The sequence below is a fragment of the Manacus candei genome, unplaced genomic scaffold, assembly GCF_025592945.1.
Source record: "Manacus candei isolate 608988 ecotype Guabito, Panama unplaced genomic scaffold, ASM2559294v1 h1tg000060l, whole genome shotgun sequence".
Lineage (NCBI taxonomy): Eukaryota > Metazoa > Chordata > Aves > Passeriformes > Pipridae > Manacus > Manacus candei.
The window spans coordinates 3,473,855-3,618,033 of record NW_026138108.1 but is presented as its reverse complement, the minus strand read 5'-3'; the positions used below and the strand labels follow the sequence as shown (position 1 = coordinate 3,618,033).

The window sequence follows — 144,179 nt, the reverse complement described above, 5'->3', positions numbered from 1 at the left end:
CTTTTCCTTTTACAAAGGTTCTAAGGGTCATTATTATCATCCAGTATGAACAGCACAACATAGGATACAAAAATGTCACCCAATCAACTACTTGCTCCTGGAAAGGCACAGGTGTCTCTAGGAAGATGTCCGGTCCAATTGATTTGGTGATGGATAAGAACAAACTTTCACACTGGTGCTACAAGGGCTGTTCTGGTACTCAGTAAACAGACTCCAGACATTTCCCCATACAGAGCAGCATTGCAGGCTATAAAAATTATTTGAAGGATTTTCTAAAGTAGTTATTTAAGAAGAGTGTGATGAATTGTAACACTTCCTGAAAATTTTCCTGGGGTAACAGTGAAGAAAGATGGATTTATAGCATACATTACATACCCAGGAAATCTTTTCCATGCCTCACCTGAAATCTGAAAACAACAGAGAACATCATCAAAAGCAAGCAGAAAGTTTAAGTGACAAGGTAGAACCAAGTCAGGGTGCTTGGGGATGTTAAGGTGTGTGCACTGGTCCTTGAGAGAAATAGCTCTTGGGGAAAAACTAATTCCAGGCCATAAAGTAGCAGCTGGTATGGCTACATTGCACTTTAGTAGCCTTTTGTTTATAGAACAATGCTCACTGCAGGTCAGATTAAACTCTGGGTTTAAGCCAAGATTTTATGGCATTACGGGAAATAGAGCAGTCAATATAGAGTAATGTCTGGATATGTAAAGAAGTGAAGTCAAGATGCTGTAAAGGACTAGTAATGGACTCGCCTCATGATTCTCTTTGAACAGCAGTGTAGGGAGAGATTGTAACATAAAGCATTTCAGAGCTGGAACATGAAAGCGTTTATGCAGTTCTTCAGTGGCCTTCAGAAATTGAAGTTGAATATAACTCACTTACACAACACATGGGAATGGCACCAAACTCACTCCTAGTTTATCCCAGTTTTAAGCTCCCTTTGATTTGCTGGTCTCATGCTAAGGGACATTGATGTAGGTCAAGATATGACTCATTCTGTGTCAGGGTTTAGAATGAGATCAGTTACTAAGGACTACATTTAAAACACCAAAAAAAAGAGTAAAGGGAAAATTCAGAAGACAACTACAAATGCTAAAAACAAGATGAAGCCCTCTACAAAGAACCTATCAAAAATAATGAAACCATTCTTAACATTACTCTTACTAAAAGTCAGGGTGAAAGAGTCTTTCACTGAAAGTGAAAGCACTGATAGTTGAGATGTTCAAGGTAAGATACAGGGTTGACAGAATTTGCAGTAAATATCTGGTGCTTCCTATTACAAATATATAACATTGGCATTTGGGATCAACTTCTTACATTGCTTTAAAGGATTTAGATGAAGTAGGGTTGTACTCAGACTGCCTAGGAAGTCAAAAGAAGAAGAGACAGAGGCATTTCCAGATGATAGTTGAGCTGAGGTGAGGTGCATAGCAATTTTCAGTAACTACACAGAAAGATTACAGTGCCTCAAGTCCTAATTTATACATACTTTTTTTTTCTTTTTTTTAGGTAAATGGGATGAACCAGAGCCTTCCTACTCAGTCTTCCATGATTTCTTCACTCATATCAATGGGAGACCCCACTAGATCAGATCCTCTGGAGAATCAGTAGTTAAATAATTTTTTTTTTTATGGAACAAGGAGGGTGGTTTAAAAACAGGCCTTCGCAAAAGTCAAGCTCAAGTGAAACAGGGATATCTATGACCAGAAGTGTCAACTCGCAGTTACATAAATCCACTGTGCAGATTCCCTTTGAATTTTTATATATATATATACACACGCATATATGTATATATTAAAGCCAGTGAGTATCAATTAAACTGCCTTACAGACTACTGATGAAACCTGGACACACATTTTAGAGAAAAGTTAAGTGTATAAGAAATGACAACCTTTCTGTAGTTCCATGATGAAACTCTGCCCTACTCCTGACAAAAAGCCAATTACCTGGGCACACCTCTGATGGGGTTGCTTTCCTAAGAGAGGGATTTCAATTGTCAAAGGTTTAAATGGATGTGAGAATGGCCTTGTACAAGGCAAACTGAGACTATTGTTGCCCTAAAGATACTGAATAATCAGATCCTTTGAAGTGGAAAAACAAGAAAGATTTTCACAACTGATACCTTTGTCCTAGTATCTTTGGAAAACTGTCACAGTTCTTTCTCCTGAAGGATGTTTGGGATACCAGACAAAAGTGTGTAGCCTTGGGATTGCAAATACCGTGTTGTATATCCCTGCAAAAAGGCTTTATGAATTTAAATGTTACAATCACATATAAGAAACAAAGGCCTACCTTTATATTAGATCAGGAAGGAAACATAAACAAGGTCAAGAACATGTCTCTAAACACACAAATCTGTAGAAGCATCAGGCAGGACTCTCAGACCACTCAATCCTTAGTCTCCCCCTTACCTGAAACAGGATCCATCACATTTGCTAGATTACTTTCTTTTCTGGTTCATTACTAATCAGATAACTTTCCTGAGTGATATTTAGACAAATTTTTTCATGTTTACCTTGCAACCTTCTAATTGTTAAGCTGGTACGCTGAAACAAAATAGGTGCAGCATTCTTTTAAACAATCCCTTCTGTATTAGAGGGCATTTACAGTTTACAGTCTTTGTTTTCAGCTTGAGATTCTAGATATCAGAATAGATTGTTATCGATAAGGCACGCTGTAGATAACACCAAAGGTCTGATTCCACAACCAGGGGATCTGCTCAGTGGAAAACTAGGTCAAAGAAAAGTGCCTCTCTCCAAATAAAAATCCGGAGCACACCCTGAATTTTCTTTTTCTCCTTGCAAACATTAACAATTGGTAACAAAAGCCAATCCAAAGTTTAGCTAAACTGCATTAAAGTGGTGTTGTGAACTGACCTTTCCAAACCTCAAACCAATAGGTAAGTCAGAGTTCATGTCATAATGGCAACCCAGACTCAGAGCACACCAGTAAAATGGTAGTGCCTCAGGACTTTTCACCTGACATGAGGCAGTATCTCCAACAAATATTTATTTTAGCAGTATGGGACAGTACTTCCTGGTGTGTTGGTTCAGAACTGCTCAGTGACTTGGAAGTACCATCCTTGCATGATAAGAAAAGAACGGCTACAGGCTGAAACCAGCTGAGCCCTGGCCCAACTGGCTCAGCTGAGCACTGGTTCTGCTGGGGTTACCCTATTGAAGTTTACGCTGCTGTAAAGAATTCACGCAAAAGGAAGAAACAGTACTTGGAGCAATGCCACTGATTTTTCTTGAGTTACGCCAGGGAAATATTTGACTTGCAGAGACCAGTCAGTAACAGGAAGAGATGGCTTTGGGCTACAGATGAAGGCTTGACCGTGCACACGTGAGAAGCAGCCACACAGCAACGGCAGCCGGATCATGGTCAGATGAAGCTCTTACAGGCAAATTCTCCTGGAAGAGACACCTGCGTTTAACTTTGCCCATTCTGATGGGGAGCTTGTGGCAACAACCTAAAGAAGGACACAAAGAATTTAGTTACAGTCCAGCTGGCTCTGTGCAAACAGCAGTGATGCTGCTGCATGCAGAGGCAGTCACTGAGCAAGAAGGGCCAGCTTGCCAGTGGGGTCGATCAAGCAGCCTTCAGGCTGATTTGTTTCTCTGCATTTTGGGCATGGCAAGTAGGAAGCAGGGGAGGGGGAAATGTTTGACCCATTGACTGTCTCTCAGGTGAAGAAGCTGAAAGTTCTCATTAAATAGACTTTACCTTGCTGGTAGCTAAGTAGGACTCTGCACCTGCAAACAGAGGACCAATGAGTTTTCTCTAACACCCACCATCAGAGCTCTAGATAGTATTGCATAGGCCAGTTAGATGCTGGACTGAGTGAGTAAATGAAGTGCCAGGTGTAACTGGGAATGAAGAAGTAGCATGTGAAATTTCACATAATCAAAAGCATGCTGGAGATGGAAATACACTTTTGCTTCTAGCATTTCACTTGCCTGAAAAGCAAAATACCTGCCGAAAATGAACAGGAAAGTATGCCTCTAAATCAGTGCCATCCTCAGCTTCTGTATAAAATCTCATCATCACTTAGACAGGAGAACAGAAATCTAAAGACACCTAGTTAGATTAAGTTGTGGTTTATTCCCTTCTCCCAGCTGAAAATAAGGCAGGGATGCAAAAGGTTCCTGATCATGTTCTTGCTAAGTCATGTTGCTGAGAATGATTGATTCATGGGGTTGGTTTGCAAGTTGATTTGCATGAGTGTGTATATGACTACTTACAGAGTCTGTTTCCTATTCTGATGACAAAAGGACTCAAGAATGACCTCCTCCCCCTCAGGGAAAGGCAAAGAGGAAAGAAAGGAATACCCTTTTTTTGTTTTGCTGCTATTCTTTGCATTGTAATAGCATGCACACACTTGATTTGTATCAATAAAAACAGTTTTCTGGACTAAGGTAAAATTTATACATGAGTCTCAGAGTCAAGCAATTGTAACATGTGCCTTCCAAGGGAGTTGCATTGCACTGACAGTTAACCAAATTATTTGGAGATTCCTGTAATTTATAATCAAGCAAACTGGTTCACTGACCAGTGCAAGGGCTGGGAATGGAGAATTAGGTTCAAGTCGGTGATCCATATGGGTCCCTTACTACTTGAGATATTTTATGATTCCATGATTCTATAATTCGAGCTTCATCACAAACACCTGTTTGTCGGATTTTGTTGTTCATCCCTCCCAAAGATACCTCTGCTGCATCTATTTCCACTGTGATCGTTAGATACACGCAGCCTTTCTTTTATTGTTTATAAGGAAACAGAATAAAAGCAAAGGGTGAAATTCACCTCCTCTGAATTCAGCTGTCTGACCCAGCTACCCTGGCTCTCAGAACCTCTAGTGCTGAGAAACTGGTAACTTCCCAAGGGCTCTTACACCAGCGTTAGGCTGAGACAAATCATTCCAGAAAGGGGCTGGACTCCCATGCCTGTTCAAAGTTAAGGATTCCTACAATTTTAAGATCAGTAACACCATAATGAAACAGTACACATCAAAGTAACCTGACATCAGCTGAAATAATTTATTATGTAAAAGAAGCAAATTAAGTATTTATTGGAGCTCAAGAGCTGCAACATTTTAAAATAGAAAGCTAAAGTTTAATGCATTTCATATCTACTTGGTCAGTTCAAATGCATTCACTTCAAAACAATTCTGAAGACCCCTGCACAGCAGGCTGCAGGACACTATCTACGAAAGTCACAGTCTTCAAGTCTCTTTCAGGTCACAGAAGACCAAATTACTCAAGTAACAGAAGCATCTGCCTTTCTTGAGTACTCCGAAGGTATTGTTGGAACATTTTGGTCACTGTCCACATAAGATACTGTCATCAGTGGCACTGGACATGCCAGCTGGGAGTCAATTATTTATAACACAAATCACAGCCGTGTAACCAGTACTGAGACTGAGAGTTTGATGCAGGTAAATAATAAAAAAAAACAGTGAGATAAGGACTCCCAATAAGAGTGCAAATATATTCATTTTGTAGTGTGTATGTAAAAAACATGTTTTTACACTTCTGATAATAGTGCTCACTGTGCTGAAGGAAAACAAAAAGCACCTTAATTTCCTCCAGTGAGCCAGTCACAGCCAAAGTAGGTTCAGGACCACCAGGGAGAACACAAATGTGGCCCTGAGCCAAGTCCTGCCTCTGTCTGAACCGCAGCTGTGGAAGCAGTTATGGCTTTACGACATGCACTTTCTTCAGGTAGGACTTTTGAAAGGCATCACTGTCTTGAGAGTGTCTTGCAATAACCTTGGTTTATAAACCAGCGTGGGATTAAAGACATTAGCCATCTTGCCCCATTAGCAGCATCACTGAAACAGGAGAACAAGTCCTCTTTGAAATGCAGTTTATTCTACAAACATTTAGAGTAAAATCTCAGCTAATTTCCATAACTGCATATAATACCAGAAAGAAAAAGCACTAGTATGGTCATTTGAAGGTTACTCACTACAGTTTTCTAAACTACTCACTAAACTAGTAAATGGGAGAGGAAATGTTTCCTTTAGTTATGCTCATGTTATCCTCTTTGGGCATTTTGTTTCCACACATCCACATTCATCTACATACACATATGTGAACTGGACTGTCTTATGCTTAGAGCAAATCAGTTCCACCTTCACTTTGTGACTTCTTTTTTCATGGCAGCAAGTGCATTTGTGTTCCATTTCATTGGTCTCCAAGGAATACCTATAGAAATGAGGTTTTTCACATCAGTATGCTGCCTGTTATGTTCCCAAACTGATCCATATTTGCTGCTCCGAACAGAAGCACTTCTAAGGAGCAGAGGAGCAAACTTTCCCATCTATTTTTCTGCTTATTCATTACAGCCTTTCCTCAGGATGCTATTGGCCATGCAGGGCCAGATCCCCTGACACCAATGGGGAAAACCCCAGTAACTTCAGTGGATTTGGGAGTAGGCCCATTTTGGCAAGACAGAAAAGAACAACTCATGCACAGAACACAGGGCAGGAAAAATCTTCAGTAAACACCACAGCTGTTCAAAAGCCACACAATGACATATTTAAGAGCATGTTTAATAAATTTAGCTGATTTCTTTCCAGAGGGACCTGTTTTCCTAGCTAAGATAAGGCCCTCCTATCACATTGAAGACATTGCTAATGGCTGCTGTTCTGCACTCCCAGTTCCCCAACCAGGTCCTTTTAAAAAGCAGGAAGCTGTAGCCCACTGGTAACAAGAACCCAGAAAGACCAGCCATGGGGGAGGATAGAGAAAGGTTTCCTACTTACACAGAATAGGTACTGCACATCCCTTCACAAAAGGGCATTGGGACTGGAGCAGCTGATCTACAGTTGTCATGCACGATATACTGCTCTTTCACGTTGCGTTTGCATTTGTGCGGCAGGTCGATACCTGAGCAGAAGAACACTTCTGTTAGACCTTTTCAGACTGAGGAATAAATGTTTTTGAAAGGTATCTGCTAGTAAACCAATGGTAGATCATCCTAGTAAAACTTTTTACTGTTCAAATGCATAACTGAAACCACAACTGAGAGTGCAAAGAGGCAGTAATTGAGCAAAACAATTTCCCGCTGGTCGAGGTACTTTTCCACTTGTGGACTAGCTTTAATCATTCAAAGATACTGTTGAACCAAGACCTAAAGGAGACATGAAGGGTTCAGGTTTTACTAAAATTGCTATAAATTACATTTGTGACTCTATTGCAACCTAAGATTTGAGTGGATGCTACAGGAAAAAAGACCTTCCTTTCTATGCAATTTTCCAATGGAATAACACAAAGAATATTTTCTACAAATTTTTGTATCAAGAGTATTTTTCAACCTAACAGTATTTCAATTATTTAAAAACACAGAAAAGATGATAAAAAAAAATTTAATGTCCCCATTGAAAGAATGTGGCAGATTTTTAGTCCCAGCTGAGAGGTAAAAAACAGTTCTGTTGCTGTAAAACTGTCTTCCAGTCTGTGGAAACTTCGGACTCTCAGTGCATGCAGAAACAGGACTACAAGTAGGAAGAAGCAAACAGGATTGGAATAGAGAATCAGTGATTTAATGCACTCACATGTCTTACAACAGCCATCTGAAGTCACATCAACTGTCCCCTGTATTGAAAGTAACCAGAATAGTTCAGATGCAGGTATTGCTAAGGAGATAGCAGCAATTATGAGAGTTCCATTATATTCCCTTATCTCTAATCAATGCAGATTCCTCATCAGACCTATTTGTGTACCAATTATATATAAAACTGCTTAAAAAAACTAAACCAAACCAAAACAAACCATCCAGTAAGGAAGGGAATTAACTTTCTTAAAGCTATACACCCTCCTACAAGACAGGTTAGATGTCCTGGCCTGACCTCATGCAGGTCTTATTGAAGCCAGCTTAAGAACCCCAGCCCCAGAGAATGACAGCTGCTCCTGGAGTTGAACAGCCTGGCCTACGCAGAGCCTGTGCCAAAGCTAACTCAAGTACATGGCTGTTCTTGTCCCTGCTTTGATTTTCAGATCTGCTGTGAAGTCCCAAAATGCTTCTGAAAGTTACTGGAAACCACTAATAGATGAAAATCAGGGTGTGAATGATACCCCTTCCTCATTCATGTTCCACTTCTTTGCTTAACGATACACCACATATCAGAAGGCACTGTGTTCATCAGACCCCCAAGGATCTATGGTGAGTTACCATTTGTTCAATTGCATTTTGTAACACTGATGTTTCTCAAGTGATGAAAAACCCCACCTTGCTATTGCCCCAATACCCTTCTCTTTCAAGTTCCAGTTCTTATCCCACAGCAATGTGAACTGTGCGGGTTTGTTTGCTTTACTGCCATGGAACACTTCATTTAGGCTGAAAAAGCACATTTCCTTCAACAAGGATGACCAGCTCAGAAAGATCAAGAAATACTGAAGTGACTCATTCAAAACAGCAAAGATAACTCCCAGGCCAGCAGCACTATGGTTCACTCCTGAAGTCTTTCTCTGGCTGTAAGATACTTACTGGCACACAGTTTGCTTCTTCAAATGGTAGGCAGACTTTTATCATGCTAGTCAAGGAAAACTGGCCCGCTGATTCAGTGCATGTGTACTGAGTACAGTTATCATATGGATCTTTATAACTTTTTCCAACCTGATAAAAACAGGAAAGAAAACCCCAAGCCAATATAGTATAGCAATAAAAATAGAATACTGCAACAGTAATACAATCAATGAACTGGCAGAGGGACTGGGTTGTTCATATTACTCTGAAAGGGCTGAGATGTCTGCAACTCACATCTTCAAAGCTCACCCACCACTAGCCTATGCAAAATCCCTTCTGAGGTCAGCCAGTGGGAAAGAATGAGAGGCTGGTAGCAGAATGAGCATAGAGGTATGAGCAGAAATGCCAGAAGATAGGTGTGTTAATGTTTGTGGGCTAAAATATACACAAAAAGAAAAATAACTCTTTTAAAAGGTTTGAACAGTTTTCATTTTTAGTAGATGGAAGAATACAAAAAAGTGTGAAAAAGGACAAAAGTCTTTGCAATAGAGGTTAATGGGTAACAGCAAAGCCTCCTCATGGAAAGAAAAAGTTGTATATTGGAACAGGAGAATCTAGCTTGCAAGATTAATTATCAAACAATAAAAGGATGAAATAGAAAATATGCAGGAGAGCTACCAGAGAAGCAATAGCATACAAGACAATAGTCACTGGTCGAAACAACATCATTAACCATTCACAGGAGTAGCAGACTGTAATAAAACCAAAGAGCTAGAATCGTGGAATCATAGAATCATTAAGGGTGGAAAAGACCTCCAGGATCATCAAGTCCATCCTTTAAAGGCTTGGTTCATTGACTACACAACTCCACACTCACAAGACATGGTGTATTACCTCAGGGTGTTACCAAGTCACTACACTGCAGTAGCTATTAATTTCTGCCTCAGCAAATTCAGAACTAGTGGTAGTACAGCCATGTGAGCTTGCTCACACTATTTACCCCTGTATGTTCAGAGAAAGAAAATGAAACTGTTTCCAGATTGGAGCAGTATCATGTGAAGCCTGTTCATGTATCTCTGCAAGAGTACTATTACACAATGTCATCATTCCTTCCAAATTCTTTCTTGCTATTCCATGCCAGGATAAAGGGGGGGAGGGGAGACATGATTTCCATTCCTACCCAAGATACATAATTTTCAACACAATAGTGCCTGTGAGATGCACACAGTAGAGACCAGCTGTATAAACATCTACCTTTACTTTGGAAACACAGATATTTTTACATCTCCTAGAGATCCTCCCAGCCTTAAAATGCATTGCACTGGGAAAAAAAATGCTGAGGTCTTTTTGGTAATTCAATCTTTTGTGCAAAGCAAGGGAGTGCTTACCTCAATGGTCACATTGCCAAATGGAAAATTTGCCACACATGCCACTTGCTGGCACTGGCTGCAGCACTGACCCTCCTCTTCCACATAGCGAAAGCCCTGTGGAAATAAAGTTTCCATTTATCCATGTTAACTGATGTCATATTCATGAAGCATCTTTGGATCAAAACTACACTGAAGACGACAGAGGAAATGAGCCAATCTCCTGGTTTCATCTTTGTTGTCTTTAGAAAACTGTTGGAACCACTTTAAGCCTGACAAGCAAAGCCGGTAATTTTTCTCCCTTATTGAACAGTGACTACTGGACACTTCAGTTGCCATGAAGACTCTGTCATTGGTTATTCTTCTTCAGGCTAACACACAAGACAGGCCAGATATATTAACTCAGCATATAATTACTTAAATATTAATTCAGCACATGATTACTCTGCCACTAGTGCTTAGTCTGATATCATTATCAACAAGAACTATTGCTGCCAGACATGTTAAGATTCCCTCCCCTGTGTTTTAGGTATCCATTGGTCTCTCAGTGGGTGTGGGTGTGGCTGGCTTCAGGGTAAAAGACAATTAAAGGTTCTGTCCATTTTTAATACTGGTGGATCTGGCCTTATCTGGGCATGAATGGAAAAGCTGTTTATATTCAGTAATAGACTGAACTGGTTTTGTGCTGATTCTCACAAATACCGAGAAGTAGCAGAGTACTCTCAGCTCACAAGTACTGAGAACTGTCTGGAAAAATACAGACCACTGCACAGTTTCTTCACAACCTTAATTTTTGATCTGACAATGGTCAGTGCCAACAGAATGGTACAAACATCTTTCAGCACTCAAATTTTAATAGGTTTAAAATCATTTTCCCTTAGAGCATCTTTCCAAGGGTGACCTCTTAAATTTGCTAAAGCAAAAATAATTTGGCACCCTAAAAAGGACTTTACAAAAAAAATAACAGAAGAGTCTATCCTGCTATCTTGCAGTGAGAAAGCAGTTACGCTATCCTGGTTTCAGAGTATATCCCTTCTACAGCCATTGTTCCTGGTCAAGGAGGTGCTGACCTGCTGGCAGGTGGTTTGGCATTTCACTGGAAGACACTGGATGAGGTTGGTCTGTGTCACGAGATCCTGCTCATCTGTGCACACACAGTTCTCACAAGAGCTTTTAGGCACCATTGCTCCTGGCTGGAAACACAGGGGGAGAGAGAAGGCAGGCCATGACAAGAATTCAGAGGGTTCTAGAATAAACATCCCCCTTGACTATCAAAAAATTAATGCTTATGAGGTTTACTTTTGGAAGAACTTCCTGAAATGAATACTTCCAGATCTCTAAAACCTCACAATCGGTATCACAAAACGAACACAAGGCTGACACTCCCAAGTGCATCAATGATGTCAAATGAGTTATTTCATAAATTCCATGCATCTACTTTTGCTCAGTTTGACATAGAAATTAATCTTGCAACACTCAGTGAAGTTTAAAATTTGTATTCAATCATAATTCTGACCTATTGACTCTAAAACATAGGTAAGATCTCATCTAGAAAGCAGTTACTGGTCTTTAACACTACCTATTCACTAATCTATCACAGAATCACAGATTACTTGGGGTTTGAAGGGACCTCTGCAGGTTATCTAGTCCAGTGCCCATTTCCAGTAGTACATAAGACTATTGGCAGAGAAAAATTACCAGCCATTCTAATCCTGCTTTTTGTATAAGTATTGGCAATAGCAACTTCAGAAAATTCTGACTCAGGCAGCATTAACTTGTGGAAAGAAGTGTCTGGAAGAAGACCTACCTTAAATTCAACTCCTTCAGAAACACATACACCTTTTGGTACTGTAAAAAAAAACAAAATGAAAAGGATGTGCTAGGAATGATGCAAATAGTTAATGTAGTCATCTCTGAATTGTGAGTGATCCAGAGAAGTTAAAGAGTAGAACTGAACTTAATAGCCCACACAAACACGGGAAAAAAGTAACTAGTACATGGTGCTTATTGTTATTCAGAAGCCCACATATTATTCAGAAGTCCACATCTGCTTAGATGTCATGCAGGAAGTGGGAGGTAATTCTATATCCTGGAATTTTCCATAAGGTAAAATCTATTTACCTCGTGGTTTTTTTACCCACACTTGAAATTACTTGACCTTTTCTTCAGTGTTAACCACCTTGCTGCTAACAAAGCCAGAGCGAAGCTGGCTCATGTATGTGCATCTAGAAATGTAACTTGGAAGCAGAGCTTCTGGATGGGTTCAATTTAACCATCATTCATAATCTGATCAATAGCTTACACTCACTGAATACTGGCTACAGAGAACCTACACCAGTTACTTCAACTCCAAAAGAAAAAGGAAAAAAAAAAGCACCACTTGTAAAGGCTGATAGAGAAGGGAAGAGGCTATCACTTATGATTTTAACTCATTCAGCAAAAAATTACATAATTCAAGGAATAAAAAAACACCTTCAAGAAACAAGGTACTTACTACAGGAGAAGACAGGACAACAACCATCCTCAGATATAGCAACCACTGGTTGGAAACCTAAGTCACATCCTGTTTTGTTGATAATGCAGGTTCTTATATCACATTCTGCAATAGATAACAGAGATAAACTAAACCAAAGCATCCCATCCAGCAGCGTTACTTGCAGACAAAGCCTGAACATCCAAGAAATTGTGTAGAAATAGATGATTCTTGCATCACACATTTTCGGAGTTTGGGACATGTTCAGGTGAAGTTTGCTCCATCGTAAAGCTCTTCCTTGGACATATATTTATGGCCCTTGTTCCTGCTTCTCTTCCACCACTGGATGTCATCTCTAAAAAACTAAACACTCTTAGACAAGTGACAGGGAAACAAGTTGCAGTAAAGATAAATGAGGCAGAGAGTGAAAAAATGAAGAGGCAGTGGATGAGAGCCAGAAATGCAAAGGTTGGGAGGGACATGCAAGGCAAAGGACCTCGACAATGTCCACTGCTCCCGTAAGGCCTCCAAGGAGCCTAATGGATCTCTTCCTGGTAGACTGAAGGGATGAGGAACAGAAAAAACATTCCACCACCATTGTCAGGATCCCCTGTCCTACGTCTTCCTATAGGTGCTGGGAATGGCCAGCGTTAGGAACAGGCTAGTCTTGTGCTGTGGTGGCATTTGAGACTGGGAGGATGCAAATGCAAAGGTGAGGGCAAACATATATCAGGAACATCCACAGGAAGCCTTAGGGGAGCCTGGAAGATAAACCTATCTTCCCTTACTGGAGGGGTCTCTGTGAAAGGATTATCCTCTCATCTCAGGACAAGAGCCAGAGGATCCTGTGAAGCACCTGGTAGTCCAAATGATCTATGGGGAATATTCCACTGTAAGCATCTGTCAGGTCATGGCACTAATTTAGAATACAAGTTGGACCAGAGGAGTTCTGTTCTGATAGCAAGAGTTCCTGGCATGTAGATAGAAGAAATGACGACTTCAGTGTTTATTTGAATCTGGTATCCTTGGGATACCAGATCTCACTGGAGGATTACTGCTGAAGGCATGATGCCACATTATGACATGTGAACTATCTACTCACCACAGACAGACTCTGTGCAGCATGGGTCATCCAGACGTGGTTTTGTTTTGCGTACAAAGCCCTCTTTTGTGCAGTTGATGGGTGGAGATTTAGCACAAGGGCGGGGGAAGCAAGAGATATTCAAGGTCGCTTCATCACAAGTACAGTATTGACAGTCATGCTCCCAAGCCTCTCTAGGCTATGAAAAAAATAAGGATAGCAGTTCAGAGAGCAAAAACTGGAAATATTATATCAATGAATGCCTGCTGCAAGACAGTGCAGGGCTGAGTTCAAATCCCAGAGGGATGCGAAGGGAACAGTAAGAAAAAATCCTATTATTTGCCACCTTCCTCTGCTGGTTTATGTGTTTGCAGAAGGCAAGCCTGGTAGTTCTACCAAGAAACCAATTCCCACAAACTGCTATTTCTGCTTCTATGCCTCAAATGATTAACTGCACTTCTGCAGTTAATAAAATCTGCTGTTTTCCTTCCCAGTGTCTTTGCAGTTCGCTGGTTTTTAAGCTTAGAATAAGAAGAAACAACTCATGCAGCCATTTTTACAGGAGGTCACAGAACCCAGATATAGTATAAAGACAGTATTTTCCTTTCTCTTACCTGTTTCACTGACCCATCTTGTGCAGTGCAGCCTGTAAAATTAATTACATGTTACTTTAATGACAACTGAATCAGGGAAAACAAGAGAAGCAGGAAGACAAGAATAGAAGGAAAGTCTTCAAATCTGAGAAACAACCACAAAGAGAAAGAGGAATCCAGAGTTCAAAGTCACAGGTTGTATACCCAAAAAAATCTTCCCCAAAAAAACATTCTTCCCTTTGTTCTTTCGAAAGTTGCACCTTCTGCATAAGAACAGGCAGAAACTGTCAATCTGAAATGCTTCCAGCCTAACTAGAAAGAGTCAGTATCAAGGTCTTCCCCCGTTTCCTCTGTGCCCAAAATATCCCCCTTAATGTACACTTCTAGTGAGGATCTTGCCTACCCCCCTTTCCCCCTTCCCATCACACCATTTAAATTATTTCTTACCACAAACAGAAGCGCAAATGCCATCATGATCATTCAGCAGAGTTTTCCCATCAGGACAGTAGCATCCCTCAATAAACACTGATGTGTTATTTTGGGAGGGGAGGGTGTCCATAACGACTTCTCTGCACAATTAGAATATAAACAGGAATGAATGAGAGGCAGAAATGTAGCCCAGGGCAATCAGACACCTAAATCCCATGGGAATGTGAACTTCAAATTTCCCTGTCAATTTTCACATCATGGACTTGAAAAATGCCTTAGGAAATGACCCACCTGCTGAAGCAAGTTTTTCTTCTTGCTTCACCACATGGCTTGTACACCTGATCCCGAGGACAGATGGCCTCTGTGGAGCATTGCAACACACAAGTTAAGCAGTCCAGACCCACGTGTACCCTTCAATGCACAGCGGGCAAAGCACCCGCGCTATCACAGCCCACCTCGTGGGTCCGCACAGCCCAGGCTCCTGCCCAGAGAGGGGGTCCCTGCAGCTTCACCAAGACGGGCCAAAGGATTCAGCAAGGTCTAGCGACAGTACTAGCAGAGCTCACCCCGGAATCGCGGGGTCCCCCTGAGCAGGACGGAGCACGCAGAGAGAAGCGGCGTGTTGCCATCTAGTGCCGAAGCTTTAGGAAGCACATCGGAGTCAGCTGAGCTACTCGGGAGACAACACGGGCCTGTTTCCCCCTTGTTTTGCATCAGTTCTGGGCTGGAACAACCTTTTTATTTGTTCCTGCTTTTTCCCAGGTCCAGAGCAGCTCAGAAAAGATTGAAGGCTGAGGATGTGGAGGACCATAAGCAAGCATGTAGGCGAGAACGGACCAGACCTGCTTCACCACTAGCAGTGTTTCCCAGACTTACCACACTGGCCATTCGCCTGCCTCCTCCAGTCCACGCAGACCCCGTGGAGCCCGCACAAGGCTGCGTACGTCTGCATGCTCTGGCACTCGGTGCTGGGGTGCTCTTCTGAGCACCCACTGGCCACACACGCCTCATAGTAGGGCTGTGGGGGGACCACGCCGTGGCACTCAGTCAGGGTCCTTCACAAAGGAGACAGACCTTGGGTGATTTTCAAGGAAGAATTCAAGAAGCAAACCATCCACACCCAGGCAAAGCCTCAAGGTAAAGATACAACTACAAATTGCTCTTGTAGGCAATGTACCCACACAGCTTAAATAAGAATGAGCTTTACTTCCCATTCTTTATAATGCTTTGATAGGAAGCAATTTTATGTTAGGCTGAGACCTGCAAAGGCTCCTGCACAGCTCATAGCTATAAATCTATATGCTGACATTTTTATATTAGCATGTTTATAAATTCTGTTTTAAAGCACAAAATTATTTTAAAAACAGACACACACGCTTACTATGTTTTGATTCTGTATCTTTCAGAGCTTTCAGATACTGAATCATAGCTAGCTCTCCAGAACTGACAGGCAGAGGGAGTGCCAAGTGGAAGACACTATTAAGGCAGGACTGATTTTGATGATGCAGCTGAAAAATATCTGCCAAACTCAGTAACACTCACACATCAGTTCACTGCTCGGTTTCACAAGGTATGCAAGACTTCATATTTTCATCATACCCTGTAATCAGTTCACCCAAACCATGTAGTAAAACACTAAATTATCTTGTGGACATATTCTGCTGATACTTTTGGGAGTTGTCTTACCAGATGATTTTACACAGATTAGAAGGCTCACAGTGCTGGGGATATTCAGTCTTAGCTGGTTTTGAGACACCTGGATTGCAGTATCTGTTGGTAGGATATGGTACTTTCCAATCTAATGCCATGTCTTTGAAGGACTCAATAACCTCACCATTCCTCTTCAGAGCATCATCAGGCTTCTGGTTGGTGCAAGTACCTGGTAGCAATATAAAAGCAAAGTGACAATTCAAGCTCAGTTGATGCTGATGAAGCTGTTTTTAGAGAACATTTGGATGGAAGTTCATGTCTTTGTGGGAAGGTAACAACATGTGGGGTCCTGGATAAGTTCACGAAAACTTTTTGTAGGAAGAGAAGGCTAGAAGAAGTAGTTTGACAGTTACTCATGAAAACCAGAATTGACATGATGGTTGATACATTTCTCTGGGTGGCCAAATCAACTGAGATGGCTCTGTCTAGGATAGGACTGTCCAGACTTTTTTACATTCCCATATAGAGTATATATGTTCAAGAGGAAGGGCTTAGAAAAAGTCTGCCTCCATCCACCAACAGAATGAAACGATGTGACTTAAAACTCTATCTCCTGACAGTGTCTTTCCACTAAATAGTGATAAATTTATTACAATTTGTGAAAAATAGAAATCAATGGAGTTGCAAGCATTTAGAGATGTTTACAAGGGGATGAGTGAAAGAAGGAGGAAAATTTATTGCATTCATTATTGTCAGCTGATGAGGACACTCACCACATAGTCCCATGGTATTATTATAAAACTTTCCAAAAGGGAGTTTTATGTAAAATGCAAGTTGACTGTAGGACACATAAACCTCTAATTCAGGTATTTCAATTATGGCATAAAGTCCAGAACTGGTTATCCTGATACCATTCTTGGAAATGTCTGGAACAACTTTTTCATTGTTAAACAAAATCTAAAAAGAAGAGAAACAAAAGGTCTCCATGAACACTCTCCTGTTAAGTAAGTTAAATGATCTGTGCAACTTGAAAGCTGAGCAGTACAAATTCGGACCTTAGGTGCACCAAATTAAGTCTTTCAAAGACAGTTATCTAAGCAGTTTCTAAGATTATTTTTAACATGTCATAATTTATATTTGAGTGCTCATATCAAGATAAAACCCACAATTTTCAATTACGTGATCTTTTCCTGGATTTTTAGAATATAAAAGTTTTTGTTGATACAAAGCAAAAAAGAGAGAAAACAATGCAATTACATTTCCTACCCATTCCATATTTTACAAGCTTCATCCTTTGTTGTGGCAAGATGTTTAGCAGTACAGTAAACTACAGTAACTATGGCAAAATAATATTGAAAATTCATTTTAATACAATACTTTACCAAATTTGTTTTTTTTCCATGTTCCATTGCTTGTGTCAGAATAACAGTAGAGTTGGAGTAAAAAATGATAAGGGACATTGAACAAATTGCTCCATCAATGGCACCACAGTAGTAGTTGTCTATGTGAATCCAAAAATTGTGAGAGTCAGGATGAATTGACTTCACAAGGACATAGGTGCAGTTTTCTTTAAAATGATAATATGTCCCATCAAAAGTCACATAATGTTCGTTTCCCCATCCACTGCAAATACCTGGAAGACAGAGTGACAGTCTTGAAATTTGGCTTATAAGCTTCCTGCAAGTATAAGCTGGTTTTAACTCTTTTACTTGCATCCAGTGAGAGCCTAAATAACCAGTTTCATAAAGAAAAACTAGCCTAACAGGGACACTCCTATCCACTTGTAATGGCCAATGTTTTAGATGGCATTTCTGTTCCATTTTATCCTACTGAAATAATATGAATGTAATATAGATGTTGACCACATAGACTTATCCTTCTTGCATATATAACATAAATTTCAGGCATTTTTCTGCCACTTACACTGACACTCGAAGACTTCACAGCAACCGGTTTCATCGTAGTGTTTTGTGAACGGGAAACCATTGACACAGAGTTTCAGTTGCTGAGGAGGGCAAGTCATGCTGGACAATTTGATGTTGTTTCCTTCTCCCAGGCAAGTGGCAGTCTGGCAGCGTCCAAAATTCCATGTTTCGTTAAACTATTGATGGATTGAAAAAAAAAAAAGAGGAGAGGCATATAACAACGTAATGTAACAAAATCTTTAAAATCACGCACAGCGACTGTGTTCTATTCAGTTAATTGTCTAGCATGGCAAGAGTTGGCATCTACTCTGTGTCTGGAAACCAGGCAATACAAAACATATAGCAATCAACAGAGCCTTAATATCTACTTTTTGTATAGGACTAAATATTAAGGTCCTGACCACTTTTGATCATGGGATATGGCCAGATGTGATTTCCTAGTCTTTGTTCAATTTGGGAAGCTCTGCCCACATGCAATCATTTAGATGTTTCAGGTGAACAGAAAAATCTTCAACTTATTCTCTCAGTGGAGGTTTCTGGCATAAGTCTAAATCATCTAATTCAGCCACACCTATAGTACAGCTGTAGTGGTGGATACCAGCATCAGAGGAGAACACCAGATCTTGGCTGCAGACAGTGCATGAATGATGAATGATGAAACACCTGGACTTCTTCCTAGTCTCTCACCTTTCTGGGAGGAATGAGTGCGAGACAATCGCTCACAGGAGCCCTTGTGGAAGCAGGAACTTGGTTTGTTGCACTGGGAGTAGATATTGGTGGACAGGTTTCAGAATCTGGATCACAGCTCTTGGCGGTCTCAATATGACCAATTTTACACTCTGCCCAAATTAATTCAATCTGACACAATTTGTTGCAGACAGAATAAGCACAACGATCCGATATATTCACTGGCAGAGAAACATTTTCTCCTGCAAGGCCAAAACCCAACTGTTAGCACCAGACTGTACATGAAATTTCTAACTCCCAAGGCCTATGCATCACAGATCAGCTACGTATCAGCCCTGGATTTAACTATCTGGGTCTGCCTGTATCCAGCAGCCACATTTAGGTGTGACTGTCTGTCTGCAGCACCTTGAAATTAATAACTAAACAGGAGCTCAATTCATCCAAATGGCAAAGGCTGAGGGAGGGCCACAAGTGGCTTATCTGAAATTCTGCTCTTAAGTACATTAGCAGGAGTTGAAAATGAGTACAAGAGGAGGGAATACTCAATACATCACTGAGTGTATTTGGGGTCTTCACAAACACAAAACAGGAGGTAAGTGGATCAGGAGCTACTAATAGAAGAAGAACAGTCTTTCCTCCCCTGTTTTTGGAATATTACTGTGGGTTACAAGCTTATGTTCAGCAGTTTGGGATTCAGGTCTCTGCTGACATTAGCATCTGCTATAAGTTTCCTTACACTAGAGATATTCAAACCAGAACAAAGTTACTGAATGTGAGAGAGTTGTACTTCTGAAGCTGTTAGTTACAGTTTAAAGACACAACTTCCTGTGTCTGACTGCAACAGGCAGAATGAGCCCTTGCTGAAGCATCTTTATCTAATAGTACATCTTTCCACATCAATGGTGCAGAACAAAAATTTGCATAGTTTCTCACCCATTTGTATCAATTGCCCATTGTCATTGCAGAAGCAGGGAGTGGCTACCATTGGCGATGGAGGTGCAGATGTTACAGTCTGAGTATGTAGTTCTGCAGGAAATGAAATCAATTAATATTCAAATGCTCTGCTACTCTACTTTCAAGCTCTAAGACATCTATTACGTTCTTTACAAACACACAAAAAAAAAAAGGAAAACATAATCTTTTTTTTACCCCCACTACATTCTATACATGTACACACTAAAACCATCCTCTCTGTATTTATATACACTTTCTCTATTACACAGTATGGTGCTATAATACAAACACACTTCCACTTGTAGGGAGTTTTATATATACATGCATAAAATACAATAAATCCCCCTTCTACTCTCACTTAATCATTCCAGTTTTCTAATCCTGCAGTACTTCACCTGACTTTGGAGAGGTGATTTCCAGTGGCACTCCATTTGGCTTCTCTAAGCTTTGTGGCAAAGAAACTGTTGGTTTAAATACAGACAGATCATATAGACATTTTACTATGCCACCTACACTCTGCTTTCAATAATTCTTTCCTACCTACTACTTCATTATACTTCTTATTTCACTTGTTATCACTTAGCAAATACCAAACACACAGGGTCACTATCAAGTCTTTAGTTCTTCGACTTATGTGAGTACAGATGCTGACTTTTAATATTCCTTGTAGTCTTTGTATAACTTGCTACCAGGATAAAACACATTTTTTTTGGCCACTTATTTTATTTGCCATAATCATGTGACAAAATTCCCACGTTTCTTTCTCTCTTTTTACTTCCTACTTTCTGCTCTTTCACCTTCTCTTCACTCTGCAACTTATCTTTTGGAAAGGGAGATAACTGCCAGGCAGCTTTATTTTCATGTTCCAGTTACCCATTTGAGACTCACTTATTTCAATGCAGAAAACAGTACAATAAGAACCATGCTGTGATATAGGTGATAAGAAAGAGAAAAACAAGGTTTGAAAGTATGAAATATTGAGACTACCCCAGTGTCAACTATGATATGCCGAAAATTATTGTAAAATCTGTACTGAAAAATGGCCAAATCTCTCTTTACCTCACTGACAGTAAGGTCAGTAAGAATCTATAAAAATTACACTTTTGGTCCTCAGTACAAGATCCACAAGCTCTGATCCCTCATTTTTGAAACTTCAATAGTCTTAAATTCTTTGCTTGTCCTAGACACCCAGTAGAAGTCTTTTTCCAAGATGAATAGATCTTACTACCATTACAGATTTCCACAGAATCAGCACCAAACCTCTTACAGATCTAGTACCTTGTCCTGGTGTAGATGGTGTTCTGCATGTGGTAAGTGTTTTAATGATCTCTCCGTTAGGGCCACAGACAGCTTCACCGCACTCGGTCCCATACACGTGGCTGTACACAGTTTCATTTAAGGTGTAGGTCTTTCCATTGTAACAGCAAAGGCAAACTGAGGCACCAAAAGAGCAAATACCACAGTAACAGAGGACACTTGCAATATAAGTACAAATGAAAACCAAACTCTGCATTCATAGTTTTGAAATTCACAGCATCAAACATGAATAATCTGGCTAAAAAATTTTTTCAGTTTCTACTTAAGAAGCTGCACTGGTAATCTGTCACATTTATTTTAAAGTGGATTGCATTTTTCCGATTGCTGGTGTTTCTTGGAGTCAGTTTGCATAGAGCGATAACTGATTGGTAAAAGCATCAGAACTGGTATTGCCCTAACCCCACAGGGAACACAGGTGAATTCCCTCTTGGCAGGGAACGTGAGTGGGATTACTGCCTTGCTGAGTGATAGAACACTGGCTAGAAGGTGTTGCACAGCTATTTCCACCCACTAATGAGAAGCATGAAGTGATAAACAATTTCATTTAAATATATGAGAAGCTATCCAGATTTTGGATAGCTGTACATTCAGGAACCAAAGGAAATATATCTATTACTGCAAAACTGAAAATGTGTTGTTTGCTGGGTCACCTTGCATTTTGGGATGTGGTTTCTCCCAGATATAGGAATGAACTGATACCATACTTAAAGTGTGTCCTTTTGGCACACAGATATATCTGTCATAAGCTAGCTGTCTCATCTTATTTTATGAAATTAATGGACAGGACTTTACAAGATTTGCCCTGTTCTAAAAGTATTCATTAAAACAGGTACCATGAATGGCCTGCTACAGACTAGTGTCTGTTTTCACTGACTACCAAGGAGGTGTAAAAGTGGAAAAAGTAGTATTTACCTGGATAGAATGAATCCCACATGTCATACCTCTCTCCTTCCTCTCTATGACTATCCTTTAGACAGTACTTGAGGTCAAAGGCTGGATTTTCCTTATCAAAGTATATCAGTATTGCTGTGCATCCACCTATTAAACTACCTATCTGGATTCCTATTACCAGTATGTTTGAAGTAATATATGATATTGGGTTGTTTCAGTCCTATCATCACTCAGTGCATGGTGAAGGTGGTGAAAAGTTACCTTTGGAGTCTTCAGTACATAGTTTCTCTACAGGATCACTGAAGATAAAGAGAAAAGAAGACTTGTTTTATTGACTTGAATCAGTATATGGTGTAGCAATGTCTGCAACGGTATCTACTTTTACATAAAATCTGCTCCTGGAAGATTTAATAATTATTGCCACCACCTATGATCAGTAACAAAACATTGCCTAGCTTGTCCTTTCCAGTCCTATTCCACCTTTCTCTCCATCAACTGACCTACCATGAAGTGCAGTTGGGGAGGGAGACACACTCCCTGCTCTCCTCATCAAAATATGGCTTGTCAGGACTACATTCTGGGTAACAGCCTGGAAAGTTAAAGTAAGCAAACCATTTTTAGTCTTCATTACATAAATACAGGAAAAAACATAAATACCTCTATCAGACGGAGATTTTATTCCAAAATGAATGTGATTCCAGTATGAATGTTCTTTTTACTATTAGTTATCTTTCCATTCCTCTTTTTTCCTCTCTCCCAAAAGTTTTAATTAACTCTGTCAACAGATAATTATTCTTTGCAAATTTATATTGAATGGCTTTTTATTTCTCCCCATATTTAAAGGCAACAGGCAAATTATGCTACAAATGGTACCATCACATGGAGAATTAGCCTAGATAAGGCATGGTCAATGAGCTTCTGGGGCAAATGGGATAACCTTTCAGTCACCCAATGCTTAAGACATTAAAAGCAGACTAGTAGCTCTTAAAAACTGCATTAAAGGAAGAATTACCTTCTAGACTATACAGCAAGTTCCCACATTTCCCTTGTGGGTTCCTACAGGTCCTTAGACAAGGGGCTCCACAGGGTTTATAGAACCATTCATGTTTGTCAGGTGGATTGTAATAATCACAGAATACAGCTGGAACAGAAGAATAAAACATCTGTAGGTCTCAGACACTGGGCAGGGATTATTTTTAAATCTTGTTTAAAAGATTTAAATAAGATAAACAAGATTTAAAAAGCTTGTTAATCACACATGCATTGCAATGTCAGTGTTCTGTCTCTTTATCTCCTGTGTGGCTGAGCACATGGAGCACTGCTTTTCTGTGTGCATTTTCAGGGCAATACTTACGGCAAATGGCAGGTGTTCTCCAGTTGATACAGATGCCAGCTCTGCTACAGCTTCTTGAATAAGCAGCAACTGAGGTACAGAAGCACTCACAGTCTCCCACACTGTCACAGCCACAGAAGTCAGAAACACAAGATTCATAATACGGTATTGGGTTCACCTATCAAAATAGCAACGTATCTGTCACCACAGGTGTATTGGGTGCACTGTTTTAATGAGGGAAAAGGTTCTGAATTTCTTCCATGCACTGGAAGTTTGTGACAGGCTGGGATTGTCATGAAGGAGCTATGATATTTTACAACAGGTAGTTTTCTATTTTCACCTGCCTGGTAGAATTGGACTCTAATTCTTCTCATTCTCGTGTGTGTAATACTGTCACTTATCCTCAAAATATCTTTCCAGTGTGATTTCTCCAAGACTGAACTATCTTGCTTCAGCTTAGCACAACCATATAGTGTGCATTCTCTGAGAGACAGTGATTGAGTATAAAAAGAAATTCTGTTTCCACTGAACTTCATGTCTCTTGTGTTTTAACCTGTGTTAGCATGAACTAACCAAGGAAATTAAATGAAGTTTGTTTTTAAAATGGCTTATTAAAGTGCATTGAAGCTTTGTATACACATTTTAATTAATAATTAGTACCCTTGTTTCTGTTTAAATTAATTCAATTTGTCTGAAATAAATCAAAAAATTAATCTCTTTAGATAATTTGAATGACATTCCTCAAGTACAGTAAGCAGTTTTGGGCACCACAATGTAAAAAAGACATTAAACTATTAGAGAGCATCAAAAGGAGGGCCACGAGGATGGTGAAAGATCTGGAGGGAAAGCCTTATGAGGAGCTCCTGAGGTCCCTTAGTTTGTTCAGACTGAAGAAGAGACTGAGGGGAGACTTCACTGCACTTTTCAACTTCCTTGTGAGGGGAAGTGGAGGGGCAGGTACGGATCTCTTCACTCCCATGTCAGTGACAGGACCTGAAGAAGCAGCATGAAGCACTGGAAAAGGCTCCTCAGAAGGGTGGTCACAGCACTAAGCACCAAGTTCAAGAAGCATTTGAACAATGCACTCAGGCACAGGGTGTGCTTCTTGGGGTGTCCTGGGCGGGGCCAGAAGTTGGACTTGATGATCCTGAGGGATCCCTTCCAACTCAGCATATTTTATGGTTCTGTAAGGATCACCACACAAACAGACTTACACTGACTTATCTCTGGGTTTTACGAAGAGCTACCTAACTTTTTAATTCTGCTGGCCCAGTATTATCCTCTTTATCTTCAGTTACTCAAAACAGGTACTGCTGTTTCCTCAGTACTGTGCTACAGGATTTAACGGGCATAGCTGTAAAGTGAGGTTCTAAGTGAGGTAGCCCTTGTACTTGAGGATTCTGTGTAGTAGCCCATTACAGTAAAAATATTCATGCAAATGTACTGCCAAATAGCAACAAATACCTAGTGGGAAACTACTGAGGATGACAGAACAAGATTACCTTACTGTGACAGGCTTCAAAGATATTACTCTTAATGATGCTGCAGTGCTTCTGTCCCAAGGCAGACTTGAAAGGTTGATCAGCACACAGGTCTGTCATGTTTATATTTGAGCAGGTGCTTGTTATTTTCCAGCTGTTTCCAAATTCCTGGATGCTCATCTCCATGGACTGCCCTCTGGTTGTGAAATCATTCCTTGAGCGGCCATCAAAGTCCCCACAAAGACCACAGACTTTTCCCTGGGAAGTTTGTGTAGGCACAGTAAATGGCTTGGTTATTTTGAGTGCAGCCCACTCTTTGACAGAAATAAACTATAGAACAGGTCAAGGCAAAAAAGCTGCAAGTTGCTAAACAGACATCAAAAACAGCTTAGAAAAAGCTGGACTTAAGTGACAAGAACATTCTGTTAGTGTGTTGCCAATACTGCAAAGTGTCTGGCTTTACTTTTACCTCCAAATATTTTTGAGTGTTTCATACTGAGTGTTTCATACTGAACAATGAAATAAAACATAAATTATGACCTGCTTGCTGCTTCTTCTTGAACACTAAACCAAAGTCTTTTCTGAACACTGCTTTTCAAACATAACTCTCAGTCCATCCCATACCTACCTGGAAAGATGGTGCCACATGAACAACAACAGTAGTCTTTTGGTCCCACATGAAGTTCATTCCTTGATTTGTTTCAATCACAATATAACCTCCTCTGAGGTCCACTTTGTAATTTTTCTCAGCTCCTGGATCAGTAGCTATCTCCTGAATTCTTCCTTCCAAGAGCCTTATTTCACTGCTCTACAAATGAACAGATACATTGCATGGAAGGAAATCAAGTAGAAAACTTAGTGTAACAGCACTGGTATTCTGCCTCTTGTTCTTTGCTTTTTTTTTCTGTAGTCTTTGCACCATGTTGTGGTTTGCTGCCAGATGTGAGCCACAGACAAGACCCACTGAGTTTGAAGGGAAACGCCTGCCCTTCCATGACAACTCTTAACCTCATGGGCACATAAACTGTCCTCATTCTAGAGGAAGTCTATTCTGCTGGCACAGCAGCTCCTCAGCACAGGGGCAACTGGGCATGCCAGAACACCCCTTGCCACACTGCTTTGTTTAACTGCTTTGTTTCACCACTTTGTTTCACCATCCCCTTACTCCCCACTATGGGAGAAATCTCTTTGGTGTACACTTTGGAGAAATGCTAAACCTGAGCTGGAGGGAAAAAACTCTGTCCTGTGCTCAAACCATGGTACAGAAACACGCTTCTCTAAAAGCTTCACCATCACTCCTATACCACTAATGGTACAGACACAAATACACACACACAAATGCATGTACATAGAGTGCTGTTGACTCCTTGCATCTGTCTCCTCACCTGCAGAAGTGTTCAGTGTCCCTGTTAACACCAAACATCTAAACCTTTCCCAGCTTGCATGCCTCTGCTTTCTGGCTGTTTGACTTCCATAGGTGCTCTCTAGCAGCAACTAAGTAGGAATGTAAGGGGATGATATACTAATTGCTACAAAATCAAGACTACAACTCCTTGGTTATAACCCATTCTAGGCAAACCTCAAAAATCAATGTGATCTTTAGGGAGCAGATGGAGCGTGACTTTCCACAGGCGTTGTTCTGAATTACAATCCGGAAGGTGCCAGCATCCATGTTATTAGGGCAAAAATCCTTGGAAAAATAGATAACATTCTATTAGATCCTTTGAGGCAACTACTCCAGTCATAAACACTTTCAGGAGCCCTAAGTGAATGACACTCTGTTTCAACTTCTATTATTTTGTCACTTCTTTATTCATCAAAACTCTAGGTATTTTAGAAGAATACAGTGGAAGCTGACCTAGTGGCAGCTTCACACTTGACCAGGATTTTCAAAAAAAAAACTAAGGGGAAAAAATGAGCTTTTCATAGTAGCAGTCCTACCCAACAAAAAAGGAATTTTTTTTTTTTTTAATTAGCAAAACCAACTGTAATTTCAGGATGACAAAATGTCTCACTGAGTACTATCTCAGTACATGCAATTATCATACATGAGGTTCACACCTTAACCTCTGCATGCTTCTGTCACAACAAAAATAATGTCAGTCTTGGATGGCTAAAAGCCTTTTCAACACCATGCCAACCTTCCCCTTGCAGGTGCTGGAATAATGTCCAGAAAGGGCTGTCCAACCCAGGAGTTAATCGTTTGGGATCACACAGTGCCCTCTTGTGTCTCCTCTGAAGGTCAATTTGCTTTGTTTTATCTGGAAAATAGCACTGTGTCTGCTCTAGGTACAAGAGGAGGGGACTAAGCCCTGCTCATGAGTGTTGATTGTTTTACACGGGAATGTCTTTTAATTACTCAGAGTGAAGCCTACAGTGTAAGCTGTGAAAAGCATAAGGATGGAAAAATGAAAAAAATTGATACCTGAGCTAGGATATAGTCACAGTCTCCCAGGAAATCAAACTTCTCCCCATCAAAGCTCATGTAATGCCCATTTCCATACACAGTGCAGGTTCCCTTGCAAGGCTTGTCTGTGCAATTCCACTGCCTTTTGTTACAGGTGCTAGGAGGCAAAATGCAAAGAATCACAATGTTTGTATGAAACGTGGGTTTTCCTTAACCCCCAAAAGGGGCAGAATAATGAAAATGTTTGGGTTTTTCAGTGCTTCAAAGAAAACAATCATCTCACACTCTTCAAGCAATTCCCTCTCAACTGTTCTGAGATCATGCCATGAGATGGCATATTAATCAGAAAGTTCATGTTTACTACCCAGACACATTTGAACTTTGTCTATTTTTACTCTATTTTTTCTTTCAAATACATTTTAAATCACTTAGTCCTGGCAGGAGACAGTGGGGATTTAAGAGACAGATTCAAGATGAAGAACTGAATATTTCAACCATTTCTGAATATTAATTCTTGAGAGACCATGTGGTCAGTTCTGTTTCTGACTACAGTGCTGTAAACAAAATATTATCTCTGTCTTCCCTTGGATATTGGGTCTGGCTGAGATGGAGATAATTTTTTCCCACAGCAGCTTTGCATTGGCATCTAGAAATGCATTAGTAACACCCCAGTGTTTTGGCTGTTGCTGAACAGCATTAAGGCTGTCTCTTCAAGCATCCCTCCCTTACCAGCTGGCTAGGGGGTGGGCAAGGTCATGGCAGGGGACAGAGACAGGACAGCTGTCCCAAACTGGCCAAAGGGATATTCCAAACCATGTGATGTCTGCTCAGCAATAAAAGCTAAGAGCATGGGGTGGTGTGGGAGGGTGAGGGACCATTTGTTTTATGTTTTTTTTTTAGGGAGCAACTGCTGTACATACTGAAGCCCTACTTCCTGAAGTGTCTGGACATCACCTACTGATGGGAAATAGGGAATAAATATTTTATTTTCCTTTGCTTCTGCACACAGCCTTTGCTTTTGCTTTATTAAACTCTTTTTATCTTGACCCATGAGATTTTCCATCTTATTTTCTCCCCAATGCTGTCCTGCTGAGGAGGGTAGTGATTGAGCAGCTAGGTGGGTACCTGATGTCCAGCCAAGGTCAACCCACCAAACCTTGACAAACCTTACCTCTAGTTCAGGAGGACTGCAGACAGAAAATTTTTGTTGTTATACCCTTGACACAGAGAATGCATGTTTTTTCCCATGTGTGTACTCTACTCATAAGAAAACAAAGCTGTTGCTGCAATAAAACTTCTTAATGACTCTGCAATAGCAACAACTGCTTACCAGGCTTTGACTTTACATGTTAAACTTGATTGCCTGTACCAATGGGGGTTAGACCAAAGTGTTTCCTCTTGGCAGAACTATACAGTCTCATTCTCACTAAATAATGAATAAGGATTCAAAGCATTTTACCCACCATGATTAGTAACAACAGTGAAATCTATGGCAGCATTATACCAGAAATTGGAGCAACTAGAGAATTAATTTATCTTGAGAACCATGTGACTGGAAGCACTGCAAGTCATGAGGATGGAGCATTGCAATTGCTCATGTATCTAAATTCAATCCTTTTCTAGAGTTCAGCTGTGCCCCCATAGACACAGACTCAATTCCCCCTTATTGAATGAGCAAACACAGACCAACTAGGGTAAGGCTGTTATTTCTGAAGCTAGTGTGAAAGCAGAAAAGGATGGAAATGGTTTGACAGAAGATCTTGGTACATGTTCTCCCCAGGTGCAGGCTCCTGCAGTGGGTTGCAGAGAAATATTTTCCCTGTTATTTTTACAAGAAGCCTGATGGCTCCAAAGTGCATCCTGCCCCCTGGGTGCACTATGCAAGGACAATTTTAACATATTTTCTTATAAAACAAGACTCCCTGGAATAACATACCATGTGTTGCAGTCCACTTTGATGGTTTCCCCAGGTTTATAAAAGTGTCCTCCATGGACACATGGACATTGATCTTTGGGAATACATCCTCCACTGCCATCCAATACCAGCCCATCAGGACACATGCAGCCAGAAACACATTCTGTGACATACTGCACGTTTAAAGATGAAACAGAAGTCAATTCCTTAATGCACAGAAAGAACAGGGAACCAGCAGAGGTGCTAGTTCTGGATGCCAAACTTCTGGATTTTTTTAAAAATTCCTTAACTGTAAGCTAGTGACAATCAAGCTACAAATATCACAGCTACATTTTTAGCTGGTAGCTATAACTGCTCTGTGATCAGTAAAGCAGCCAGTTTGTGAACAGCATAACATGTTACCATCAGTGTTTGTTAAGGACAATCACACATGCACAGTCATGTTGCCCCATGTTCCTGCTAGGAGGTGAAGTCCTTACACAGTGCATGTCCTGCGTCTTACAGCTTTTCTGACACTCCGATCCGATCGCCCCGGGACCTGCGGAGCTGCAGTTGAAGTAATACATGGGAGCTGGGCAATCTATAGGAGGAAGAAAACACTTCAGGAAGGTAATTTAGTGAAAGCAATAAGGATGCCACCAGCAATTGTAAAACTAGCCAGAGCATTTCAGAGGGCAGTAAGTGGCTCTCCTTTAAAGTTTCTAATAGCTTTTGCTTCTGCTCAATAACAGTGCAGGGAGAAGGCAGACAACTTCAAAGCTTTGGGAAGTATCCTCATCTTTTAAAGCATCCAGTAAGGATGGAGACATTTTACAAAGACAAATATTATCAATAACCAGCACATTTCAAGAGAATGAAAGAAATGTGCAGAATACCAAATGTTACAGAAAGTGAGAGATAACACAGAAAAACCTTATAAATACTAGCTGGCAGCATAATGCCATTATTTTAAAGAATCTCACCTTTTACCAGGATGGTTTCTCCAATGCAGTCTAATCTTCCTTGAATGCATTTGCTAAAGAGATTCCATAAAATGAAACACATCAGCTCTTTGCCCATTTCTCCCTCACGAGAGAAAAAGGCACTGTAAAGCTTCACTAGTCACATTCAAATTCCTATCAAAATGAATATTTGGTACAGTTATCAGTTTCACAGACATGAATTACCATTCCCTGAAGGAAGATTAAGAGACCCTGTTCTTAAATATTTTTCCTTTATCTGTCACTGATTTACTATATATTTTCCCTAAATCAAGCTTTTCCTAAGCATTTATTTTCCACTCCATGAGATTAGAATAATACTTTATTAAATAAGAGACCTCTTAAATTACTAAATGAATATGTGTTTATAAAATAGTCTAGAGTCCTCAGTTGGAAGACAGAGAGAGAGAGAGAATATATAAACATCTGAAGATAATAAAACAGCCTTCTCCTGGTATTTGTTTGCATTGCTACCCTAAAGTGATTGAAAATGAGAAAATGACAATTGTTTTTCGCTGCAGATGCAAATTAATTGTGCTATTTTTAGTATTTTCACTTTAAAAACTGAGATTTGGGGCTGGGTTTTTTTCCTGGACCATTTTTGGTTTTTAAATAGCCTGCAGTATGGTGTATTGGAGGGTGGTTTTCACTTTGCTTTTCCATTTCAAAGCCTGAAGCTCTCCTGAGCCCTCTGTCTTCTAGGAAATTTGCTCTCATTGTGTATGGATACTTTGACACAACAAAGTACTTTGCATAGAGATAGGTTACAAATATTGCTCTACTCAACACGTTTTCAGGTTCTTGCTTGCTAGAAGGAATATAAGATCTTAACATTTGCTGTGGCTGCATTTCCTGCCTTGGTATTGGAATATTTACTTTGGTACAGTCTAGGAGAAATTAATCATTATTCCTTACTGTAAAATGGTACCATTTATGGATTGGAGCAGAGACTTTCCCAGTGAGCCCTGATATTCCCAGACATGCAGCAGCCTTTACATCACCACAGAAGCTTACCACATCAGTTTGTCCTCTTGGAAGGAGTTGCCAGGTTGAACAATCTTGCCTTTGTAGTAGCAGGGACAGTCATCTGGAGTTACACATTGCTCTTCATCGTTTAGGTAGGTCCCTTCAGGGCAACCACAGCCCTCCATAGGAGGGATCTGAACTTTGCACAGCGGATCAGGTTCATCCAGTGAGCGGCAAGACTGGTTACAGTACTTCACACTATAGTTATAAACCATAGTCTCAGGACACTCCTCAGAGGGATCTTTGTAAAAGAAATAAAAGGAATGTATGGCCTTCTTTGTGCAATCATCTCTCATGCTGTTAATGTGGCTTTCTGCACATTGGTAACCATAAATGTGCTGCTACCAAACCAGAAGTGTCTCCCAGTGTTCTGGGGGAAGTCTGTTTACGTAGGCTGAACTACATAACACCGAATACTGAGATAATCAGCAGGGTATGTATTTTGTAATTTGAAGAATTTACATTTCTATCTTCTGCCAAGAACTGAAACCAGTAATTTCTGACTTGTCTCTGTAATTAAAAATTAGTTTTCTGACCTTTACTAAAGATTTCTTTTGCTGGGAATAGCTGGGAAATGAGCATATTTTGTAAGAGGCAAATTTTGATGCTAAATGAGTGGTGACAAGGAACTTGTTAATCATTTGATGCTGCCAATGAAAGTGTGTTTCAATTTTCGTGGATGTCTTGAGGAAAACTTTTGTTGTCCTCCTCTGGGCAAATGAGAAACAATAGTTTCTAAGACCTCTGGATGGACCAAACAGTTAAATACCAAAATCTGAAGAGCTCAACTAACCCTGTAAGACAGTGAAAAGCTGTTTAATTTTCATAGGCTGCCAACATGCAACACCTTCAAAACTCTGTCATAAAATCTGCAGTAGTGATCCATAAGGATGACACCAAATTCTGTCAGAAAACATCGTCCACATTAAGGCTGTGGTTTTCAAGAAAGTCTACCATCCAAATTCCTCTGAAATGCAATGAAAAATGGAGATCTAGTCATGTTGGGCCTCTTTCTAACTCACATCTGCAGATTTAATCCCACAGCTCTTTTTCAGATGTATTAGAAAGTACAGAGGAGTTGTTCATGAGCAATTGTGCTAATCAACTTTCCAGCAATACTAACAACATACTGGCAATATGTTCCATGCCTAAACAAAGCTTTGTATGGTTTTCCAGTTCATAACCATAGTACACTTTCTTAGGTTACTTAGCATCCTAGGCTTGTGTACACATGCAAAACCAGCACCTCTGCCAACAAAACCCATTTGATTTTCTGGTCCTAGCTGGAGCAAACACAATATCCTGTGTATAAATCGGGCAAGCCATATTCTCCTACTTTATAGGCATCCTTTGAAGATGCAGCAACTGGTATTTGTAAAACAAAATAGGTCAAATAAGAAAGATATTAATAAGGATGCTAAACATGAATTTATATCTCTCAATTGGTAGCTATTATTGCAATAAAATAATGTGTTTACTTTCTCCCTTTATTTTTTTGTGGAGGAAAAAGATCTCTTTTGGTAAAGCAAGATCTCATAGGAGGAAGGTTATTTGATTACAGTACTCATGGTCAGAGATTTGCCATCTTAGATTACATATAACTGGAGGCAAGAGTGCAGAGAACATGAGCATACCAAAGATATCTTCACGCTAGCTTGCACGAGGAGCGCTAAAAAAGCATTTCTATGATTTAGCAAAGACTACAAACCCCAGCGGTCTGCTGGGTAACCAGTAACTCAAGTAATGGTTCATCCCTGTGCTAAAGATTGTGTAAGGCACAGGCACAGCCAACAATTACCTAGCAGGCTTTACTTATTTCATGCACTCTGCTTACTGCAATGTAGGCATCCACCTGGGATATAACCTGCCTTGGATGCTGCCTGCAGCCTAGCAGAGTGGACACAGCTGCAGGAGCTGGAACAGCCTTTCCACCCCCCACACTGGGATAGAACACTGAGAGTGACTGCTGTTTCCCGTTTGTTCTTTCACTCATGAGTAGTGCAACCTTCACTCTTATCACAGGCATGTTCCCGAAAGATTATTTCTTCTTAAATAAGGCCTAAAATGATTGTGCTGATTAAGCCATTGGCATTTTTTCCCAAGGTTACTGTGCTGAGTCAATATTACCTACTGTGACTTAAGTCCACAGATTTCAGTCAAACCCATGCTGCAAGCCAGTCTTGATCTGCCATGAAAAATGTCAGTAATTCTATGTTGGGAACAGAGCTTTCAATAAACAGTGGCCGTGTCTAGCACATAAATCTTCATGCTTCTAGGACAATTTACTGTGCACCATACTGTGTTCCTTTGAATATTTCAGCACAGGTTTGTGAAATGGTTCTTAGCATAGTCTTAAATGCCTTTGACAATACACCATACAAGATAAATTGTTAGTCTTTATTAAGTATCCCAGCTAGCCTCTAAGTCAGGCAATTAAATAGATCATAGCTGCATCAAAGTTGCATAAACATAACTGTTGCTATGTTTTCTATTCAGATGTGCTATTAGTCAGGAAACCAATATATCTATTTTCTTGTTGATAGAAGCAAATCTCTCTTGAACTATCTGACCGTCAATGAAAAACTGGAAATGTTGAAGTAAAATTGAGAATATGGGACTTTCAAGTTATATTCTCAGCTCTGATATTATCTTATAATAAATTCTGGCAGTGCCAAAGGGAGATATATACATATGTGGACTCTAGACTCAGGATTTAGTGACAATATGTATGTCCAAGAAACTTTCATTCATTTGTTAGATAGTTCTGAGCTGAAAATGCTTTCAAACACTTTCACCTTCTCATATATCACCAAGACATATTTATTTAAAAAATTACTATTTTACTGTAACATGGAAAAATGCAGTTAATGAGAGTGATATCATTTGTATGGGGAATGTCTGAGACAAGAGGGCTGAAAGAGGGCTGCAAAAAAGGTATCAGAATTAAAATACATGGGGAAGGCCATGTGTTCAAAAGTAACCTAATTGCTAGCTAAATCTAAAGTGAAATTAACCCTAACTCCTGTTTTGATGTGATTAATATACCTTATACTATTTTGCTTCTCTGAGTACTGAATTCAGCTTATATTTTACACAAGGAATATGCATCATAAGAGGATGAAGCAGCCATGAACTGGCTTTGGCAGGAAGAAGAACTTTATAGAATATATGCTTATTCTGTTTTTCAAAGACTTTCTAACTTGATGACTAAACACAAAAGACACCAGCTGACACAAATTGGGCTCTCCTGAAGCTGTTCCCCCAAGGTATTCTAGGACACATACCACAGATGCCCTGCCTCCAGCCCTTCAGGGACACGCCTGCTGAAGCACAGTCTCTGGAGTAAGTAGAGAGCACACTACACAGTGCAACTTCACTCTTCTCAGCATTACAGGTGTCATACATGCATTTCTAAAGGACAGGAAAGGACATAGGCATTATTATGTCCAGCTCATAGAAGAAGCAGGGAAACATATAGCAATTCACAAGATAGTCAACAAATATATATTTTTAAAAGCATTATTACCAATGAAACTTAATATCTCCAAGAGAAAATGTATGCAGATGAAATACTATGCAAACCTGAGAACTAGCAAACCTGTGACAGAAACTGCAGTGACATTATGTCTAACACTCATGAAGAAATGAAAAATGAGAAAGATAAGGGCACCTATAGTTCATTAAAACACTAAGAAATGTCTATACCAGTCTCCCATGAGGATGTACAATCTAGGACATGTCAAAATATGTCATCTTAAAATATACATAACTGAAAATGTTGCACAGTGATGATGGCACTTGTGTACGTATCTAGTGTGTAGATAAGATACACCCAATTACATGACAACTGCAACAGAAACACAGAGTGCTGACTTTGCTTTTCAAAGAGTGAACAATTCTCACTCTTTGAAACTTTGAAATCTTGAACTCATTTTTTGTATTTACTTCTAGGTTGTGCAACAGATGTCGGTGGTGACAGTCACAATTATTTCCAGGGCTGCAGCCAAAAAGATCCATCTTACCTTGCATAAACTCTGATTTTGTTATTTTTCTAATCAGCATCAGTGAACTTCTTTGGGAACAGACACTATTGTAACCTCTTTCACTCCCCTAGGCCAGGTGACCTTCATGGCAGATCAGTCTCTGGACTAGATTAAACAACCCATTTAGACCAGTGCCTTACCTTGATGTATGCAGAAGGGTCTACAACAGAATGGCAGGCAGCAAACACACTGCTTGTATTAGACAGAAGAGCACACCAATGCTGGGCAAATTTTTCTGAAGTGAGCAAAAATATTGTCCATAGTCACTTAAACCACATTACTATCTGAATCAATATTCTTATCTGGTACCACATAGAAGTAGAATGACCTGAATCATTTAGATAGTGCTGGATGGAAATACAAGTCATTAACACATCAAAGTGATAAGCATAGTTTGATGGGTGAGCAGCCATCTTCCTAAAAGGAAGGTTTCACTTTCCAAGTGCTAACATTACTACTGCAGCTGGATTTGCAGAACATCTACAATACCTTCCCATTTGTATCGGTTTTTATCAAACTTTCCTAATTCTTTACAGTCAGATAATTTTTTATAGTCGAGCAATAACATCAAGCATGTAATAATCAGGGAGCTGCAGCTTTAATAGCATGTGACAATACCTAGGAGAGCACAGTCTGAACCCCATATATATCCAAATCCAGTCAGAGTGATAAATCAGACAGGGCACCTATTACAGTACAAGTCAGTATTACTGCCTAAGTCAGTATTATTGATAACTTCTTCCTTTTGACTTCAGCTGTAGCAACCAGATTGGATGCAGAACTTGCCCAAATGTTGACAACCAAGTATGCTCTACCTTAAACCTAAATCACTCTCACTGATGCTGTGTGTGCTTTTCAAGTCATCAGTGAATAAGGTGTTGGCTCTCTTTCTCCAGCAGTGCTGTTTCTTGTTTTAAAACCAAAGTTGTAATCTTAAAGACCTGCAAAACCCAATGTGTCCTCCCTAGTAATAGCCTCAAAGACAGTGGGTTTTGATGTTTATGAGATTTCTAAAGCTTTTTTGATCATGTGAAAATTATTTAGCACTGATAAACTAGAGATGAAAAGCGTGGTACCTTTATCCACACTGTTTGAACAAGGATCTTCAAAGCTGTCCTCAACATCAAAACAGCTGGCTCTAATTTTCCATGAATTACCAAAAGCAGAAGCTGAATCTTCCACAGCTCCAGTGGCTGTTCTGAAGTCATCAGTCTGGATGTTATTGAAATTGCCACAAAGACCTTGTGTCGGGGGGTAGTGGGGAAAGAAAAGAAAAGAAGAAATCACTACATGCATGGAAAAAGGAATGGCTTCTAGATGAACACTCAGCTCTGTAATGGACCTTGCCTAAGAGAAACCCATTTTCTTTCAGAGACTTCCTGATGTTCCCACAAATGAGATAAGACACTGTCTTTAGAGTGTAATTATTATTTTTCTGCATTACAGTAGCACTTAGTGATAGCACAGAGATTGGAAGCTGCTTGAATGTGCTTCAGTAAATACTAGCAGACAGAGAAGTATCTTCCCCAAAGGCTTATAAGCAAAGGAAATAACAAAAGAAAAACAAAATGGGTCAGAAAGACAGAATGTAATCCCATTTCACAGATAGGAAACAGAAGCACAAAAAGCTTAAATGATGCCACCAAACAGGAGATTGGTGGCAAACCCCAGTACACTGTCTGTATTTCACAAGTCTCTAATGAAGGCCTACTTAAACAGATAGAGTCTAAAAGACCCACACACACAAAACATCACAGGGATGATCTAATTTTCTTCAGCAAATTGAAGGATTTAGCCAATGCTTTGTTTCCGGACAGCTACAGATCTAACCAGCAGCTGTAACATACCAAAGTGAATATAAAATAAAATATTTTGTTCAGTTAAAGAGATAGACAAGCAGGTATAATTCAGTTTAAGAGAAAACTGAAAGAGGATGGTGTGTCCTACCAGATGTACGATTCTGAAAAGAATGATCCACTGTTATGGAGAGCTGCATTACAGGTTTCATTTGCACTCGAATCTGTACTCCAGCTGAGCTCAAGATTTTGATGAAAAATGTAGATTGTCTGAAGATGGTGATGCCACCTAAAGAAGAAAGAAAAAAAGGAATGTATGCACTTACAAATTTTTATGAAACTGAGTAAACAGGAATATCCATTTACCAATGCATCCAGTGTAACACAGGAATTCCCAGGGAGTCCCAGACCTAGCCTAGTCTCCACCTAACAATGAGCAGAATCAGTTCTTTTCAGAGAAAGGAGCAGGAATCCCTCTGCAAACAGATGTAGGCTACTGTGGGGAAGCTGTGAAGAAGGGCATTTACCTTTCCTTACTGGCAGCTTCACAATGAAATTGTTCATGTAGATATTTCCACAGGAACATATTTTTATAGTCTGCAGGGAAAAGAAAAAAGCCCACAGTAGTGAATGCATGTGACATGACAGACAGCAGCAACCTGACAAACTTCATTAAGCATCAAGGAATAGTGTCTTCAGAACTTGATCACCTCTGTGGTCAATGTAACTCAGTGTCCAGACACCATAAAATAATGCAAGGAAAATCTCTAGGCCTTAACAAAAAATGAAAACCCCTCTCTATAATCAACAGCTTTGATTGAATGTTCTCATACACCTGAAAGGTGAGCCATCTTTTTGAGAACTGCATGTGAGATGTTCTGTGTAGGTTTGGATCCATCTCACTGGAAATGTAACATAAGCAAAATGAGAGCTATCTGACTCAAACTCCCCCAGTAATCAATGCAGGGAGATAGGCCCCTCCAAAAGAACACCTCATACCTTAGGTGGGTTGACTTAACTTGTCCTTTGGAGATCCCCATCTTCCTTTATTGACTATAGAAGTAGGTTAGGATGTCAAACCTCCTAACAAGGTTAGGACTGCAACAGCTAAATTCCAGGTGTGCCAAATAGATCTGTATAATTTTAGGAGTGTATAAATACCAATCCTAACTCAGCTTCCTCTGAATTTAGTGTGAATCATGCCATAATTTTCAGTAGAAGCCTTTGGCCTTCATTTGGAGAATTCTGCTACTTCAGTCACTGCATTAGGAAAAACCTGAGGACTCAGAACTGTTGTAAAATAAAGGGGATCTTTTCTTTTAAAAGACTCAACCTTTCAAAAAGAAACAAATGAAAAAGTTTGAAGTCATGAAAAAGAGAAGGAAACTTGACTAGGATAATTTTTAGGCATCTACCTCTAAAGAAAATGGAAAAGAATCCAAAAGAACTGGAAAGGAAATAACTCTTACAGGACAAGCCTAACAAACACATGCACTGCATCATCTGCTGGTATTAATCTTCCCATCTCAGGACAGCAACAGACCAAAATGAGTCCACTGTGTTAGAGAAATCACATATTTGAACCCGAATAAAAGTGATCTATTATGTGTCACTAATTAAAGCCAATTACTCACAGTTTTTCCTAGTGTAACTAATACATTCTTTAAGCAAGTCATTGTCTTTGATGTCCCACACTGAATGATCTCTCCAATCACCACAACTGTGTCATCCCTGTTCTGAAAAGACATGAAAAAAGGGATGTGCAGACATTGTTACAGGATGGGAGCTAGAAGGGGAAAAAGTATCTCTGAAAGGTTAAGATGGAATAAGGAAAGAATAGGAGTATTTGATCTCTAACTGCAAACTGTATTTCATTGCCAAAATCAATAATGTTCATTAACTTTCCTGTGCACTCTGTTTCCTTGCTATCAGCCTGTGTGGATCTCATATTTGCAGACAGTCACATTCAACCTTTTTGTGGAAATTTTTGCTCATCCACTTCCTTTTGACAATCACCCATAAAGAAAACTTCAGAAGAAATGCTTAAATCTACACTAATACATCAATTAAGAAAATAATTTCAATTAAAAAAAATACAACTATGTTGAAGCTGCAAAACTTTGAAGCTAAGCATCAGCAATTGACATGCCATTCATTGCAAATTCAAAAATTTATGGGGTTTAAGACTGAGTATGTGTTGAAGTGCTTTGCTGAATTGGTGTCATTTAATTAAATTACGTCATATAAAGCTCCAGCACAGTTTAATGCCTTATGCTACTCAAGAGATTTAGGAGTGAAATGGGAGATTGCTCTTACCTTAGCTAGGACATAATGACAGTTGCCATGAAAATGGAATCTCTTGTTATCAAATGTTGTTATATGGAATCCTCCATCTATGTGGCAATTTCCTGAACAGGGCAGAGAGATACAGCTCCAGTGGCCTCCTTTGCAAGTACTGTGCAAAACCCAAAAAACAGCAGTTAGAATAAACACAGCTTCAAGGGAGAAAAGGTGATATGCCATTTGAATCTGCACAGGTGCACTTTCTTTGTCTTTTTACCTTGTCTTCTCATTAAAACCAGGTGGGAAGAAGACTTAAGGCCCTTAAAGTGTGAAGTTTGAATGACTCTCAATGAGAGAGTGAAATGCCCTGGGCTTTGAACTAACTCCCTCACAGAGACACTGAGATGGTCAAGCAAGAAATGTTTTTCAGGGCCTAAATTGTTTACTTGACCTTTTAAGGAAAGAAAGAAAGAACTTCCAACAGGATCTTGCAACATTTTGTGCTATTGATGCAGCTATTCAGCAAGTTGCTGATGCAACATTTTGGCAGCTAATTGTGGAGGACCTGAGATAACGAGCAGTTATAATTCTTACACCTGTGCACACAAGAGGAAAACAGTCCTGCCACATAGGCTCAGGCTTTGAGAGGAGTAAGTGAGGACGTGGCTAGATGGGAACCACCCAAAGCCCATTAATTTCAGTTACTCAAAATTGCAGGAAATATTAATCCAAAAGAATTTTCAGAACATCTACCCCATCATGCATCACAGCACATTTCATTCCTTCATAACATAAAGGTCAGGCCTATGGTCAAGAAATGGTACTGTGTCACAGGAGCTCAAATAACATATACAACTGTTCATTCACCAGATGGGTATCAGAGCAAGAAATAAAACTGTTTTGAGAATAATATACCTAAAGTTGTATCAACTTTCGCTAGTGCAGAGTGGAGATGGGTTCAAGCCACCAGATTTTTTCTAAATCAAATAATTTTCAAGGATCATGATTTTTGAGATCCAAGCCTTTATACAGCCTTTGTAAACAAGAGATTGTTGGAAATGTCACTTATTAACATGGTCTGACTTCTTGCCTCGCTATAGTGGGCAATGTCTCTGAATTAACCAGCAAAGAGTCTCATTTTTCTGCATTCTGAAATCTCGAGCTCAGTTTTCACAACCATTTTCAAGTGAGAGTGGTAATAACTGTGTGAGGTTGAGGACTACCTCTAAATTTTCCTGTACTGTTGAAATTCAGACCCAAGCTTTGCATTGTTATTTAAGATAAATATCGGGAAAAGGAAAAAAGAAATGAGAGAAGTACAAAATGGAACTCATCAATACTCAAAAATAAATACTTCTGCCTTGTTAGTGCAATCAGGATCACATCAGTACCAGTTTTGGCAGGGAGTGGAGTAAGTTCCTCCAGATGAGTAGACTTTGCCTTGAAACATACAGGGGCAGCTGTCTCTGGGGATGCATTTCTTGCCACCGAGGTCATCAAGGATCGTTCCTGTTCAGACACAGTGGCTAGTTAATATTGTTTTGGTGAGTCTGGGAAACACCATCAAGGAAGATTAGAGTACGGAAAAAAACTCAGGAATATTCAGCACATCTTTGAACGAATGGGATACGTTTTAAGGAAAACACCCCAGATGTTAATGGATGGGAAATATTTCTTACTGCTTTCAAATGAAAGCAATGAAGAACTCAAAGAATGTTTACTGTTATGAAACTTTTCCTCTGTCACAGGATTATCTAGTGTCAGATTGCAAGGATGTAAGCCAGTTTCCATTCTTTTCTAATAGTGCATCTAACAGAAACCAGAACCTCATCTTAGACTCTATTTCATGTACAAATTTACACATGCACATACCTGGAAATGCATTTATATTATGTGTCACTTAACCTACATCAAGATCTAGTCTCACAACAGGGAGGCACCTCACCAGACATCTTCATCTGCAGTCTTACTTCTAGAGCAAGAATTCTTACTTTCTACATCTGCACAGTTTTTTTTCTGCCTTGTACTTAGAAATCTTTCCCTTTCTTCCTCCAGTGTCAGGATCTTGAATCTTTAGAGATCTGGTTCTTCCAAGAAGAAAGTTTTTAAATTATGGTAGAAGAAACAGTTTATTTGTTGTGTAAAATGCTAAAGAAAGGGAACAACCTCCCTTTGTCCCCCGATGTGTGTGATCACTGGGAGAAGTTAACTGCCTTACCAGGAGGACAGAAACAGCCATCTGTACATGGGGCTTTACAAATCTTGCTCCTTTCTGGATCTGCACATGTGTCAGCACAGGAGTTTCCACATTCCATGTACTCCATGTTGTTTGGGCATTCCTGATCTGCAGGATCAAATGAAAATGGAGTCTGTTAACGATGTACTTATAAGATCTCGCAAATCATTGTACCTGACTCCTTCTTCCTCCTTTCCTGCTTATCTCATTTGCAAGACCTTCTGTCCAGATATGTCATGTTTGTTCAACCTCTAAAGGAACTTTTTATGGCCACTTTTACTTTACCTGCGGACAAAACAGTACTGCTGGGAAATATGAGCTATTTTACATTATCTTACTAGCTCAAGGTTGGCTGATGTCGTGATAGAAGCAATGAACACCAGATTCATTTATGGAGTCATAATAGTTTATTTTTGCCTGAAGCATTAGTGATTCTGGCATGAATTTTCTATCCCAATCCACACCAGCAGTTTGGGTGAACTACCTGTAGCTTTCTCCCTGGATTTACAGTGTTTTCCTGCTTAGTAACTGGACTACTGAGTAAGAAAGCACAGGATAAGCTAAGTACAAACATATTATACTTTTCAGTAACTACTTCTGTCTAGTTGTCAACATTTGAAACAAGGTTATTTATGACTTAACTGTGCATGGTAAAATTCAAAAAAAGAACTGGAGAAAACTTACTTGCAAGAAGGAGGGGGGCTACATCAAGCTATAGTTCTAATTCAAGAGGCAAAATCAAGTTAAATTTGTAGAAGCTTTTCCACTAGCAATGTTTCTGCCTAAGTACTTCTACAGATTGATTCACAGTAGTTAACAGAGCCCCTAGCTTTGCTCCACTGGAATCAGAATACTTGCATAAATGTCTAACCTGAGAGAAATCTCCAGAACAGTAGTTACTTACAGCAGAGTTCTTTGGTTCTCCATTCTCCAGGGTCTCCCTTCCTCAGGACACAGTCTCGAGAGTACTGGTTTAAAGTGCTGCATATGCAGCTGGAAACCAGATCAGAGTGAGAAGAATTAGCTGCACAGTGACACATATCTTCAGCACAGGTCTCTATGTAGTCATCAAATGCAACCACTTTGGGGCAGTTTCCAAAACGGGACATAAGTTTCTTGCATCTTTTTTTCTGTTTTTAAAAAAAAAAAAAAAAAAAGCTACACTTGACATTTGACCACCTCTCGGGTTTATGGATATACAAGATTTCATTGATGACAAAATTCCAGGGCCACAGGATAATTCAAGTTGGAAGGGACCTTAGGAGATTATCCAGTTTAACTTTCTGTCATGAGGTTTTTTTCTTGGACTGGAAGCTGTCATTCAATTGTGCATTCTCCCGCTATCTAGTTCTCTAACACTATAATAGGATATTCTTTCAGCATTTTGCTCAAATTCATGTGTAAAGTCCTGAAAAATTCAGTTTAGTGTTTGCTCTGTAATTAGCACTTGTTTCAACACAGTTTCTCCAGCACTGTAGTTCAGGAGGGGTTGTACTTCTTGGGCACACATACTTACGTATATACTGCATCTATCGTCTTTCCTCCTAGGATGTCTTCCAGTATGGTCATCTGGACTCACATCAGCACACTTTTGTGATGGATCCTCTACTTTGTGGAAGTTCCCAAACTGTCTTGGATGCATTTTATATCCTGCAAAATCCCCAGATGCATGTCAGTAACTGCCTGCAATTCTTTAGATCAGTTAATGGGCTATAAAGGTGCACTTAATTTTTGGTCTCTAAGGCAGTATGCACCTCACCAAAAGCCCAAATTTAACCAGCATCCATATTATAAAGGCTGAAAGCCTGATATAACTTCTGTTGAGCTAGAGCTAGGAATATGGCACACTTGTATCAAGGCCTGCTGTCAGCTTGGGAATTTAAAATCACGTGAAACTCTCGACCTTTCTATTGCATCTCATTATTTCTGAAGACTTTGGTTTGTTTAGGGTGTATTTGATCTTACAGAGTTTTGTATTTGCATGTATAACAGTCATACATTTTAACTTGCCTTCTACTATCAGAACCTAATGTAAAGCCTTAGGCTTGTATGTTCTATAACATTCTCTACCTTTTTTTCCCCCCCCCAATGTTTAATAGATAGATTCCTGACCAGATCTATTCTCCTATACTAACTCAGTCCCCTAAATGTTAATTATTTCCACTAAAGCATTGTTTTCAGGTGCTTTACCACTAATGCTTTTGGAAACAGGTGATCTTTTAAAGCTCTGAGCTCTTGGAGCCACATGATTTTCCAAGGATCTCAACTGACATTAAAGAACATAAAGAACAAAGTTTCAAGATGAGCTACTTCATGTAGATATGGGATTTTTCTTCCTGATAAGAGGAAAGAGTCTGTAGGTAATGAGAAATTTTGAACCCTTACATGCAGTGAATTTTAGCCTGGACAAGTATACTTAATTCTGCCTGCTCATCCCAGAGAGAAAGATGTATTCAGGAAAGATGTGGTAGGCCATGTGGTCCCCAGGCATGGGAACCTGTTTTATATGGAACAAGATGCATATGAGAGGAGTTTGGTTTTCTTAGAGCAATGGTTCTCAGTAGAAAACTGTTTCTTGATAAAAAATTGAGCCACCTTTAGTTTTCACATATTGCACTTGTGAAGTATAGGGCACAAACATGATTAAAATGTGTCCAATACCTAATACAAAATATGAAAATGACCCCCCAAATATATTACTACAAATGGTACTTTTAATCAAACCTCAGGATTCTTTCTGAATGGGTGAGGTAGGTGACCATATTCTTCTGGTGACCTAAGAAGCCAAGGTATTATATTAAGGGATATTGTTATTACCTTGGCTTCAGTCCTGTAGCTAATATCTCAAGATGCAGGTTTCTCTTCACTCATACAACCTTCTGCAGGACTTAGCCTCAGCTATTTGTAATATCTGAAGGTGTCAGTGGATGGCACTACAGTTTCTTCCAAGATGCTCAATGAAATCTGTGATTTCTCTGATGCTTTCATTTTATTATAGAGACAAAAATAATCACATGTAGAATGACTAAAATGGAAGAAGAGAAAATACAATCGTGCATTTCCTTAAAGTATGTTATTATCAATGGGAAACCTGGCAATGTTGCTGCAGGATAGCCAAGCAATTAATTTGGGTCAAAGAGATTTGAGACTCTTGCAAGTTTGAAAAGAGCAGAGAAGCCCAAATCATCCCAGAAGCTCTTAAAATACATCTTCTGTATATGAAAATGTTCATGTGCCTGTCAGGAAATCCAAAACCCTGCTAAATATACAGATATCAAGTTTTATGTCATGTATTAAGAGGTCTGTTCTGTGTGGAATATGCTGTATTTATGACCTACCATCCAAAATCAAATCATTCTTCTCACTGCCATCATAGTTCCCACATAGACCACATATTTTCTCTTTATATGTTTCTTCCAGGTCCAGCTACAAAAGAGGAAACACAGAGTTTAAAGGCTTTTCTCCACATCAGCAGCACATTACAAAGTCATTCATGCAGAAATGCTCATTCCCAATTTGTAGCAGTCTCCTCTTCTTTTACAACGCTGTCATAAAACTTACCTGTAGACAGATTGAATTCAAATGTGAAGATAATCCTCTAGCAACTGTCATTCCTAAGTAAAGAGCTAAGTGAAGCATGCTGAACACTGGACTAATCCTTGAACCAGTGTCTCCTAGTGTAGAGACACTGGTATATAGACATTTTTTACCTCTTGCATGGTACCACAGCTCCTCTGCAGGCAGGTCAGATAACTGTGCTCTAATGCTGGATGCTGCAAAGAAGCACCCTCTAGTTAGCCATATCTAAGAGTTTTTCCAGTCCATAGGGTAAATGGAAACCTTTATAGCACTTCTAGGGATGGGTCTGCCCAGCATTACTTGTTTTGCCCATAGTTAGGGGAAATAAAGATCCAGGTTAGCACACTATTGCCTCCAGGTTAGCACACTATTGCCTTGCTAGATAAAACTACAGCACCTAATCACTCTTACATACTCGGAGGATAGTACTGGCATCACTCACATCCACAAAAAAAAAAGGCAAAGCTTTTCCTACAAGTGTGTCACTCTAAAATTGTGTCCACTCTGCAATCATGTACAGGTACTGCATTCAGTATTTTAAGTATTAATTAGTACAGGGGAAGGAGGGAAGCAAATACTTCAGTAAATCAGAATTTCAGTATCACTTGATTGCTTCCTGGTTTTTTTTCTCTCTATTCACCTTTTACCCTCTCTCTGTCTCTGAACTGTAAAACATGACATGCAAGTTCCACTTAGTTAATCTCAGTCCTGATTGTGAAGGATAAGTGTTCACACTTGAAAGTGTAAATACACTGTTGAAGAAGAGGCTATTATAGGGTAGATCTTTAGAGGGGAATTCTCTCATAGCATGGCTTTGGAATGACAGAGGCCAATGTCTGAACATGGTCACAGATTAGTTTCCCATGCAAGATGTGCATGAAACAGAGGGTAATTAGCAAGTCAGAGCTGGAGGGACTAGCTGTGTTGCTGTCAGTGCCCCAAGGAGCAAGGAAGTAACTACAGATGTGTTACATCCAGGGTTAACAGTGGCAACTTTTGTCACATAAAATCAGCTGGAAATGCCTCGAAGTTGTGACTCCATGAACTCCATGACCCTGCCCCACAAAACTATTACCTAGTTTGGTACTTCCCTATCAGCTTATGGATGCAGTGACACCTCTCTCCCACAATTTCTTTCATTAACACAGTGCCTGCATCCATCTCTGCTTTTCATCATTGATGAGTTTCACCAGGAGAAAAACAACTAACTGGTTGTTCATACTAGGAGAGTGTCAGCCCAGTTCCACTTGAGTGTCAGGCCCAGCTTGGAAGTGACTTGGAAGTAAGTACAGGTGTCCTCAATCAGGATGCTCTTCAAGCTGAAGGGCATGGGGATCCTGGAAATTGGAGAGAACAAAAGAGATTGCATTAAAAAAAAAAAAAAGACTGATGTAATGCTCACAGAGATATAGGAAGAAAACCTAGAGTCAAAACAAACTAAATAAGATGTGGGAACACTCTTTTCAAAATCAGCCATCCAATGCACTGAATTTAGGTGGGATCACATTGTCCACTGTGACCTTTGACCCACCTTAATCCACAACACAATGTATTTTGGTCATTTGTTGATACTACACTACCCACTCAACAGATACCAAAGAAGCTTTGCTTGTTTACATATCCTGGGACCTAACCCAAAAGTTTATAAGGAACAAGAAGACAATATTGGAAAAATGCCCTCCACATGAGGACACTGCAGATTATCATCATCCCTCCAGGATTTCCTTGACATTTGGGATTTGCAGAGATGTGAAAAGAGCTCTGTTCTGTTACTCACCTGCTGATGCGACTCAGACCTACATTAGTTTTCCCTCTTATCAAGACAATTACCGTTCATTTTCCCACAGCCTAAAAAACTTAGAAATTCAGAAAATGGCTAAAATTTAGGAGATTTCTTGTCCCTTCAATTTAGAAGACACACATGGGCTTTGGTACTATAATTACAACTAGTGACGAATGCTGTTCTATATTTGGTTGTTTCTAGAAGGCTGTCAAGAGAAGACAGCCCATATGCTTGCAATTTTCTCTCCAACAAGATTGTGAGGGGTTTTCCCAGAGTCAAAGATTGCCTTGGCCCTTCATAATTAAATGCTAGAAGAACTCTGTGCTTCTCATAAGGACTGCCCTTAAAATTGTGCCCAATTTACAACAGTACAGTCTTTACTCACTTGTTCCCATTCACAGTGATGCCTGTCTCCTTCACCTCCAAGATCACTCCATCAATGGTGACAGTGAAGTAGATCAGGAAGTTATTCTTGTCACTGCGTCTGATCTGAATGTTAAAGTCCTGGTAGCTGTCGTTGCAGTGTGAAGCGAAGACATATGTGCAGGTTCCAGGAAAAGTAAACTTAACATGGTCGAATGTATGAAAGTGGAAATTGCCCCAGGTGGCACATTCACTCCTACCGACAGTAGAGACCTGGACTAAAGAAAAAGTCATAGGAAGAGAGCTTAGAAATTCACCCCATATGAGGTGCTTTGCCCTTTTTTTGTTAAAAAATATTAAAGGAGAGATTTTTCAAAGGGAAAAAATAATAACTCCTGGAAGATACTAGCTTGTGGGAAGGAGTTTCATCTCCCTGATCTTTTGAAGTCAATGACAGAGATACCTCCAATGTAAGCAGATTAGCCCTGGCTCCTTTAGGTTAACAGTGAAGCAGAACGGGTTCAGCTTCCCTACCTTACATATCTGCCTAACAAGATTCTCAAAACTGCATGCATCTCTCCATTGTCTATAAAGATTGTGTCTGTATTTACACAGTAGACCCATCCAAAGTCTTGTATTGAGTCCCTTCCAGGAGATATCATAGGTGGCATGACTACAGCAAAACAGCAGCCACTGGTCTCATGGTTGAGGCTGCTACCACCTTCAGCAGTCAGCTCAGAGCTACTTGTTCTTTCTTCTCAACCAAAAATCATGTTTTGGACCTCTAAGTTGTACCTCTGTCAAATGCATAGATACATACCCTAAGTGCATATAAGATATCATTTCAGAAAGTCATTTTCATGCCACTGAGCTTCACAAAGACAACATGAATTACCCTGAATTAAATCATATATGTTTGCTACAAAATGCATTTAGCATTTCTTCTAGGCTCATCTGAAAGAATGACGAATGAAAATGGGCAAATTTCTTTGTGTTGTTTAGGTAGCTTGTTTAGGAATATCAACATAGCATCATCCATCACAGATCAAATAAAAAACCAATGTAATAAAAAATTAATGCACTCAGTGAATTCTAAAATATTATTGAATATTCCTGCCTAAGAACCACCAGGGGAAAACTGAGAAATTCAGATCTTAATGCTAGGAATGTGCAACACAAACTCAAGTGCCATGAAGTCCTTACAGAAACACTCCCTTTTTAAAGGGACTGTTATTTGCCATAGGTTGTTGCAGGACTAAAGTGGAGTAGGGCAATTTAGCACTTTTCTACACAATAATGAGGGCAAATGAGAAAGTTTGGCTATTCTTGGAAGTAGACTTGCTAGGATTACTAAGACAGCAATAACTGTTACATCAATTGTTTGTGCATTAAGCAGTTGGGAAAAGTGTAAGACATTCAAAATCAAACCAGGAGATAAGAGTGCAGCAGACCACAAAAAATGTGATTATTCCTAATGCAACATTTCTTGCTGGTCAATCAAGTCTATCTGCATTATGATACATACTCCTTGTATAAAAAATATAAGTGAAATGTGTTGAAAAGGATATCACCTTTTTTTTTTTTTTGTGATGTAAACTGCATCCAGAGGGTCTCCTCTTAAAGATTAGTCACTTAGAACATAAAATAGTTGATACACTACCTACTAATGGAAGTAAAAAAGTAAAATACTTAAATGGGTGACAATAAGGATGAAAATGTACAATGTTAAACAGTGTCTGGTATGTCTACAGCTCTTACATGAATATGTTACACATTTTAACTTGTCAACTCTATTTTCACCTATGGAGAGCAAAATGAGAGTAAGTAATGTGAGAATTAGATTTTTTTTCTTACCTATCTGAACAGGTTCTTTGCCCTTGCAACAACTCCAAATTAGGCAGAAGATCCAAAATGATCCCCCCTTTTTTATTCCCATCTTGCCATGGAGCGGTAACTTGAAAATCCTTTCAGGGAAGTGTTTTTTCTTGGCTTATAGGCAGATTTTTATAGTCCAGGAGTTTGGCATGAGAACAAAACATTGATGGCAGGGTCCCTGAAAGGTGGAGCTTCATTAAATTTTCTTTCAGTTGTTCATATTAGCACCCAGCAACATTCTGTCTTTAAGAAAAGACAGGTATCCAGTTCTCTCTTGCTTTATGGGAAAAGAGAGTTGTTCTTGTCTAATTTCCATTTTTTAATATAGGTCCCCCCACCTTCCTCCTACATTGTTATTATTTCTTTGGCAACAATAGTTTTTCTTTTTCAGAACATCTGATTAGTTAAAAGCAATCACTGGCCTCTTTCAGAGCTTTGCTCTGGTTTGCACATCAGCACAGTCCTCCAGCTCAAGAAGACTTTTTTGTTACCTCTGCTAACTTTGAATCACTAATGGTGACCTCTAAATGTTAGAGCAAAAAGTATTGTAAGGTCAAGCATAATGTATGGTTTATTTAGAGTAAAATCTTATGGCAGGAGGGCATTGTCCTTTAAGAAGTGTATCCAAAAGATCTTACAAAAAAGACCAAAGACTGACTGCTTCAACAAATCAGGAACATTAGGCCACAAAGTGCAAAATTCTCACATGTACTGCACAAATGGGATATAATCATACCAGTCAGTCATAGGAAGGTAATTTATTCTTTATGCACACTGAGGCAGTGGTTTCTCCAAACATCATAAAGAAGCAGTGCCCAAGTCCCATCAAAACGTAGACCACAATTCAATCCTTCACCTCTTAAATTATGCTGCTGCAAAAGCATCCCTTGGTTCTTTCAAAGTACTTTAATACCCTTTCACAGACCCATAAAAAATCCAGCAGATTCAGTCACGAGCTCTATGGTCTGTAGGATATCCTGTTACAGATGTTTGATATCAGTAATTTTAGAGTCTCTTCTAGGGATTTACTTGCTTGGTTGACACCAGCATTTCTTCACATCATCCATGTCATGGGGGGACTGCTTCTGACATAGAGGAAACCTCTCACCTAGACCCAGCAAATCAAACACAGATGACACACTTCCAGCTGCTCCATGCCCCTTTGGGAATATACTAATGCCAGAGTGATTGCCAGTGGTAAGTGGGCATGAATATAATTGAAGGTGGACATAGGTCTCACTCTGGTTGCAAGGCTTCAGGTCGAGCTTGTGCAGGCACCCACTGGGAAATATGCATGCCCTTTTATCTGGTTGGCAGACAGTAAGCTGGTCCTTGAGAACCATGTCTTGCTCACTGCTTTACCAAGCTTTCTGGTATTGACACAGTTGAGTGAACCAAAGGTGGCCTACTGCTTCTTTCAGCTGCTGCCCCTGCACAGTTGTGAAGTGGCTTAAAGAACTGCAAGTGCAAATGTCTGCCAGAGGAAGATTTGCTGCTGCTGTTGCTCTAAAGAAAATTCAGCAGTAGCAGGCAAGAGCATTGTGCAGCACATGAAACATGAGTTCATGTTACCCCTTTGCCACTGTCCATGTCCCATTAATTCCATTGTCAGTCGCATTCGAGGCAGGGCGCTACTGGAAGGCAAAGTCTGTTCTTGAAGCCCTGCCATTTTGGCTGGAATACAGAACCAACAGACTTTATGGCACTGGTGATGGAAATAATGGACTCCTGCTGCTTTTCCTTTTAATCACAACACATCTTCCCTGCTGATCTCCATCCAAATAGGTACAAAGTAAACCACGATAATATCTAGTAGATAAACCTAACCACGAGAATATGACATTGTAGATATGAGGGTGGTCTGAAATAAATACAGTGCAACAGTAACACTCAAATTCAGCATATTCTCATGGTAACTTTCAAGTTGAGTTCTTGTTCATGCCACAAAACAGGGCTAATGGCAGGTGTGGGGAAGGGCAGTGAAGCCCAGGAGGAAAAGCGCATAGGTCAGTAAATCACAGACAAAGACGAAGAGAGTTTAACTGAGGATAAAGATGGAAAGCCGAAAGGTAATAATTTTCCAAAATCAAACCTAGTGTCAAAATCCAAATGTAGAACTCTGCTGAGATAAAGTCCATAATTTTTTAATCATGGTACTCTTCTTTCCCCAATCCCGCCCAGGCAATCAAGGAATTTTGGTATGAGAGCAGAAAGAAGAATAAGATTCTAGGAATATGATTCCTGACTCTAGAAAAAAATCCCTTTATTCCCACTGAGCAGTACAAAAGCAGCAGGAACCACATATTAACTCCTTGCCAAAGATACTCTTCAGGTTGGAGTAGTCCTTTGATGAAAAATACATAGTGAGGTTGACCAGTGCAACTCTCAGCCCTTTGTCTTCTGTGCATGGGGCAGTTCAAAAGACATGATTTCCCCCATAAGCCCCACTTAGCACTTAGGGTCATGGGAAGAGCATGAAAAGCACATTTTAAAACTGTGTTTAAGGAACAGAGAGAATAAAACAAATAACTCACTGAACCAACATCCACTTATGCTCTACTCAGCAGAGAAAGTAATATCAGTCATCTGGGATCCTCCTCTAAGAAAAGCAAGAGCACAACTCCTGCTACTCAAAGAAACAGGACACTCAGTCCTCTTCCTTTGCATCTAGACATTTTCTTACCTCTGTTTGTCTGCTCTGTCATTTTTGCCATTCCTTTGCCATTTCTTGGGGAACAGAGTTCCTGTCAGTGACTAACCAGAGCTGCTGCTTCTGGCTTCTCCACCGATACTGCAGGCTATAGTCCTTAGAAATCACTGGATGCTTCACTCCCCTGAAATGATTTCAGGGCTACTGACAGGGGAAGGATATTTGCATTCAAATGAAGTTTTTATATTCAAACGTGGAAACACGGAGGTTTTCAGAAAAAACACATGGAAGCTTTCAGAAGAAAATTCAGACTGACAGGGAGCTTATAGACTGTGTTGATCACTTACCACTGAATCATTGCTATTGCTGGCATGCAAGATATAACTATTCCCCCTGCAGTGACATACTGGGATTAATAACTTTTCCCTTTATTGGATTCTGAGGCATAAGAGGCCTTCCCTCTTCTGCAGCTGTATTACCAAAAAGAACAATTCTTCTTGGCCCCTTTACCGCCCATTTCATGGATCATTTGCCACTAAAGGGTATGTGATTTTAGTAAATACAATAGGTAAATATTAACTTAGCTTCTTTATCACCACTGACTCACTGAAGATAAACCGTCATGAAGCTAAGGTAATACAGCAGTGACTCACATCTCATATTTTTTGCTACACACTTGGTAAAGAGGCACTCAAATAGGGGGCATCTGGTGAATTAATATCCAGCCACTGTACTGAAGTCTGGCAGTTGAATTCGTATCATATCCTTCTGCAAAAGGTGATTCAATACATACTGTAAAGCATTAAGGCCATCTTGGATCAGTCCAAACACTTGTGGGGTTCAGCTTGGAAATCCTCTAATATTCCGCTTCATTCAGGCAAAGTTGGTACTGCTTCTTAAAATGAGTATCCACTATAAAATGGTGTTTTACAAGCACTGCCCAAATAAAACTCTAAAGAAATGATGCATGCTTCATTAACAAGGTAATGTTAGCCAGGAAAACAATTCATTTGGATTTAGTGTCAAGCCTTCTTGTGCCAATAATCCATATGACAAAAAAAGTCTGAAGTGAATTTGGCAAAATATTTTATATAACTGATAGTTATAACAATCATTTGTGCATTCTAAATTGCCAGTAGAATTCAAGAAGAACATGGATTCCATTTTTTTATTTTTTATGATATCATAGAATTTAGGAAATTTACAATAAAGATTTATTTGATCCATCAGATTTGCATCTACCACTCAGTTTGGAATAGCTGTCAGTATGTATAAGGTGATCTGTAGCAGGCAGTGGAAAAGGAGGGAATGGATCTCTGTCATTAATTATCCATTAAAATATATGAAGAATGCCTTCAGTATTTTAATTTTGATAGGAGATGGTTGAATGTTTTCTTACATTTTGCCTTAGAATGAACATAAAGCTCCTTAACCTCTCATCTTGCCATGGGGCTCCTTGACTTTTCATGAAAAAATCAGGGACATTAGTTATTCCTGTTTGTAAGGAAAGAGTTCAGCTGCTCTTTGTTGGGTTTTTTTAAGATGTAGATCTGTCAAAATCCACGTACAAGGAGTAATGACACGGCTGATTGGTGTTCATGCACACAGGTCTCTTTGACCTATTGGCACTTCCTCACGTAAGAAAGACTCCCTGCATAGAAAGCCATCTCATCAGGAGGCTGGGCCCTTGAGATTTTCTACTTGAGAGATTTTTCTTTAAGCAACCTTCCTGGTGAAAAGCATGGAGTACACGCTTTTCACCTTCCTGGTGAAAAACAGAACACAGGGAACCCAGGGCCCCTTGTGGGGAAGGATGCAAACTTTCTGCTATAATAATTAGAGCTTTATGGGGTTTAGGCTAGAGCAGATTCCACCTCTTTTTAAAAAAGCAATCTCTTATTTCATGAGTGCCAAGATAATTCACAAGAGGCCACTGCATACTTAGTACAGAGGTCTCTATAACCCTGAAATTACATGAAATTACACAGCAAGTAACCATGTTCACTATGACTGAAAGTTACTGCAAGCCAAAAGAAAGGCTGAGAGATGGGGCAGAGAACAAGTTGACGTGGGAAGCTAAGCAACCTTGGCCTGTTTTTTTCCTAAACTGGACTTACACTATGCCCCTGTTAAGGACCTGATCTAAAACTCTGTCAGAGCATTCCTACTGGACTCACAAGATTGTGATCCTTCCAGCATAACCTGTAATATTTCGCAGTAGGCAGCTAACTTTTCTATGTCATCCAAGTTTCAGAGCTGGCCCTGCCTTGAATGCCATAGCCACCAAAACTGAAGCTGTTTTGTAGGTGGTTGAATACCAGTTTTAATTTAAATCCAAACACCTACCCAGAAAGAGGAAAACCAAGGGAAATGGGGACACAGTCTTTCCTTAGGCCTCTGCTTAGCACGTTAGGAAGGCAGAAATAGGCCACCCAGGGACTAGCTGCCCTTAGTGTGCTATGTTTTGCTCAGACTCCCTTAAGGAGAAGAATGACCATACATCTCCCATAGATCCTGCAAACAAAGGGCAAGAAGTGCTCAGCTACACTAGTCCAAAGGGACAGGCTATTGAAATTTAACTGCTGTGTCAGGTCACAGGCACTGTGTAAAGCCACATTCCTTGATCACTGTTCCTATTGCCTTTTGTTACTGCTTAAAAGAAAGCTGCATGAACCACAGGTGCTCCTTCTCAACCCCAACTCTGCCATACTATAACTCTACTTGATTTTTGTCAAATAGGGTAGTTGTATGCATGTTGTTTCGCTCAGTATCTGAGGTTTCTTCTCCAACTTGCTCACCACATACATGATAATCTTTAGTGATTTGAAAACCTGTTATGCTTCTGTTATCATTATGCTAGACTTATGCCTTGGTATAGTCAGGAAGAAGCTGCTTCTGGGTGTGGAGATTAGCATTTGTGTGACCAGCTGAATTAGGCTCTCATGACTAGTTTTTCTGTTTAACCTTCAAGGCAAATGACAAGGGTTTCACCGTTTAAATATTTCATATAATGTGACCAGGAACAAACTTCCAGAATGATCTTTTCAAGCTACTCTTTGTAAAAGTACTTGTGTATCATTGGAAGATCCATGATTTCCTGGAACTGGGGAAGGTCAGCAGCATTAGAAGAAACCAGTTCTCTGTCAAATGTGGAGAGGAGGCTAGCCAAAAGAGTAGCAAAAGGCAACATGTCTTTAAACCACTCTGCAGCAGAAAGATATTCTGATATGGAAGCTGCTGCACTGAATATCAAAAATATATTATGAGTTCTGAGTTCTACTCTTTGGTAGTTTTCTCAAAATCTTGGGATAATAACATTACAGAGGTGTTTTTCACTATTCTAGAGACAAGTTTGTGAAAGTAATTCAAGTATTTCACATATGAATTCTGAAAAACTGGAACACTTAAGGAAATTCATTTTGAACATAACAGATTTTAAATGGGTGATGCTGAAAAAGAATTTACAGGATTAGTGATGGGAATATGGCTTATGTAGCCTGGTTGGACCTGATTGGACTAGGAGGTTGCCAGTTAAGAACACAGTTTGTGGTATCCTGAAAAGATTGAATTAATTTAGGAAATTTGGCCCTGGAAGAGGGTTGCTTTACTTGAAGAACTTGTTCTGCCTTAAAATATCCCCTATTCCTCAAAGCTTATGCTGGGAGATGAAATTTCAGAAATTGTGTACCAGTGTTACAGTTATTTAAATGTATTTCTCTTTTTGTTAGACCTAAAACTCATAAGAATTTTCTTTCCTATGATCTCATAGTTTGTAAGTCTATTTCTGTCTTTTTTCCCAGTATCTGAGTTTGCTTTTCTAGACAAATGCAAACATTGTACAACAAGAACAGTAACTGCATGATTATTTACTTAGGGCTTTGCCTTTGCTGAAGTCCTTTCATTGGGGCTTATGTGTGGAGTTGTATGTGCTTAGTTCAGTGAAGTGTGGTTTAGCAAAGTACAGTCAAACAGCAAACATACTGAAAATTTTATCTTACCTTTCCTCTCCTGCAGCACAAAATAATAAGATTATATTATATAGTTATATCAGTAAGCAATGTAGTTCTTAGATCAGAAACCTCTACCTTGTATTATTTTGGGGAGAGTTCTTTTCAGTTTGCATGTGGCTTTTTCCCCTGCTTCTGAATTCCATCTGCCTTACCTCAGATAACAGCAGTGATTTTCCATATTGCTAACAAGAACTTTCCTTTCTGTCCCTGGTGTTCTCAAAACACTTGTCCAGTAATGGTTCATAAAACAACCATGCTCACTTTATCAGGAAATCTTCTGAGAACTCCTTTTTAACTCCAGATGAAAATTCTCACTGTATCGCTGTAGATTCATGTGAAAAACATCTAGTTTCTGGTGTATCTCCAGGTGACTACAAAGAAATTGTCTGAGATTCAAACTATCCTGCAGAAGAAGACTAAAACCCATGTGTTTCACAGATAAGGTGCATTCCACAATTGCCTTGCTTCCAGGGAAGCATGCAACCTACTGTGAGGCTCAGGGTGTGTCTAAGGGAATACTTGTGTGTATTTCCCACCCCCACCTCCTGGTGGCCCACAATGCAATAGGACAAGGATCTCTTTTGTCAGAGTGGGCAAGTGTGTTGTGAGCTGCACTGGAGGCCCTCAGCTGCAGTGCTCTTTACTCATGTGGCAACAGCACCCTCCCTGAGCTGCAGCCAACCCACTCGGGTTTGCTCCGGCATTTGGTGGTCGTCTCCCACAACTAACCCTGTGCTGTGGGGAGCTCCCTGTAAGACTGCACCTGCCTGGAAAAGATCTTGAGCTTCCAGCTGCCTTGGTGAAGCCTGCCACTGAGGCAAGAACTCAAAGTCACAACCAGGACAACCACGGCAATAAGCACGCTACATGTAAATTCCGGCTCCAGCCTGTAATGGGGAATTTCAGCTCACCCATATCTGCCCTTCCTTCCCCTCAGGAAAGCAACAATAAGGCCATGATTTGTCTTGTTTTGTTTTCCAGAATGTCAAAGCAATTTCAAGTACTTCTTTGAGGGCCTCGAAGACATGTTCGAACCTCATATTTAGAGGAACTCTGCTTATCTCGTGCTTAGGGACAACAAGACAAAGTGAGGGCAAACCAAGCAGCTTTTGGAGAGTAACAGCTGGGACCTTGTTTTTTGTGCCTTTAAAGGCTATGTGGGTGGAAGTCTTGCTTGCATCCCAAGAAGTCTTCTTCATTTTTCAAGGCAAAACTAAAACTGCTAAGTAGCAGGAGATGAAAAAAAAGAAACAAACAAAAAAGAAACCCTTTGCCAGCAATGAAAGTGGGAGGCTAGACAGAAAGTCTAAGAGGATACAAACACAGGACTCGGGCACAGAGACATGACATGGAGCTCTTGCTACTTCTTCCTTTTAGCTATACTCCAGAAGAGAAGGAAATTCTTGGAGAATGGAGTCATTTTTTGAGGACAGAGAGAGTTGAGCCCATTCCCTTCCAGCACTAATGCTTTTTATGATGCTGCCAGGGTCCCTTGCCTGGAAGACAATGAGATCAGAAGGTCCCATGATCTCCTCTGAGTCCCTAAAGGGGCAGAGGGCAATGAGAGAGATTTCTTCAGTTTGTCCCCTGGGTTTTTCAGAAGAATCTGTGTTTGTGACCTGCAGACCAAACAGCTCTTGTTTAAGAAACAAAATGCTTCATGGGATCAAATAGTACAGGTCTCCATTTACTTCCAAGAGGGTCATGGAGGGGAGCAAAAGTGCTGCTCACTGTTACTCTTTGTAGGAATACACAGTTAATGCTTCTTTCCTTCCATTCTCTCCCAAAGACTCTTTGTGGATTTCTCCACTGGAAAAAGTTTCATCTGTTCAATTTTGTCATCCAGTTCCACTGGAAATGCAGGCACAAACTGAACCACACAGTTCTAAGGTGACTAAGGGTGCAGAAAGGGGTGGAGGTTTGACATGTACAGTTTGACCCAGAACTGCCAAGCACTTGTAAGATTTTTCTGACAGCATCCGCTTGGAAACCTGATTATGGGCAGCACAGACCCAGCACCAAAACTGGAAGAACTGCAATACAGAGCACTGTGACACCACCCGGTGCATGCATGTAAATGCCTTTCAGAATAATTTTTTTCAGTGCTTACTAAGAGCATACAAGTGTCTGTGGGGAAACAGGAGCATTCCTTCTTCTCAGAGATAAAACCCTCTACTTCAGGAAATAGAAACTTCCTTTCCAGGTAGCTTGCTTTTTTGGTCCGAAGTAATTTTACATTCTTAGCCATAGACTGCCCTGCAGTGGTGAAGTCAAAATCTGCAGCCCTACTGACTTACATAGAATCTTTAAACTTCCTTATTAAGAAGTAGTTCACCCATCACTAGAAGGGCCAGAAAGAGCCCATGCAAACAGAGCAAACAAAAAATGAATGCAGCAAGGAAGATTTTAGATTTCAGTGTAAATATAGTGTGCAGCAAAATGCCACTACTGGCTAGGAATAGTTTATCTTTTTTTCATAGGAAACAAGGCAGATTTGATCACACCTTGTATCTATTTGTGTCTGGAAGTTATTTTTTGACTTCAGCCAAATTTAACTGCAAAAATGAAAAACTCAAAGACAGCTAAATCTCAACAGATTTTGAGAAAAGCAGTTTTTGCAAAGGACTAGATGAAAAGTATGGCTGTTGTATCAGCAAAGAAATTGTTAGACAACAAAGAATCCACAGAGGAGAGCGACTTTGTAGGTGTCCCAGGAGGTAAATATCAGTCACATCTCACAATGAACATAGAGATAAAAATCCTTAGAAACCCATAGTGAAGCAGAAACCAGGCTTCATTAGCTGCTTTGTAAACTGATGAAACTTCCTTAGATCAGCTACCTCTCCACATAAATTAGCTCTCCACATAAATTAGCTCTCCAGTCATAGTATTGGAAAGCTTAAAAACATCTAGAATTTCATTTTCTGCATGTTCCTACCAGTGTCTGCATCCTAAGCTGCAGCACATTTGATAGGCTAGTAGCAGCACAAAATAGTGCCACCGATCCTTTAGGTAGCAAAGATGCTACTATTGAGGTTGGCTGTTGCTCAGACTCTCAGAAGAGTAAAACACAATTACGTGTTCATTAACAGAGACAAAATAATACCAAAAGCCTTTTTTTTTCACATACAACAGGGGTTGTTTACCCTCATTGTACTTCAGATGATTCAAGAGATGAACAACTTCTGGCTAATCTGCTTCAGCTCCACTTATGGCAAGATCAGATAAACAGGCACTTTTGAATGCAATTCAGCTAACCTGGTTTGGATGTGTTCTTTGTTGTGAAACAAATGAATGTCAAAAATGGCTATTGCTCTCCATTTGCTGTAGAGGAAGGCTAAGTTTACAAGCTTAGAGATGGGCATCTGTTTTGCAAAGGTTGGAATTTGGAGAGCTCTTACTATAGTAGTAACTGTACATCTTGAAAGCACTGTGAATGAACATATGTGAACATAGCTGAGGGACTATCTTTTTAGTGAAAATATATAACTGTGATGACCTGAGACAGTTCCAACATACACAGTCCTCCTAAAATAAGATCTGGTGCTAAACTAGAAGTTTCTCCAAGTAATCTGAATCACTTCATGACAATTATTCATCTTTGGCTTTGTTCTGGCAGACAGAATCAACTTCTCTCCCACCTTAAACATTGAAATTTCAATTTTTAGGGAGTCAGAAATAGACCCCCCAAAAATTTAGGATATATATCGCTCAATCTCCATTAACTTGAAAAAGAACTTTTCTTCTCTTTTAAAACTCAGACTAATGAAAACAGTACGTAAATAACTACAGAAGCCATGTGTTTTTGAAATGTGCTTTTAATCATTCAGAGAAAATAAGCAGATTATAAAAGGATCCAAAAGGCTGTGCACTTGGAAGAATACAAATTTGTGTTCTTATTTTGTCACAAATAAATAGAGCACTGTTCAAAGTAATCAGAGAACAAATAGGATGCATTTACTGGGAAAAGCAATGTTCAAAAGTAGTCAAGAAAGCTAAGAATGGTGCACAGGCCTTTCAGTCAAATGCTGCTAGTTTTTTTCTGTCTTCATTTTGATGTTAAGCTGATGGTCGTCTTGGTATGGTTCAGAGATCTTGCCTTGTTATTTTCTTCTCTGCAACTCACTGGATTGTGGGATCTGGCATTCAGTGTCTTGACAGCTGCAGCTTTCCACATAGATGTACTTATGTGACAGTGACTGCCCACCAGGACACTTCAGTACCACGTACTTCTCAGTAGTCTGTGATTCTCTGCAGCAGGAACAGCTGTGATCCATAGAATTGGCCTCAGCAGAGTATCTAGTAAAATAGAAAATGGCAACGCTACTCAGTGCCAGAAGCCAACATACAGAAGGAAAGGGTGAAATCACATACAGAACTCCTGTGAGAAGCTGCAGTTGTGGCTAATGGAAGCGCTAAGTTCATCTAACAGAACAGTGATTAAAATAATATGCTTTTAAAGTTCATTGCACTTGCTGAGATTTCTTTTTTTTGGTAAAACCATTCATATCAAAGTCCTATAAAAAACCCTCAGTGAGTACAAGATCATCAGCTTCCTTAGATCCCTCTCATAATCCTAGCACTGATGGATGTTAAATACACCAGATCAACAGTTTAGGGGGAGACAAAGCCTTGACCTGAATATGAAAACTGCATAGACAAAGGGCTACAAGGCCATATAGAATGGCATCACGTCAATCAATTGTCTACAAAAGCTACAATTGCATCATGGGAATAAAATGCATATCTCAGTCAGGGCGGTGTTAACAGGAGAGGGAAGCAGCAGCTCTTTCTGTTTCTATCTCAAAGTATTTTTTGCAGTCTTGTGTTCATCAGCTTCCCAAGCACCATTCCTAACCTGCAGAATATGTCTATATCAGGCTATGAACTGCATCAAGATCCACCTTTTTTTTTTGTATTTGTGTGCAGAAGCAACCACAGAAAGACCCTAGGATGATAAGGTATTTCAAAATACTAATAAACTCCCCAGTCAATCATAGTTTCATGTGATACTAAAAAGCAGTTTTCTCCCATGTAAGGTACCCTGTGGCATACTCAGTGATAGGCAGCAAGTGACAGTTTCTTTGGGGAGTTAGAATTGTGTTTTTGCAGTGCTCACTACCAGGTGTCCTACTAGCCACTCCCTTATAGCCACTTTTTTGTATATTCTCTCATTTCAGAGAAAAATGTACAGTCAAAATACTCTACTAATACCATCCCTAAAGCATTAGTTTTATAATTTATATACTGTATAAAAATTGTAGGTTTGAATCTTCCTTTAAAAGATGTATGTGTTTCATTTTAGATGTTAACTATTGAGAAGCAGCTTTTGAGCTTAAGAGTATCAAGTCTGGCTGCTCCCTGGGCTCATTCCTATTACAGGAAATTATCCACAGGAAATTATCTTTAGTGATGATTTCTAGCAAAGGTGGTCTGACACAAATGACAGACAAGACAGCTGTTACTGGGTGAAGAGACCTTATCATATCTGTCTGAATCCCAAGGAAATTTAATACATTCTTCTGCTTTGCATTAAGATAAATCAACTGTTCAGTCACAGATTTCATGATTTTGTGTCTATGATTTGGGGAGCAGATAGTCCCAAGTCTTCTACCATTCTGTAGTCTGCCTATTTATTGTTCCTTTTATATAAACAAGCTCAGTGCCAGCAGAATTTCAATCTCATTGTCTGATAAGTTTACTTACAGCGAGACGGTTCCACATGTTCCTTCACACTCAGTCATGACAACTCTGTCCACGGAACGGCAGCCATTATAGACAATAAAGTCTTCTCTTTCACGGACAGAGCACGGTGTGCTGCTATCCAGAGGTGCACCTATAGGGAAAGATCCGAAAATACACACAGTGAAATACCTCCAGAAATTCCTTGCAGTTCAGCATTCCCTCGGTTTCACTAGTGCACTCAAAGAACTGTCTTAAGTGGTTTTCCTGCTTCAGCTTAAACTTTTCCAGAGAGAATGGACAGTGAATGCTTGGAATAACAAACATAAATATAAAAATATCTATTTAAATAGAAATATATCAGCCTCTATTGCTGGAAAATGGTTTGATTAAAGAAGACAATTCATTCTCTGTATCGTTGATTCAGATACACTGGGATACTTACAGGTTTTGCAACAACCATTAGGTAAGAATGAAATAGTTCCCTAAAAGAACAAAGAAACAGAAAAAAATTATATTGTTTTATTTCTCACTATTGAAAGAGGATTTTAGGCCAATAACTAAAGAGAGCAATTTGTCAGTCAATGGCTGGAAACAACCAGTGAACACTGCAGCATCGATCTGAATAAGTAAAGATAATGGTCTCTTCCAGACTTGAAATCTATCAATTTAAAAAGGATTGTGAAAATAAAAATAACTCTTTGAAGGAAGTCTACAGTTAACATAATGTCATTTTTCCTCAGAAACTATTCCAATAAATGCTTTCTTGAAGTTTTCTGTATTTGAATGAGGAGTATGCACAGTGTTACTGGCAGCCTATTGACTGAACAACTTCTGTTTCTGTAACATTCAAGAAAACATGGTTCCTGTTGAGACAGGACCCCAAACAAAGCAATCAGCAAAGACTTAGTATCTCAGTGCTGACCAATATTTTGCCTACTGAGAGACAGTTACCAGTTATAAGCCTCAAATTCTCACCCAGATATTTTATACACTGTATAGGGCTGTGCATGGATGCATTAGAAACTTTTGCCCTTGTGACTGAGAAGCTATGGTGAAGGGTCATCAGAGCTTAATTTTACTTTTGTTCTTAGTTAGATGGCTGAACTAAACTGAAGTAATCTATATATGGAGTAGAGGGTAAATTTTCCATTTTTACTTACAGGTTTGCAGCTGTCCTCATTAAATGCTGGACAGGTAATCTCAGATGTGGAAGAGATAAGCTGGTTGTGGATTTCTACACAGCTATAAATGGTGCAGTTGTTGTTAGGATCATTTTTAAAATCTCCAGGCTGCAAGTAAAATGCAAAATGTAATAAGAAAAGCTGAAGGGAGCTCAGACAGAAATTTTCTTGTCCTCTGACAATGACTTTCCTCTTGTTTCCCAGTAAATTATTTTAACAGCCATTTCAGATACAGATTGTTACATGTACTGCAATGTACCATATATGGAAAGAATCTTCAGTTTTACATGGGATTTTCCTTGAGAAAGAAAAATGCCTCTAAACTATGTAGAGTACTTTAACAAAATCACCCACACACAGCTAGACCGTTATATGCTAATTAAGAACAATCCTAAACTTCCACCCTACAGGGGCAATACAATTGTTCCATATGCAGGCTTTACTAGTGTTCATACAGAAATCAAACAACATAGATAAGCCCAAGCTTCCAGACAACTGAAAGAAAATCCCTTCCAATGGTATTGGATTTGTCATTCCAAGAAGAGCCTTCCAGAAAATTTGATTTCATGAGACCTACCTTCAGGTCAAAATATTGTAGATAGGTTTTGCTTTAGATGAGTCTTTGATCTTTCAGGTGCAAACTTACACTAAGCCTTGTCTCTGGCAAGGAGATGTTCCCCTTCTGAAACAGGGAACTTTACATATTTGGTAGAGACACAGAATGTAGAGCATACTTACACTCAAGATGAGTTCCTCATTGTTTGCATGTATAATACACTTGGTCTGCACACATTTTCCACAACATTCACCTTTCACTGGTTGAAGTTCATATCCCTAGATATTAAAATTAATTAAAAACAATAGCACTATAATAGATGAATTTTTGAGAAATAAATGAAAACATACCAATCCATTGATTGATTATACTTTGAAGTGCACTCTAGATTTGTGACTTTCTGTGTTCCAACCCAATAGAAGACAAATAATAAAAGCAGATTATAGATGGAATAAATTAAAGCACTGCAATGCAATAAATATGCTTACTAATTGAATATCCCTCCATTAAGTGCTCTACAGAAATTTCCCAGCTAATCTGGCCAATATGAACTGAATACTGTCAGTTATGGAGTCAAGCTGCATGCAGCAGATTGCTCGAAGGACAGTTGGCATCCACACTGGAGTTGGTCTCTGAATTTCAATTCCCTGTTCTTTGCTTAATACCACTCATTGATCAAAGTGATTTTCACATAAATGGGTATTTTGGGTTTTTTTGTTTAAGCTTGTCACTTACCGGTGCACAGTACGTATTGCATGGAAGAGGTTCACATGAGATGATATTCAGTTGAGTGCTGACGTTAACTTCATTTGTGCAGAAACAATTCTGACACTTATCAACAAAGACTGAGGAGTTAGGCTAAAAATTTTAAGAAAAAAAAAAGCATATGTTAATGGTATATGACATGTTTGACAGACATTTATTAATTTCAAAAAATCTGTAAATCAAGCAATGGAAAAGGAAAAAATCTTAAAGACAATTGGATACCTATCTGGCTAGCCATTTATAAAGACAACATTTTAAACACTGAATATAATTTAATGTGTGTCTTTATTGACGTCCTACATAGCAATGATAAACTCTGATATTAAAAGGACAGGCACAATTACTAGGCCCAAGAGAATTTATTAGAAATCTAGGTTTGTTTAGAATAGCACTTATTCAGGTATCTTTTAATTTTTGAAAGCAGAGTCTTAAAACTGCAACAATGTACTGACAATAAATGGGGACTGACTTTTTAAAATGCAAGCACATTTAACCAAATCTCTCTCCTGATACTGACATACAAGCAACTCTTCCATTTCTTTCATACACAACAACCTTTTCAGGAGAGATTTAGGCTTTGTGAAATTGATGACCTCCTGACAGAAATTGGAAAATTTCTAAAATATTGATTGTACTGGATAAACCTCTTCACAGTATTTTTGATCAAGTATACTAACTGGTCTTTTAGGCATTTTTAGAACTTACCAAGAACTCAGCACTCTCGTGAACACAGACCCCCTTGGGAACTGTTAATAAGCAAGAAGTCAGATGTTAACGTAGGAAAAAAGAATAAAAAATGCCTTTGCGCCACTCTAGTCAAACTCATTTCTTCCACAATGAATTCAAATTCTTTGGTTATTCCTCCATTCTGGTAGCAGACATGACATGTATAAAGTATAAGAACTAATACTGCATGTGCAAAAAGGGAAGATTTGTCCTAATATATGCAGTCCAGCTCATAGCCAAGAATGTCCAGTTAATAGGTACCAAGTACTTCCTTCTTTCAATTACCAAGAACAAAGTAGTCTTTGTAAAGCTGTCTTCTACTGGGGATGCTTATAGGGACTTTTTGCTAGATTAAGCTGAGACCACAGTCACAGTTAATTCTGTAGCTGACCTTACATGTATTTGCAATCAGGAGAATTGAACTTGAGTCACCTGAGGTGTTTCTGATTTCCTAGTTGTCATAACTATAGCAGTAGTAACCAATGTTAATAGTAACTAATTTCTAGAATCTGACTGTGTTGAATATCTCCTTCAATAGGCTATTGCATACAGTCTTACTAAATGTAATGATCAATTCTGTAATATATAATGCTAATCATTGTAATATATTTCCAAGGAACTTACCACATTGGTACACAGGACAGCACTGACCACTGGGAATATAAGAATGAAGTTCAAATCCCAGTGTGCACTTGGGAGCTTTAGCTGTGCAGAGGCTTGTGTTGCATTCTGAGGGAAAAAAAAAAAAAGAATAAGCCAAAAAGTACACTAAATCACAGCTACTAGAAATAAGCATCTATCAAAGCATTTAGGATGAACTTTCCATAGGAAACAGACCAGATTCTCTTCAGATAAACAAACTGCAGAAAGGGAACATATTTTTCCTAGTAAATCTAGGCACTGGTTTGGGGGTACTGCATTAGTTTATGAAACTTTTTCTACTAGGTAATTATCCTGTATTAATAAAGTAACCCAATTCTATGCAGAGAAGTAATGAACAGCTGTTACTCTCTCCAGTATCATAGGCAACTGCTGCAAAATGAAAATCCACAGAGAATTCTTGCTTGAATAAAACTCAAGAACTAGAAATTGAGTTGTGTTGAGTCCCATAGCTGTAGATTCAGTTATCCTGAATCATTTCAATATTAAAATGCACTTTAATTGCTGATTTTAAAAGGCATGAGGAAAAATACTCTTTTGGGACTAACTGCTGCAGGTCTCTGGTGCTAAAGTAGTTCAGTCTCTTTCTGTTTCTAAGCAGTATAGAAAAACTAGAAACATAGTATAAACTTACTGCAGGTGACAAGAGGGCAGCAAGAGTCTTCAGGATTGACTTCAGTGACCTGATAGAAGCCTTCTCCATTACAAGTGACATGTTGTTCAGGACATTCATGAGGCTGGCATACAATGCCATATTCCCCTTCCAGGCAAGTACAGTCCTGACAGTCTACTATAAACTTTTCCCCAAACTGTCATTAAAGAAAATAAAATTAGTGATTGCACAGTTACCAATTAAAAAGAACAGAAGTAAAATCAGGAATAAAAAGTTGGGAAACCACAAAACAAGCCTGCACCAGTGGAGACCGCTCTCTTCTCCCAACCCCCAACTTCTACTTTTAATCCAAAAGCATATGGCATCGTACCTCTCTTGGGATCATATCCACTCCAACACAGCCTGTGAAAATATCAAAATAAATCTCCATTACCAGTTACATACCAGTAGGCATCTCTACTATATGTTGACTGCATACAGTCAGACCTGTGTTGCATACATAAGAAGGAAACAACAGAGGGGAAGCGAATATGCATCCAAGTGAAGTGATAAAACTCACCACAGGTTTTCACGCAGACATCCACGCCAGAGTCATACAGCATTGTTCCATTGGGACAGAAACAGCCTTCCACTTGTTTAGTTGAAGTTTCATTTTGGTGACTATGAAACAAAATGTTCAGAGAAACACCATTACTGTCATAGGCACATAGAGGAGGATTATGCCAAATAACCTTTCACTGAAGATACAGTGGCAAATGATCTGCAGATTTGTGATTAGAGATTGTCAGTGTTTGTGTTTGGTCTAGCTGAACAACATAAACAGTAGAGGCACCCAGACACAGGATCAACAGAACAGTGGTAACAAATTTGTCAGTTTAAGATATGAAAGGAGGTTGATTTTCCTCATTCACCTGTGCATTAGATATGAGTGAATAGTTGTAGAAGGTATAACTAACTAATTATTTACCTTGATTTGCAGGTTGGCTCTTTAATAGGACCACATGCTCTGAACTCTTTTCCTGAGGGGCATTCATGAGCTGGAATGGAAGAATAAAAAGGAGGAAGAGCTCAGTAACTGTCATATAAAAGCCTCATGACCTTATGCCAAGAACTTAAACAGTGTTTACTCATTCTCCTATGTATCTGTGACAACCCTGAGAAGCAAGGAGAAAAAATCTCAGATATCAGACTCATGTCTCTGAATTAAATTATTTTATGCAATTTAGCCAGAGACAGGGAACCATCTTTACATTAATGTGATAAAGCCAAGAGTCTACATCTCGATTACAATTCTTTTTCATCATTTCAGTCTCTTTTGCACAAATTCTCAGGAGGGAGTGTATTCCTACTCTTTGTCGTCCTCTTACTACAGCTGAAAAGTAATGCATATATCACTAAATAGAGTGATCTGCTGATGCCTGCAAAACACAAAACTGTCTGTGTACATAAAAGGTGTGTACTGATACAGATGTTTCTGGCACAGTCAACAGATGTTTATTTTTGCAGGCTCATTCATATTTCCATTGTTAAAAATGTTAACTGCAAAATTACTTAAGGAAAGCAGCTGGTGTGATTTATTGTTGTCTTCATTGCTCGGAAAGCAGTACGACATTACTATTGAAATGTTTCCATACAAGCTTCCTTAATAATTCAAGATAAATGGCCAAATACTTACAGCATACACCATTGGTGTGACTTCTCCAGTCAATGCATGCGCCTTGATCAGCACAGGTGGCAGCATAGATCTGCAGACTTGAGCATTCCAGGTCTAGGTTGGGAAGTACACAACTATCAAAAACGCAGGCTGCATAGTACTTTTCAGGCCGCACAAACTCATGGCATGGCTTGAACACACTAGAAACAGAAATATTTATCATTATTAGTTATTGAATGATCCATAAATTTTTCAATGTGCTTAACCTGGTATGATGTGGCAACAGAAGATGTGGGCATGGACTGTGGATGAGAGATTTTTACTGAGAGCACTTATCCAGACTGTAACCTTTCAACATAACTTAAAGTATTCTCCACTCACCTACAAAGCACTCAGACACAAGTATTTTCAGGCCAGGAGCTACATGAATATTACTGAGTGCAACCATGTGCTCCCTCTTTAAAGACATTTTGTTTGGGTTTGGGTTTGGGGTTTTTTTTAATTCTGACACGGTGTTTTAAAAATTAAGATCTTTGTTTTCAGCTGGACTTTGTTTTCTGCTAAGTGAATGTGGGAAAAGGCATAGGACAGAGGAGGGCAAAGACTGCAGAAGCACATGAGAACATCAATGAAGGTTAACATAGCAGTCAGCGGGTTGAAAGAAACTGTCAGCAAAGAATAACAACCAGAAAAAGTAAAAGGAGTGGAAGCAACCCACAAAGCTACAAGAAATAAAAGGTAGAAACACTTTTCATTGAAAAATTAATCCTAAAATTGCCAATTCAATTTAAGATACCAGGCTTGTAAACCCAAGAGGAATGTCTACCTTCCCAAAAGAAGCTCGCAGATGGAAGATTCTTTGCAAGGCTCTGCTGGGGTTGTGCTAGGTGAACTTGTAGGATTTAGGCCTGGAGAGCACTGTGGTTTGGAGGGATCAACAACCTGCCAGTGATCTGCCATGGTTTCACAGTTTTCTGCAATGTTTCCATTCGGCAACATGCAGTCATCTGCGGTGTTGTTATTGCAAGTACCTAAGATTGGTAAAGGGAGAAAGAATTCACTCACTTGATAACTCATTTGTTATCAAATTCTATTCATCTTTGTAAGCAGGGCTGTTATTGTGGTTTTCTGAGAGTACAAATATTGCAAGAGCAAGCCTTACCGCACTGTCCCTGAGTGTTGTTGCCAAACAGGCTGTAGGGCATTCTGATAGAAAAGGACAAGCCATTGTAGGTCACATTCATTTTTAGCTCAGGAATTTCCACAACACGATTTATTCCTGACTCATAGATGCTCACGCCAAACTTTTTATAAGGCAAAGCCACTAACTGATTGTTTACTGTCACCTAATAAACAAAGGAAAACAGAAAAGAGGCATATATTTAGTTTGACTTCAGAAAACAATTGACTGTTCATTTGCATTGCAGAGAGAATGTAAAGGTAAATAATATCCTTTTCATTTGTATCAAGTGTCCCTGTGTTTCCTTTTATGTTACTGGAAAGCCAAACTTTTCTTCTCTGAGCCAAAAAAAGCCTATCAACCTCTGTTAAATTAAGATAAAATTCAGGGTTTAAACTAGCTAAATCCTAACACTTAACAGAATCATTAGAGAGACTATGGCATTGAGGTCACCTCGTGAATGTGGAACATAAAATTCTCTTAAATTTATACTGTATAAAGTTTTAACTTTCTTGGAATAAAGGGAATATGCTTGTTGGAAAACTGAATGAAAGAAATAAGACTAAATCTGTATTATTTATTTAAATACTGTAGCCAGGATATGATTCTGTGATTCTATGAACTAACACTACTACTTTTACTCAGCAATGGCAGATTTCTTTGCTTCAGAGAAAAAAAGAAGGTCTAAATGTTGCAAATTTTCAACAATATGTTGCAATCTGACATAATATTCTCACACAGTAATGTACAAAAATAAAGGTACAAAAATAAACCGAAAAAAGAGCATAAAGCTACAAACACTTCTCATCCAATTTTGAAGGCCCAAAGCCAGGACATCATATTTATCAATGAAATAAACATGTAAGTGCTCTTATTCCAAAAGTTAAAAAGGTGAAACAAATCAGAGCTAGTAATGTAACTTTTTAAAAAGGCTTAAGGCTAGTACTTTATTGTTATGTCTACTTTACATTACCTCCTCCCATTCAACATTTATTGTTTCCTTTGTTACATTAACATTAATTATAAATCAACTTATTTTATATCCTTAACTCTTAGTAATTTGTCCACACTTGTGCATTTAGGAGAGATAGGGCACTGAAAATATTTGAGATTAAAAAGAGAAGAAGAATTTTTTCTCTCATGTTTAGAGTCAAAAAAGCAGTCCTTCAAATCAGTCCCATTTTATAATCTAAACTGTTACGGAATCTAAAACGCAGATTACTTTTGATTTTTTTCCAAACATTGTGAATATACTTATCATTTTGATGTGATATCAAAATCAATGGTAACATTCTCTCATACCTCTACTTCTACAGTATTTGGTTTCACCGTTGCTATCCTCACTTCCTGAGTTTCATGTCTCACAATGAGCGTTCGAGGACAGGAGACCACATCCCGTGAATCACAATGGTAGTTATCAATGTAGACACCAAAGTTGTCAACTTTCTTATTAATCTCTTCCACAAGGACATATGTACAATTCCCTTGGTAGCTGTAGTACAGTCCATCAAAAGTCATGTAATGTGGGTCTCCCCAGCCAGTGCAGTAGCCTGAAAAAGCATACAGCTAAGTCAGACTCTTATGGCAACATACAGAATCAGATCAGACTACAAACAAAATCTATAGGTGTGGGAATCATCTCATCAAACTTTAGGCATTTAAGTTTTTTAAGTGTGTTTGTCAATGCAGGAGCTTGTTACGTAGGAGTCATCAATAAAAAACCAGGCTCTTTCAAGGCACAGTTCATCTGACATTACTGACAGACAACTGAGAATAGGATTAACTGTACCACAGATATATCTTTACCAATAGTCTGAACGAGCAATATATAGGCTTCTACCCTATGGTCTGCATCTGAAAATTTAAATCCTGCTTTGGGAGACCATTTTATTCTACTAACCCAACAGTTATGTAGAAATGATGGCAACTTAAGCAAACACTTCAGTTAGCAAAAAAGAATCAATGAAGCACTCCAAACAGACCCATATTAGAAGACTGAGGGTCACAGTCTTATGCAATCTTGTCCCCTAATAAATATTGTTAGTCACGACAGTAGTATTGTTCCCACAGGAGATTAAATACTCAACAAAATATATACTTACAATCACACTCCCAATGCCAACAGCATCCATCCTCATCAATGACTGGCACAGGAGAAAGCCCATTGGCACAGGTAGGTTTAGGAGGTGGATTACAGATTATGGGAATCACCTGGACGATATTGTCTTCTATACATATTGCCTTAGTGCAGTTACAGAGCCACCATGACTCACCTTGCTGTGTTTGAAAAGAGGGGAAGGGGGAAGACAGAGAAAAACCTTATGAAGCAGTGAGTCTGATTATCTTCTGCAGATTTTTAAAACACCATATGTTTAATGGCAATTTTTCCCCAGCAGAAATCTGAAAAGCTGCTAAGTTAAAAGCGTTACTTACAAAAGTCAAGGCACTAAACAGAAATGGGAATCACCTTTTCTAGTCTCAGCTATCTAAGTTACATGTTTGATCTAACCTCATCACCTAGACAGCTTCTCTAAGCAACAGTGAAAGACACTGACCAATATCAATGTTCAATATATGATCAATTCCCTTCCATGAATGTTTAGAACAGATTAACAGTTAAAGCTACAGTGAATGCCAGCTGTTTGGGAAGAAATGTCCAAGGTGATTATGTGCATGCATTGTGACTGTATGCACTTTTTCTATCTTCCACTGTTTTTTCAACCATGTATAACTTTCATTCCTGCATATCTACTGAGCAAGTTGAGAGGCATCTAAGCTGTGAGGAGGCTTTAGAATTGTACAAGACATTAATTTGTCTGTCAGAGGTGGAGGGTTCAAAAAAAATCAGAACTCTCAGTCAAATTTGACGAGCATTTGAATCTGGTGATCTGTTTCATAGTCCTCTCCTGAAACCAGAATATGAACAAGTATGACTCTTTCAAAACTCAGACAAATTCAATGCTCTGGTTTCTTATTGGGCTGCACTGCAAACACACAATATTTTCCTACTTTGGACCTAGTCAAAAGCAGAAACAGAAAAGATAGTTTAGCACCACTTAGCTCTTGGTTACCTCTTCATCAAAGTTATCCTGCAATAAAGAGAAACACTGAACGGGGATCTAGCTCCTTGAAGAAAGCTTTTTAAAAACTATCCTTGAAGAATTAATAGCAGTATATATCAATCTGAATATCATTAGAAGTCTCGCTGATACCCAAGAAAACAGAAAGAAATAGAACAGGCTGAATCTTCCTTTTCTATCCAGTTCAGTGCCTACTCTGTATGTTACTAACATCGAAGTTATGTGTCTAGTCTCCATCCAAATCAGAATGCTAAAAAAACCATGAGATCTACTCACCTCATAAGATTCATCAGGTAAAATAGAACATATTTTTTTAGGCGTAGTTGGTGTTAGACCTGTAGTTGAACTTGAGCCACTAACTGGAGTAACGGTACTGTATGTAGAACTTCCCGTAGTGGTGACTGCAGTTGATGTTGCAGTTGGCCCAGATGTACTAGTTGAGCCAGGTGAAAGAGTTTCTAAGGTGGTGGAGGTGGTGGTTGCAGTACTTATGGTAAAACTGCTAGAGGTGGTTCCTGAAGTGGTGGTAAAGGTTTTGGTTGGAGTAGTACCAGAGGTGGTGACTGGCACAGAGCTGGTTGATGCTGAAGACAGAGATACAGTACTGCTAGGAGTAGACCCCAGAGAGGATGGTCCTGAAGTTGTGGTGCTGACAGGGGCGGTATGTGATCCTGTTGGGGGGCTCACGGTCCTGGTGGTAGTGGTCTCATGGCTAGGTGTTTCTGTTACTGGTGTGGTGCTGGTGGATCTTGAGGGTGTGGGGCCTGAAGGGGTAGTTTTGGGGGTTGATCCTGTTTCAGTGACTTCAGAGGTGGTGACAGTCACTGGGCTTGTTGACACCGAGGATGTTGACTGCTGAATAGTGGTGCTTCTGGTAAACACTGTACTTCCTCTTTCTGTTGTTCTAGTTGTTGGCAGTGGAGTAGCTGAAGGAGTAACTGGAGTACTTGTCTTTGTCGGTGTCTCTGGTCCAGGTGTTGTACCCTCTTTATGACAGGGAGAAAACACAGTATTTTAGGTAGGGAAATTGCATTTTCTTCATAATTTCATCTCATTTTCTAATAAGCAAATGTAATTCAACAAATATAAGCACAGGGTCTTTAGATAAAAATAAAACAGAAACTGTTTTATTAATGGGTTTTGCATCACGGAGGGATTATTAATAAAATCTCCTTCATCTTCTATAGGAGACTGATATAAAAGCTTGATCAACAATCAATCTCAGGTGGAAGAGCTTCTGTAATGTTAAAACTTGATACTGCAGAGAAGAGTTCAGCTGTCCTAAATCCAGGGGAATCCATTGAGTGATCAATGCTCAGTGAACTCTTTGATTAATTCTGTATTGCCATCTTACTATATTCTATGGACAGACCATTATTCCCTGTGCTACTTCATGTGGCACATTCATACCACCATTGATTATGCTCAGTCATCTGATTCTAACGAAACTAACTCCAGCAGTTGCTGGAGACAGTACACGTTCTATATCTGACTCCCAGATCCTTAAGATGACTCACTCATAAGATATTTTGGGATGTTAGGAACCCCAATTCACTTTTCTGGTTTTTCTTTTTCACATGGCCAGTTTTCATTATGGGCAATGCAGACTCCTTTAAAATAGTATTTAATCAGCATTTTAGAAAGTGTCCAGCCTCAGAGCCATCTGTTTGTGCTTTTATAGCATAATGTGACACACAGTAGATAGAGTAGTACTGTGTACATAATAAGAGTGCAGTAATGATGCTGGAGGAAGTAAGATACACTGTTTCTGCCCACACAGTCCACAGACAGAGTCCTTCAACAAAATATTAATTTGCATCTGGGTGAGAACAGGCAAACCCCTTCATGTACTTCATTGTATTCTTACAGAGGAAGATTCTCTGGGATGGCAGAGGATATTGACATTGCTGCCAAAATGTCAGCTTTGTATGATTTTTTGGAAATACACATCAACCACACTCCTGCAGAGTATAAAAACTAAGAAACATGGTAAGCTGCCAATAAATCCAAATTTCTCAAACCCACAAAGGAAAAGAAAGCCACAGAATTACCTAATGGTAATGTAGTTGGAGGCTGAGGGGTCCTGGTGACAATACTTATAGGAGGAGAGGTGGTTGTTGATGAGCCAGGAACAGTTGTTGTCCGTGGGGTGCTGCTGCTGGTGGTGCTGATGGGGGGCACCGTGGTGCTGGCAGTGCTGGTGGAAGTCTCCCCTGGTCTTGCAGTGGGAGTGATTGTTGATTTTGTTGAAGGGGATGCCGTGCTTGGTGTCGATGAACCTGGGCCTGTTCGAAAGAGCAGGCACAGAGAAAGGAGACAAAGGCACAAGATGCATGAGTGGGACCCAATACACATTGAACAGAAATAGCATATTATGCAGCTGACACAGACCTACAGCGCTCAGGACAGTTTTAGCACAGGAAAGACCTCCATAACTAGCCCCAAGAAAGTAGACTCCTTGCAAATCATGGCTCTCCTTTCCCAGCAAAGAGATTACGGATGGTGCTAGAAGTTGCCTCTCACAAAATCAGAAAGAACTACCAGGAGGAGGAGTAATGATTTCGAGCTGCCTTGGGGTTTTCTATCTCTGCCTCATTAACTAAACAGCTCACTGACTCATGGAGTAAGAGGTGAGAGTGGAAGCTATGATCAGCGGAAAGGACTATGCCCAGGAGTATGCCATAGGATTTCCCTGCAGTGTAATGTCAGCCCAATGAAGGGCTTCCCAGAGCACTACTGGATGTCAGCAGCCAAAGACCACAGTTCATGTCAAGCAGCAGTCTGCAGAGTAAAACTGTTCCAAAACGCCTGTCAGGAGAATCCTTCCTTTCTACATCTACAACCACTTCCAACCATTACTAGGGACAGGGAATGCATGAAGAGAAAGGAAAGAAATTCTGCACAGTTCTGGGAAAACACCAAAAATGCCGGTGCCAAAAAATGAAGCACCGCTCCTATTGCACACCATGGGTCCACTGACTTAATTTTCTCCCCAGAATCCCTGAATCCATGTTCCAAATGAAATAGCCAGCTGAAAGGCCAGCTTAAGGCACCAGTTATTTTACCAGATGCCAAAGAGTTACACCCATCCCTGATCCCACGAAGATGCACAAATGGAGATGCACACACACCTCCATTTCTCTCACAAGGAAACACACAAGAGCCCCAATCAGAGAAGTACCTGGAGGTGGTACGGTGGTGGTGAATGTTGGTGTGGGCGTGGATGTGCTTGAAGTAGTTGGGGTGGGTGTTGGTGATCCAGTAACAGTTGAGAATGTCCCCGGGGTGCTGCTGCTGGTGGTGCTGATGGGGGGCACCGTGGTGCTGGCAGTGCTGATGGAAGTCTCCTCTGGTCTTGCAGTGGGAGTGGTTGTTGATTTTGTTGAAGGGGATGCCGTGCTCGGTGTCGAGGAACCTGGGCCTGTTAGAAACAGCAGGCACAGAGAAAACAGACAAAGGCACAAGATGCATGAGTGGGACTCCACATGCACTGAACAGAAATTGCATGTTAGGCAGCTGCCACAGATGGAAAAAGTTAGCCCACTCTTGGCACATGAAAGGCCTCTATCAGTAGCCCTTCCTTTCTGCCCCAGGAAGCAGATTCCTTGCAAATCCATACACAGACAGGGTCATGGCCCTCCTCTCCTAGCAAAGAGACTAGAGATGATGCTGGAAGGCGCTTCTCACAAAATCAGAAAGACCTCCTGCCAATAGGCAAGAGATGAGGAGGAGTAATTCTTTTGATCTGCCTTGATCATTCTCTCTCTGCCACATTACCTTCAACATCTCACTAACTCTAGGAGTAAGAGCAGAGAGGGGAAGGTGTGGCCAGGGAACAAAATATGCACAGGAATATGTTCCTGCCTAATTATCATGTGATATTCTTCTGGCTCATTGACCCCCGGATGTAAGGCCTCCGAGAATTCTAATGGATCTCATCAGCCAAAGACTGCAGTTCACATCAAGTGGCAGTGTGCAGTGAAATTCTTCCCAAAAGCCTGCCAGGAGAATCCTTCCTTCCTACATCTAGAACCACTGCCAACCATTAGCAGGACAAAGAGGGGGTAGGGAAGAAGGTCTGCAGAGTTGTTCCCCAAAAGCACCTGAAATGACAGTGCCACAAGAAAAAGTCCCACTCCAATTGCACACCACAGCTCCAGTGACTACATTCTCACCACTGAGGAATGACGTCTAACAACAGGAAAAGCAAGATTTCCTTTGGACATAGGCTGTTTCAGTGCATGCCCAGCATCTATACCTATCCACAATCCCATACAGCGGCAAAATGGAGGTGATTATGGACTTCCATTTTTCCAAAATCAATGGAATATTCAAGAGCACAGAATGCAGAAGTACCTGGAGTTGGTAGGGTGGTGGTGGATGGTGGTGTTGGCACAGATGTGCTTGAAGTAGTTGAGATGGGTGTTGTTGATGAGCCAGGAACAGTTGTTGTCAGTGGGGTGCTGCTGCTCGTGGTGCTGATGGGGGGCACCGTGGTGCTGGCAGTGCTGATGGAAGTCTCCCCTGGTCTTGCAGTGGGAGTGGTTGTTGATTTTGTTGAAGGGAATGCTGTGCTTGGTGTTGATGAACCTGGGCCTGTTCGAAACAGCAGGCACAGAGAAAACAAAGGCACAAGATGCATGAGTGGGACTCCACATGCACTGAACAGAAATAGCATATGAGGCAGCTGCCACAGATGGAAAGAAATCAGCCCACTCTTGGCACATGAAAGGCCTCTATCAGTAGCCCTTCCTTTCTGGCCCCAGAAAGAAGACTCCTTGAAAATCTGCACACAGACAAGGTCATGACCCTCCTTTCCTGGCAAAGAGGCTAGGAATGGTGCTGGAAGGTGCTTCTCACAAAATCAGAAAGATCTACCAATAGGTAGGAGATGGAGTGGAGTAATGCTTTGGATCTGGCTGGGGTTTTCTATCCCTTCATCATTACCTAAACACCTCATTAAATCCAGGAGTAAGAGCTGAGAGTGGAAGCGGTGGCCAGGGAAGGAAATATGCATGGTGATATGTTCATGCCTGATTGTCATGGGATTTCCCTGTAGAGTGATGTCACTCTGATGAAGGACCAGAGTACTAGTGGATCATATCAGCTAAAGACCACAGTTCACATCAAGTGGCAGTCTGCAGAGTGAAACTATTCCCAGGGTAAAGAATGAGGAGAAAGGAAGAAAATCTACACAGCAGTGCCCAAACAGTGTTGAAATTAGACTGCCACAAAACCATACTCTGCTCCAATTGCACACCACGGATACAATGACTATATTCTTGACAGAGGAAGGACAGGGCCCAACAGCAGCAAAAGCAAGACATCCCACCACTTCAGCATCTGTCTAAGCTGGGCACCAGGATGAAATATCTCCTTGGAGTCCTGTACAATCAGGGAAGCCAAGATCTTCTATCCAGGACCCCTGAATCTTTGTACCTTCTCAAGCAGCCAGCCCAAGAGCCAATTTTGGGCACAGGTTGTTTCAGCAGATGCCCAGCAGTTACACCCATCCCTGATTCCATACAGATGCACAAATTCAGGTGCTCTTAGGTCTTCATCACTCCCATAGCAATACAAAAAATGACAACAGTGCCACCCACAGAATCATTTGTTGCTTCTGCAGTTGGAGGCGGAGGGGTTTTGGTGGGAATTATTGGTATTGGGAACATACCTTCAGGAGTTGGAGAGGATGTTGGTAATCCAGGAACAGTTGTGGTTGTCCCTGGAGTGCTGCTGCTGGTGGTGCTGATGGGGGGCACCGTGGTGCTGGCAGTGCTGGTGGAAGTCTCCCCTGGTCCTGCAGTGGGAGTGGTTGTTGATTTTGTTGAAGGGGATGCTGTGCTCGGTGTCGACGAACCTGGGCCTGTTCGAAACAGCAGGCACAGAGAAAACAGACAAAGGCACAAGATGCATGAGTGGGACTCCATATGCTCTGAACAGAAATTGCATGTTAGGCAGCTGCCACAGATGGAAAGAGGTCAGCCCACTCTTGGCACATGAAAGGTCTCTATCAGTAGACCTTCCTTTCTGGCCCCAGAAAGAAGACTCCTTGAAAATCTGTGCACAGACAGGGTCATGGCCCTCCTCTCCTAGCAAAGAGACTAGAGACGGTGCAGGTAGAGGCTTCTCACAAAATCAGAAAGACCAGCCAATATTCAAGAGCAGTGCTTTGGATCTTGATGGGGTTTTCTGTATCTGCCTCATTGCATACACACCTCCATTTCTCTCACAACAAGGAAACACAAAAGAGCCCCGATCAGAGAAGTACCTGGAGGTGGTACGGTGGTGGTGTATGTTGGTGTGGGCGTGGATGTGCTTGAAGTAGTAGAGATGGGTGGTGTCCCCGGGGTGCTGCTGCTGGTGGTGCTGATGGGGGGCACCGTGGTGCTGGCAGTGCTGGTGGAAGTCTCCCCTGGTCTTGCAGTGGGAGTGGTTGTTGATTTTGTTGAAGGGGATGCCGTGCTTGGTGTCGATGAACCTGGGCCTGTTCAAAACAGCAGGCACAGAGAAAACAAAGGCACAAGAAGCATGAGTGGGACTCCACATGCACTGAATAGAAATAGTATATGAGGCAGCTGCCACAGATGGAAAGAAATCAGCCCACTCTTGGCACATGAAAGGCCTCTATCAGTAGGCCTTCCTTTCTGGGCCCAGTTAGCAGACTCCTTGAAATCTGTTGATAGACAGGGTCATGGCCCTCCTCTCCTAGCAAAGAGACTAGGGATGGTCCTGGAAGGTGATTCTCACAAAATCAGAAAGACCATCTGATATTCAAGAGATTGGGTAGAGCAGTGCTTTGGATCTTGATGGGGCTTTCTGTATCTGCCTCATTACATAAACATCTTGCTAAGACATGGAGTAAGCACTGAGGAGAAGGTGTGGTCAGCAAAGGAAGTATGCACAGGGATATGTTCCTGTCTGATTTTCATGGGATTTCCCTGTAATCTGATGTCAGCCTGATGAAGGGCTTCCCAGAGCTCTGCTGGATGTCAGCAACCAAAGACCACAGTTCATGTCAAATGGTAGTCTGCAGGGTGAAACTGTTCCCAAAAGCCTGCCAGGAGAATCCTTCCTTTCTACATGGACAACCACTGCCAACCATTACTAGGGACAGGGAATGCATGAAGAGAAATGGAGGAAAATCTGCACAACTCTGTAAAAACAATGAAAATGCCGGTGCCAAAAAATGAAGCCCTGCTCCAATTGTACACCATGAGTCCACTGACTTAATTTTCTCCCCAGAACCTCTGAATCCATGTTCCAAATGAAATAGCCAGCTGAAAGGCCAGCTTAAGGCACCAGTTATTTCACCAGATGCCCAACAGTTACACCCATCCCTGATCCCACGAAGATGCACAAATGGAGATGCACACACACCTCCATTTCTCTCACAACAAGGAAACACACAAGAGCCCCGATCAGAGAAGTACCTGGAGGTGGTACGGTGGTGGTGAATGTTGGTGTGGGCGTGGATGTGCTTGAAGTAGTTGGGGTGGGTGTTGGTGATCCAGTAACAGTTGAGAATGTCCCCGGGGTGCTGCTGCTGGTGGTGCTGATGGGGGGCACTGTGGTGCTGGCAGTGCTGATGGAAGTCTCCTCTGGTCTTGCAGTGGGAGTGGTTGTTGATTTTGTTGAAGGGGATGCCGTGCTCGGTGTCGAGGAACCTGGGCCTGTTAGAAACAGCAGGCACAGAGAAAACAGACAAAGGCACAAGATGCATGAGTGGGACTCCACATGCACTGAACAGAAATTGCATGTTAGGCAGCTGCCACAGATGGAAAGAAGTCAGCCCACTCTTGGCACATGAAAGGCCTCTATCAGTAGCCCTTCCTTTCTGCCCCAGGAAGCAGATTCCTTGCAAATCCATACACAGACAGGGTCATGGCCCTCCTCTCCTAGCAAAGAGACTAGAGATGATGCTGGAAGGCGCTTCTCACAAAATCAGAAAGACCTCCTGCCAATAGGCAAGAGATGGGGAGGAGTAATTCTTTTGATCTGCCTTGATCATTCTCTCTCTGCCACATTACCTACAACATCTCACTAACTCTAGGAGTAAGAGCAGAGAGGGGAAGGTGTGGCCAGGGAACAAAATATGCACAGGAATATGTTCCTGCCTAATTATCATGTGATATTCTTCTGGCTCATTGACCCCCGGATGTAAGGCCTCCGAGAATTCTAATGGATCTCATCAGCCAAAGACTGCAGTTCACATCAAGTGGCAGTGTGCAGTGAAATTCTTCCCAAAAGCCTGCCAGGAGAATCCTTCCTTCCTACATCTAGAACCACTGCCAACCATTAGCAGGACAAAGAGGGGGTAGGGAAGAAGGTCTGCAGAGTTGTTCCCCAAAAGCACCTGAAATGACAGTGCCACAAGAAAAAGTCCCACTCCAATTGCACACCACAGCTCCAGTGACTACATTCTCACCACTGAGGGATGACGTCTAACAACAGGAAAAGCAAGATTTCCTTTGGACATAGGCTGTTTCAGTGCATGCCCAGCATCTATACCTATCCACAATCCCATACAGCGGCAAAATGGAGGTGATTATGGACTTCCATTTTTCCAAAATCAATGGAATATTCAAGAGCACAGAATGCAGAAGTACCTGGAGTTGGTAGGGTGGTGGTGGATGGTGGTGTTGGCACAGATGTGCTTGAAGTAGTTGAGATGGGTGTTGTTGATGAGCCAGGAACAGTTGTTGTCAGTGGGGTGCTGCTGCTCGTGGTGCTGATGGGGGGCACCGTGGTGCTGGCAGTGCTGATGGAAGTCTCCCCTGGTCTTGCAGTGGGAGTGGTTGTTGATTTTGTTGAAGGGAATGCTGTGCTTGGTGTTGATGAACCTGGGCCTGTTCGAAACAGCAGGCACAGAGAAAACAAAGGCACAAGATGCATGAGTGGGACTCCACATGCACTGAACAGAAATAGCATATGAGGCAGCTGCCACAGATGGAAAGAAATCAGCCCACTCTTGGCACATGAAAGGCCTCTATCAGTAGCCCTTCCTTTCTGGCCCCAGAAAGAAGACTCCTTGAAAATCTGCACACAGACAAGGTCATGACCCTCCTTTCCTGGCAAAGAGGCTAGGAATGGTGCTGGAAGGTGCTTCTCACAAAATCAGAAAGATCTACCAATAGGTAGGAGATGGAGTGGAGTAATGCTTTGGATCTGGCTGGGGTTTTCTATCTCTTCATCATTACCTAAACACCTCATTAAATCCAGGAGTAAGAGCTGAGAGTGGAAGCGGTGGCCAGGGAAGGAAATATGCATGGTGATATGTTCATGCCTGATTGTCATGGGATTTCCCTGTAGAGTGATGTCACTGATGAAGGACCAGAGTACTAGTGGATCATATCAGCTAAAGACCACAGTTCACATCAAGTGGCAGTCTGCAGAGTGAAACTATTCCCAGGGCAAAGAATGAGGAGAAAGGAAGAAAATCTACACAGCAGTGCCCAAACAGTGTTGAAATTAGACTGCCACAAAACCAAGCTCTGCTCCAATTGCACACCACGGATACAATGACTATATTCTTGACAGAGGAAGGACAGGGTCCAACAGCAGCAAAAGCAAGACTTCCCACCACTTCAGCATCTGTCTAAGCTGGGCACCAGGATGAAATATCTCCTTGGAGTCCTGTACAATCAGGGAAGCCAAGATCTTCTATCCAGGACCCCTGAATCTTTGTACCTTCTCAAGCAGCCAGCCCAAGAGCCAATTTTGGGCACAGGCTGTTTCAGCAGATGCCCAGCAGTTACACCCATCCCTGATTCCATAGACACACACAAATTCAGGTGCTCTTAGACCTTCATCACTCCCATAGCAATACAAAAAATGACAACAGTGCCACCCACAGAATCATTTGTTGCTTCTGCAGTTTGAGGCGGAGGGGTTTTGGTGGGAATTATTGGTATTGGGAACATACCTTCAGGAGTTGGAGAGGATGTCGGTAATCCAGGAACAGTTGTGGTTGTCCCTGGAGTGCTGCTGCTGGTGGTGCTGATGGGGGGCACCGTGGTGCGGGCAGTGCTGGTGGAAGTCTCCTCTGGTCTTGCAGTGGGAGTGGCTGTTGATTTTGTTGAAGGGGATGCCGTGCTCGGTGTCGAGGAACCTGGGCCTGTTAGAAACAGCAGGCACAGAGAAAACAGACAAAGGCACAAGATGCATGAGTGGGACTCCATATGCTCTGAACAGAAATTGCATGTTAGGCAGCTGCCACAGATGGAAAGAGGTCAGCCCACTCGTGGCACATGAAAGGTCTCTATCAGTAGACCTTCCTTTCTGGCCCCAGAAAGAAGACTCCTTGAAAATCTGTGCACAGACAGGGTCACGGCCCTCCTCTCCTAGCAAAGAGACTAGGGACGGTGCGGGTAGAGGCTTCTCAAAAATCAGAAAGACCAGCCAATATTCAAGAGCAGTGCTTTGGATCTTGATGGGGCTTTCTGTATCTGCCTCACTGCATACACACCTCCATTTCTCTCACAACAAGGAAACACAAAAGAGCCCCGATCAGAGAAGTACCTGGAAGTGGTACGGTGGTGGTGTATGTTGGTGTGGGCGTGGATGTGCTTGAAGTAGTAGAGATGGGTGGTGTCCCCGGGGTGCTGCTGCTGGTGGTGCTGATGGGGGGCACCGTGGTGCTGGCAGTGCTGGTGGAAGTCTCCCCTGGTCCTGCAGTGGGAGTGGTTGTTGATTTTGTTGAAGGGGATGCCGTGCTTGGTGTCGATGAACCTGGGCCTGTTAGAAACAGCAGGGACAGAGAAAACAAAGGCACAAGAAGCATGAGTGGGACTCCATATGCACTGAACAGAAATAGTATATGAGGCAGCTGCCACAGATGGAAAGAAATCAGCCCACTCTTGGCACATGAAAGGCCTCTATCAGTAGCCCTTCCTTTCTGGGCCCAGTTAGCAGACTCCTTGAAATCTGTTGATAGACAGGGTCATGGCCCTCCTCTCCTAGCAAAGAGACTAGGGATGGTCCTGGATGGTGATTCTCACAAAATCAGAAAGACCATCTGATATTCAAGAGATTGGGTAGAGCAGTGCTTTGGATCTTGATGGGGCTTTCTGTATCTGCCTCATTACATAAACATCTCGCTAAGACATGGAGTAAGCACTGAGGAGAAGGTGTGGTCAGCAAAGGAAGTATGCACAGGGATATGTTCCTGTCTGATTTTCATGGGATTTCCCTGTAATCTGATGTCAGCCTGATGAAGGGCTTCCCAGAGCTCTGCTGGATGTCATCAGCCAAAGACCACAGTTCATGTCAAGTGGCAGTCTGCAGGGTGAAACTGTTCCCAAAAGCCTGCCAGGAGAATCCTTCCTTTCTACATGGACAACCACTGCCAACCATTACTAGGGACAGGGAATGCATGAAGAGAAATGGAGGAAAATCTGCACAACTCTGTAAAAACAATGAAAATGCCGGTGCCAAAAAATGAAGCCCTGCTCCAATTGCACACCATGAGTCCACTGACTTAATTTTCTCCCCAGAACCTCTGAATCCATGTTCCAAATGAAATAGCCAGCTGAAAGGCCAGCTTAAGGCACCAGTTATTTCACCAGATGCCCAACAGTTACACCCATCCCTGATCCCACGAAGATGCACAAATGGAGATGCACACACACCTCCATTTCTCTCACAACAAGGAAACACACAAGAGCCCCGATCAGAGAAGTACCTGGAGGTGGTACGGTGGTGGTGAATGTTGGTGTGGGCGTGGATGTGCTTGAAGTAGTTGGGGTGGGTGTTGGTGATCCAGGAAAATTTGAGAATGTCCCCGGGGTGCTGCTGCTGGTGGTGCTGATGGGGGGCACCGTGGTGCTGGCAGTGCTGATGGAAGTCTCCCCTGGTCTTGCAGTGGGAGTGGTTGTTGATTTTGTTGAAGGGGATGCCGTGCTCGGTGTCGATGAACCTGGGCCTGTTAGAAAAAGCAGGCACAGAGAAAACAGACAAAGGCACAAGATGCATGAGTGGGACTCCATATGCTCTGAACAGAAATTGCATGTTAGGCAGCTGCCACAGATGGAAAGAGGTCAGCCCACTCTTGGCACATGAAAGGTCTCTATCAGTAGACCTTCCTTTCTGGTACCAGAAAGAAGACTCCTTGAAAATCTGTGCACAGACAGGGTCATGGCCCTCCCCTCCTAGCAGAGAGACCAGGGACGGTGCTGGAAGGCGCTTCTCACAAAATCAGAAAGACCTCTTGCCAATAGGCAGGAGATGAGGAGGAGTAATGCTTTCAGTCTGGCTTGGGCATTCTATGTCTGCCTCATTACCTACAACATCTCACTAACTCATGAATTGAGAGGTAAGAGGGGAAGCTGTGAACAGGGAAGGAACTGTGCACAGGAACGAAATGACGAATGTCTTGACAGGATAAGAGGACATAGTCTCACGCTGAGCCAGGGATCGCTTAGGTTGAACATTAGTAGGTATTACTTCACAGAATGGGTGATTAGACATTGCAAGGGTGTCCCTGGGGAGGTGGTGGAGTCACCGTCCCTGGAAGCATAATGGAAAGACTGGATGTGGCACTTAGTGCCATGGCCAAATTGACACAGTGGTGTTGGGTCATAGGTTGGACTCAGTGATTTCAGAGATCTTTTCCAACCTAGCTGATTCTGTGAATATGTTCCTGCCTGATTGCCATGGGATTTCCCTGTTGTTTAATGTCAGCCTGATGAAGGGCTTCCCAGAATTCTAGTGGATCTCTTCCGCCAAATCATCAACCAAAAACCACAGTTCACAGCAAGTGGCAGTTTGCAGAGTGAAACAGTTCCTAAAAGCCTGCCAGGGGAATCCTTCCTTCCTATATCTATAACCACGGCCAGTCACTAGCACTGACACTGCAGAGCAGGAGGAAAAAGGGAAGAAAGTCTGCGCAGCTCTGCACAAACAGCACGTGAAATGCCAGTGCCACAAAACGCAGCCATGCTCCAGTTGCACACCGTGGGTCCACTGATGTGTTCTCGCCAGCTGAACAACAATGTCCAACAGCAGCAACAGTAAGATTTCCCATCAGCTCAGCATTTCTCTAAGCTGAGCATCAGGATGAAACCCCTCCTCAGAGCCCTGTACAATCAGGGAAGCCAAGACCTTCTCCCCAGGACCCCTGAGTCCTCAACACCTCTGAAGCAGCCAACCCAAGGGCCAGCTTTGGGCACAGGCTACTTCAAGGGGATGCACAGCAATTAATCCCATCTCCAATCCCACCCAGAGGCAAAAGTGGAGGTGTCCAGGGACCTCCATTTCTCCCATAGCATGGAAACACATGAAAGTCCCGATCAGAGAAGTACCTGGAGGTGGTAGGGTGGTGGTGAACGTTGGTGTGGGCGTGGATGTGCTTGAAGTAGTAGAGATGGGTGGTGTCCCCGGGGTGCTGCTGCTGGTGGTGCTGCTGGGGGGCACCGTGGTGCTGCTAATTGTGCTGGGAGTCTCTGTTGGCACTGATGTTGAAGCAGTTGTTGATATTGTTGAAGAGATTACGCTGCTCGTTGTGGATGTTGTCGTGCTTGGGGTATGAGGTGGAAGACACTCTGGTCTGTCGGGGGTGCAGCACACACTAATCTCGTAATTCAGGCAGACTGGCTGAGGTACTATACCTCCTATGTGCTGATCTCTATTGTTACAGATGAGCCCTGTGTTAACACTGCATTCCACAATCTGCCCTAAATCTGCGATGGGAATGTTAGGGAATTTCTCTGCTCTACATGAAATATTCTCAACTTTTGCACAGACCCAGGAGGGGTTGACCTTGTGAATATTCTCCAGCGTTTCGTAGTCACCACCGTTTCTGTCAGAACTATCCGGGTAACTCACATCAATCCAGTCCGTCCAGATGCACTCACAGCCTGGGAGGTGACAACAAGATGAACAATTAGAAACAGACAGAACAGAGACAACAAGCTGGGAGCACCTGCTCACCCATGGGTGGGGCTCTGGGCATCCACTGCACACAGCAGCACCCCTCAGACACTGCCACAGCAGTCAGCCAGTCCTGACCACAACAAAGCTCACTTGTGTGGGGAGGTCTACCCTTATGTGCCCTACAAACCACTCTGGGCCCAAATCAGGACACAGGCACTGCCGAGCTATGGGTCTGCCCCTCGCAGCTCGGTCAACATTGCTTCGTTTGGCCTCTCATGTGCAGGAACCACTCACGTAAGAGCCACTCATGAGGCAGAGCAGGACTAAGCAGGGACTAACACCACTCTCTCAGCTTCTTGTACCACGTCCACCACCTCCCTGTCTCAGGGAGAAAACAGCCACTGCAATGGGTGCGAGCACAGGGAAAGGAGACGCAGGACAGATGCTGCTGCTAAAACATCAGCTGCTTCCCAGCAGTGCACAGACAGCCAGAGACAAGCACTAACGGCACCACTGGGAGAACCCAGCGGCACAAAGCTTGTGTACATAGAAAGGGGCTACCTCCATACTGATATCGTTTCCCCAGACCCTGAAGGAGAAAACCTTCAAAGCTTCCTACACCCAGATCTGCAGGTTAGTGGGACCAACAGCCAAAGAGACAACACGGGCCAAAAACTGGAAGAAAGTCTGCACGGTCTGTGCCCAAAGAGAGTCGGAATTACAGGGCCACACAGCCAAGCCCTGTTCCAATTACACACCATGGGTACAATGACTGTATTCTTGGCAGAGGAAGGACAGGGTCCAACAGCAGCAAAAGCAAGACTACCCACCACTTCAACATCTGTCTAAGCTGGGCACCAGGATGAAATATCTCCTTGGAGCCCTGTAAAATCAGGGAAGCTAAGACCTTCTATCCAGGACCCCTGAATTCTTGTACCTTCTAAAGCAGTCAGCCTAAGAGCCAACTTTGGGCACAGGCTGTTTGAGCAGATGCCCAGCAGTTACACCCACCCCTGATCCCATAGACACGCACAAATGCAGGTGCTCTTAGGCCTTCATTACTCCCATAGCAATACAAAAAATGACAACAGAGCCACCCACAGAATCATTTGTTGCTTCTGCAGTTGGAGGCGGAGGGGTTTTGGAGGGAATTATTGGTATTGGGAACATACCTTGAGGAGGTGGAGAGGATGTCGGTAATCCAGGAACAGTTGTGGTCGTCCCTGGAGTGCTGCTGCTGGTGGTGCTGATGGGGGGCACCGTGGTGCTGGCAGTGCTGGTGGAAGACTCTCCTGGTCTTGCAGTGGGAGTGGTTGTTGATTTTGTTGAAGGGGATGCCGTGCTCGGTGTCGATGAACCTGGGCCTGTTCGAAACAGCAGGCACAGAGAAAACAGACAAAGGCACAAGAAGCATGAGTGGGACTCCATATGCTCTGAACAGAAATAGCATGTTAGGCAGCTGCCACAGATGGAAAGAGGTCAGCCCACTCTTGGCACATGAAAGGCCTCTATCAGTAGACCTTCCTTTCTGGTCCCAGGAAGCAGATTCCTTGAAAATCCATATACAGACAGCGTCAGGGCCCTCCTCTCCCAGCAAAGAGACTAGGGACAGTGCGGGTAGAGGCTTCTCACAAAATCAGAAAGACCAGCCAATATTCAAGAGATTGGGTGGAGCAGTGCTTTGGATCTTGATGGGGCTTTCTGTATCTGCCTCATTGCATAAACATCTCACTAAGTCATGGAGTAAGCACTGAGGAGAAGGTGTGGTCAGCAAAGGAAGTATGCACAGGGATATGTTCCTGTCTGATTTTCATGGGATTTCCCTGCAGTCTGATGTCAGCCTGATGAAGGGCTTCCCAGAGCACTACTGGATGTCAGCAGCCAAAGACCACAGTTCATGTCAAGTGGCAGTCTGCAGGGTGAAACTGTTCCAAAACGCCTGCCAGGAGAATCCTTCCTTTCTACATCTACAACCACTGCCAACCATTACTAGGGACAGGGAATGCATGAAGAGAAAGGAATGAAATTCTGCACAGTTCTGGGAAAACACCAAAAATGCCGGTGCCAAAAAATGAAGCACCGCTCCTATTGCACACCATGAGTCCACTGACTTAATTTTCTCCCCAGAACCTCTGAATCCATGTTCCAAATGAAATAGCCAGCTGAAAGGCCAGCTTAAGGTACCAGTTATTTCACCAGATGCCCAACAGTTACACCCATCCCTGATCCCACGAAGATGCACAAATGGAGATGCACATGCACCTCCATTTCTCTCACAACAAGGAAGCACACAAGAGCCCCGATCAGAGAAGTACCTGGAGGTGGTACGGTGGTGGTGTATGTTGGTGTTGGCACAGATGTGCTTGAAGTAGTTGAGATGGGTGTTGTTGATGAGCCAGGAACAGTTGTTGTCCGTGGGGTGCTGCTGCTGGTGGTGCTGATGGGGGGCACCGTGGTGCTGGCAGTGCTGATGGAAGTCTCCCCTGGTCTTGCAGTGGGAGTGGTTGTAGATTTTGTTGAAGGGGATGCCGTGCTCGGTGTCGATGAACCTGGGCCTGTTAGAAACAGCAGGCACAGAGAAAACAGACAAAGGCACAAGATGCATGAGTGGGACTCCACATGCACTGAACAGAAATAGCATATGAGGCAGCTGCCACAGATGGAAAGAGGTCAGCCCACTCTTGGCACGTGAAAGGCCTCTATCAGTAGCCCTTCCTTTCTGGCCCCAGGAAGCAGATTCCTTGCAAATCCATACACAGACAGGGTCATGGCCCTCCTCTCCTAGCAAAGAGACTAGAGATGATGCTGGAAGGCGCTTCTCACAAAATCAGAAAGACCTCTTGCCAACAGGCAAGAGATGAGGAGGAGTAATTCTTTTGATCTGCCTTGATCATTCTCTCTCTGCCACATTACCTACAACATCTCACTAACGCTAGGAGTAAGAGCAGAGAGGGGAAGGTGTGGTCAGGGAACAAAATATGCACAGGAATAGGTTCCTGCCTAATTATCATGTGATATTCTTCTGGCTCATTGACCCCCGGATGTAAGGCCTCCGAGAATTCTAATGGATCTCATCAGCCAAAGACTGCAGTTCACATCAAGTGGCAGTGTGCAGTGAAATTCTTCCCAAAAGCCTGCCAGGAGAATCCTTCCTTCCTACATCTAGAACCACTGCCAACCATTAGCAGGACAAAGAGGGGGTAGGGAAGAAGGTCTGCAGAGTTGTTCCCCAAAAGCACCTGAAATGACAGTGCCACAAGAAAAAGTCCCACTCCAATTGCACACCACAGCTCCAGTGACTACATTCTCACCACTGAGGGATGACGTCTAACAACAGGAAAAGCAAGATTTCCTTTGGACATAGGCTGTTTCAGTGCATGCCCAGCATCTATACCTATCCACAATCCCATACAGCGGCAAAATGGAGGTGATTATGGACTTCCATTTTTCCAAAATCAATGGAATATTCAAGAGCACAGAATGCAGAAGTACCTGGAGTTGGTAGGGTGGTGGTGGATGGTGGTGTTGGCACAGATGTGCTTGAAGTAGTTGAGATGGGTGTTGTTGATGAGCCAGGAACAGTTGTTGTCCGTGGGGTGCTGCTGCTGCTGGTGCTGATGGGGGGCACCGTGGTACTGGCAGTGCTGATGGAAGTCTCCCCTGGTCTTGCAGTAGGAGTGGTTGTTGATTTTGTTGAAGGGAATGCTGTGCTTGGTGTTGATGAACCTGGGCCTGTTTGAAACAGCAGGCACAGAGAAAACAAAGGCACAAGATGCATGAGTGGGACTCCATATGCACTGAACAGAAATAGCATATGAGGTAGCTGCCACAGGTGGAAAGAAATCAGCCCACTCTTGGCACATGAAAGGTCTCTATCAGTAGCCCTTCCTTTCTGGCCCCAGAAAGAAGACTCCTTGAAAATCTGTGCACAGACAGGGTCATGGCCCTCCTCTCCTAGCAAAGAGACTAGGGACGGTGCGGGTAGAGGCTTCTCACAAAATCAGAAAGATCTACCAATAGGTAGGAGATGGAGTGGAGTAATGCTTTGGATCTGGCTGGGGTTTTCTATCTCTTCATCATTACCTAAACACCTCATTAAATCCTGGAGTAAGAGCTGAGAGTGGAAGCGGTGGCCAGGGAAGGAAATATGCATGGTGATATGTTCATGCCTGATTGTCATGGGATTTCCCTGTAGAGTGATGTCACTCTGATGAAGGACCAGAGTACTAGTGGATCATATCAGCTAAAGACCACAGTTCACATCAAGTGGCAGTCTGCAGAGTGAAACTATTCCCAGGGCAAAGAATGAGAAGAAAGGAAGAAAATCTACACAGCAGTGCCCAAACAGTGTTGAAATTAGACTGCCACAAAACCAAGCTCTGCTCCAATTGCACACCACGGATACAATGACTATATTCTTGACAGAGGAAGGACAGGGTCCAACAGCAGCAAAAGCAAGACCTCCCACCACTTCAGCATCTGTCTAAACTGGGCACCAGGATGAAATATCTCCTTGGAGCCCTGTAGAATCAGGGAAGCCAAGATCTTCTATCCAGGACCCCTGAATCTTTGTACCTTCTCAAGCAGCCAGCCCAAGAGCCAATTTTGGGCACAGGTTGTTTCAGCAGATGCCCAGCAGTTACACCCATCCCTGATCCCATAGACACACACAAATTCAGGTGCTCTTAGGCCTTCATTACTCCCATAGCAATACAAAAAATGACAACAGAGCCACCCACAGAATCATTTGTTGCTTCTGCAGTTGGAGGCGGAGGGGTTTTGGAGGGAATTATTGGTATTGGGAACATACCTTCAGGAGTTGGAGAGGATGTCGGTAATCCAGGAACAGTTGTGGTCGTCCCTGGAGTGCTGCTGCTGGTGGTGCTGATGGGGGGCACCGTGGTGCTGGCAGTGCTGGTGGAAGTCTCCCCTGGTCTTGCAGTGGGAGTGGTTGTTGATTTTGTTGAAGGGGATGCTGTGCTCGGTGTCGACGAACCTGGGCCTGTTCGAAACAGCAGGCACAGAGAAAACAGACAAAGGCACAAGATGCATGAGTGGGACTCCATATGCTCTGAACAGAAATTGCATGTTAGGCAGCTGCCACAGATGGAAAGAGGTCAGCCCACTCTTGGCACATGAAAGGTCTCTATCAGTAGACCTTCCTTTCTGGCCCCAGAAAGAAGACTCCTTGAAAATCTGTGCACAGACAGGGTCATGGCCCTCCTCTCCTAGCAAAGAGACTAGAGACGGTGCAGGTAGAGGCTTCTCACAAAATCAGAAAGACCAGCCAATATTCAAGAGCAGTGCTTTGGATCTTGATGGGGTTTTCTGTATCTGCCTCATTGCATACACACCTCCATTTCTCTCACAACAAGGAAACACAAAAGAGCCCCGATCAGAGAAGTACCTGGAGGTGGTACGGTGGTGGTGTATGTTGGTGTGGGCGTGGATGTGCTTGAAGTAGTAGAGATGGGTGGTGTCCCCGGGGTGCTGCTGCTGGTGGTGCTGATGGGGGGCACCGTGGTGCTGGCAGTGCTGGTGGAAGTCTCCCCTGGTCTTGCAGTGGGAGTGGTTGTTGATTTTGTTGAAGGGGATGCCGTGCTTGGTGTCGATGAACCTGGGCCTGTTCAAAACAGCAGGCACAGAGAAAACAAAGGCACAAGAAGCATGAGTGGGACTCCACATGCACTGAATAGAAATAGTATATGAGGCAGCTGCCACAGATGGAAAGAAATCAGCCCACTCTTGGCACATGAAAGGCCTCTATCAGTAGCCCTTCCTTTCTGGGCCCAGTTAGCAGACTCCTTGAAATCTGTTGATAGACAGGGTCATGGCCCTCCTCTCCTAGCAAAGAGACTAGGGATGGTCCTGGAAGGTAATTCTCACAAAATCAGAAAGACCATCTGATATTCAAGAGATTGGGTAGAGCAGTGCTTTGGATCTTGATGGGGCTTTCTGTATCTGCCTCATTACATAAACATCTTGCTAAGACATGGAGTAAGCACTGAGGAGAAGGTGTGGTCAGCAAAGGAAGTATGCACAGGGATATGTTCCTGTCTGATTTTCATGGGATTTCCCTGTAATCTGATGTCAGCCTGATGAAGGGCTTCCCAGAGCTCTGCTGGATGTCAGCAACCAAAGACCACAGTTCATGTCAAATGGTAGTCTGCAGGGTGAAACTGTTCCCAAAAGCCTGCCAGGAGAATCCTTCCTTTCTACATGGACAACCACTGCCAACCATTACTAGGGACAGGGAATGCATGAAGAGAAATGGAGGAAAATCTGCACAACTCTGTAAAAACAATGAAAATGCCGGTGCCAAAAAATGAAGCCCTGCTCCAATTGTACACCATGAGTCCACTGACTTAATTTTCTCCCCAGAACCTCTGAATCCATGTTCCAAATGAAATAGCCAGCTGAAAGGCCAGCTTAAGGCACCAGTTATTTCACCAGATGCCCAACAGTTACACCCATCCCTGATCCCACGAAGATGCACAAATGGAGATGCACACACACCTCCATTTCTCTCACAACAAGGAAACACACAAGAGCCCCAATCAGAGAAGTACCTGGAGGTGGTACGGTGGTGGTGAATGTTGGTGTGGGCGTGGATGTGCTTGAAGTAGTTGGGGTGGGTGTTGGTGATCCAGTAACAGTTGAGAATGTCCCCGGGGTGCTGCTGCTGGTGGTGCTGATGGGGGGCACCGTAGTGCTGGCAGTGCTGGTGGAAGTCTCCTCTGGTCTTGCAGTGGGAGTGGTTGTAGATTTTGTTGAAGGGGATGCCGTGCTCGGTGTCGATGAACCTGGGCCTGTTAGAAACAGCAGGCACAGAGAAAACAGACAAAGGCACAAGATGCATGAGTGGGACTCCAAATGCTCTGAACAGAAATAGCATATGAGGCAGCTGCCACAGATGGAAAGAGGTCAGCCCACTCTTGGCACATGAAAGGCCTCTATCAGTAGCCCTTCCTTTCTGGCCCCAGGAAGCAGATTCCTTGCAAATCCATACACAGACAGGGTCATGGCCCTCCTCTCCTAGCAAAGAGACTAGAGATGATGCTGGAAGGCGCTTCTCACAAAATCAGGAAGACCTCTTGCCAACAGGCAAGAGATGAGGAGGAGTAATTCTTTTGATCTGCCTTGATCATTCTCTCTCTGCCACATTACCTACAACATCTCACTAACTCCAGGAGTAAGAGCAGAGAGGGGAAGGTGTGGTCAGGGAACAAAATATGCACAGGAATAGGTTCCTGCCTAATTATCATGTGATATTCTTCTGGCTCATTGACCCCCGGATGTAAGGCCTCCGAGAATTCTAATGGATCTCATCAGCCAAAGACTGCAGTTCACATCAAGTGGCAGTGTGCAGTGAAATTCTTCCCAAAAGCCTGCCAGGAGAATCCTTCCTTCCTACATCTAGAACCACTGCCAACCATTAGCAGGACAAAGAGGGGGTAGGGAAGAAGGTCTGCAGAGTTGTTCCCCAAAAGCACCTGAAATGACAGTGCCACAAGAAAAAGTCCCACTCCAATTGCACACCACAGCTCCAGTGACTACATTCTCACCACTGAGGGATGACGTCTAACAACAGGAAAAGCAAGATTTCCTTTGGACATAGGCTGTTTCAGTGCATGCCCAGCATCTATACCTATCCACAATCCCATACAGCGGCAAAATGGAGGTGATTATGGACTTCCATTTTTCCAAAATCAATGGAATATTCAAGAGCACAGAATGCAAAAGTACCTGGAGTTGGTAGGGTGGTGGTGGATGGTGGTGTTGGCACAGATGTGCTTGAAGTAGTTGAGATGGGTGTTGTTGATGAGCCAGGAACAGTTGTTGTCCGTGGGGTGCTGCTGCTCGTGGTGCTGATGGGGGGCACCGTGGTGCTGGCAGTGCTGATGGAAGTCTCCCCTGGTCTTGCAGTGGGAGTGGTTGTTGATTTTGTTGAAGGGAATGCTGTGCTTGGTGTTGATGAACCTGGGCCTGTTTGAAACAGCAGGCACAGAGAAAACAAAGGCACAAGATGCATGAGTGGGACTCCACATGCACTGAACAGAAATAGCATATGAGGCAGCTGCCACAGGTGGAAAGAAATCAGCCCACTCTTGGCACATGAAAGGTCTCTATCAGTAGCCCTTCCTTTCTGGCCCCAGAAAGAAGACTCCTTGAAAATCTGCACACAGACAAGGTCATGACCCTCCTTTCCTGGCAAAGAGGCTAGGAATGGTGCTGGAAGGTGCTTCTCACAAAATCAGAAAGATCTACCAATAGGTAGGAGATGGAGTGGAGTAATGCTTTGGATCTGGCTGGGGTTTTCTATCTCTTCATCATTACCTAAACACCTCATTAAATCCTGGAGTAAGAGCTGAGAGTGGAAGCGGTGGCCAGGGAAGGAAATATGCATGGTGATATGTTCATGCCTGATTGTCATGGGATTTCCCTGTAGAGTGATGTCACTCTGATGAAGGACCAGAGTACTAGTGGATCATATCAGCTAAAGACCACAGTTCACATCAAGTGGCAGTCTGCAGAGTGAAACTATTCCCAGGGCAAAGAATGAGGAGAAAGGAAGAAAATCTACACAGCAGTGCCCAAACAGTGTTGAAATTAGACTGCCACAAAACCAAGCTCTGCTCCAATTGCACACCACGAATACAATGACTATATTCTTGACAGAGGAAGGACAGGGTCCAACAGCAGCAAAAGCAAGACCTCCCACCACTTCAGCATCTGTCTAAGCTGTGCACCAGGATGAAATATCTCCTTGGAGCCCTGTAGAATCAGGGAAGCCAAGATCTTCTATCCAGGACCCCTGAATCTTTGTACCTTCTGAAGCAGCCAGCCCAAGAGCCAATTTTGGGCACAGGCTGTTTCAGCAGATGCCCAGCAGTTACACCCATCCCTGATCCCATACAGATGCACAAATTCAGGTGCTCTTAGGTCTTCATTACTCCCATAGCAATACAAAAAATGACAACAGAGCAACCCACAGAATCATTGGTTGCTTCTGCAGTTGGAGGCGGAGGGGTTTTGGTGGGAATTATTGGTATTGGGAACATACCTTCAGGAGTTGGAGAGGATGTCGGTAATCCAGGAACAGTTGTGGTCGTCCCTGGAGTGCTGCTGCTGGTGGTGCTGATGGGGGGCACCGTGGTGCTGGCAGTGCTGGTGGAAGTCTCCTCTGGTCTTGCAGTGGGAGTGGTTGTTGATTTTGTTGAAGGGGATGCTGTGCTCGGTGTCGATGAACCTGGGCCTGTTCAAAACAGCAGGCACAGAGAAAACAAAGGCACAAGAAGCATGAGTGGGACTCCATATGCTCTGAACAGAAATAGCATATGAGGCAGCTGCCACAGATGGAAAGAAATCAGCCCACTCTTGGCACATGAAAGGCCTCTATCAGTAGCCCTTCCTTTCTGGTCCCAGAAAGACTCCTTGAAAATCTGTGCACAGACAGGGTCATGGCCCTCCTCTCCTAGCAAAGAGACTAGAGACGGTGCAGGTAGAGGCTTCTCACAAAATCAGAAAGACCAGCCAACATTCAAGAGCAGCGCTTTGGATCTTGATGGGGTTTTCTGTATCTGCCTCACTGCATACACACCTCCATTTCTCTCACAACAAGGAAACACAAAAGAGCCCCGATCAGAGAAGTACCTGGAAGTGGTACGGTGGTGGTGTATGTTGGTGTGGGCGTGGATGTGCTTGAAGTAGTAGAGATGGGTGGTGTCCCCGGGGTGCTGCTGCTGGTGGTGCTGATGGGGGGCACCGTGGTGCTGGCAGTGCTGGTGGAAGTCTCCCCTGGTCCTGCAGTGGGAGTGGTTGTTGATTTTGTTGAAGGGGATGCCGTGCTTGGTGTCGATGAACCTGGGCCTGTTAGAAACAGCAGGGACAGAGAAAACAAAGGCACAAGAAGCATGAGTGGGACTCCATATGCACTGAACAGAAATAGTATATGAGGCAGCTGCCACAGATGGAAAGAAATCAGCCCACTCTTGGCACATGAAAGGCCTCTATCAGTAGCCCTTCCTTTCTGGGCCCAGTTTGCAGACTCCTTGAAATCTGTTGATAGACAGGGTCATGGCCCTCCTCTCCTAGCAAAGAGACTAGGGATGGTCCTGGATGGTGATTCTCACAAAATCAGAAAGACCATCTGATATTCAAGAGATTGGGTAGAGCAGTGCTTTGGATCTTGATGGGGCTTTCTGTATCTGCCTCATTACATAAACATCTCGCTAAGACATGGAGTAAGCACTGAGGAGAAGGTGTGGTCAGCAAAGGAAGTATGCACAGGGATATGTTCCTGTCTGATTTTCATGGGATTTCCCTGTAATCTGATGTCAGCCTGATGAAGGGCTTCCCAGAGCTCTGCTGGATGTCATCAGCCAAAGACCACAGTTCATGTCAAGTGGCAGTCTGCAGGGTGAAACTGTTCCCAAAAGCCTGCCAGGAGAATCCTTCCTTTCTACATGGACAACCACTGCCAACCATTACTAGGGACAGGGAATGCATGAAGAGAAATGGAGGAAAATCTGCACAACTCTGTAAAAACAATGAAAATGCCGGTGCCAAAAAATGAAGCCCTGCTCCAATTGCACACCATGAGTCCACTGACTTAATTTTCTCCCCAGAACCTCTGAATCCATGTTCCAAATGAAATAGCCAGCTGAAAGGCCAGCTTAAGGCACCAGTTATTTCACCAGATGCCCAACAGTTACACCCATCCCTGATCCCACGAAGATGCACAAATGGAGATGCACACACACCTCCATTTCTCTCACAACAAGGAAACACACAAGAGCCCCGATCAGAGAAGTACCTGGAGGTGGTACGGTGGTGGTGAATGTTGGTGTGGGCGTGGATGTGCTTGAAGTAGTTGGGGTGGGTGTTGGTGATCCAGGAAAATTTGAGAATGTCCCCGGGGTGCTGCTGCTGGTGGTGCTGATGGGGGGCACCGTGGTGCTGGCAGTGCTGATGGAAGTCTCCCCTGGTCTTGCAGTGGGAGTGGTTGTTGATTTTGTTGAAGGGGATGCCGTGCTCGGTGTCGATGAACCTGGGCCTGTTAGAAAAAGCAGGCACAGAGAAAACAGACAAAGGCACAAGATGCATGAGTGGGACTCCATATGCTCTGAACAGAAATTGCATGTTAGGCAGCTGCCACAGATGGAAAGAGGTCAGCCCACTCTTGGCACATGAAAGGTCTCTATCAGTAGACCTTCCTTTCTGGTACCAGAAAGAAGACTCCTTGAAAATCTGTGCACAGACAGGGTCATGGCCCTCCCCTCCTAGCAGAGAGACCAGGGACGGTGCTGGAAGGCGCTTCTCACAAAATCAGAAAGACCTCTTGCCAATAGGCAGGAGATGAGGAGGAGTAATGCTTTCAGTCTGGCTTGGGCATTCTATGTCTGCCTCATTACCTACAACATCTCACTAACTCATGAATTGAGAGGTAAGAGGGGAAGCTGTGAACAGGGAAGGAACTGTGCACAGGAACGAAATGACGAATGTCTTGACAGGATAAGAGGACATAGTCTCACGCTGAGCCAGGGATCGCTTAGGTTGAACATTAGTAGGTATTACTTCACAGAATGGGTGATTAGACATTGCAAGGGTGTCCCTGGGGAGGTGGTGGAGTCACCGTCCCTGGAAGCATAATGGAAAGACTGGATGTGGCACTTAGTGCCATGGCCAAATTGACACAGTGGTGTTGGGTCATAGGTTGGACTCAGTGATTTCAGAGATCTTTTCCAACCTAGCTGATTCTGTGAATATGTTCCTGCCTGATTGCCATGGGATTTCCCTGTTGTTTAATGTCAGCCTGATGAAGGGCTTCCCAGAATTCTAGTGGATCTCTTCCGCCAAATCATCAACCAAAAACCACAGTTCACAGCAAGTGGCAGTTTGCAGAGTGAAACAGTTCCTAAAAGCCTGCCAGGGGAATCCTTCCTTCCTATATCTATAACCACGGCCAGTCACTAGCACTGACACTGCAGAGCAGGAGGAAAAAGGGAAGAAAGTCTGCGCAGCTCTGCACAAACAGCACGTGAAATGCCAGTGCCACAAAACGCAGCCATGCTCCAGTTGCACACCGTGGGTCCACTGATGTGTTCTCGCCAGCTGAACAACAATGTCCAACAGTAGCAACAGTAAGATTTCCCATCAGCTCAGCATTTCTCTAAGCTGAGCATCAGGATGAAACCCCTCCTCAGAGCCCTGTACAATCAGGGAAGCCAAGACCTTCTCCCCAGGACCCCTGAGTCCTCAACACCTCTGAAGCAGCCAACCCAAGGGCCAGCTTTGGGCACAGGCTACTTCAAGGGGATGCACAGCAATTAATCCCATCTCCAATCCCACCCAGAGGCAAAAGTGGAGGTGCCCAGGGACCTCCATTTCTCCCATAGCATGGAAACACATGAAAGCCCCGATCAGAGAAGTACCTGGAGGTGGTAGGGTGGTGGTGAACGTTGGTGTGGGCGTGGATGTGCTTGAAGTAGTAGAGATGGGTGGTGTCCCCGGGGTGCTGCTGCTGGTGGTGCTGCTGGGGGGCACCGTGGTGCTGCTAATTGTGCTGGGAGTCTCTGTTGGCACTGATGTTGAAGCAGTTGTTGATATTGTTGAAGAGATTACGCTGCTCGTTGTGGATGTTGTCGTGCTTGGGGTATGAGGTGGAAGACACTCTGGTCTGTCGGGGGTGCAGCACACACTAATCTCGTAATTCAGGCAGACTGGCTGAGGTATTATACCTCCTATGTGCTGATCTCTATTGTTACAGACGAGCCCTGTGTTAACACTGCATTCCACAATCTGCCCTAAATCTGCGATGGGAATGTTAGGGAATTTCTCTGCTCTGCATGAAATATTCTCAACTTTTGCACAGACCCAGGAGGGGTTGACCTTGTGAATATTCTCCAGCGTTTCGTAGTCACCACCGTTTCTGTCAGAACTATCCGGGTAACTCACATCAATCCAGTCCGTCCAGATGCACTCACAGCCTGGGAGGTGACAACAAGATGAACAATTAGAAACAGACAGAACAGAGACAACAAGCTGGGAGCACCTGCTCACCCATGGGTGGGGCTCTGGGCATCCACTGCACACAGCAGCACCCCTCAGACACTGCCACAGCAGTCAGCCAGTCCTGACCACAACAAAGCTCACTTGTGTGGGGAGGTCTACCCTTATGTGCCCTACAAACCACTCTGGGCCCAAATCAGGACACAGGCACTGCCGAGCTATGGGTCTGCCCCTCGCAGCTCGGTCAACATTGCTTCGTTTGGCCTCTCATGTGCAGGAACCACTCACGTAAGAGCCACTCATGAGGCAGAGCAGGACTAAGCAGGGACTAACACCACTCTCTCAGCTTCTTGTACCACGTCCACCACCTCCCTGTCTCAGGGAGAAAACAGCCACTGCAATGGGTGCGAGCACAGGGAAAGGAGACGCAGGACAGATGCTGCTGCTAAAACATCAGCTGCTTCCCAGCAGTGCACAGACAGCCAGAGACAAGCACTAACGGCACCACTGGGAGAACCCAGCGGCACAGAGCTTGTGTACATAGAAAGGGGTTACCTCCATACTGATATCGTTTCCCCAGACCCTGAAGGAGAAAACCTTCAAAGCTTCCTACACCCAGAACTGCAGGTTAGTGGGACCAACAGCAACAGAGACAACACGGGCCAAAAACTGGAAGAAAGTCTGCACGGTCTGTGCCCAAAGAGAGTCGGAATTACAGGGCCACACAGCCAAGCCCTGTTCCAATTACACACCATGGGTACAATGACTGTATTCTTGGCAGAGGAAGGACAGGGTCCAACAGCAGCAAAAGCAAGACCTCCCACCACTTCAGCATCTGTCTAAGCTGTGCACCAGGATGAAATATCTCCTTGGAGCCCTGTAGAATCAGGGAAGCCAAGATCTTCTTTCCAGGACCCCTGAATCTTTGTACCTTCTGAAGCAGCCAGCCCAAGAGCCAATTTTGGGCACAGGCTGTTTCAGCAGATGCCCAGCAGTTACACCCATCCCTGATCCCATACAGATGCACAAATTCAGGTGCTCTTAGGTCTTCATTACTCCCATAGCAATACAAAAAATGACAACAGAGCCACCCACAGAATCATTTGTTGCTTCTGCAGTTGGAGGCGGAGGGGTTTTGGTGGGAATTATTGGTATTGGGAACATACCTTCAGGAGTTGGAGAGGATGTCGGTAATCCAGGAACAGTTGTGGTCGTCCCTGGAGTGCTGCTGCTGGTGGTGCTGATGGGGGGCACCGTGGTGCTGGCAGTGCTGATGGAAGTCTCCTCTGGTCTTGCAGTGGGAGTGGTTGTTGATTTTGTTGAAGGGGATGCCGTGCTCGGTGTCGATGAACCTGGGCCTGTTAGAAAAAGCAGGCACAGAGAAAACAGACAAAGGCACAAGATGCATGAGTGGGACTCCACATGCTCTGAGCAGAAATTGCATGTTAGGCAGCTGCCACAGATGGAAAGAGGTCAGCCCACTCTTGGCACATGAAAGGCCTCTATCAGTAGCCCTTCCTTTCTGGGCCCAGAAAGAAGACTCCTTGAAATCTGTTGATAGACAGGGTCATGGCCCTCCTCTCCTAGCAAAGAGACTAGGGATGGTCCTGGAAGGTGATTCTCACAAAATCAGAAAAACCATCTGATATTCAAGAGATTGGGTGGAGCAGTGTTTTGGATCTTGATGGGGCTTTCTGTGTCTGCCTCATTACATAAACCTCTCGCTAAGACATGGAGTAAGCACTGAGGAGAAGGTGTGGTCAGCAAAGGAAGTATGCACAGGGATATGTTCCTGTCTGATTTTCATGGGATTTCCCTGCAGTCCGATGTCAGCCTGATGAAGGGCTTCCCAGAGCACTACTGGATGTCAGCAGCCAAAGGCCACAGTTCATGTCAAGCGGCAGTCTGCAGGGTGAAACTGTCCCCAAAAGCCTACCAGGAGAATCCTTCCTTTCTACATCTACAACCACTGCCAACCATTACTAGGGACAGGGAATGCATGAAGAGAAAGGAAAGAAATTCTGCACAGTTCTGGGAAAACACCAAAAATGCCGGTGCCAAAAAATGAAGCACCGCTCCTATTGCACACCATGGGTCCACTGACTTAATTTTCTCCCCAGAACCTCTGAACCCATGTTCCAAATGAAATAGCCAGCTGAAAGGCCAGCTTAAGGTACCAATTATTTCACCAGATGCCCAACAGTTACACCCATCCCTGATCCCACGAAGATGCACAAATGGAGATGCACACACACCTCCATTTCTCTCACAACAAGGAAACACACAAGAGCCCCGATCAGAGAAGTACCTGGAGGTGGTACGGTGGTGGTGTATGTTGGTGTGGGCGTGGATGTGCTTGAAGTAGTTGAGATGGGTGTTGTTGATGAGCCAGGAACAGTTGTTGTCCGTGGGGTGCTGCTGCTCGTGGTCCTGATGGGGGGCACCGTGGTGCTGGCAGTGCTGATGGAAGTCTCCCCTGGTCTTGCAGTGGGAGTGGTTGTAGATTTTGTTGAAGGGGATGCCGTGCTCGGTGTCGATGAACCTGGGCCTGTTCGAAACAGCAGGCACAGAGAAAACAGACAAAGGCACAAGATGCATGAGTGGGACTCCACATGCTCTGAACAGAAATAGCATATGAGGCAGCTGCCACAGATGGAAAGAGGTCAGCCCACTCTTGGCACGTGAAAGGCCTCTATCAGTAGCCCTTCCTTTCTGGCCCCAGGAAGCAGATTCCTTGCAAACCCATACACAGACAGGGTCATGGCCCTCCTCTCCTAGCAAAGAGACTAGAGATGATGCTGGAAGGTGCTTCTCACAAAATCAGAAAGACCTCTTGCCAATAGGCAAGAGATGAGGAGGAGTAATTCTTTTGATCTGCCTTGATCATTCTCTCTCTGCCACATTACCTACAACATCTCACTAACGCTAGGAGTAAGAGCAGAGAGGGGAAGGTGTGGTCAGGGAACAAAATATGCACAGGAATAGGTTCCTGCCTAATTATCATGTGATATTCTTCTGGCTCATTGACCCCCGGATGTAAGGCCTCCGAGAATTCTAATTGATCTCATCAGCCAAAGACTGCAGTTCACATCAAGTGGCAGTGTGCAGTGAAATTCTTCCCAAAAGCCTGCCAGGAGAATCCTTCCTTCCTACATCTAGAACCACTGCCAACCATTAGCAGGACAAAGAGGGGGTAGGGAAGAAGGTCTGCAGAGTTGTTCCCCAAAAGCACCTGAAATGACAGTGCCACAAGAAAAAGTCCCACTCCAATTGCACACCACAGCTCCAGTGACTACATTCTCACCACTGAGGGATGACGTCTAACAACAGGAAAAGCAAGATTTCCTTTGGACATAGGCTGTTTCAGTGCATGCCCAGCATCTATACCTATCCACAATCCCATACAGCGGCAAAATGGAGGTGATTATGGACTTCCATTTTTCCAAAATCAATGGAATATTCAAGAGCACAGAATGCAGAAGTACCTGGAGTTGGTAGGGTGGTGGTGGATGGTGGTGTTGGCACAGATGTGCTTGAAGTAGTTGAGATGGGTGTTGTTGATGAGCCAGGAACAGTTGTTGTCCGTGGGGTGCTGCTGCTCGTGGTGCTGATGGGGGGCACCGTGGTGCTGGCAGTGCTGATGGAAGTCTCCCCTGGTCTTGCAGTAGGAGTGGTTGTTGATTTTGTTGAAGGGAATGCTGTGCTTGGTGTTGATGAACCTGGGCCTGTTCGAAACAGAAGCACAGAGAAAACAAAGGCACAAGATGCATGAGTGGGACTCCACACGCACTGAACAGAAATAGCATATGAGGTAGCTGCCACAGGTGGAAAGAAATCAGCCCACTCTTGGCACATGAAAGGCCTCTATCAGTAGCCCTTCCTTTCTGGCCCCAGAAAGAAGACTCCTTGAAAATCTGCACACAGACAAGGTCATGACCCTCCTTTCCTGGCAAAGAGGCTAGGAATGGTGTTGGAAGGTGCTTCTCACAAAATCAGAAAGATCTACCAATAGGTAGGAGATGGAGTGGAGTAATGCTTTGGATCTGGCTGGGGTTTTCTATCTCTTCATCATTACCTAAACACCTCATTAAATCCTGGAGTAAGAGCTGAGAGTGGAAGCGGTGGCCAGGGAAGGAAATATGCATGGTGATATGTTCATGCCTGATTGTCATGGGATTTCCCTGTAGAGTGATGTCACTGATGAAGGACCAGAGTACTAGTGGATCATATCAGCTAAAGACCACAGTTCACATCAAGTGGCAGTCTGCAGAGTGAAACTATTCCCAGGGCAAAGAATGAGAAGAAAGGAAGAAAATCTACACAGCAGTGCCCAAACAGTGTTGAAATTAGACTGCCACAAAACCAAGCTCTGCTCCAATTGCACACCACGGATACAATGACTATATTCTTGACAGAGGAAGGACAGGGTCCAACAGCAGCAAAAGCAAGACTACCCACCACTTCAGCATCTGTCTAAACTGGGCACCAGGATGAAATATCTCCTTGGAGCCCTGTAGAATCAGGGAAGCCAAGATCTTCTATCCAGGACCCCTGAATCTTTGTACCTTCTGAAGCAGCCAGCCCAAGAGCCAATTTTGGGCACAGGTTGTTTCAGCAGATGCCCAGCAGTTACACCCACCCCTGATCCCATAGACACACACAAATTCAGGTGCTCTTAGGCCTTCATTACTCCCATAGCAATACAAAAAATGACAACAGAGCCACCCACAGAATCATTTGTTGCTTCTGCAGTTGGAGGCGGAGGGGTTTTGGAGGGAATTATTGGTATTGGGAACATACCTTCAGGAGTTGGAGAGGATGTCGGTAATCCAGGAACAGTTGTGGTCGTCCCTGGAGTGCTGCTGCTGGTGGTGCTGATGGGGGGCACCGTGGTGCTGGCAGTGCTGGTGGAAGTCTCCCCTGGTCTTGCAGTGGGAGTGGTTGTTGATTTTGTTGAAGGGGATGCTGTGCTCGGTGTCGATGAACCTGGGCCTGTTCAAAACAGCAGGCACAGAGAAAACAAAGGCACAAGAAGCATGAGTGGGACTCCATATGCTCTGAACAGAAATAGCATATGAGGCAGCTGCCACAGATGGAAAGAAATCAGCCCACTCTTGGCACATGAAAGGCCTCTATCAGTAGCCCTTCCTTTCTGGCCCCAGAAAGAAGACTCCTTGAAAATCTGTGCACAGACAGGGTCATGGCCCTCCTCTCCTAGCAAAGAGACTAGGGACGGTGCGGGTAGAGGCTTCTCACAAAATCAGAAAGACCAGCCAATATTCAAGAGCAGTGCTTTGGATCTTGATGGGGTTTTCTGTATCTGCCTCATTGCATACACACCTCCATTTCTCTCACAACAAGGAAACACAAAAGAGCCCCGATCAGAGAAGTACCTGGAGGTGGTACGGTGGTGGTGTATGTTGGTGTGGGCGTGGATGTGCTTGAAGTAGTAGAGATGGGTGGTGTCCCCGGGGTGCTGCTGCTGGTAGTGCTGATGGGGGGCACCGTGGTGCTGGCAGTGCTGGTGGAAGTCTCCCCTGGTCCTGCAGTGGGAGTGGTTGTTGATTTTGTTGAAGGGGATGCCGTGCTTGGTGTCGATGAACCTGGGCCTGTTCAAAACAGCAGGCACAGAGAAAACAAAGGCACAAGAAGCATGAGTGGGACTCCACATGCACTGAACAGAAATAGTATATGAGGCAGCTGCCACAGATGGAAAGAAATCAGCCCACTCTTGGCACATGAAAGGCCTCTATCAGTAGCCCTTCCTTTCTGGGCCCAGTTAGCAGACTCCTTGAAATCTGTTGATAGACAGGGTCATGGCCCTCCTCTCCTAGCAAAGAGACTAGGGATGGTCCTGGAAGCTGATTCTCACAAAATCAGAAAAACCATCTGATATTCAAGAGATTGGGTAGAGCAGTGCTTTGGATCTTGATGGGGCTTTCTGTATCTGCCTCATTACATAAACATCTCGCTAAGACATGGAGTAAGCACTGAGGAGAAGGTGTGGTCAGCAAAGGAAGTATGCACAGGGATATGTTCCTGTCTGATTTTCATGGGATTTCCCTGTAATCTGATGTCAGCCTGATGAAGGGCTTCCCAGAGCTCTGCTGGATGTCATCAACCAAAGACCACAGTTCATGTCAAATGGTAGTCTGCAGGGTGAAACTGTTCCCAAAAGCCTGCCAGGAGAATCCTTCCTTTCTACATGGACAACCACTGCCAACCATTACTAGGGACAGGGAATGCATGAAGAGAAATGGAGGAAAATCTGCACAACTCTGTAAAAACAATGAAAATGCCGGTGCCAAAAAATGAAGCCCTGCTCCAATTGCACACCATGAGTCCACTGACTTAATTTTCTCCCCAGAACCTCTGAATCCATGTTCCAAATGAAATAGCCAGCTGAAAGGCCAGCTTAAGGTACCAGTTATTTCACCAGATGCCCAACAGTTACACCCATCCCTGATCCCACGAAGATGCACAAATGGAGATGCACACACACCTCCATTTCTCTCACAACAAGGAAACACACAAGAGCCCCAATCAGAGAAGTACCTGGAGGTAGTACGGTGGTGGTGAATGTTGGTGTGGGCGTGGATGTGCTTGAAGTAGTTGGGGTGGGTGTTGGTGATCCAGGAAAATTTGAGAATGTCCCCGGGGTGCTGCTGCTGGTGGTGCTGATGGGGGGCACCGTAGTGCTGGCAGTGCTGGTGGAAGTCTCCTCTGGTCTTGCAGTGGGAGTGGTTGTAGATTTTGTTGAAGGGGATGCCGTGCTCGGTGTCGATGAACCTGGGCCTGTTAGAAACAGCAGGCACAGAGAAAACAGACAAAGGCACAAGATGCATGAGTGGGACTCCATATGCTCTGAACAGAAATAGCATATGAGGCAGCTGCCACAGATGGAAAGAGGTCAGCCCACTCTTGGCACATGAAAGGCCTCTATCAGTAGCCCTTCCTTTCTGGCCCCAGGAAGTAGATTCCTTGCAAATCCATACACAGACAGGGTCATGGCCCTCCTCTCCTAGCAAAGAGACTAGAGATGATGCTGGAAGGCGCTTCTCACAAAATCAGAAAGACCTCTTGCCAACAGGCAAGAGATGAGGAGGAGTAATTCTTTTGATCTGCCTTGATCATTCTCTCTCTGCCACATTACCTACAACATCTCACTAACGCTAGGAGTAAGAGCAGAGAGGGGAAGGTGTGGTCAGGGAACAAAATATGCACAGGAATAGGTTCCTGCCTAATTATCATGTGATATTCTTCTGGCTCATTGACCCCCGGATGTAAGGCCTCCGAGAATTCTAATGGATCTCATCAGCCAAAGACTGCAGTTCACATCAAGTGGCAGTGTGCAGTGAAATTCTTCCCAAAAGCCTGCCAGGAGAATCCTTCCTTCCTACATCTAGAACCACTGCCAACCATTAGCAGTGACAGGACAAAGAGGGGGTAGGGAAGAAGGTTTGCAGAGTTGTTCCCCAAAAGCACCTGAAATGACAGTGCCACAAGAAAAAGTCCCACTCCAATTGCACACCACAGCTCCAGTGACTACATTCTCACCACTGAGGGATGACGTCTAACAACAGGAAAAGCAAGATTTCCTTTGGACATAGGCTGTTTCAGTGCATGCCCAGCATCTATACCTACCCACAATCCCCTACAGCGGCAAAATGGAGGTGATTATGGACTTCCATTTTTCCAAAATCAATGGAATATTCAAGAGCACAGAATGCAGAAGTACCTGGAGTTGGTAGGGTGGTGGTGGATGGTGGTGTTGGCACAGATGTGCTTGAAGTAGTTGAGATGGGTGTTGTTGATGAGCCAGGAACAGTTGTTGTCCGTGGGGTGCTGCTGCTGCTGGTGCTGATGGGGGGCACCGTGGTGCTGGCAGTGCTGATGGAAGTCTCCCCTGGTCTTGCAGTGGGAGTGGTTGTTGATTTTGTTGAAGGGAATGCTGTGCTTGGTGTTGATGAACCTGGGCCTGTTTGAAACAGCAGGCACAGAGAAAACAAAGGCACAAGATGCATGAGTGGGACTCCACACGCACTGAACAGAAATAGCATATGAGGCAGCTGCCACAGATGGAAAGAAATCAGCCCACTCTTGGCACATGAAAGGCCTCTATCAGTAGCCCTTCCTTTCTGGCCCCAGAAAGAAGACTCCTTGAAAATCTGCACACAGACAAGGTCATGACCCTCCTTTCCTGGCAAAGAGGCTAGGAATGGTGCTGGAAGGTGCTTCTCACAAAATCAGAAAGATCTACCAATAGGTAGGAGATGGAGTGGAGTAATGCTTTGGATCTGGCTGAGGTTTTCTATCTCTTCATCATTACCTAAACACCTCATTAAATCCTGGAGTAAGAGCTGAGAGTGGAAGCGGTGGCCAGGGAAGGAAATATGCATGGTGATATGTTCATGCCTGATTGTCATGGGATTTCCCTGTAGAGTGATGTCACTGATGAAGGACCAGAGTACTAGTGGATCATATCAGCTAAAGACCACAGTTCACATCAAGTGGCAGTCTGCAGAGTGAAACTATTCCCAGGGCAAAGAATGAGGAGAAAGGAAGAAAATCTACACAGCAGTGCCCAAACAGTGTTGAAATTAGACCGCCACAAAACCAAGCTCTGCTCCAATTGCACACCACGAATACAATGACTATATTCTTGACAGAGGAAGGACAGGGTCCAACAGCAGCAAAAGCAAGACCTCCCACCACTTCAGCATCTGTCTAAGCTGTGCACCAGGATGAAATATCTCCTTGGAGCCCTGTAGAATCAGGGAAGCCAAGATCTTCTATCCAGGACCCCTGAATCTTTGTACCTTCTGAAGCAGCCAGCCCAAGAGCCAATTTTGGGCACAGGCTGTTTCAGCAGATGCCCAGCAGTTACACCCATCTCTGATCCCATAGACACACACAAATTCAGGTGCTCTTAGGTCTTCATTACTCCCATAGTAATACAAAAAATGACAACAGAGCCACCCACAGAATCATTGGTTGCTTCTGCAGTTGGAGGCGGAGGGGTTTTGGTGGGAATTATTGGTATTGGGAACATACCTTCAGGAGTTGGAGAGGATGTCGGTAATCCAGGAACAGTTGTGGTCGTCCCTGGAGTGCTGCTGCTGGTGGTGCTGATGGGGGGCACCGTGGTGCTGGCAGTGCTGGTGGAAGTCTCCTCTGGTCTTGCAGTGGGAGTGGTTGTTGATTTTGTTGAAGGGGATGCTGTGCTCGGTGTCGATGAACCTGGGCCTGTTCAAAACAGCAGGCACAGAGAAAACAAAGGCACAAGAAGCATGAGTGGGACTCCATATGCTCTGAACAGAAATAGCATATGAGGCAGCTGCCACAGATGGAAAGAAATCAGCCCACTCTTGGCACATGAAAGGCCTCTATCAGTAGCCTTTCCTTTCTGGCCCCAGAAAGAAGACTCCTTGAAAATCTGTGCACAGACAGGGTCATGGCCCTCCTCTCCTAGCAAAGAGACTAGAGACGGTGCAGGTAGAGGCTTCTCACAAAATCAGAAAGACCAGCCAATATTCAAGAGCAGTGCTTTGGATCTTGATGGGGTTTTCTGTATCTGCCTCACTGCATACACACCTCCATTTCTCTCACAACAAGGAAACACAAAAGAGCCCCGATCAGAGAAGTACCTGGAGGTGGTACGGTGGTGGTGTATGTTGGTGTGGGCGTGGATGTGCTTGAAGTAGTAGAGATGGGTGGTGTCCCCGGGGTGCTGCTGCTGGTGGTGCTGATGGGGGGCACCGTGGTGCTGGCAGTGCTGGTGGAAGTCTCCCCTGGTCCTGCAGTGGGAGTGGTTGTTGATTTTGTTGAAGGGGATGCCGTGCTTGGTGTCGATGAACCTGGGCCTGTTAGAAACAGCAGGGACAGAGAAAACAAAGGCACAAGAAGCATGAGTGGGACTCCATATGCACTGAACAGAAATAGTATATGAGGCAGCTGCCACAGATGGAAAGAAATCAGCCCACTCTTGGCACATGAAAGGCCTCTATCAGTAGCCCTTCCTTTCTGGGCCCAGTTAGCAGACTCCTTGAAATCTGTTGATAGACAGGGTCATGGCCCTCCTCTCCTAGCAAAGAGACTAGGGATGGTCCTGGATGGTGATTCTCACAAAATCAGAAAGACCATCTGATATTCAAGAGATTGGGTAGAGCAGTGCTTTGGATCTTGATGGGGCTTTCTGTATCTGCCTCATTACATAAACATCTCGCTAAGACATGGAGTAAGCACTGAGGAGAAGGTGTGGTCAGCAAAGGAAGTATGCACAGGGATATGTTCCTGTCTGATTTTCATGGGATTTCCCTGTAATCTGATGTCAGCCTGATGAAGGGCTTCCCAGAGCTCTGCTGGATGTCATCAGCCAAAGACCACAGTTCATGTCAAGTGGCAGTCTGCAGGGTGAAACTGTTCCCAAAAGCCTGCCAGGAGAATCCTTCCTTTCTACATGGACAACCACTGCCAACCATTACTAGGGACAGGGAATGCATGAAGAGAAATGGAGGAAAATCTGCACAACTCTGTAAAAACAATGAAAATGCCGGTGCCAAAAAATGAAGCCCTGCTCCAATTGCACACCATGAGTCCACTGACTTAATTTTCTCCCCAGAACCTCTGAATCCATGTTCCAAATGAAATAGCCAGCTGAAAGGCCAGCTTAAGGCACCAGTTATTTCACCAGATGCCCAACAGTTACACCCATCCCTGATCCCACGAAGATGCACAAATGGAGATGCACACACACCTCCATTTCTCTCACAACAAGGAAACACACAAGAGCCCCGATCAGAGAAGTACCTGGAGGTGGTACGGTGGTGGTGAATGTTGGTGTGGGCGTGGATGTGCTTGAAGTAGTTGGGGTGGGTGTTGGTGATCCAGGAAAATTTGAGAATGTCCCCGGGGTGCTGCTGCTGGTGGTGCTGATGGGGGGCACCGTGGTGCTGGCAGTGCTGATGGAAGTCTCCCCTGGTCTTGCAGTGGGAGTGGTTGTTGATTTTGTTGAAGGGGATGCCGTGCTCGGTGTCGATGAACCTGGGCCTGTTAGAAAAAGCAGGCACAGAGAAAACAGACAAAGGCACAAGATGCATGAGTGGGACTCCATATGCTCTGAACAGAAATTGCATGTTAGGCAGCTGCCACAGATGGAAAGAGGTCAGCCCACTCTTGGCACATGAAAGGTCTCTATCAGTAGACCTTCCTTTCTGGTACCAGAAAGAAGACTCCTTGAAAATCTGTGCACAGACAGGGTCATGGCCCTCCCCTCCTAGCAGAGAGACCAGGGACGGTGCTGGAAGGCGCTTCTCACAAAATCAGAAAGACCTCTTGCCAATAGGCAGGAGATGAGGAGGAGTAATGCTTTCAGTCTGGCTTGGGCATTCTATGTCTGCCTCATTACCTACAACATCTCACTAACTCATGAATTGAGAGGTAAGAGGGGAAGCTGTGAACAGGGAAGGAACTGTGCACAGGAACGAAATGACGAATGTCTTGACAGGATAAGAGGACATAGTCTCACGCTGAGCCAGGGATCGCTTAGGTTGAACATTAGTAGGTATTACTTCACAGAATGGGTGATTAGACATTGCAAGGGTGTCCCTGGGGAGGTGGTGGAGTCACCGTCCCTGGAAGCATAATGGAAAGACTGGATGTGGCACTTAGTGCCATGGCCAAATTGACACAGTGGTGTTGGGTCATAGGTTGGACTCAGTGATTTCAGAGATCTTTTCCAACCTAGCTGATTCTGTGAATATGTTCCTGCCTGATTGCCATGGGATTTCCCTGTTGTTTAATGTCAGCCTGATGAAGGGCTTCCCAGAATTCTAGTGGATCTCTTCCGCCAAATCATCAACCAAAAACCACAGTTCACAGCAAGTGGCAGTTTGCAGAGTGAAACAGTTCCTAAAAGCCTGCCAGGGGAATCCTTCCTTCCTATATCTATAACCACGGCCAGTCACTAGCACTGACACTGCAGAGCAGGAGGAAAAAGGGAAGAAAGTCTGCGCAGCTCTGCACAAACAGCACGTGAAATGCCAGTGCCACAAAACGCAGCCATGCTCCAGTTGCACACCGTGGGTCCACTGATGTGTTCTCGCCAGCTGAACAACAATGTCCAACAGCAGCAACAGTAAGATTTCCCATCAGCTCAGCATTTCTCTAAGCTGAGCATCAGGATGAAACCCCTCCTCAGAGCCCTGTACAATCAGGGAAGCCAAGACCTTCTCCCCAGGACCCCTGAGTCCTCAACACCTCTGAAGCAGCCAACCCAAGGGCCAGCTTTGGGCACAGGCTACTTCAAGGGGATGCACAGCAATTAATCCCATCTCCAATCCCACCCAGAGGCAAAAGTGGAGGTGCCCAGGGACCTCCATTTCTCCCATAGCATGGAAACACATGAAAGCCCCGATCAGAGAAGTACCTGGAGGTGGTAGGGTGGTGGTGAACGTTGGTGTGGGCGTGGATGTGCTTGAAGTAGTAGAGATAGGTGGTGTCCCCGGGGTGCTGCTGCTGGTGGTGCTGCTGGGGGGCACCGTGGTGCTGCTAATTGTGCTGGGAGTCTCTGTTGGCACTGATGTTGAAGCAGTTGTTGATATTGTTGAAGAGATTACGCTGCTCGTTGTGGATGTTGTCGTGCTTGGGGTATGAGGTGGAAGACACTCTGGTCTGTCGGGGGTGCAGCACACACTAATCTCGTAATTCAGGCAGACTGGCTGAGGTATTATACCTCCTATGTGCTGATCTCTATTGTTACAGACGAGCCCTGTGTTAACACTGCATTCCACAATCTGCCCTAAATCTGCGATGGGAATGTTAGGGAATTTCTCTGCTCTGCATGAAATATTCTCAACTTTTGCACAGACCCAGGAGGGGTTGACCTTGTGAATATTCTCCAGCGTTTCGTAGTCACCACCGTTTCTGTCAGAACTATCCGGGTAACTCACATCAATCCAGTCCGTCCAGATGCACTCACAGCCTGGGAGGTGACAACAAGATGAACAATTAGAAACAGACAGAACAGAGACAACAAGCTGGGAGCACCTGCTCACCCATGGGTGGGGCTCTGGGCATCCACTGCACACAGCAGCACCCCTCAGACACTGCCACAGCAGTCAGCCAGTCCTGACCACAACAAAGCTCACTTGTGTGGGGAGGTCTACCCTTATGTGCCCTACAAACCACTCTGGGCCCAAATCAGGACACAGGCACTGCCGAGCTATGGGTCTGCCCCTCGCAGCTCGGTCAACATTGCTTCGTTTGGCCTCTCATGTGCAGGAACCACTCACGTAAGAGCCACTCATGAGGCAGAGCAGGACTAAACAGGGACTAACACCACTCTCTCAGCTTCTTGTACCACGTCCACCACCTCCCTGTCTCAGGGAGAAAACAGCCACTGCAATGGGTGCGAGCACAGGGAAAGGAGACGCAGGACAGATGCTGCTGCTAAAACATCAGCTGCTTCCCAGCAGTGCACAGACAGCCAGAGACAAGCACTAACGGCACCACTGGGAGAACCCAGCGGCACAGAGCTTGTGTACATAGAAAGGGGCTACCTCCATACTGATATCGTTTCCCCAGACCCTGAAGGAGAAAACCTTCAAAGCTTCCTACACCCAGAACTGCAGGTTAGTGGGACCAACAGCCAAAGAGACAACACGGGCCAAAAACTGGAAGAAAGTCTGCATGGTCTGTGCCCAAAGAGAGTCGGAATTACAGGGCCACACAGCCAAGCCCTGTTCCAATTACACACCATGGGTACAATGACTGTATTCTTGACAGAGGAAGGACAGGGTCCAACAGCAGCAAAAGCAAGACTTCCCACCACTTCAGCATCTGTCTAAGCTGGGCACCAGGATGAAATATCTCCTTGGAGCTTTTAAAATCAGGGAAGCTAAGACCTTCTATCCAGGACCCCAGAATTCTTGTACCTTCTGAAGCAGTCAGCCTAAGAGCCAACTTTGGGCACAGGCTGTTTCAGAAGATGCCCAGCAGTTACACCCATCCCTGATCCCATACAGATGCACAAATGCAGGTGCTCTTAGGCCTTCATTACTCCCATAGCAATACAAAAAATGACAGCAGAGCCACCCACAGAATCATTTGTTGCTTCTGCAGTTGGAGGCGGAGGGGTTTTGGTGGGAATTATTGGTATTGGGAACATACCTTCAGGAGTTGGAGAGGATGTCGGTAATCCAGGAACAGTTGTGGTTGTCCCTGGAGTGCTGCTGCTGGTGGTGCTGATGGGGGGCACCGTAGTGCTGGTAGTGCTGGTGGAAGTCTCTCCTGGTCTTGCAGTGGGAGTGGCTGTTGATTTTGTTGAAGGGGATGCCGTGCTCGGTGTCGATGAACCTGGGCCTGTTAGAAATAGCAGGCACAGAGAAAACAGACAAAGGCACAAGATGCATGAGTGGGACTCCATATGCTCTGAACAGAAATTGCATGTTAGGTAGCTGCCACAGACCTATAGCAGTAAGCCTACACTTGGCACATGAAAGGTCTCTATCAGTAGCCCTTCCTTTCTGCCCCAGGAAGCAGATTCCTTTGAAATCCATTTATGGATAGGGTCATGGCTGTCCTTTATTAGCAAAGAGATTAGAATGGTGCTGGAAGGTGTTTCTCAGAAAATCAGAAAGACCAGCCAATAAGTGACAAGGAGGTATAATGATTTCAGTCTGCCTTGGGAATTCTATCTCTGCCTCATTACCTAGAACACCTTCCCATCACATGGAGTTAGAGCTGTGAGTGGAAGCTGTGGTCAAGGATGGAAATATGCACAGGAATATCTTCGTGCCTGATTGTCATGTGATTTTCCTGTGGTGTGATGTCAAACTGATGAAGGACTTCCCAACTAATAGTGGATCTCATCAACCAAAGACTGCAGTTCACATCAAGTGGCAGTGTGCAGAGTGAAACTTTCCCAAAAGCCTGTCAGGAGAATCCTTCCTTCCTACCTCTATAACTACTTTCAAGCCTTAGCACTGACAGGGAAAAGGAGTAGGAGAATGAGTAGAAAGTCTGCACAGCTGTTGCCAAAACAATGCCTGAATTTACATTGCCACAAAACGAAGCCCCATTCACTTGCACAACACAAGTATAAGGACTAAATTCTTAGCAGCCTCCGGAATGAAGTCTAACAGCAGCAAAAGCAAGATTTCCCGCCAGTTCAGCATTTGTCTAAGCCAGGCACCAGGATGAAATACCTCCTCGAAACCCTGTACAATCAGGGAAGCCAAGACCTTCTATCCCAAGGACCCCTGAATCCTCAATACTTCTGAAGCAGCCGGCCCAAGGGCCAGCTCTGGGCACAGGATGTTTCAGGAGACACCGAGCAGTTATACCCATCCCTGATCCCATATGGATGCACAAATGCAGGTGTTCAAGGATCTCCATTACTCCCAAGCTAAAGGAACATATAAGAGCCCCGATCAGAGAAGTACCTGGAGGTGGTACGGTGGTGGTGAATGTTGGTGTGGGCGTGGATGTGCTTGAAGTAGTTGGGGTGGGTGTTGGTGATCCAGGAAAATTTGAGAATGTCCCCGGGGTGCTGCTGCTGGTGGTGCTGATGGGGGGCACCGTGGTGCTGGCAGTGCTGGTGGAAGTCTCCTCTGGTCTTGCAGTGGGAGTGGTTGTAGATTTTGTTGAAGGGGATGCCGTGCTCGGTGTCGATGAACCTGGGCCTGTTAGAAACAGCAGGCACAGAGAAAACAGACAAAGGCACAAGATGTATGAGTGGGACTCCATATGCTCTGAACAGAAATTGCACGTTAGGCAGCTGCCACAGATGGAAAGAGGTCAGCCCACTCTTGGCACATGAAAGGTCTCTATCAGTAGCCCTTCCTTTCTGGCCCCAGGAAGCAGATTCCTTGAAATCTATGCACAGACAGGGTCATGGTCCTCCTCCTCCTAGCGAAGAGACTAGGGATGGTCCTGGAAGATAATTCTCACAAAATCAGAAAGACCATCTGATATTCAAGAGATTGGGTAAAGCAGTGCTTTGGATCTTGATGGGGCTTTCTGTATCTGCCTCATTACATAAAGACCTTACTAACTCATGGAGTAAGAGCTGAGAAGGGAAGCTGTAGTTAGGGAAGGAAGTATACCCAGGAATATGTTCCTGCCTGGTTATCATGGCATTTCCCTGTGCTGCAATGTCAGCCTGATGAAGCAATTCTACACAGCCCCACACAGATAATGCCTCTAGTGATGGCAGCCTGAAGCATGGCCTCCTCTTATCTCACACAACCGGTCATTCCAGGAATGTTGTCTCCAGTAGAAATATAGAACCCCCAAAACTGCATAAGACTTCCTTGCAGCACAACATGTGCTATAAAGGTTACATGCCTTTAGTAGTCAACAGGCCTTTAATTCTCCAATGGCAAGGTAAAATCAGAGAGTATTTTTCTGTTAAATACCTGGAGATGTTGAAGTTACTGGAGTGGAGACTGATGGTATTAGTTCACTTGTGGTTGAAGCGATGTGTGTGGGCGAGGTGGTAATTTCTGTGGGAATCCTGGATGTAGTGGTGAGAGGTACTGTTGTCTTGGTGGTGGTTGAAGTTGCAGTTTGTGGTGTACTAGGTGTAGGTGTAATCTCACAGGGAATTTCTTGCCACTCACAACAGTTTACCCTGATTTCATAATTGTAGCAAAGTTGCCACATAGTTACATCTTGCTCCTCATTTTTACATATTAGTCCATACGAAACATCACACTGCACTTTCTGACCAAGTTCCTCTAAGCTCACATCAGGTTTATCCTCTGCCCTGCATTCAATTTTTTCAGGAGCTTCACATATTTTGTATCCATGTTTTCTTATTTCATCGTATGTTTCATAGTCACCACCATCTTCTTCAGGATTACTGACATCAAACCATTCAGTCCAATCACAGATTAATCCAAAGCATGGAGCTGCAAGAGAAGACAGAGATTTCACATCTGAGTTTACAGAGACTATTCTGAGAAGATCAATTTTTTATTTTTTTCCATTAAGGACTAGAGGAATGCATTGCAATTTGTCATCTTTCCAAAGAAAAGAGTTTTAAAATTGGTTCTATATTACCAGGGTTTTCAACTGGAAGTTTTGCATCAAAATAAAATCACCAAACTGACACATTTAAAGGTTCTTCTTCTGTCTATACCAATAACACTTTTGGAATTATAAAAAATTATTTATTTTAAATATATTTTTCTGTAGTGATTGTATTTATTGTACTCTTCCTTTAAATATTTCTTTGACATTTTTTAACTTTGATATTTTAAAACTTACTTGTAGTCACTGGATGGCTTGTAGTGGTAACTGAAACAGAACAAAAAGAGATTACTCCATCAGTTTCAAGCTTTCAAAAAATATAATAGTATGTTTAAATATCCTAATTATAATTCTTTGCTGACACTACTGAGAAAATTTCTACTACCCCATTAGGATATTGAGATGCTAACATTTTTGTCAGAATTAGGAAGGCACCCTGTACATTTATAGTTACAATTTCTTCTATAAGAAATAAACTCAAAATGTTAAAATCATTCTTACTGTAGTGTGATAAAATTGTGTTGCTCTATCTGTGTCATAAGCATTGCTCTGTGTCATCTATAATCCCATATACTTATACATTCAATATTTAAAATACTTTTCTTTAAGAAAACAATTTTTAAATCACATCTCTGTTGAAGATTTACCTGTGGTGGTAAGAGTACTGGTAGGAAATGAGGTTGAAAGGACTGTAGGTGAAGAAGATGTTGGACAAGGGTAGATTTTATCTGGAACCACAGAACCATTTTCTGCACAAATGTATGTTATACATATGTCACCATCCTGTACTTGTGCCACAGTCTGACCCACTTGATAACTCGTTCCATTGATGACACAAGGACACCCTGCAAGAAAGAGCTTTACTGTGCAATTTTTCTACGACCGGGTAAGAGGCAAAGGCAAAATACTTATGGAAAAGAGACCATTTACATGAGTTATGCATGCTTTTTCAGAGCTGCACCTGGAGCTTAGATCTAATATATTGTGCTAATTTATCTTTACATTTAAAGCAACATGAGAACATATTTAATCAAGTCCTGCATAAAACATTTGGAGGAACCAACTTAGAAACTAAGTTTTAAGGTTCTGAGAGAAATAATAATTGTAATTTACTATCTGACAGTTTTCCATAATAACTACATATTCAGGAAGTGCAAACTCTTGTAGTGAAATCCATTAGTTTAAATACAGGACATGGGCAGAAAACATGAAGGAACATGAGATAAAGGTTGAACAAGAAGTACTAACAGCAAGATTCAACAAAAGTGTTGCCCGATTTTCTTTGTTCAGAACTTTCACTGGCACTGGAGAGAATTATTCTAAAGCAATACTAACTCTTTTGCAGAGTTAGACCTAGTAGTTCTATGCATTTTTAAATTATTGTTTGTAGAAAACCCCAAACATTATTTACCTGGAACTGGTTTACATTGTATGGATCCTGAGGGGCCACAGACACTAAAAGAAAAATTTTAAAAAATTAAAATGTTGTTGATGTTTTATGACAGCTGTTAGCAGAGCCAAGAGCACAGAAACACAGAAATTTCTTGCTTGATCTTCATTCCCACTACTGTGTATTTTTCTGGATACAATATTCTCTAGTATTGTCTATCTTGTTTCATTCAAACTTTCATTCTTTAAGTACAACATTTTAAAACTATCATGAAACACATTGTGTTGCAAGTTGCAACAGTACAATAACAACTGTTTTTCAGAGCAGTGAACTTACAGCTAGATAAGGGTCACCATGTGGAGCCAGTGGTATAAGTGCTATCATTAGCAAGGCTCTATGACTGAGTTGTTAGGACTCAAGTATCTCTTTCAGGGCTAGAATAGAGTATTTCAGATTATAGTGATTTCAGAAGTCCAGTTTTAAGTGAGAATGCAAAAGCAGAGTAGTCCCTCTCTTCCCAGAGCCATGAAGAATCAAAAGGTTGTTTTAGAGACTCAGCCAGGTTTCATGTCATTATGATATTTATATCACTTCAAAGAGTATAAATAATGAATTTGGTAACATACTTATTATAACAAGGCTACCAACCAGAAATCTGGATGGTTATGGAAAATTATGAAATGCGAGAATATACCAGCTCTTCAGCTGAAGTTTCATCTCTATTTGCTTGAAGCCCAGTAAAGTAAATGAGGGACTTAGCATATATAAATTATTTCCTGAATTACTGCGAGAGTTTTTGTAATTTTTATATACCATATTGTACAGTTTTCTTCTGTGGGTATTTCATGCCCAGGGGGAACTTGAATTCCATCGATGTAACACCAGCACTGATCTTCAGGCACACATTCATTTGTCTCTTCATTATAAATAGGCTTGTCCTTAGGACATCTGGGGTAGCAGCCTGTTGATGACAAGTAAACCAGTATACAAGAAGAAGAAAAAGTATAAGAAGTCAACTCAATGATAGGCTACCTTCTGAAGGTAAATGATTCTCACTGAATCAAGCATAGTGAAAGAAATCAAAAACGATTCAAATCAATACTTGAACAATTAGTCTTTCCAAAAGACTTAAACAGTTTTCATTGAAAATACTGGGGTGAGGAGGATTGAGCCAGGGTTTTGTAATGAAAACTAGGGAAGCTATTTTTAACTACCTATTTCAACATCTTGGAGAAACCCCTAATTTATATTCATTTCTATGGGCAGCTAGTAAGTTTAAGACAAAGAAACATCCCAGTTTTTCTATAGATCACTACATCAACAATACTTTTGTGAGGAATATGGAAGCAAATTCACTAACAAACATTTATTTTAATACATTTATTGGAACATTAGCACTTGTTTACGTGCCTGTAACAGACCAGGTATCTCCACCTCAAACTGATAATTTATCTGCACTTTTCCATATCCTTGGTCAGTAATCCAAACTCCACTGCAAGGGATTAATTGACTGTCAATTCTCATTGCATTTTTCATATAAATACACTTCAAAAAATATTAAATGTGTCCTGCCTCCAAATAAACTCTTATGAAATCCTCTTTATACTACACTGGAGTTCTACATAGTATTTAAACTGAAGTACTGTGTAATGAACTGATACTTAAAGTCACATTACACTGCCAGACTGTAATAAATATGTCCTAACAAAAGTAGGACATGCTCTACATTTCTATTGAAGATAAACAACAAAAATAATTTAGAAAGATAATTGGCTATATAATAATCTGCCTTCTGACACTTTCCAAATCTTTCTAATAATCTAAGACAATCTATTTTAAAACAGAGGTTTGCTGATTTTTAAAAAATATTTTGGTTAGGAATTTTGGGGGGGTTTTTTGTTTTGGTTTGTTTTTTTCCCTTGGGTTTTGTTTTGTGGTTTCTTTTTTTTTTTTTCATTTTTTTACTAGCAGTTCAAAGCAAAGTCAAGCTTGAGGCATTTATTTTCAATCCCTAAACAGGAGATAAGTGCTTCCAGTCCAGACCAAAAGACTGTGTAGCCAAAAATGTGACTGTTTTCTCCAGCTTTACCATGTGGTAAAACAGAAGACATTTGTAAAGTCATTCACATTCTTGGATTATTGCAGTCACTATAACATGAAATTTCAGTTGTCAAGCACAAGAACTTTCACCTACTAATATGGCATCTACAAATGAAATAGAATCTCCAATAAGAATCCAATATACAGCAGCATCCGTGTGTCTGATATCAAAGATATTTTCCAGGGTAAAGGTAGGAGAATGCTGCGTATTAATCCAGTAAAATCAAGATGATCTGATGCATAAATAAGGTTATAAGTTGATGCATATATAAGGTTAAAAACCCCAATTATCAGTAACTTGCTTCTTTGCCATATAAAAGATTTTTCCTTCCCTGAAATACCTTAAGAAGGGAAAAAATAACCATGGTGTAATAATCTTGCATGTATGAGGATATTACCCAAGCAGAGACCCAGTTTTATGGCTGACAGCATTTTAACTATCACCCACTGATGTTAATAAATAATAAATTCCATGATAGGAAACATTTATGTAAGACTGGAGACAAATTCAATAGCAGATTTAGGAACATCTCATCAAGCTGACTGATTATTCCATACTCATTAAAAGGTACACAAAGTTATACAAAACAGAATACAAAAATGGCAAGGAATTTATTACCTTCCAGGTATGGTACTGTAAAGTTGGTGCTGACATTATTAATCATCCTGCAGGTTGTGATGTTACTGCCACAAGGTTCATAGTGCCACTCACACTCATCACGAGGGTTGTAGTAGTCACAAAATATTGCTGATGGGAAAAAAGAGAAGTTGATTAAAAACAGGGTTGTCCAAATGCAGTTCTGATCAGGTCTTTAAAGGCACAAGATAAATAAATTTACATGTTAAGCCAGCAAAATTTCTCTTGAGGTGCAGGACCTGGACTTTCTGCTACTATGCTTAAACTTAGGGTACAGTAAAACTCTGGTGCCCAAGATTTCTACTAGCAAACTCCTAAAAATTTTGCAGTATATATAAAATAGTTCCATCTTGCTGTATCACATAGGCTGTGAGTCACCTGCAGTAGGCCAAGAGCAAGCATATGAGTCATTATGGATACAGCTTAAATTCAGCTTAGATGACTATGGACAAAGGAGCTTTTACTAACTTATATATCAGAGTTGACTGAAACTTATAATTTTTTTTTCACTGACTTCTTACACTGAAAAACAACAATTAGCCTTAATTCTGAAACAGAATGAATTTTTAAAATTAAAAAATTTTATATTTCTGCTATTCTCAAAATTTTGATTTGAGTACTTTTTGGGTAATAAAATTAATTTAAGTACTATCTTACATTGTTCACAACATTAATTAGGTTCATCTACACAGGAGTGACACATGCTTTTTGCTAAAATCAAATTCTGAATAATTTGAAGAAATGAGAAAGGAAAAAGATAATGGGAGTTGCAGTTCACCAAATATCAACTGGAAGGATGACTTTAAACAGAAAGGAAAATCAAAAAGAGAAAAGTGGAAAAGAGAGAAAGGGGAAAAGGGAAAGAGGGAAAAGTGAAAATGGGAAAAGGGGAAAAAGAAAGAAGCCCGGTTGAATAAAAGACAACTGAAATATACAAATTTACTAGTCCTGTTTGTTCCCTGATATGCTGTGAAAATAAATTTCATTGTGTAGGCAGCATGACCTTGCAGCAATAGTATTAATGATTTATTTGACTGACTTTCTGACAGCAGCTAGAAAGATACATTTGTGTTTAACTGTTACTCACGGCATATATCAGGAGTTCTCCAGAAAACACAGGCCTCAACCTTGGTACATTCTTGGGCATAAGCAGCAACTGCAGAACAGAAGCACTCACAATCTCCACCGCTGTCACAAGAGCAGGCATCATGAACACAAGCGTCATAGAAAGGAACTGGGTCCACCTGTTGGGGAAAGAAATGATGCCCCAGTTCATCTCCAAATTAGTTTTCAAATAAGTTTAAGAGCTCTTGAGACATGGGAATTCAGCTGAGTAGAAATGAGACCGTTTCTAAGAATTACCAAATCACAAACAAACATTTACAGGCTTGAAGCTGCTCAATATATTTTGGGTAATAATAGACTTAAAAAATTCAGCACCTTCATAATTTGCTATGACTGAAAAAAATAAGAGTCCTTGACAGTGCCCACATTTTCTAACAGAGTTCCATTTTAGTGCTCTCAAATCCAAGTTGAATTGATGCCAGTGAATTCTTATCTTTCAGCAATCTTTGCCAAACAAGTGGTGAGCGATGTCAGAAAGGTTGCTCTACACAGCAAATATGAAGCAGATAATTTTGTGCTTGTCAGTATTTAGAGTTTATCTAATGACAAATTAGCAAGGCATTTTTTTGCTTGGGACTGCAAGAGGAGAAACTTAGACTGGATTTTAGCTGCTGAAGTGGAAACATATAATAAGTTAAATAAATTGACAATTATTTGTGACCTTTCTACTATGAGTTAAGAACAAACTGTGTATGCTATGGCCATTTGGAGGCACAGTACCAGCAGTTGCCTGTCTAAACTGCATGATGTCAGTGGTCTCCAAGGAGATCCTTTCTGTGGATTGAATACTACAAGAAGCAGTAGACTCTTCACCACCACCCTTTCAAGTATAGTATGCATTTCTGTCAGGAGATGGGTGTGATGATCATAAGATCTTTCAGAATTTATAATACTGACTGTCTCTCAACAAGAGATGGTGCAACTGCAGCAAACATGACACAGACAGGGTAGATTTATGAAGCTGACTTGCAAAGCAGTAGCAGTGAAACTGTGGTGATGAATATGGGTTTGTACAGCTGGGGCTGCCACCACCACTGACACAGTCCCACTGCCATAGAGGCTCAGCCTACTTTGACTAAGGCTAGGTGAAATGTGCTAACACCTGTAGCTGTACTGAAGACTTAATTAAAGATCCCTCTATTCATTAATTCATAATAACCATCTCTTCATTAATTTTTCATGGTCTCTCTGCTGCTGCAGTAACAGAAATGCACTGTGTTGTCCCATCAGCTACTTCCTTCTACAAACCTTGGAGTGACAAATTTTGAAGACTTCACTCAGGATGATGCTGCATTCTTTCTCTGCCCAGGACTTCCGATGTGGTTTCAAATCACAAGGCTTAATCTCTTCTGTGACATCTGGGCACATGGGAGACTGTTTCCAGGAATTCCCAAACTTCAGAGCATTGGTCTCCTGCAGTCCGTTCCTTGTTATAAAGTCATTGTTTGACTTGTCATCGAAGTTGCCACACAGACCACACACTTTGCCCTTGAAAAGAAAATTGACATATCCACAGTTTTTAAATATACCATGGAAGTGAGAAACAGGTTCTGGTAAAGTAAGAGCAAAACATTGACATTAAAGATGACGGCTGACTGTCTGTGTAAATGATGACTTTCATCTTTACTCCCAAATCATTTGTACAGAAAATAAATTTTTATTTGTCTGTGTACTCAGCAAACTATTCAGTTGCCATGTCTTCCCTCCTTGAAACCAATTATATCTAGCGTATACATTCCATATCTCTGTCTCCATATCCACTTAAAATGCTAAAGAGTGGCCAAGTCTTTTTCAGCTGAGAAGAATTAATTAATTTTCCATTCTTCTCAATTTATCATAGCTCAGCTATTAATATAAGTCTGAGGTAATTCAATTCAGCTCAAAACTGTTTTTTTAAAAAGTTTCTAACATAACGAGCACTATTGCCTCATCCATGGAAAAGAAATTACAGGGACCCCTTTTACTTGAAAGAAAGCACTTCGCAATCTACCCTCAGTAGCGAATTTTTGGTAGAGCTATTTAAGGTCCATCAGCCTCTCAAGATATAGTGCATCCCTGTTTATACAATGCCTCAATACTCTCCAATTCAACATGCTGATTTTCAGAAACCAGAACCATCCTCATACAATGCAGAGGGAGTTCAGTTTTAATACAGGGTTGAGATTGCATGTAGGTTTCCAAGTGCTTGTCCTGTCAGTTTGCATCCCTAAATTACTTTAGATGGTTGGCTATCAATGTTCACAAACTCAGAGTGTGTTAGATGTTCAGCTCTACTGCAATAATATCCTATGCATTCTCTGCAATGCATTGTGATAGACTGTAAGAAACCCCAGCAGCACCTCTGCAAGCTGTGGTAGTAATAATGCAAGCTAATCAATGTGAAGAGGATATAGAAACTGAACAGGGAGTCAGAATAAAAGAATATTAATGTTTCCTTATCTATTCGTAATACTACTTCAGAAAAAGATAGACAGGTCCTAACTTTGTAATTGGGGCTCAGCTTGATGAAAACAGTAGTCTTCTTATCCCAGATAAGCATCACACCATTGCTAGCCTCAATAACGAGGTAGAGGCCTACTGTCCTGTTCCAATAAAGCACATCATCACCAACATCTCGCTGAATTTCTTTGTACTCTTTGTTCTCCAATTTCAGTTCAGTTTTCTGAAAGATAAAAGGAGAAATATTGTAACAGTAATTTTTATGATGAGAGAAAATATTAGACACTCATAACAATACAATTCATTCTGACACTAATACTCAAAGTCTGGGATGACTTTGCAAGATGACGAGTGGTGTAGCACCTGTGTTTGTGAGAGGTTTAATCACCTGAGAATCTACACCTTTACAGATTAATTTGATATGGCCTCTAACACTGGTTACAGCTGCTTTTAGGGATGTGGCTTTGGAGCATTATTTTTTTGGTAATACTTGAATACTGATATATACTTATTGAGTATCATTACTCACCCCTAGAAACATTTTGATAGCTTTTGAGCAGGTGACTCCTGTAGTTCCACAAGGGACATTCTCTGTGATGATGCTGAATGAGCCGCTGGAATTTTTGTCACCACAAAAATCCTATTGAAAAAGAAAAAAATAAGCATGAGAAAATTAGGTAGAATATTTCATTTTAGTTCAATGTCATAATAATTACAATCATTTAAGTCTTCACAATGTACAAATCATTACTGCTGCTTCAAATGTGAGATCCTATATACATATATTTTTATAGACTCACAGTCACATACACAGATTTCTCTGCATACATATAAACAGTGTCTTGGCCTGGGAAAGCAAGTAGGACAATAAAACAAACTGACAAACATATTTTTAAATATAAGTATCTTTGGTTTCTAAACTTAGAATTTGGATTTATTTTGCAACTGATAATGAGCTGTTAGCTCTCACTATAAAACAGTTCTGTTACATATAGTTTATGACCACTATATGAGAAGAAAAAGTGACATTCACACAGCCTGCCTGTACTGGAAATATACAATTTCTCCCAGCAGAATGTGTGAACACCTCAGGAAAAGTGATGGCAGACAATAAAGAATGACAAAACCAAAGAGGAAAGCAGATCTTCAAGGCAATCAAATGCCATTTCAGCCCTCCTGATGAGCATTACCTGAATAGCCACATATTCACAATTCCCATCAAAGTCATAGAATTTTCCATCAAAAGTGATATAATGGCCACTTCCATATATCATACAAGTCCCATAGCACTCATTGGCAGTGCAGCTCCAAACCCCTTTTTGGCAGGTACTAGAAAAGAGCAGAGAAGTTGAATTTTTAGGTATCACCAAGAGTGGACCATTTGGAAAACTGCAAAACAAACCAAGCAGCTGCCTAATACAATATGATAATGTGCAAAATATCCAAGTCTAAATTTCAACAGTTTTGCCTGGTTTTAAGCTTATAACATGATTTTTAACTCTGGTCAGCTAAAGATCTTTAGGTCTTTAGATAACATTTATATTTAAAAAATGAGTGCATTTTCCCAACACCAGATGCCTACTGAAAACAGAGGTAGCTACTGCCCCAGTATTTTCAGCAGAATCTGTGTTTCCTCAGATAGCAATAAATATTCCTGAAAATAAAAGATGATAGTTGCAGTTTTCGCAGCCACTGTAATACATAAGCCTAGACATGACTATTAATACATGGTATAGAATATATTCTAGAAGAGAGTTCAAAATTATAATTTACCAGGTGTTGCAGTCCACTGTTATCTTCTGTCCAGAAGAATACCACTCGTTGTTATGAATGCATGGGCAGTCCTCCTCCTCAACACAGCCTCCTCTGCCATCATCATATAGACCTTCAGGACACACACAGCCTGAGACACACTCTGCCTGGAACTAAAGAATATAAGGAGAAACGGTTACCTTCTGATAATGTACTGCATTTTAATTCCCCTTCTTCACAAGCACACTTTAAAAGCTGCATTTATAACCAAACAGCCTAATATTTATTAGTTTTATAAGGTTCTTCTTTCTAGGTTGGTAATGTTTTTCTTTTCTATTTTGGTTGTCTAAGAACCCAAATCCTATTTCCCTTGGGAGTTACAACTCTACTGAAGACACAGTAAAAAGAAAGAGGAGAGAGAAACTATAAGGGGATTCATCATGAAAATGGCAACAGATTAACATCATTGGGGAGAAAAAATGGAAGATTTAAACCAAAGAGAAATAAACTGTTAGTTACAGCTGTATTTTCTATGTAGCACTCTGTCATTTAGAGAATACAGAATAAAGAAAACATGACCTGAAGAAAACTTGAATACATACATGATTTGTTTGAGAGGTATGACAGCTAAGTTGTACAGGTGTTTGTGAAGTCCATTTTGAGGATGCATCGCAGTCAAAGAAAGTCTTGTTAGAAGAACATTCTTCTACACCTGAAAGGTATTTTGTTGGCTTAGATCAGTCAAGAAAAGGCAAAAGAAATGTGTGTGAAATATGGTAGTTACTGAGACAGAAATCTCAGCACATGCTCTATCCTTTTGAAAAAAAGAGGCTCAGTGAAGAGAGAACAAAGTGAAAATGTGTAACGTTTTACATAGAAAACAAGTAAGTGGAGAATTCAAAAGGAAAGTAGTTTGGTTTTGAAGGTTGGTTACGGTTTTTATTTTATTTTAGTTTACAGAATGTCACTTACTTTTCATTCTTATTCTCACTGAGGTACACTGGACCTTTGCATTTCGGCAAACACTAAAAAAGTGAAGTAAATAGAAATTAAAAAAAAAACCAAACAAGCTCAGTGTCTTCAACTTAAGTCTAAGGATTGGTTTATATAAATTTGAGAGTATTTATCAAAGATGTTCTGCATAATTTCTACTGATATTTCAAGTCAATTCTATTGAAACACAGTCACGAATTTTCACTTGGACAAAAAGTGTAGCAAGATTTTAGGTCTAATGCACAGAAAGGTTGTGTTTTAAGGAGTAACAGGCACTTTATTAATCCTTAATATTGCAGTTTTTGATGGCTCAGGAAATAGATAATAATGAAACAGATAAGAATGAGAATATAAATCAATGACTTCATTTGGATACACAGTGTATTTTCATGCCTATTCAAGTCACATGCTGCAAATTTGTTGGCCTGTATGCTGCTTCTCCTGGGTGAGAGAAGGTAATAACAGTTTGCACCAATGACTCAGGCAGCAAACAATTGCCAAGGTTCGTGGCAAAATACAACAGAATCGTGAAAAGTTGCTTTCAAAAGCCTATGCTATACTAAGTACATATCAAGGGGATCTTCCTCCCACAGAAAACACAAGTGATCTGTCTCTGCCAGAAAAGGAAACAGCAACATAACATATAGTTGACCTTTTTTCTTCTTTTCACACCTCTGCTTAACAAAGCCCTATTAACAGTGCAGCTTCAAAGTAATGTTTATCTGTGAAGGCCTCCAAAGCAAGCTGCACTTCTCAATTATTGATAAATTAAATTGCAAAAGCATAATACTTTGCTCGGCATGAAGATATTGTGAAATGTATTACAAATGTTCATTAAGTACCAAAAAAGCTAAGCACCTTACACCTAATAAGCAATTTTTTTAAAGCCTTTTATCCCAACAAACAAGAAGCCACAATAAAACATACCAGCGGTCTCCATCTTTTGTAAAATATTCCCCAGGTTCCAGGTATGATCCCTTGTAATAACATGGGCACTCAGAGACGGGCACACAGTTATCCTGTGTATCCAGGTATGTATCAGATGGGCAGCCACAGCCATCCACAGGAGCAAAGTCTTGCAAGCAATACTTTTCACCATCAGCAAGGGAACGACAGGTTTGCTGGCACCTTGTAATGTTGTAAAGGAAGACTTGATTTCCTTGACAGGCGGACACTTCACTGCCTGGAGGGAAAATAAGTAAAATGATAAATAAGAGATGCAGGATGGACAACTTAGCCTTGACATTTCCATTTTGGTTTCCTTGGCTGTGCAGTATGTAAAGATAAAAACATTCCCTTAGATTTTATTAAAGTACAAAAATATAAGAAGTGACAAGTAACACTAACCTAACTTTACCAGTCGAAGACTTATTTTTAACTGTTACTAATAGTTTCTTTCATACCTCTATTTATTTCACATACTGATAATCAGAGAGAGAGAGCACATTATAATAAGCTCCTAGTCTCAACAATACCACACTGTTGATGAAAAGCTAGCATGATGATAAACAAAGACACTGATAAACAAAGGCAACATAAAAGCCTTGATGGCTGGGATTCCATTAATCAAAGAAATGAGATTATTACTTAAACTAGGGAAAGAAGGTGAAAGTGAAAAATAATGCTCTCTACTTTTAAATATATCATGAACAAATTACAGCTAAAGAATATAATATAAATTAGTAAACATTATAAACATTGTCTCTTTTAGGTCCATTAGATGTTTCTAAGATACTCCAAATCCCTTAACACTGAGATCACTAACAACCAAATTCAGAGAGAGCCTGCTTGTTTCTCATGGCTAATTAATTCCACGGGGATTACAGTTCCACTACTTACTGCAGACACTGTCTCTCCAGCCTTCCAGTATGATTCCTTTGAAAGCACAGGCTCTCGAATAAGAGGACAGGGTAGCACACAAGCATTCTTCATTATCTTCACAGAGGCATGTGTCATATTTACATTTCTGAAAAAAAGAACGAAAGGGTCAGTAAGCTCACAGGAAACCAATGGGCAATTGCAACTGGGTTGCTACAAAATATCTTGTGTACTTTTCCTGATGTTGTTTATTAATTCCCATGACCAGAGAACAATGGAAGGAATGGACAAAGACCAGAGACTGAAAGTGCTGCTTTATTTCATACACAATGAAAATGTTTGGATGCTTACTTCTAACCTAAGCCAAGCCTCTTGAACTTTTAAAAAATATCCAGCCTCCTGACAACACCTTTTTCAAAGGATATTGATACTGTTCTTTCTCAGTTACAAATTACAAATGCAGAGATCCACAAAAATTAGAAATCATAATGGCAAAATATTAACCAGATCTTTGAATATCTTCACAACATTTGAGCTCAGACTGAGTTCTAAGTATAAGAAATAACTTAGGTATTTCTTCTTTTTCCTTAGGTAAGCCTCACTTATGCTCAACACTGACGAGCAGAGGGGAAAAAAATCATGGAGATTCTGGCATGAAAATGATTTGGTGTTACATTCCAACCAATATATAGGAAACTTTTTTTTCATGACTTTATAGCAGCTAATGTTTAAGGGTAGTCAGTGCACATTTGCATCTCTTGAATCTTCTTTTCAGTTCAAATATCCAATCCAATAAAAATGTTCATTAAATACAAAATATAAGAAAGCAAACTTCAGCAGCACCCTGTAAGAATCTCGTCAGGGGAGATACTTTATATGCATGCTACGCTACTTAAGTCAATCAATGCAAAGAGTTCACCAGCACTTATGGGCAAGCTACTGGGTAATGTCTCAAACATTTGAACAATGTTAAATGTCTATAGTTAACCATCTGAAATAATGCAGTACTAAAAAGCGTGCAAGATTACAATACCTTATAGTATTCTGAAGGATCAATGACTAAGTGACATGTTGCAAAAGGACCTTCTGGGTTTTTCAGCAAAGAACACCAATGCTCAGCATAATTTGCTGGAAAAAAAAGAGAAATTCATCACATTTCCTTATCTCGCTTGTGCCACGTCTAGTTACGCTGATACATAAATGCAGTGTAACAATACAAATTAGAAAACTGTGCATTTTGGGGAGTGAAGGAACTACATGCAATCATTGCACATATATTTCTGTTCTTTGATTCAGAAACATGTAATAATAAAATCAAAACCTGTATCCCACTGCTGTAACTGGTTTACATAGAATTGTGACAGCCCTTTCCATTTGAGTACCCTGAAGCTGAGTTAAACATAATGATAAACAATACTAGGAAATACAAGTGCCTTTACAAATAATATAAATTAACGATCTTGCTTCCCAATCTTCCGGCTCAGGACCCTTCTACAATCACCCCTTAAACTTTCACTTCAGTTTGATGGGAAATGAGTGCTTGTATGTGAACATACGTGCAGACATTAATCTAAAAATTACTGCCTGCTGCAGTAATATCCAGCAAACACTGCTCATTCTGGCAAAAGCCAACCATCTGACTTATTCATCTACTTACCACTTTCAATGCTGAGACTGCAGGGGTCTTCCAGCTTTTCTGCCTGGTCTGTACAGATGGACTGAGCTTTCCATGTGTTCGCAAAGGCAGATCCTGTAGCTTCTACCAGCCCACTGGTTGTTTTAAAATCATCACCTTCCATTCCATTAAAGTTTCCACAAAGACCTATTGGAAAAGAAGGTAAAAATTTTACATAATCATTACTCATTCTCATAATAAAAGGTCAAAGAAAAGGGACAACTGGTCACAAACACTAGAAACAGAAGTTCATACAGCTGATTATTCCACCTCAATATTGATGCAAATGACACATACTGAAGTTTTAGGAGGCCTATTTTAAATCTTCAACCTCTTGAGAAGAATAGTCTTCATGAAGATATCTCTGCCTCAGGAGATTACCACCTCAACCTGTAATTTTACACTTTCTGATGATACTGAAAACACAAAAGGCACCAAAAACCTGTTTTTGTGTATAGTTAAAATTAAACTGAATATAGAAGCAAGGAATATTCTAAGAAATATCTGTGTGCTGGTACTAGAGTGATAGATCATTTCAATGTGAAAAACTAAAAACACATTTCTAGTTTGCTTGAGTCCATTTGCTTTCAATGATTTGGTTTCTGCTTTCAGTTTCCTCTTCTTGAATCAACAAGTAGCATGAGTTATCTCTCATGTAAAGAGTACACGAATCTTCAGCTGTGGAACAGCATGACTTTGCTTCCTCTTTGAATAGACACTTGCCTTGAATTTTTCCTTCAGCTGATTGATCCACAGTCACAAACAGTTGCATGACTGGAACTAGCTGGATCTGCACCTGAAGCTCGAAAGGTGTTTGTACAACAAGGTAGTTGGAAGATGGCTGGAATATTGAGAAGCTGGCTGAAAAACAAAACATGAACTGTGCAGTAAATACACACACAAGCTGCCAGAAGAAATACTTTTTATTAGATTTTAAGGTATCACCTGTCATGAAAACTCTGAGACCAGGATCAAATTAATAATTTTTTTTTCCTTTAAAAATCACTGGCCTACTAGATATGATGATGGTCCTCACTAATTTAAAAAGCTGATTACCTGTAGTGACTCTTCTCTGGCATCAGAACCAAATGGCATACCCACACCATGTAGCCAAATTTGGGAAGTGCTAAATATCTCTCTTCACAGGCAAGGTAAATTATCTGCTTTAACTTTCTGTCATGGCAATTCCTCTTTCCCAAGCTACGTGCCAAAGTATGTTCAAGAGGTACGAAAAAAGTGAAAGGACTTTTTTTCAGTCATCCACTCTATACAGAGTCAGTGATCCCATTAAATCCTCAGATGTCTATTAAATCACATTCATCCCCAACTTATTACCAAATCTGAATAAATTTCCTATGCCACTCTTCCACTTTTGCCTAGGAAAAAACCCATTCCTATATGAGAAGTCAGGTGTGACTGGACATACAAGGCTGTGTCACTTACCTGACACATGAGGCACATTCACTGTCATCTCATTCAGTAGCACACTGCCATCGGATCTGAAAACCACCACCTGTACAATGGCAAATAGAATCAATGAGGTTCCAAGTACTGAGAGCAAAAGGAACTAATAAAAGGTAAATTAACAAGAAAGGCCTTCTGCACATTTAGGCTGTGACTAGAACTTTAAACTTTTGAAAAGAAGAAACCATCTGAAAATTTAAATGGCAGCAGACCTGTAGGATACAAGTACAGTTTTGTCTTGCTATTCAGTGTTTCGCTCACATCTGCCTACAACAGTAATGAAATATAAAACTCATTTATATTGGGCACTTTGGTTTCAGCAAGTAAAAGAAAATATTAGGTCTTCAGGATCTGTAGCAAGTTCCTATTCCTTATAAAAGCATGTGCCACAGCTTCAGTGAAATGGTTTAGTATGATTCCGGCATGGTCAGAAAGCAGTTTATTAAACTTCCTCATAAAATGTTAGTCTGTACACACAGAAACATAAAATTATTGGTTTCTGATTCAGTTTTCTTTTGTTCTAGTTATGCTGGCAAAGACACGGAAGTCCAGAAATACATGAGGAAAATTATGTGTACATGTGTGTAAAATTATGTATAAATATAATCTATATATTACCACAACTAAACAGAATACTAAATTGAATATTTGAGAAGGTTGCACTGTATCAACATTCAAAGACAGGATTTCTTCTGAAAAATATCTATAAAACTATATCTGAATAAAGTAAAATACTGTGAGGGGAAGAAGAATGGGATTCTTGCGCTTCCAGATATCTGGAATACTGTGAGAATAATCATATAGCACAGAGCAGAGGAGTGAAGAGGGGAAAATGTCAGCTGTTTTGAATTTCACCTTTTGTTAAGTTTAGGTCTATTTTGGATTCTCGGGGCAGAAACCTGAGTTGTTCTTTAGCCTGTCTGAGGTGCCTTATCTATCCACAATAACAACTCCAGAAGAATTAACTGTTCCTCCACAATAAGGGAAATATGCTGATTTTCAACATATCTAGCAGAACCCATAGAACAAAACTTACATTTTTTTTGTTATCCACTAACAGCACAACAGTCTTCAAGCAGGTCTGCCTGTCAGTGGAGCCACAGGGAGCCAGGTCTGCCAGGAGAGCATAACTGTCATTTGCAGTATCCTACAATCACAGGGAAATAAATGTCCATTAGTCCAATCAAAAAATCTCACGAGATTACTTCCAAACAAAAACTAAATTTATCTGTCACAATAACTTTGCTACAGACCTTAGCTATTAAGACCACCATGTCAGCACTAGCTCTTACAGTTGAACATTCTTTCAAACAAATTCAGAGGCATGGTTTCTAGTTCAACAAGATTTTTGCCATTCTCTAGAAGAATAGGCACTAGATATTTTGGGGACAGATGAATGAAATAGCTGCCTACCTCATTTCCCTAGCTGACTTCAGTACTCAGACAGAGAAACAGCTATTACAGAACTGACTGAGAATTTCTGATCCTGAGATCTGCCAATTTTTGCAGTTTACCTGTCCATGTAGCCAGAGTGACTTTTTGATACACAAAGGACTCCACTGGATAATGACAGCATAGCTATCAGACTGAGTTAATCACCCACTGCAATAAGTCCCCAGCTTCCCCTTAGGGCTATTACAGCTAACCCTGAACTTTATAGCACAACTTAGAGCATTTCTGCTTCCCTTACCCCCATGAAACAAAACAATAACTCATAGTTGTTACATATCAGCCCACAGACACTTGCATATACTCTACAAGAGAACAGCCCTACAGTACACAGTACCTTGGCCAACACATAGTAACAGTCTCCATGGAAGGTGTATTTCTTCCCATCAAAGGTCCTAATATGGGAACCTCCTTCCACTGAACATGTGCCTGGACAAGGTAAATCTTTGCACGTCCATCTGCCTGAATTACAGGTGCTATAAACAGAGAAATAATAAAAAACAAAATGCTTGTAGGTATTACAGGAGCTGAGAGCACTGAAAGCATCAGTATACCTAGCAAACAGCAAGATATCCCCAGGTTGTTTTAAAACTGTATCTTTGACCATTTCCTTAAGATTTGCCCTGGCATATTCCATAGATTCAAGAAAACTTTTCAGAAATTTGATTCTACAGACATGCAACATAAACATCAGGTTCAGAATGTTTTCAGGATGTCTCTTATGATCAAGTGGAAATTTGAAAAACACCGACCCACTTACAATCATTCAAAGAAAAGCGTATTCACAACCAGGATCCTTACCATTCTTCACATTCATTGGAAATGTTTTCTCCAGGTGCATACTGCTTTCCAAGGAGTTTGCAGTAGCATTGGCTAACAGGTACACAGCCTTTTCCAGTAATATCATCATACACAGTTCCTATAAAACACAACATTAACTATTCCAGCTCTTTTTGAAACAAGCAATTTCCACAGAGGAGAAACTCTCAACTTGCCACACGCTGAGTTTATCAAAATTGTGAAGAATAGTGTTTCTACTTTTTGTAATGTAAGACACATGAAAAACACTTTTATCCACCTTTGAAAATCCAAATCTATTCATTTATAGAACTATACACAGATAAAAAAGCTTACTGTAAGTATACAGGAACGATCTCAGAATGTTATATGTTTAGATTTTCAGTCCTTCTGGCATATTCTGAAGACTATCATTGTAATCTTTCCCAAGGCTGACAGTAAATCTGAGAATTTCAATCTCAGTCCCTAATTGACACTCTGGTAAATTATGTCCTTTGTCTCAGAATTATTCAACCTAAAAAGGTTGATTTTCTATATATTATCAGAAGTTCACTTATTGAGAATCAAAAAGCAGATTTACTACATGTCATTGTGTTAATATGTTCGAACTATAAAATAATTGATTAATTAATCAATTATGACTGCCTCAAAAAAATCGTATGGTCATGTTCCCCTAGAGGGGAAAATAAGGAGAGTAGTACTCATTTTTAAGATAGAATTTGACTATATTTAATATTTTAGCTATGATCTTCTTTGCCAGAGCTCTTGGTTTTGTTCCACACACAATAGGTAGAATAACACTTGCCTTCAGGGCAGAAACAACCATCCATGTAGTGTTCCTCACAAAGGCTGCTGATGTCCAAGTGTGAGCAAGTATCCATGCAGGGTGAGCTGCTTTCTCTATAGACCATGGTATCAGGGCAGGTTTTGGCTGAAAGAATAAGAAAGACACCAGGAGTTATTTGAGTGGAATATCCATAATCCCTCAGAAACCACAGATCATATACCCTATTCCTCTCAAGCCAGTGATGTCTCAAGCCAGATTCCACCTGGCAAAGCATGTTCATCTATTTCTGAAGTGCTTTCCCTGTTTCATACATTTATTTCTTTTGGTTTCAAATAGATCAAATTATCTCGGTCATCAGCAGTATCAGCCCTCTCAGTCTTACAATGGGAACTGAATTTCTGCTTGCTGAAAAAGATTTCTTAACAACGAGGGTAATAGAAGAAAAAAAAGAGGGAGAACACAATATGTAACTTATTGTACTCCTGGAATGAAATTTATAATATACGCCAATGGTTTTGTAAAGAAGTAATGAATTTAAATGTTTCGTGGTTCTATATCCATGAAATATTTGGGTCTTTGCAAAATTTGTATCGTTGCTTACGGCAAAAGTTCTGCGTCCTCCATTCACCCGGCCGGCCACCGGCGTGCGAACACTGGCGAGAATACTCAGAGATGGTGCTGCAGATGCAGAAGGAGTCCTCAGTGCCGTTACAGGCACACTTGTCCTGCATGCAGGCTTGGATGTACATTTCCAAATTAAGACGGAACCGACAATCAGCAAATGCAGAGGAAGTCAGCAGCCTCTCACACTCGTCACGCTAAGGAGAAAGAGTAATAATGTTTGAGGGATTTGTAAACATCTGAGCTTCTGGTCACTTCCTATCTTGTATAAAAACTGTTGTCTTCTGAACAGTTATTCAAGAAAGGAAAAGTAATCATTTGCCCTGGAATGGACAGTCTTCCAAGCTCCTTGCAACTAACTCCCCGTAGCACAAGGATGTGTCCATGCAAGTGAAGTTCACCAGTAGGAATACTCACATGCTCATTACAGCTTGGAAGAGCCTGAGTTTCATCTGGATCTTCACATTTGGCATTGGGTTTGCTGATCTTCTGCAAATTCCCATATGTAATTGAATTGTAGCTTGCATCTATGAGAAAAAAATTTGGAGAACTTGCTGAGCCCCAAAAATTGACCACAAGTTGCATCTGATTCATGGGATTCTTCTGATCAAGGAAAACAATTACTATGGTGTCAAACACACGTCAGACACAAGTATCTGCTCTGAATTGTGTTTAACCATGCTTGAAAATGTAAAGGGGAAGAAAGAAAAGAAGGCTAGTCGAGAAAAGAACAATAAAATTCATCTGGAATAAAATAACCTTAGACTAGGAATGCAGCACTGGAACATGATGCTTAGTCTGGAGCAATCACAGAAATCTCTCAAGTGAAATTTGCTCTCCTGTGATGCTTCTATGTACAATGCTTGTCACCCTGTGTTCTGTGACAACTGTCAGTATGGTAGAATGACTCACCTCCCTTGATAAACTCATTGTAGATTGGAATTCCATTGTAATCCCCACAGAGACCACAGGTTAGGTTATTAAATTTGTTGTCCAGCTCCACCTAAGTAATGGAAAGAAAGAGGAAAAACATAAAAGAATTCTCTTTTTTTTCCTCCTTTTTTTTTCCTCTACTGGGATAGAGAAATATCCCAGGAAACAACAATAAAAAGTTCTTTGATTAAACTTACCATCAGTGCATCCTGCTGATTCCACATCAGAACCATGCCTAATTTGGCATAAATTTTGGTGTAAATGTCACTGCTCTCAATGAGCAGACCAGAGCTGTAGTAAGGTGTCTTCACACTAGGAAGAAAATTAGAGATTTTACATTAGTTCAGAAACATAAGGCTTGACATGAATGTCTGTAATAAGCCAAATACCCTAAGGAACAGAGAAACCAGCCTCTGACTACCTCATCCTGGCTGCACAGGATGCCTTGTTTTAATGAGGCATAAAATACCTCTCTCCAACACTTGGGACAATAACTCATTGCCTTTAAAAGGCAAAGCTATTTCAGAGGCAAAGCTTACCCAAGGGTACAGGTCCTTTGATGAAAAAACCAAAATGTCAGATGTCTTCAACTTAATCAAAGGAAAATCCATCATCATTGTGCTATTAACAGAGGATATTCAAACACTCACTAAAAATTTACTTCCATGAAGGAAGTTACAACATAAATGAAAGCTTTTCTTTACCAAAAGATCTGATAACCCTTTCAGAGACAATGATTGTTCCTTTGGAAAGAACTTCCTCCTCAAAAGAGTTCAAAAAGCACAGGCAGATACACGGATTGCCAATAAAATTTTGAAAACAAAGGAGCATTTTAAGAGGAATTGAGTAGTTATTTCAGTAGTTAGTTACTTAGTTTTTGGTTGACAGAATGGTGACAGAACATACTTTGCAGAGAGTTCAGCATAGATATTTTTGTGTGATAAAGAATCAATTCACCAGATCTCTCTCCTGATTTTGTATGTCTGTCTTACAAATCAAACTGAACTGCTGAATTTCATTCAGCAATAAAGGGATTATGGCAAGCAGCCTCATCCTATAAAATCTAGAGAACTAGAGTCTGTTCCAACAGAAGTAGTGTAAAGTGAAATCCAGTCAAAATAACTGGTTCATTTTCTACAGATTTGTCAATATAATTGCTATCCATCAGGATTCATGCATGTGTATGCACATCTCCTCTTAACTAGTCTCTTGACTGGGAGAGCTTTATCTCCAGAATTCCTGTCACCGGGATTTTTCCAACTACTTACCTCACACATTTTTAACATGGCCAAATGACTTACACATCTAAATACCAGGTGCAAACACTGAAACAATTATTTCTACTTTTGAATGCATTGTTCATCCTCTGGGCAATGAATTCTTGAGAGATTACGTTTTTCAAGAGGGATTATAAAACATTGGGCATCTTTTCACCTTTCAGCTACCACTGCATGGAATATTTATCTTTTTTTCTAATTCTAGGACATTCACTCAATCAGTGGATCAGGCACCCAAAGGCAAATTCATACATTTTTCTACTTTACACTTTTCATTTTAGTACTGTGAAATGCTATTTTACATGATAATGAATCATGTATCATTTAAAGATCAATATGGAAAATTCAGTTTTAAAAAAACTAAATTCCCCAGGCAGCAAAAACCTGTTCAGAAATGAACCATTGTTTTATGAACACTATCTAAGACAAAAAGAGGTTTAAAAGAAGCAATTTTTAAAGGATTTCTAAACTTGTTTTTTATTGAGTTCAAGACCCAAGTACCCAATAAAAAGTTTTTTCAAGTTGGGGAAACAATGCATTTTTTAAATATTTCTGTCATTTTTTTATGCATTCTGGTATGATTTTTGGGAAACTGGATGCTATTTTCAACCTTTGAACATATTTTCATTCTAGTGGCTTCCAAACTTTAGAGCAAAAGTTGAAATCTTGGCTAAACCAAGTCCTACAATGGCAATAAAATAGATTCTTTTTTGTTTAAATTATGCTAAAACATATTAATAGCCAGTTTCTTCAGAATCTTCAGACCTATATCCTAACTTATGAGTTGCCTCACTTGTTTCAGTGAGTATATATACACACACTGAAAGGTTAGGCTAATGATAGGAAAGACTAGGTTAAGACAGTACTTGGCATCAGTAATGCTGTCAGACTATTTTCTTGTGTAGCCATGTTACAGAAGGAGAAAAACACTGTTGTTTACTGTGAAAAAGCACATATTGCCACATATAAATTACTGTAAATTTTGACCTGTGTTATATCTGTTAAAGTCCCTTGAGAAATGGCCATTGGATCTTAAAGAATTATTTATGAAGATCAGAAAAAAACCTGCCACTCTACTGTCACAAAACAAGAGGAAAAGACCCCAGAGAAATGCATCTCTTTTTTCAGGATTTGCTAGACCATCTGCTAAGGTAAATTCAGGGTGATGCCACAAAACAAATGAAGCTATGTCATTTTATGCCAGTGAAAGATCTGGCTCATGACCTGCATTGTTTCCTGCACAACTGGAAGAACAATTCACTCAAACACCTCTTCCTTACTTTCATTTAAATAATCCCTTGTGCAAGTGTGGGAATGACAATTAACACTAAAGCACTGCCACAAAACAATTTTATGCTGGATTTCAAAAGGCTTTTTTTTTTTTTTTTGGATTGTGGAAATGCTTTGTAGAAGTTACCATAGTGGTATATAGACAACTCTAAAGAATCAATCCTGCTTTTATCTTCCCAGCACATTTTTCTGAAATACTTACATCCGCCCATCCACCACAACCAGTTTTGGTTTGAGGTACACCGTGACATCCTTGATTTTTAGCAGAATATACTGGATTTCAGGGTGGTTATCGCTGTTCAGAGCACGCTGGATGTGGACAGAGAACTCTGCGTAAGAATCGCTGCAGTCAGAAACAAAATTATACTCGCAAACGCCAGGGAACTGGTAGATGTCTCCGTCAAAGGTTTTGAAATGGTCGTTTCCCCAAGTGCTGCAGACATAGTGGCCGTGGTTTCTTGTCCTTCCTGTTAAGTGATGAAAAGTAATAGACATGAAAAAAGTGCAATAAACAAGCTAATGTAAGAAAATGTAAGTGTTCCATTTTACAGTAGACATCACTTGCAATTATGTGCACAGTGATTCCACCAATTTCAAGCCTGATCAAGTATCTGATCAACATGGACTAGAAAAAAAACAGTTAGGAAACCAAAAAAGTACCACCTACTCTAAAAGGTAAATAGTTTAAGTATTATGAAAGGACTTGTGCACAACAGGAGATTTAGGAAATTATTTCTTTGCCTAAAAGCAGTAGTGATTTCTATTACTACAGAATAGAAATTCTTCAGAAGATATAACCATGATAGGAAGAAAAATAAAGTTTTTGCAATAGCCAAAACTAAAGATGATTTATTCCCTTCCCAGCCATCTATACTGACTAATAATACAAGTTAACACAATATCGAATAAATCTCCAGGTACTGTAGATTAGGGGTGAATCATAAAAGCTAAGTATCCACGGGAAACTTGACATGTCTCTCATTTTCACAAGATTTTCTTGCACTGTTTACTATGAGAAAGTAAAACTGCTAACACAGTCTCTAGGTTACTGTGCTTTGATGGTATCAATCATGCCAGATACATCCAGACAAGCTGCTATCCTTCTCTCCCCAGATGGAAGGCTGCACAGAGATTCTTCTGGAGCTCACAGATGGGATATCAAATGCAAGGTAATGCTTTCCTCTCATTGCTGATTTCAGGACACAGCAGACCAAGCTCAATACCCCAAACCTGACCCCTCGACAAAATTCATCACCTATTCCACTAAAAAACAATTTTTGGTTTTCAGTGTAAGTGTTTCACTTTAACACTTCAAAATTGATAACAAATAAAGTTAGAGCTTTTACAGCAGGATTATTAATGTTCTAAATGGCAAAATTAGCTTTGTCCAATGTTACTACATTCCCTTTTGAAGAAAGAATTTATGATGTTCCAAGTAACAGAAGGCACAATCATCCACCTCCCTCATTGCTGTAACAATGAACCTCTCAAACTTCTACAGTTGCTTTCTGCAAAGTAGTTGCCAAACCTAGGAAAGACTCAACACATCAAAAGAAAAGCAACATGGAAAATATTTTCCAAGCACATCAAACTAGATATAAACACAGTAGATATAGGAACTAATGTCTCCAAAGAAAGAAAGCCAACCTCTGTTGGCTGAGTCATACTGCCTCAGTATTTGAAAGCTTAAGAAATTTAAAGCATCCTAAAATTGCATTATTTAAGTGCATTATTTAAATGCACTGCCTCCTTCTACCTCTGCAGTGGTATTTTAATTCTCTCCCTCTTTTCCAGGAGGCAGTCTGCTACTATTTCATTTCTAGAGCTTACCTTTTCTTATTTCACTAGCATAGGAAAGAGCCAGCCAGAGTATGAAAAGGAGGCTGGCCACTCTTAGCCCCATGGTGGCTAAGGTGGGTGACTGGGCAACTCCACTGAAAACTCTTCTTTATATATCATCCACTGATGCAATTGATTCTGTCACAGGGGAGGAGATACAGAGGGAGGAGGAAAGAGGAGGGGTGAAAAAACAGGTGTGATATTTACTGAAGATAAGAAGTAAACAGATGCATTTTTCACCATAAATGAAGGAATTCAACAGACAGGAAATAGTATAATATTGATTCAGTAACCATGCCGGGTTTTATTGCTCTATTTCATCTACAGGATGCTGTGCTTTTAAATCCTTCAAATGCTCACGCCAAGTTTAACCTTCAGTAACTCCTATAGCAAATAATGAATTTTGGGGTGGCTGAACAAAGAAATCCCTTGACAAAATTTTAGGGTGAAACCCTCAAACAGTAGCTTCAAAACCAAGGAATTTTTCATTTTCCACCATCACACAGAATAATTTCTGTTAAAATTAAATCATCCATGTGAAGCTCCTTGTAGTTAACAGTAACCCTTACAAATAAAAATGGTACATCATACATTGTAAAATTATTCTGCTGGCAATTGTTTGATTTCTTTAATTTGTAAAGCTCTGGGGAACATCTAAACCAAAATACAGCCCATACTGTATATTGTGCCCAAGACATAACTGAGATGGGGTAACAAGATAAGTTCAAAGAATTCACAGTAAAAGAGGTCCTCTTTCGAACATTGTCAAGGTGCAACAGAAAGTTCATCAAAAAGATTGTAGAGACTCTCCCATCATATTAAGTTTTAGGGAAAAAAGAAGGGGGGGGAAAAAAGGAAAAATGGGAAAACATTACTGTCCATAATCCCCCTAAATATTCTTGCTCATTCTTGCTTACCTTCTCCATGAATGATAAATTTACAGTCTGCTGTCCCCACATCAGATCCAACAAAAGTTATAGGGTCAGCTTTGCTTTGTGCAGAAAAAGATGAAGAGGGTCGTTGGGAGAAGAAGAAAGCAGAAAACAGAACCAGGAACCAGGTCAGAATGCTGTTTCAGAAATACAAGATTTCCATATGCACCTTATTTTGTGCTGAAAAGTTCCTTTGAGAAGGTGTTTCTGCAACTCTCTTCAGAAGACAAAATACAGGCTCCTTGAGGTAAAGATCTTCTAACACATCTGCTTCATAGCACTAATAAGGTTTACTTCTTAAAGCTCCTATATTTCCTCATCAAAAGATTTTCAACACAGTGTCTAGAAATCTCTAATCCTCTTAATCATCAAGTGTTCCTTAATTTCATTGCTCATATTACCAGTAGGGTTTTTATATTTTTCAAAACACCAAGGAAACATTTTACTTAGCCGTTTTGACTGCTCTGGTCAACAAGAAACATCCTTTTATCATAAAAGCATGTTCTGTAGCTCTGTTTTCTTTTATTTAATAATTTTATCTCAACTATAGCCTAGCCTCTACACAAACATCTTCCTGTTTTCCTTTCATACATGTCAAAAGGTTTTAGACTTTCTGCTCCTGCTTGAAAATACAGATTTGCACTTCTCTCACGCTTACATAGGGTATCATTCACTCAACAATCCTGACTGAAATTAAGTACTAGCCCTTTTCTCCTTTATGAGCCTATTCACTACTAGAATATAATTTTATTTTCCTTCTTGGAAAATAAAAATAAACCCAGTAATAACCAGTTAGAAAAAATCATTTACAAAAAAAAAAAAAAAAAAAGAAGAAACACTGTCTTCAGAGATGTTTCCCTGATGGTTACTTTAGCAGATCTAACTTCTTACGACACTTCAGAGACATATCCCATTCTGTCTTTTCTGCTACCAAAACTCTTAGTTCAGAAATATGATTCCCAAGGGTTTTGAGATTTTCTTTTCCTCCTTGTGTTTTTCTAGCTAGTCTCCTGGCTGGAACTACCATTGCCTCAGAAAAAAAAAGTCTCCATGATTTAATTCATACACAGTCTTTGCAAACTGTAACAGCAACTTCATGTACACAGCAAACCTGACCCCTTTTTAGATTAAATTGGATGTGTATGTTCAGAGGTGTAAGTTGGAAAGTTGCACATTTTCCATTCAGCTTTCTTTGCCACAAAAGTTCTAGATCTGGAACCAGTCTCATTCATTTGCTGGGACTGGGAAAGGTAATCATCCTTCACCTAAGGTTGCACCATCCCTCAGTTCCATATGTTGGCATTTTTCTTCTGTGCAGGTGAAAAGCTACTCTTCGCCAAGCACCTCTAAATTTTGGTGACTGATTTTCTCTGCCCCACCTTTGTCCTGGCTGCACAGGGAGCCTGATTACTTCTTGAGATATGAAATTAAAACAGGACTATTTTCCTTCTCCAGTCTTTGCTTCTCAGAGTGACCAACAACTTCTCATTGTTTCTTCCTCTGACATGTATGTGACTTGCTGTGACATTCCAAACTGGAGAATGGGGAAATCAACATGCCTTTAAGCACTGAGACCACTCTTACAGAATCCACACTCAAGCTTACACAGCTGCAATGATCTGAACAGAAGCAAATACAGATCCTTATCTTCAAAATTCTTAGGTATGTACTTCTGCTAGCATTAGAAAATGTCCTAAACTGCGCTGTTTCTGTTTCCTTATTGCCAGAAGGGTAATGATCCTGTCTACCAGCTGCTTTTTATGCCTGTCAGAAATAATCAGTCTTTGAGGTAGACATCATAGCCTGTTTTATTTCTTGCTCAGCTACCTTACAGCTTTTTGGGTTATGCATTTTAATCCAAAAGAATCCTACTGTTAATGCACAGATAACACGCACATGTATGCATTAATTTATTTACTATAAATTGTTTGACAGCCTGAAGTAATCAATCATTTTGCAACAAAGCTAATTCTGCTTTAGCATTAGCATCTTTGTCTTAAGCTTACATCAGTTATCTATATCTGAGTCGACCTGTCTGTGGAACTTCATGCCACTCCTTGCTTCCAGTCATCTTGTCTCCAGTATCAGGTGTTCATGTGCCTTTATTGCTGATGATCCTCCATGTTGCCACTGTGCAAGCAGCATCAACAGAACAATTGATGAGAAGGAGTATTTTCATATTTAGGTTCCACAGTTGGGTATTAGCAGAGATGTGGTTTTTTTGAAGTTCCCCAAGTCCATGAATAGAAATAAAGCTTCCCATAATCTTTCTCTATATGCCTGACCCAGGAACCCCAAAACCAGTGCTACGACAGTCATTGCTAAAATTCAAAGCTTAAGAAATAAAAGCTGACTGCATGGCAGGCATGTTTGTTATAGCAGCAGATGCAGAAGGACAAATAAAAAATATGTTTTGAGTCATAGCTGTGTCAATGCACTGTCTCCCTACACTCAAACTTTTATGAGACCATTTTTAATCATTCCATCAGTGTAACTAACTTTTAACATTCATTTAGTTACAGTGTAAATTTACTTTGCAGTAAAACTTCTTGTTAAAAACACAATCTGCGTGGAAGATTATCTTCATTCTGAATCACACTGCAGAAGAAAATGTCCTATATGAAAAAATTATATAACTTCATGATAAAATTTAGCAGAGACCTGGCTGGGCTTATTTAGGAAAAATAACTTTTCAAGAATGTGGGGTCTATTTCTATCTGTTAACAACAAGAGAAAATCTCACTGCAGTCTTGTCACAGCAATCCCAGGATGACCACTATACTATATGCACCTCAGAAAGTGCAATTACACCTGGTGACTGAGTGTTTTCCTTATCCTTTTGTATTCCTGACTTGCTGATCACAGGCTGTCAAACCAATAAGTAATATTCTATCGGTGATGTTGCTCTGCAGAAATAGCCATGGGATTTTGTTCTACTACTCTTCCATCTGCCAGCATTTCACCAGAGCACACAAAGCCTTACACATGACCACACAACTTCACAATATACACATCGCTCCTTTTGTCTCAAGCACAGAGATGGTTTGTCTGAACTGCCTTGGCACCATTCTAAAATAGGTCTGGCAAAATCTAGCCAGATTATGAATTAAGAGATGTATGATGATACACAACCACAGCACTTCCTTTACCAAGACTCCAGTAAGCCCTCTATAAAGTCAAAAACTTAAGAAAGCACAGAAATAAGCAGCAGGAGGGTGAACAGTGCATGAAAGAGTGTTAAAGC

The 144,179-nt window shown here is 41.7% G+C and overlaps 2 protein-coding genes and 1 long non-coding RNA gene across 54 annotated transcripts; 1 reads left to right on the top strand and 2 right to left on the bottom strand.

Moving 5' to 3' along the window:
* Nucleotides 1-5,853: 5,853 nt before the first annotated feature.
* On the bottom strand, nucleotides 5,854-51,994 carry LOC127478506 (mucin-5B). 3 transcript variants are annotated; one of them, XM_051804320.1, is made up of 49 exons: nucleotides 51,623-51,994; nucleotides 48,919-49,117; nucleotides 47,087-47,342; nucleotides 46,141-46,255; nucleotides 44,678-44,765; nucleotides 42,856-42,989; nucleotides 42,244-42,469; nucleotides 41,322-41,447; nucleotides 40,495-40,612; nucleotides 39,137-39,275; nucleotides 38,455-38,556; nucleotides 37,348-37,417; nucleotides 36,972-37,109; nucleotides 36,101-36,265; nucleotides 35,165-35,259; nucleotides 34,266-34,392; nucleotides 30,970-31,222; nucleotides 29,938-29,990; nucleotides 29,455-29,555; nucleotides 28,997-29,148; nucleotides 27,079-27,217; nucleotides 26,233-26,343; nucleotides 25,282-25,461; nucleotides 24,675-24,911; nucleotides 23,194-23,350; nucleotides 22,852-22,980; nucleotides 22,344-22,428; nucleotides 22,101-22,138; nucleotides 20,910-21,065; nucleotides 20,027-20,092; nucleotides 19,611-19,703; nucleotides 18,678-18,919; nucleotides 17,989-18,166; nucleotides 17,448-17,698; nucleotides 16,839-17,022; nucleotides 16,102-16,294; nucleotides 15,292-15,470; nucleotides 14,707-14,776; nucleotides 14,434-14,555; nucleotides 14,008-14,039; nucleotides 13,415-13,592; nucleotides 12,334-12,438; nucleotides 11,647-11,687; nucleotides 10,910-11,032; nucleotides 9,861-9,956; nucleotides 8,494-8,622; nucleotides 7,562-7,601; nucleotides 6,770-6,893; nucleotides 5,854-6,209 (listed from the first exon to the last, which is right to left on the bottom strand). In XM_051804320.1, the coding sequence occupies exons 2-49, from the start codon at nucleotides 48,998-49,000 to the stop codon at nucleotides 6,035-6,037; spliced, it is 6,393 nt and encodes a 2,130-aa protein (XP_051660280.1). In that variant the 5' UTR covers nucleotides 49,001-49,117; nucleotides 51,623-51,994; the 3' UTR covers nucleotides 5,854-6,034. The 3 variants fall into 3 exon arrangements, with proteins under 3 accessions (XP_051660280.1, XP_051660281.1, XP_051660282.1); XM_051804321.1 differs by lacking the exon at nucleotides 20,027-20,092; XM_051804322.1 differs by lacking the exons at nucleotides 5,854-6,209; nucleotides 6,770-6,893; nucleotides 7,562-7,601; ... (6 more) ...; nucleotides 14,008-14,039; nucleotides 14,434-14,555 and having other exon boundaries at nucleotides 14,724-15,206.
* A 7,407-nt stretch (nucleotides 51,995-59,401) lies between these two features.
* On the bottom strand, nucleotides 59,402-140,133 carry MUC2 (mucin 2, oligomeric mucus/gel-forming). 50 transcript variants are annotated; one of them, XM_051804268.1, is made up of 71 exons: nucleotides 139,995-140,071; nucleotides 138,367-138,631; nucleotides 135,795-135,909; nucleotides 135,577-135,667; nucleotides 135,082-135,191; nucleotides 134,645-134,861; nucleotides 134,062-134,187; nucleotides 133,260-133,377; nucleotides 132,796-132,934; nucleotides 132,046-132,156; nucleotides 130,989-131,058; nucleotides 130,269-130,406; nucleotides 129,528-129,692; nucleotides 128,904-128,998; nucleotides 127,892-128,018; nucleotides 126,980-127,235; nucleotides 126,032-126,084; nucleotides 125,662-125,771; nucleotides 125,081-125,232; nucleotides 124,498-124,636; nucleotides 123,837-123,947; nucleotides 123,351-123,530; nucleotides 122,117-122,356; nucleotides 120,831-120,987; nucleotides 119,726-119,854; nucleotides 117,820-117,967; nucleotides 117,028-117,071; nucleotides 116,264-116,461; nucleotides 115,854-115,883; nucleotides 115,001-115,495; nucleotides 114,026-114,265; nucleotides 112,752-112,943; nucleotides 109,392-109,631; nucleotides 108,230-108,445; nucleotides 107,637-107,828; nucleotides 106,321-106,560; nucleotides 100,891-101,130; nucleotides 99,749-99,940; nucleotides 98,006-98,560; nucleotides 96,388-96,627; nucleotides 94,636-94,827; nucleotides 93,318-93,557; nucleotides 92,141-92,380; nucleotides 90,979-91,194; nucleotides 87,887-88,126; nucleotides 83,383-83,622; nucleotides 81,625-81,816; nucleotides 80,309-80,548; nucleotides 77,971-78,186; nucleotides 77,374-77,565; nucleotides 76,056-76,295; nucleotides 74,881-75,120; nucleotides 73,751-73,984; nucleotides 71,976-72,685; nucleotides 70,722-70,896; nucleotides 69,922-70,169; nucleotides 68,602-68,785; nucleotides 68,266-68,470; nucleotides 67,461-67,639; nucleotides 66,753-66,822; nucleotides 66,345-66,445; nucleotides 66,156-66,187; nucleotides 65,807-65,981; nucleotides 65,137-65,241; nucleotides 64,492-64,532; nucleotides 63,757-63,879; nucleotides 63,204-63,299; nucleotides 62,445-62,573; nucleotides 61,727-61,766; nucleotides 61,306-61,435; nucleotides 59,402-59,898 (listed from the first exon to the last, which is right to left on the bottom strand). In XM_051804268.1, the coding sequence occupies exons 1-71, from the start codon at nucleotides 140,065-140,067 to the stop codon at nucleotides 59,703-59,705; spliced, it is 12,810 nt and encodes a 4,269-aa protein (XP_051660228.1). In that variant the 5' UTR covers nucleotides 140,068-140,071; the 3' UTR covers nucleotides 59,402-59,702. The 50 variants fall into 50 exon arrangements, with proteins under 50 accessions (XP_051660228.1, XP_051660226.1, XP_051660227.1 ...); XM_051804266.1 differs by lacking the exons at nucleotides 108,230-108,445; nucleotides 109,392-109,631 and adding an exon at nucleotides 111,010-111,564 and having other exon boundaries at nucleotides 139,995-140,133; XM_051804267.1 differs by lacking the exons at nucleotides 80,309-80,548; nucleotides 108,230-108,445; nucleotides 109,392-109,631 and adding exons at nucleotides 79,133-79,372; nucleotides 111,010-111,564.
* Nucleotides 83,640-90,969, top strand: LOC127478508 (uncharacterized). The gene is made up of 3 exons (XR_007907243.1): nucleotides 83,640-83,762; nucleotides 89,440-89,552; nucleotides 90,827-90,969. It is a non-coding gene; the product is annotated as an uncharacterized LOC127478508 (long non-coding RNA).
* Nucleotides 140,134-144,179: the final 4,046 nt, after the last annotated feature.

Bases quoted from the DNA above. Each gene is read 5' to 3' on its own strand.
- MUC2 (XM_051804266.1), bottom strand. From the start codon at position 140,067: ATGGGGCTAAGAGTGGCCAGCCTCCTTTTCATACTCTGGCTGGCTCTT. The intron at 124,637-125,080 runs GTAAATTATAAT...GCTCTTTTCTAG, and splicing joins ACAGTGGACTGCAACACCTG to TACCTGCCAAAAAGGGGTTT. The intron at 111,565-112,751 runs GTATGTTCCCAA...GTCACCTCCCAG, and splicing joins ATCCTCTCCAACTCCTGAAG to GCTGTGAGTGCATCTGGACG.
- LOC127478506 (XM_051804320.1), bottom strand. From the start codon at position 49,000: ATGGGAATAAAAAAGGGGGGATCATTTTGGATCTTCTGCCTAATTTGG. The intron at 17,023-17,447 runs GTAAAGTATTGT...TCTTCTTTTTAG, and splicing joins ATGGAAAAAAAACAAATTTG to ATTTTGTTTAACAATGAAAA. The intron at 8,623-9,860 runs GTAAGCACTCCC...TGTTTTTATCAG, and splicing joins TTGGCAATGTGACCATTGAG to GTTGGAAAAAGTTATAAAGA.